Here is a 144,179-nt window from a genome sequence, read left to right as displayed (position 1 = left end):
AGTTAACGATGACACAGACATGATGACAATAGCTTCGTAAACTTTGCATTACAACGGAAGATCAATTGAGGTTCCTCATTAACGTATGGTCTTAAAATGGAAATTAAGATGTAAAAGCTACTTCAAAATAAATAATTTGATGCAATTATGCGATTTGATGCGATTATCAAAATTGCAAAGATATTTCACGCTGACATGTCCTTATAAATATGAAATATTGAGAAATCATTGAATGTTTGTAATGAATATAAGAGAGAACAAATAAAAAACAGTTACATAATAATAATTATAGTGTATATACATATCACACTCGTAAATGTAGAATTTTTATGACTAGTATATCACTGATTACCCAATTTGTCACATATTTCACATTAAGATAAAACAAACATAAATCGTTTTTATTTATTTTTTAATAGCAATTCTGAATTTTTTCAATTTACTCCCTTCTCTTTTTTTATTGTTATATTGGCTGTTAATACCTTGAAAATTAAAATATTTTAGAGGAGCTGGGACAGTAAGCAAGAGATTTTAATACGAAAAACGAAACATAGCTATCTTTCCTTGAGTTGAAAAAGTTGAAAAAATTGAAGTATTTGAGGGATATTTTTTGTTGGAGTGTAAAGAGAATAAGCCAGTTGTTTTAATTGCTGAATTTAAAATTCAACGGCCAAACTTGGTCTTTTCAGTGAAACGACATCACCCACCAAAGTTTCATTCAACGTCACGGTGGTGTTGGACAAACCCTTGTCTTCAAATCTACAGGTGCTTTGAGTACGTTCAGCAGTTTGTGTTGATTTCACCTAAATCTGTGATTGAAAGCAACGCTGCATATTCAGTTTGTCTATGTTTTCTATTTATGTGACAGGCATATTGCTATAGTGGTGATAAGTTGGTCTATTGACTGCGTTTGTGTTCGTTCCTGATTTGTCCGGGAGATCTGGTGTTGGTGCAACACGCCTTTGGAAAGACGGTAGATTATGCAATTAAGTGGCCATGCTTAAGGGTCAAGGATTCAACATCTTTCAACCTATGCAAAATGGTACGTACCTTATGTCAATCATTTCTTTAATGCCAATAATTTTACCCATACCCATACCACAAAACAAAACAAAATAAATCGGTATTTAATAATTATAACAACCGGACGTGGTGACAACTGAAAACACTGTTTTCTTGGACATCTGTTTTCCATCTTATCATTTCGTGATGAAATTAATTTCCTGTACATAACCCGAAAATCACACGCTAGTACTTCACAGGTGATCTGTAACAATCAACCTGTTGTACAGAATACAAGTGGTAAACTACACGTAAGAGAGCACAGATTGTTATTGATTATGGCAAAATATTCCATTAATTAGCTTCCTAAAGGTGATATTACCGCCCTTGGGGGATCTGTTTTAGTACATCTTTGAGCAACAGCAGAGTCGAGTGATGAACTTAGCCCTTCGATTGCATCTATAACAATAACGCATGTTTATTGACAATAGTATTACCACGGATAATAACTTTAAGAATCTGAACAAGGTACATGTATGGCACTGAAAAGGAATTGAAGACTAGCATGTAAAAGCTTCTTCAAAATATTTTGACGTGTTCATCAAAATTGAATGAAAGTATAAAAATGAAATGCATATATTGGGGAAATTGTCATAAAAATAAAAGTTAACATAAATAACACAACATTAAATTACCAATTAACATCAGTTCATTACAGATGGGAAATGTTTTAACTGCTGAATTTATTTTATCATATCCAATGAGCGTAATAGGGTGAAGTCCAAGTCGTCGTTTTCATAATACCAACCTCATTTATTAGTCTTCCAATGCTAGTTGTGATGTTAGGAAGAGATGTCATAATATTGAACTTAGCACATCATTGTGCATCTCAATTTACAGAACTACACAATACCTTGGGCTAGAAAATTAATGTACAGGTTTTGTGAAAAGGGAACATTAGATGTTTTCTGTTTTTAAGTTTAACATTTTCAAAAATGCTCGCCTAAAATTGAAATTCATCCAACCGTACATGAACGGATTAATTGCTGAATTCAACGGCAATGTTTCAAAGAACAGCAAAGGTCAAACTACCCTTCCTTAATGATTTTTTGCTCCAGAATATTATGGAAAATACAGAGCAAAGAAGCTACCTTGACCTCTGAGTTTCTTGTCAGTTATTTGATTGTCGCCCCTTTTAGACTTGCAGCTGCTGACAATTACCCCAAACCAGAGGGACCAGCCCTCCCCCCCCCAAAAAAAAAAAAATAATAATAATAAATAAAAAAAATCCCACTTTTTATAACATTTTATAACTTTTTCTAACATTTTATAACACCGTTTATCGGTTTATGTCACCTTTTAGTCTTTTGTAACATTTTATAACACTATTTATCGATTAATGTGACAGCCGGACTTTTGGATAATTGCAAGGCACTGTTTTCTTGGACACTTTTTTTTTCAATTTTTAACATTTCTGCAAATTACCCGAAAAGCTCTTGCTGGTACTTCACAGGTGATCTAATAGATCATATGGCTGTCAATCTGTCGTGCTGAAAACAAGTGCTTCATGTACAACTAGACGTCAAAGAACACAGATTTCTCCTGTTTACATTAAAATAGTCAGTTAATTATCTTGTCGACAGGGAATCTGTTTAAATAGTATGTCAAGCAGAGTCGAGCACTAAACAGACCCCTCAGCATCTAGTTGACGATCATTATCGACAACCGGACGTGGTGACAACTGCAAGACACTGTTTTCTTGGACACCTGATTTTCCATCTTATCATTTCTTGATGAAATTAATTCCCTGCAAATAACCTGCAAAGCAAGTGCTGGTACTTCACATGTGATCTATGACAATCAATCTGCTGTACAGAAAACAAGTGGTAAAACTACGCGTTAGAAAACACAGATTGTTATTGATTATGGCAAAATATTCAGTTAATTTTCTTCTTGTAGGTGATATTACCGCCCTTAGGGAACCTGTCTTAGTACATGTACATCTTTGAGCAACTGCAGAATCGAGCAATGAACTAAACCCGTTGATTGTATATATGACAATGACACATGCAAATTGACAAGAGCATTGCCACGGATAATAAATTTAAGATTCTGAATAAGTTATGGCATTGAAAAGGAATTCAAAAACCAAAATGTAAAAGTTTTTTCAAATTATTTTAACTTGTTAATCAAAATTGAATGAAAATATAAAAATGATATACATATATTGGGGAAATTGTACCAAATTTGTCATAATAGTAAACATAAAGAACACAGCATTAAGTTACCGATAATCATCAATTTATTACATACATGAAATGTTTTAACTGCTGAATTTATGTGCATGGACATTTTATCATATTCAGCATCATAGTGTTAACCCGACAGTGACCAAAAGTAGTCATTTTCATAAGAAGTCAACATCATGTTTTCATTAATGATATCAATATCAACCTCATTGTCCAGTCTTCTGATGCTAGTTGTAACATTGGGAAGAGATGTCAAGATATTTAACTTAGTATATCCATTTTACTTTACACATGTACACAATACCTTATTAGGCCAGAAAATTAATATACAAGTTTGGTGAAAAAGGAAGATTAGATGTTTTCTATTTTTAAGTTTAACATTTTGAAAAATGCTCGCCTAAAGTTGGAATTCATCCAACCGTATATTAACGGATTAATTGCTTAACTTAACGGTGCTAATCCAATGGCTATATTTCGAATGTTTTCATTTCATTTGCTGTGTTGCTTTGTCAACAATTAAATAAAGTGTCATTTCTTTGAGCTTAGTCAACAATTCTCCCTGTTTCTTGTTATTTCAAAAAGAACTGTTGTAAATTTTATGCATATTATATTTACAGAAAATTAATAAATTAAGAAAGAGGAATGAAACTTAGCAAAAAACACATCGACTTGTATATTTAAAAAGTAAAAGTTACAACCAAACCAAAATACATTTTTTAAAATCCCGTAACAATTTACATAAAATACTAGTAGTATAATCGAAGCATGTGCGTAGTAGCTGGTGAAAGAACTAATAAATAATAATAGTAACAAATAAAGTAACATGTTTTTTTAAATATTGATATCGTAAATAAGCTTATTATTACATGTAGCCTCACTTAATGCAAATCATATGTACTGAAAAAAATGACACTAGTCTTATCAGAAGGTTTCTTGATCTATAATAGCAAGTTTTTAGGTCTATTTGAGATCTTTTTTTAAATGTTAAAATTAAAATTAAAATACAATAAACATGTTAGGCCGGCGCAAGCAAGCAACAAATATATAGGGATAAAAAAAGAGACCTTCTCCAAATTACCATTAATAAGCACATTGTATGTATTATATACTTCATGCACAAGCTAAGTATTGTCATCTAATACGCAATAAAGGCTTCCACGGCTCTTGGCTATTTTATTTGAATTAAAATTAATTTCTTCACAGGCCAAAATTGATCTTCTAGCTCTTGCATAAACTCAATGCATATCATGCGTATTTCTACAGCATGTTTGTGTTAACTGTAGGATTATTTCCTAGTCATAATCGTTTATTGCAAATGCAGATACCTAAAAATAAGGAAACCCCAAGCAATGCTTTTCTTTTATATTTTTGCCTTGGAAATATTTCCTCAAATCTATCTATATTAAGATGGCTAGCTGCATTGCAATTACACGAAAACAATACTATTCATGCACAATAAATTTTAACATTGAATTTTGCCGCTGTTGGTTGTGTAAATCGGACCAAAATTGAACATAGAACCCAATTCCGTAATATAATGTATATAACAATAATAAATCGTCGTTAATATATTATTCTCTCTTGTTATTGCATATTATTTTCATTATGAAACAGATATTCATAATGAAATAAATAAATATAATTTAATAAAAAAATAAATAAAACATGAGAAGAAAAAATATTTCTCGAGATAATGATAGTCTATGTTTTTAAAGGATATCTGGCCACGTAAAAATCCATTTCTCAATCTAGATACGTTTTAATCTATCCCCACCTTTTAAAAAGTATAAAAACAATCTATTAGTAGAAAAAAGCGTTTTAGTTAACCTCACCTCAATATGCAAAAATGAAGTAACAGATCTGGGTCACTTGGCACAAAGACGATAAAGGTCTTTGAGACTCAGCTGAGCTGCAAGCTGAATACAGACAGAGAAGTTTAGGAAAGTTGTGTTGAACAGGGTTGGGCATTTTTCATTATGCCCCAGTGCTTTGAGGTGGGATTCACCAAAAAAGCAGTAAAGGATCTGGCATTCGTTGACAATCTTCTTTCTTTGTCTGTGACGGTCTTCCATGACTTTCTTACTTATAGTCGCCTCAAGTCGTTTAGATCATATCAAAAACTGACCGTTTTTCAAATTAACTGTCATCAATTGACAAGCTTACTAATTTGTGATGATGTTTAAAATGCATGGTAGTTGACCAAGAGTTCCTTAACAATAAACTTCCCAAGCCAGGTTATAACAGGTAACTTAACCTGTCAGATTCTTGGTGAAATATAATATTTTTTCAATATCGGTATTTAAACAAGTGGGTTCAAACACGGTCGCGAACATTAATGAAAGTGAATGCTCTCAGGGTATCTTGAAGTATGCGGGGGGGGGGGGGGGGGGGGGAGATAACCCTTTTGGAAAGACCAGGCGTCTACCTGTTCTTATGCTAGAGTTAGTTGTAAATAAACGTTATTATGAATTATTACTGTCATTATTTATGGATTTGGTAAGGGAGGTAGGAATAGCCACTATTTGAATATCGATCCACTTCAATGACTTTTAAAGAAACATGGACCAAAACCTTCATGTTTCATTTTGAATATTGCAAATCTTCATATTCGTGTAAACGAATTTAAATCATCTTCTGACAGACAAAATTTACAACAAAATAGCGTGCAATATTTCTACTTGACAACATCTTCATGCTCAGCCATTGTTTAGATGGATTTAATAAGTCTATTTTTCCGCTACATAACAACTGTAAGACAGTTTTACACTGCTTAATTGGACACCTGTTACCCATGTTATCATTTCATGATGAAATTAATCCCCTGAAAATAATCCAACAATCACATGCTGGTACTTCACATGTGATCTATGACAACCAATCTGTCGTGTTGAAAACAGGTGGTAAAACTACACGTTAGAGAGCACAGCTTGTACTTGTTTATGGCAAAATATGAAGTTAATTATCTTCTAAAAGGTAATATTACCCCACTAGGGGTACCTGTTTTTGTAGAATGTCGCGCAACAGCTGAGCCAAACGATGAACTCAGCTCTTCAACCGCATATATGACAATGACGCATGCATATTGACAATATGATGCTAAATTTAAGTATCTGAACAAGGTATGGCATTGAAAAGGAGATGAAAAGTAGCATTGTAAAGCTTCTTCAAATTATTTTGACGTGTTCATCAAATTTGAATTAGACTATAAAAATGAAATACAAATTTTGGGAAAATTATTTATTATGGTTTAAAGGCAACAATGTGATTTCCCTGGCACATACATATTATCTGTGTACATACTGCACTCTATCATATCACAAAAAGAACAGGAATGTTGAATTTATTAGCGTGAACTTCCTGTCATATCCAGCTTCTTAAGGCGAACCTTGCAGTGACGCCTAGTAGTGATTTTCATAAGAAATCAGCATCATGTTTCCATTGATAATATCTGCTTATCTATTCTTCTGATGATATTTTAATATCTTTAAAAAAAAGATGCCATAATATTGAACTGAGTATACCATTGTGTATTTCACTTTTCAGCTGTACACAATACCTTATACCTTAGGCAAGATAATTTATACACAAGTTTAGGAAGATAGAAACATTAGGTGTTTTCAATTTTTAAATTTAACATTTTGAAAAATGCTCGCCTAAAATTGGAATTCATCAAACCGTATATGAACGGATTAATTGCTGAACTTAAGGATGCCAATTCAATGGCAATGTTTCGAAGAACAGCAAAGGTCAAACTTCCCTTATCAAAGTATTTTTCGCTCCAGAATATTATCGGGTATGGACAATACAGAGCAAAGAAGCTGCCGAGAATAACTGCAGTCATTTTTGCAAGCTTTGCCTCTGTGTCGCTTGTCGGTAATTTGATTTTCATCCTTTTTGACTTGTTAGAGCGGATATGAGACGTGGAAGGATCGTCCTCAGACGCAGCTGCTGCCAATGACCCCGAACCACTGGGACCAGGCACCCCGCTTTCGCCTCCCACACTGGGTCCCTGGACGACACTTGAAACTGTATTTATTCCTCCGGGACGGCTAGTCGCGTTCAGAGAAGCTGGTGGGTCGGAAACTGACGGAAACATCGGCGACACTCTGTTCCTAGCTGATTGGTATTTTGGTTTAACAGTTAGAAGCCTTTGCGATAAAGCATGCTGAAAAGCATTGCCATACTGCCCAACTTTTTGGTTTTTCTCCTTGACTTTTCTAAATATTGCAATGTAAAATCCTAAAGCAACCAACAGACAAATAGGAATGTGTGGTATCACAATAAAGCGTAGAAAGCTTGACATAGAGGTGTCCGCCCTGCATTCCACGCCTGGAGTCCAGTTATTCCAGCCCATGACGGGTATAGAATTGAAAGAGACTATATACAAGCAGCACGTGAAAGTGATCAAATAAAATCTCTTTTTTGGTAAAACTCTGTGATAGTGAATATACTGGCATATCTTCATGTATCTTTCAAAAGAAATCAGAGTCTGTATGAGCATTGAAAGTCCAAGGCATGTACTCATTGCTGCTATTTTTCCAAGGCAGAAGTACTTGCTGAAGGCCAAATGTTGCAATGCTGGAAAGATGTCTGTGAGATACACTAGGACTATATTGTATGGCATGCTGATCAGACAGGTCAAAACGTCAACCAGTGCTAAGCTTACAATGGCTATGTTAGTGTTTGACCGAAGCCACTCAAAAATGTCAAAAATGCAAAAATGACAAAACAATTAGACGTTACCGATGTCAACGATATCAGGGCTTCCACGGTGATAAAGACGATGCAGCTCATGAGTTGACATGGGAGAACGGTCTCGTTTGATCCGTTCAGTGGAATGACATCGGCCACCAAAGTTTCATTTAACATCACTGTAGAGTTCCTCATTTCTGGTCTTCAAACTGCTCACTGAGTGTGTTCAACGCTTCTTCCTAAGTTCTCTTTACTCTCTGTTTGAAAGCAATGATGAATATTACATTTGCACTTATATGTAATTTTCCTGTGGTAATTACGTTTGCTGGATTTTTCCTTTGTGACAAAAATAACCACAAGATCATTAAGACGTGACTTCGTAAATGCAAAACCATCTACCTATGTTTCTTTTGACAGATAATAAGAACAATTTTCTATCACATGTACACAGAAGTAACATGTTGTATTTGCCTTCGTCTTTCTTTTTTTTTTTTTTTATCTTAGCTTTTTGTGAAACCTTAAATTCGTGATAACCTGAAGTGTTGGGGTGCCACGCGTTAATGGTGAGGCTTTATATACTCCATTTTATTTATTAGCGTTTATATAAATAATCTTTATTCTCTATCAATTCTATACCCGGGGAACTGGATATAGTTCATTTACTTATTTTCATTTAATATTCATGACGCCCGGGTCGTTACGTCGTCAATGGAAATTTCCAGCGAATAATTAAAATGTAAAGAGATTTTCCTGGTCTTACAATTAATGAAGTTAACAGCTTTTTATCCTAGCTTAAAGACAACAATTTGATTTCCTTCACAAATACATATTTCATCCGTGTACATACCGCGTTCTATCATTTCACAAAAAGAACGGAACTGTTTAAACTGTTGAATTTATTCGCATGGACCTCTCTTCATAGGGTGAACCTGCCAGTGACGTTAAATGTCCTTTTCATTAGAATCATCATCATTTTTTCGTTGATACTATCAAAATCAACCTCATATGCCAGTCTTCTCATGCTAGTTGAGATATCAGGAAGATATGTCATAATATTTAACTTAGTACAACATTAAGTATTTCACTTTACAGCTATAAATCTTAAGACAAAAGGCTAATTTCCAAGTTTAATGAAAAAGGAATATTAGGAATGTTTTCTTTTTTCAAGTTTAACATTAAAAAAATGCTCACCCAAAACTTAAATTCATCAAACCGTATATGAACGGATTAAATACTGAATTTAAAAGATCTGATTGTCTCCCCTTTTAGACTTGCCAGAGCGGATATGAGGCGTAGAAAGATCGCCCCTAGACGCACCTGCTGCCAATCTCCCCAAACCGGAGGGGCCAGCCCCCCCCCCCCTCAAAAAAAAAAAAAAAAGGAGCACAGATTTCTCCTCTTTACGTCAAACACTTCAGTTAATTATCTCGTCGACAGGGAATCTGTTTAAATGGGATGTCAAACAGAGTCAAGCACTGAACAAAATCCTCGACATCTAGCCTGTAGTTAACGATGACACAGACATGATGATAATAACTTTGCATTACAACGGAAGATAAATTGAGGTTCCTCATTAAGGTTTGGTCTTGAAATGGAAATTAAAAGCAGCATGTAAAAGCTACTTCAAAATAAATAATTTGATGCGATTATCAAAATTGCAGAGATATTTCACACTGACATGTCCTTATGTATATATGAAATCATTGAATGTTTGTAATGAATATAAAAGAGAACACATTTTAAAAACTGTTACATAATGATAATTATAGTGTATATACATATCACACTCGTAAATGCAGAATTTTATGACTAGTATATCACTGGTTACCCAATTTGTCACATATTTCACATTTAGATAAAACAAACATAAATCATTGTTTTTAATTATTTTTTAATAGCAGTTCCATTTTTTTTTTTTTCAATTTACTCCCCTCTCTTTTTATATTGTTATATTGGCTGTTAATACCTTGAAAATTAAAATATTTTAGAAGAGCTGGGACAGTTAGCAAGAGATTTTTAATACGAAAAACGAAACACAGCTAGCTTTCCTTGAGTTGAAAAAGTTGAAAAAATTGAAGTATTTGAGGCATATTTTTTGTTGGAGTGTAAAGAGAATAAGCCAGTTGTTTTAATTGCTGAATTTAAAATTCAACGGCCAAATTTGGTCTTTTCAGTGAAACGACATCACCCGCCAAAGTTTCATTCAACGTCACGGTGGTGTTGGACAAACCCTTGTCTTCAAATCTACAGGTGCTTTGAGTACGTTCATCGGTTTGTGTTGATTTCACCTAAATCTGTAATTGAAAGCAACGCTGCATATTCAGTTTGTAATGTCTATGTTTTCTATTTATGTGACAGGCATATTGCTATAGTGGTGATAAGTTGGTCTATTGACTGCGTTTGTGTTCGTTCCTGATTTGTCCGGGAGATCTGGTGTTGGTGCAACACGCCTTTGGAAAGACGGTAGATTATGCAATTAAGTGGCCATGCTTAAGGGTCAAGGATTCAACATCTTTCAACCTATGCAAAATGGTACGTACCTTATGTCAATCATTTCTTTAATGCCAATAATTTTACCCATACCCATACCACAAAACAAAACAAAATAAATCGGTATTTAATAATTATAACAACCGGACGTGGTGACAACTGAAAACACTGTTTTCTTGGACATCTGTTTTCCATCTTATCATTTCGTGATGAAATTAATTTCCTGTACATAACCCGAAAATCACACGCTGGTACTTCACAGGTGATCTGTAACAATCAACCTGTTGTACAGAAAACAAGTGGTAAACTACACGTACATGTAAGAGAGCACAGATTGTTATTGATTATAGCAAAATACAGTTAATTAGCTTCTTAAAGGTGATATTACCGTCCTTGGGGAATCTGTTTTAGTACATCTTTGAGCAACAGCAGAGTCGAGTGATGAACTTAGCCCTTCGATTGCATCTATAACAATAACGCATGTTTTATTGACAATAGTATTACCACGGATAATAACTTTAAGAATCTGAACAAGGTACATGTATGGCATTGAAAAGGAATTGAAAACTAGCATGTAAAAGCTTCTTCAAAATATTTTGACGTGTTCATCAAAATTGAATGAAAGTATAAAAATGAAATGCATATATTGGGGAAATTGTCATAAAAATAAAAGTTAACATAAAAAACACAACATTAAATTACCCATTAACATCAGTTTATTATAGATGGGAAATGTTTTAACTGCTGAATTTATTTTATCATATCCAATAAGCTTAATAGGGTTAACCCGACAGTGACGCCAAGTCGTCATTTTCATAACACCAACCTTAGTTATTAGTCTTCTAATGCTAGTTGTGATATTAGGAAGAGATGTCATAATATTGAACTTAGCATATCATTGTGCATCTCAGTTTACAGAACTACACAATACCTTGGGTTAGAAAATTAATGTACATGTTTTGTGAAAAGGGAACATTAGATGTTTTCTGTTTTTAAGTTTAACATTTTCAAAAATGCTCGCCTAAAATTGAAATTCATCCAACCGTACATGAACGGATTAATTGCTGAATTCAACGGCAATGTTTCGAAGAACAGCAAAGGTCAAACTACCCTTCCTTAAGTATTTTTCGCTCCAGAATATTATGGATAATACCGAGCAAAAAGCTACCTTGACCTCTGAGTTGCTTGTCAGTTATTTGATTGTCGCCCCTTTAAGACTTGCAGCTGCTGCCAATTACCCCAAACCAGAGGGACCAGGCACCCCCCCCCCAATAAAAAATAAATTAATAAATAAAAAATCACACTTTTTATAACATTTTATAGCTTTTTCTAACATTTTATAACACCATTTATCGGTTTATGTGACTTTTCAGTCTTTTATAACATTTTATAACACTATTTATCGATTAATGTGACAGCCGGACTTTTGGATAATTGCAAGGCACTGTTTTCTTGGACACCTGTTTTTCCATTTTATCATTACTTGATGAAATCAATTCCCTGCAATTTACCCGAAAAGCTCATGCTGGTACTTCACAGGTGATCTATGCCAGTCAATCTGCCGTGCTGAAAACAAGTGCGTCATGTACAACTAGAACACAGATTTCTCCTGTTTACATTAAAACAGTCAGTTAATTATCTTGTCGACAGGGAATCTGTTTAAATAGTATGTCAAGCAGAGTCGAGCACTAAACAGACCCCTCAGCATCTACTTGATGATGAAACAGACATGATGACAATAGCTTTGGAAACAACGGAAGGTAAATTGTGGTTCCTCATTAAAGTATGGCCTTGAAATGGAAATCAAGAGCAGCTTGTAAAAGCTACTTCAAAATAAATAATTTGCAGAGATATTTCACACTGGTATGTTAGTATAAATATGAAATATTGAGAAATCATTGAAAGTTTGTAATGAATATAATACAGTTCTAATAAAAAAAAGTTGCATAACAGTATAAATACATATCATACTTGTAAATGTAGAATTTTTATGAATAGCATGGCGCTGATTATCCAATTTCTCACATTTCTGACATAAGATAACATAAACATAAATCGTTTTAAATTTTACTAATAGTAATTCTGAACTTTTTCAAATGACTCCATTCTCTTTTGATGTTGTTATATTGGCTGTTCATAACTTAAAAATTAAAATATTTGTTGAGGAGCTGGGTCAGTGAGCAAGAGATTTTAAATACGGAAAACGGAACACAGCTAGCTTTCCTTAAGTTGAAAAAGTTGGAAAAATTAGACTATTTGAGGAATATTTATTTTGTTAGAGTGTAAAGATTTATAAGGAATAAGCCAGTTGGTTTAATTGCTTAATTTAAAATTCATCGGCCAAATTGGTCTGTCCACTGGAATGACATCACCCGCCAATGTTTCATTCGACGTCACGGTGGTGTTGGACAAATTCTTGTCTTCAAATTTACAGGCGCTTTCAGTACGTTCAGTTTATGTCCCAAAAAGGAACATACGTTACTGTCCAAATGCAAAACGTACAGCTGTGAAACGTTTTACTCACTTAAAAAAATTCGTTCATCAATGTTTATTCTTTGATTTATTTCCTACAAGTATAACGTTGTAAAACATCATAATAACCTTCGGTATAGGGCAGTTTAATTTTTTTTGAGCGACTTAAGTTTGCTTGTCACTGAATATTAAAAAAAAAAACGGGGAAAATTCACCCTACTGACAGTGATCCAACAATTATATCAGAAATGTCAAACCATCATGAAATCACAATATATTTTTCAGTCAGCAGCAGAAAAAACTTTTTTTGTACTAAGTAATTGAAAAAAAAAAATGAAATTTTTTGACAATTTTTCTGGGGAACATACGTTACCTAGTATTAGCCATGGCGGAAAGCCTCTTGAATTACAGTTTAAATGTTTATAAAATCACCCTTATGTCATGTTTAATTTACCATGACTGAATCACTACAAAATATGTCAGTATAAAAATTAAAATTAAATGACCCGGAACATTCCTCACCATACTTTTCCGGAACATACGTTACCATTTAGGGCGTAATTTAAAGACATGGTAAAAATTAAAACTTGAATTTAAGTTGATGTTTTTAAAATTGAATGCAACTTTGAATTCATTCAGTTTTATTTTTGGGCACTTCAGCATGTAAAATGCAACTCTTTATTGAGTTTGGGTGTTCAACGGCCTATAAACAATAATCACATATTACGCCGTGTATTCTCTCACTTTATCCCTTTTCTACTTTACTTTATTATGAAACCTCAAAATCGTGTCTACAAATATGTTGCTGCGTTTTTTATCTTTATTCTGATTACAGTATACATTTGAGGAAAGAGGTTATATTAAAGTGTAGATTTGAGCATAGTTTGACTGGCCTGAGCTTCAAACCCGATGCGTGGAATCTTATCTATATCATATATATTTTGAGATTTAAAATGAAGAAGCTGCCACGCATGACATCTTGTCGGGAGCTTTAAAAATTCATGATCATTTCCAGTAACTCCACTTATTGTCTTTGTTTGTAGGTCATTACGTTTCACAATATGCTATGTAGGCCCTAAAGTTCAAAAAGGTAAATCCGTTTTGTTTCTTAATATGATTAATAAGAACTTAATTCAAAGAATTGTTTGTCTCGGTTTGAGCGTAAAGAGTGTGATTCCCCGCAGATCATTAGAATGAATGCGAGCAAGAAAAAAGAGCAACCATTAAATGATTGAAACTGATTATTGTTGTCTGCATCGGGTTTCCTCACAGTAATTTTGGGTATAGATGTTCTAACACGAACCTTGGAAGAAGTATTTTTAAAACTTGTATATATCCATCCCAAAAGTTTACAACGGTGTTCGCATATTAAGTTTGTTTGTAATTTCAATTCGTTACCAAATTTGCACGGTCCCGGACAATCAGAAACCCAGGTTAAGATATTGCATATCATCAAAAAATAATAACATTTCTGCTAGCAGTTTATTTTGCCCTAGCTCATTCTAAACGTGGTTATTTTATTAAATTCGTTTCAAAGTATACAATGGTAACAAGTGGAACATTGTCAAATCATTTTCAGTGATTTTCAGATTCATTAACAGCTAAAAGTGACGCCCGAGCGGACTCTCTGTCAAGTAAACCACTCGAGACATACAAAGATTCCGAACTGCGTTTGCTGCAAAAATGAGGATAAAGACGCACGTCACAACTACGAATGACTATATTCACTTTTATCTGCATTATAATATTTTCATTCAATTGTGATGAAGACTAGCCAATCGGATAACACTGGTTTGTTTTTCCTATGACAAAGATGCAATTATTCAACATAATAAATGTCAGCGAAATTGATTAACACATGCATTAAGTGGCCATGGTTTAGGGTCAAGGATTCAAAATCGTTCAACCTAGGCAAAATGACACCTTATGTCAATCATTTCCTTAAAGCCCAAAAATTTTACCCATAGTTGTTTTAGCCATAAAACAAAACAAAACACAACAAAATAAATCGGTGCTTAATAAAACCATTTATCGATCATTATCGACAACCGGACGTGGTGACAACTGCAAGACACTGTTTTCTGGGACACCTGATTTTCTATCTTATCATTTCTTGATGAAATTAATTCCCTGCAAATAACCTGCAAAGCAAGTGCTGGTACTTCACATGTGATCTATGACAATCAATCTGCTGTACAGAAAACAAGTGGTAAAACTACGCGTTAGAAAACACAGATTGCTATTGATTATGGCAAAATATTCATTTTATTATCTTCTTGTAGGTGATATTACCGCCCTTGGGGAACCTGTTTTAGTACATGTACATCTTTGAGCAACTGCAGAATCGAGCAATGAACTAAACCCTTTGATTGTATATATGACAATGACACATGCAAATTGACAAGAGCATTGCCACGGATAATAAATGTGTTTTCTTAATAAATTTAAGATTCTGAATAAGTTATGGCACTGAAAAGGAATTCAAAAACCAAAATGTAAAAGCTTTTTCAAATTATTTTAACTTGTTAATCAAAATTGAATGAAAATATAAAAATGATATACATATATTGGGGAAATTGTACCAAATTTGTCATAATAGTAAACATAAAGAACACAGCATTAAGTTACCGATAATCATCAATTTATTACATACATGAAATGTTTTAACTGCTGAATTTATGTGCATGGACATTTCACATATTCAGCATCATAGTGTTAACCCGACAGTGACCAAAAGTAGTCATTTTCATAAGAAGTCAACATCATGTTTTCATTGATAATATCAATATCAACCTCATTGTCCAGTCTTCTGATGCTAGTTGTAACATTGGGAAGAGATGTCAAGATATTTAACTTAGTATATCCATTTTACTTTACACATGTACACAATACCTTATTAGGCCAGAAAATTAATATACAAGTTTGGTGAAAAAGGAAGATTAGATGTTTTCTATTTTTAAGTGTGTGTCCACGAGAAAACCAGCCCAAATGTAGAAAATGCGGCAAGGTGGGGGTGAACGGATTTACATCATATTCGGTGTGTTTGAACCTTTATATGAACAATATCTGAGGCTGCAATATTTCCTGAAAAAAATCCCTACTTACAGAGATATGGCCAGTGACAATTTGGGGGTATTATCAACCAAAAATTCTTCTGAAAAACAGGGTTATATTGATTGGCCTTAAAGTTTATACAGGTGTCACTGAATGATTTAGTTTGGTGATATATTATAACCTAAAGATAGGAGATTAAAACGATATACACTTTTTTCACTCTCTTTGTTTCCATGGTAACAAACCAAGCGTTTTTCTCCGGCCTACAAACCACATGCTTTTAACACCCCCCTTCTATTTTTGACAATATCTTCATCTTCACAGGTCTTTGGGGTAAAGCTTGTTCAGGACTAACAGATAACTCATTAATCTATTTATACATGAAATCAAAACTTACTGCTGTTCTACAACTTGTCCGTTGTAACAGATAGAACATGACCTAATTTCTTCATTTTTCGTCAATCTATCCGGACATGTATATCGGTGCACTCAACTTCAGCTATCTCTTTCAAGTCAACAAATGGTTTAAAACACTGTTAGTTGAACTTTTTTATTTTCATTTTACCTATTTATATTTTTTTCTGGTTAAAACAAGCATCTAACACATTTTAAAATCATGTGAAACTAATGTACTAACGTCAGAACAACACAACGTCATTATCCAACATGGCGGAAATAGCAGACTGTTTCTTTGCACATCTTCCTCAACGAAGTCGTATATCATGTGGTTTATACTCTGTGTACAGATATAAAAAAGCATGAAGTGTATTGAAAAATTGCAACAGAGATATCAACAGTCATCTTCGTCGCGTTTACGTGGAGCAAAACAGCGTGAGTTACGAAAACAAACTGATTCTTGTCAGGTGTGGATTATTTTGTCTCCGATGGTCGCAAATGGACATTTCCAATTATCTTTGGGAGAATGAATGGGTTACACCATGTGACCAGCACTGGGATATGGGCTTGGTTTGTGCTGGAAACCATCCACACAGGGAAAAACGAGCCTATAACGAAATATGTCATGGGATTAACTTGCAGATGTCAGTGTAGACAAAAAGCCATTTGAATCTACTGGTGCCACTTGGTTCAGGTAAGAAACCGGTGTGTTTGTATTTTAATACAGACTAAAAGCCAGAAAAAAAAGTTCACTCAGAAAAATGATCAAGGTGTAATTTTTTAATGGTAAACGGTCCGTTTTAAAAAAGAAAAATGCCCCCTTTCAAATAATGAAATTGCAGCCTAAGGACCTGTGATAATTTTCTTTTAAGCCATCTTTGTGTGGGTATTTATGTAGGTTTAATGTATTTGGGTAAAATAAATTTAAGGGTAACAATTGGAATTAGATTGAAGCTATGGCTGGTCTTGGCAAAATTGCTAGGCTCCTCATAATTAATATTCGAAACCATGCCTTACTTATAAAACATGGACAAATGGGATAATAATTTATTTTTCATCAATGTATCAATTAACTTTCAGATAAGTGTTTTTATGTGTCTATATTAAGCTATATTTATATTTCAGGCATATTTGAGAAGTGTCATTTGACACACAGTGATCTTATGGTCAGCAAGAGTCCAAAGCCTTGCAGAAACTGAAACTAGTGTGGAAATGACGGCTGTTGTAGAAAGGCATATGTGTAAATGAAATCCACAATATAACGAATGCCGAGGAGATGCATGAGGCCCTAGTTTCTGCAGTTGGATTTATTTTCTACATCCAGCTAGACAGACATCTTCCAAACCTACGTGGACTGGAGTGTCCAATTACAACAGTTTAACTTTCTTGATTCCTACAACATGAGAAAAGGTGTCTCCCTTCCTTGAGCAGTTTTAACATGAGTGATACTGATGTTAAAGTTAATTTGGATTTTTCTGAGGCAAATGTGCCAACTGGAACCATACCAAGCAAGATCACAAACAAGGAAATTTTTCTTGTCCAGAGAAGTCTTCTCTGAAATCTTTTGCTACCAAGACTGAAGAGTAATTGTAAGGTCCTTTTTTTAGACCACAGTTATGAAATGTGCCAAAAAAACAGCTTTTGATCAAATTAAAGTCTAGTGGGCCAACAATCTGACTAAAGAAAAACTTAAAGCACATCAGCTGTGAGAGAACTCCACCCTCTTGAATATCTCACTGAGTTACACAATGGATGAGCTTTAAAGTCATCTAATCCTTTGAAACTATATTCAAATAAAGTAAAGGAGTTTTACTGAATGAGTTTAGAAGGGCACAAGAAACAGGCCAGCAGAACCTAGCATTTGTGAGCATGAAGATGAGTTTGAAATGTCAGTAAGGAGGGTTACAGACTATTCAGGAAGAAAAATGTATTAAAAACTTTGATGTTATGAGCTGTAATGTTTGATATAAAACTGCAAAGATGTTTCATAACACCAGGATATATTTTGCAGTTGTGTTAGTTTTGCTTTTTGAATAGAAAATTATCTTGTGTTGCTACATTATGATATAGTTTGTAATGATCACAACTAATGTTGCACTGCTTTGCATGTATTGCTGTATTACAATTTTGTGATTTTTTTTATTATTTGTAATTATTCATCTGAGACAACAATAAACTAAATTGAATAATTTTTTAGTTACTGTATGCTCATAAATAGTCACCAAAAAGTGGTGTGGATGATTAAAAAAACCTTTTGATAATTAAAAAAGATTTGTTCTGGCTTTGCTCTCATAAATACTATGGCATATCCTGATCTCTATATGATAAATATTGCACCAAAAAGAAATCGCTACTAAACTAAGATTTTAATTTGTATTCACCAAATTGATGATATTAAAAATATATATATATTAAAATTATCATGTAAACTCTCAAGTTAATTGCCAGTGCCTATCCAAAGTAACAGAATCTAAGATTTATTTCCTCTAAACTTTTTGTCCATACAAATTAAAAAGTCCATATATGGCAATTTACAAATATGCAGCCCAGTGACCTTGACCTATGACCCACTGACCTGATATTCATTAGTACACATCCACTTTCCATGCTCACCAGCCCTATTGATTTAGTAACATTATTGTAGAGCAAAATGGTTTAATATATTAATCAAACCCATTGTCTACATAGACTTGGAATGAATCCACCATGATTTTTTGCCTTAAAAATGGCCAACTTTGGGGGTATTTTTCAGTACCTGTTTTAATACAGCAGTAACTTTTGAAACTTGATTTGGAGTGATCCATATCTGCCTAAAATATTCATGCAGTTTTATAGCTGTAAACCCTGTGAAGATGGAGATATATGCAATTAAAGATGGTAGTATCAAAATTGGACTTTGGGGGGAGGGGTGTTATAAATGGGTGTGGCTCGCCCAAGCAGGGTCTTATCTGAATTCTACATATATCTGTGGCAAGCCAAATGATTGTTTTTAATGTTTGTAAGGTCTAATATTTTTTAGTTTTCTCCATTTTTGTTTAATTTACACAAAATATATCATTATTTTTCCAAGGTAAAAATGGAGTCTCAAAGAGGCTACATAAGCCATGACTTATAATAGGCTATAATTCTCTGAAGAAAGGATATTTTTGGGATTCCTTCCTAACTCATGAATAACTTCCTAATATGCCTCCATACAACAAATTTGGTTGAAATCGGCTGACCCCCACCTTGCCACCCTGGGCTGGTTCTCTCGTGGACGAGCTCTTAAGTTTAACATTTTGAAAAATGCTCGCCTAAAGTTGGAATTCATCCAACCGTATATTAACGGATTAATTGCTTAACTTAACGGTGCTAATCCAATGGCTATATTTCGAATGTTTTCATTTCATTTGCTGTGTTGCTTTGTCAACAATTAAATAAAGTATCATTTCTTTGAGCTTAGTCAACAATTCTCCCTGTTTCTAGTTATTTCAAAAAGAACTGTTGTAAATTTTATGCATATTATATTTACAGAAAATTAATAAATTAAGAAAGAGGAATGAAACTTAGCAGAAAACCCATCGACTTGTATATTTAAAAAGTAAAAGTTACAACCAAACCAAAAATACATTTTAAAAAATCCCGTAACAATTTACATAAAATACTAGTAGTATAATCAAAACATGCGAGTAGTAGCTGGTGAAAGAACTAATAAATAATAATAGTAACAAATAAAGTAACATGGCCTTTTTAAAATATTGATATCGTAAATAAGCTTATTATTACATGTAGCCTCACTTAATGCAAATCATATGTACTGAAAAAAATGACACTAGTCTTATCAGAAGGTTTCTTGATCTATAATAGCAAGTTTTTAGGTCTATTTGAGATCTTTTTTTAAATGTTAAAATTAAAATTAAAATACAATAAACATGTTAGGCCGGCGCAAGCAAGCAACAAATATATAGGGATAAAAAAAGAGACCTTCTCCAAATTACCATTAATAAGCACATTGTATGTATTATATACTTCATGCACAAGCTAAGTATTGTCATCTAATACGCAATAAAGGCTTCCACGGCTCTTGGCTATTTTATTTGAATTAAAATTAATTTCTTCACAGGGCAAAATTGATCTTCTAGCTCTTGCATAAACTCAATGCATATCATGCGTATTTCTACAGCATGTTTGTGTTAACTGTAGGATTATTTCCCAGTCATAATCGTTTATTGCAAATGCAGATACCTAAAAATAAGGAAACCCCAAGCAATGCTTTTCTTTTATATTTTTGCCTTGGAAATATTTCCTCAAATCTATCTATATTAAGATGGCTAGCTGCATTGCAATTACACGAAAACAATACTATTCATGCACAATAAATTTTAACATTGAATTTTGCCACTGTTGGTTGTGTAAATCGGACCAAAATTGAACATAGAACCCAATTCCTTAATATAATGTATATAACAATAATAAATCGTCGTTAATATATTATTCTCTCTTGTTATTGCATATTATTTTCATTATGAAACAGATATTCATAATGAAATAAATAATTATAATTTAATAAAAAATAAATAAAACATGAGAAGAAAAAATATTTCTCGAGATAATGATAGTCTATGTTTTTAAAGGATATCTGGCCACGTAAAAATCAATTTCTCAATCTATTCACTAGAGATACGTTTTAATCTATCCCCACCTTTTAAAAAGTATAAAAACAATCTATTAGTAGAAAAAAGCGTTTTAGTTAACCTCACCTCAATATGCAAAAATGAAGCAACAGATCTGGGTCACTTGGCACAAAGACGATAAAGGTCTTTGAGACTCAGCTGAGCTGCAAGCTGAATACAGACAGAGAAGTTTAGGAAAGTTGTGTTGAACAGGGTTGGGCATTTTTCATTATGCCCCAGTGCTTTGAGGTGGGATTCACCAAAAAAGCAGTAAAGGATCTGGCATTCGTTGACAATCTTCTTTCTTTGTCTGTGACGGTCTTCCATGACTTTCTTACTTATAGTCGCCTCAAGTCGTTTAGATCATATCAAAAACTGACAGTTTTTCAAATTAACTGTCATCAATTGACAAGCTTACTAATTTGTGATGATGTTTAAAATGCATGGTAGTTGGCCAAGAGTTCCTTAACAATAAACTTCCCAAGCCAGGTTATAACAGGTAACTTAACCTGTCAGATTCTTGGAGAAATATAATATTTTTTCAATATCGGTATTTAAACAAGTGAGTTCAAACACGGTCGCGAACATTAATGAAAGTGAATGCTCTCAGGGTATCTTGAAGTATGCGGGGGTGGGGGGGGGGGGGGGAGATAACCCTTTTGGAAAGACCAGGCATCTACCTGTTCTTATACTACAGTTAGTTGTAAATGAACGTTATTATGAATTATTATTGTCATTATTTATGGATTTGGTAAGGGAGGTAGGAATAGCCACTGTTTGAATATCGATCCACTTCAATGACTTTTAAAGAAACATGGACCAAAACCTTCATGTTTCATTTTGAATATTGCAAATCTTCATATTAGTGTAAACGAATTTAAATCATCTTCTGACAGACAAAATTTACAACAAAATAGCGTGCAATATTTTTACTTGACAACATCTTCATGCTCAGCCATTGTTTAGATGGATTTAATAAGTCCATTTTTCCGCTAAATGTGAAGCGTGATGCATGACAACTGTAAGACAGTTTTACACTGCTTAATTGGACACCTGTTACCCATGTTATCATTTCATGATGAAATTAATTCCCTGAAAATAATCCAACAATCACATGCTGGTACACTATAGCTAATAAGTCCCCGGTCACTTTAATAGCACACGCTGTCTACATCAGACGCGCTAATGCGCACGTCCCCGACAGTGTTAATGATAGGGGGATTACGATGGACAGCGCAGGTTGCTCACAGCAGTAGGCACTGCCGCCGAAGTTAAACCGGTAATTAAGTCTTTAACTTGACTAAACATGTTTTGCTTTGTAACTTCCGTCCTTCAGTCTTGCTGTTGCGGTAGCGCCGGCGGGACATATCTCCACCTTGCCGATATTTATCCCGACTCTCGACTTTAAAAGTATTATTGGTTTTGATTTTATCAAAGTCTTATTATATCAGAAAACCTGCATATTTTCATACGTAAAGAGAATTATAGAAACTTTAGAAAAAGCTACTCGTACATCAGGGATAAAAAACAACACCTTGCAGCACTATTACCTATTATTCATCACCAGAAGTTACTGTTTCACTTTTTTCTCCCAAATTACAAAGTCTGATGACAACTGAAAGCCTTTAGCCATACCTCAGGGCAGTGGGAGTGGATTTGATTAAATGTAATAAAAGTATATTTTGAAGAATTTTCCTAGCCTTCGGCAATTTCCGCAAAGCTTCGGCATGCGCGGCAATACAGAGCTGTCGATATCTAAGTGCGTGAAGAATAGAATTGGTGGAACAACGGTTAACGTCGTTGAGTCATCTGCAACCTACCTGACGGGAGTTCGTGTCCCTGTCGGTACTCTTGAAGATTTTGAAATTGTCATTATTATAAATATCTATTAATATATAAAACAGTCGTGGCTAATTGTTTTTGCAACGGAAAGCACATAGGAAGGTTTGTTGTTATTGTTAAAGTTATTATTACTGGGGACATAAATTAGTATGCTAATCTCTTATCATGGTATAATGATTGATACGATGGGTATCATATAGTTTTCCTTTGATATAAACAACAAAAGAGCGGCCTTCCAAATATCTTTGCTGAATGTTTATAACGTAGGTACTACTATGCGCAAAAATATTGATACATGACGCAAACGACATTTACTAATTTTGGTAATATCAATTTTAATTAAAATTAAATTTAATTGAAATTAAAATTAAAATTTGTCTAAACGTGCATATTACCATTCACCTTGTTTAAAGGGTTCGCAACACTTTACATTCTAATACATTTTGCCAATTTTCATGTTTGCTAGTTTATTTTGATTTGAGAGAAAGCGAGAGAAGACCCTCTACTAGGGCCGCAAATAAATTATGAGTATTTTTCTTCAGTGCAAGAGACTGTGTAATGAAAAATCAATCTGTAACTCTGGTATAGGGTGGCCTTGTGTGTGTAATAATATACAAATAGGGGCAGGGGTACAGTTTTATAGTACAAATAGTCATTTTATACATCTTATTGATCTCATCGTCGGGTCATTGTTTACAATAGCGCTTTGTCGCTGTGCGTACCTTTTTGCATTTGAGTTAGACTCAGTCAGTAACAGCTGGTGATTTTGTCTTTTTTGCGTTTCATTGACAATATTTTGGCCACCTAAGTAGGGAAATGTGGCTCTTTGTTTTGAAATGACATTTCCATTGTTCCTTTGAACATGCAAAAGTCAACACACTTACGTCAACATACTTTGTAATACCAACCCAGGGGAAGAAACAAAAGCCTCATAAGGTGTCGTCATTCACACTGTAAAAGGTGTTAATATCATGCTTCTATTGTTTGCCCATGAATCATTATGACAAATTTGTAGGGTTGCCAGATCACTGGCGCTTCATTCAATTCTCTATATCTGCCCTGCAGCCTGGGATGAGTGATACTTGACTGACCGTTGTTTACGTCTGGAGATTTTCTTTATAATTCGATCAGTGTGCATAAATTATGATATTTTCCATCAGGAAAAATACGTGATAATGTTACGATTCTTATTTTACGGATACATAATTACAAAAATTAATTCCTGATTTAATACCCCCTATTTCAGCGCCTATTCCTGGCTGCGTTAATTATGGGGGGTTGGAAAGTAATCCGTTAGAACGCAGGAGTGATGATTGCTACTCTTACCAACGGTGCATCACCGATCAACTAATCTCAGCCACCTGAAGCAGAATCACCAACAAAAGACAAATTGGACTACATCTGCCTTCTTGTTGAGACATCTTATGTAAAAAAGGCGATAACGGTCAAAACATACGTGCTTCGTGGTTTATTAAATGTTCATCGTATTTTTTCGTTCGTTATTCTTATGAGTTAAGCAGCTTCACCTCCGTGACACCCTTTTTATTTATTTAAACCATTGTTAGATAAACCATGGGTTTCACTCCAGATTTCACGATCGAGCAGCTGATCATGAGGAGAGTGTAGCATGCTATAGTAAACTACCCCAAATATATATACAACACCTCCAGGGTTTCACGATCGAGCAAGTGATCATGAGGAGAGAGTGTAGCAGAGAACTTCATTAATGGTCGTCATAATTGGTGGTTGCCTTGGGAAAATGAGTTACATGATTACATAATACAGATACATAACAACATAAGATTAATACTTAAATTTTCCCTGATACAAAAACCCCTATTTGAGCGCTTATTCCTGACTGCGTTAATTACGGGTGATTAGAAAGTAATCTATGAGGACGCAGGAGCGATGATCGCTACTCTTACCAACGGTAAATCACCGATTTACTTGACTCCGCTACTTCGAGCAAAATCACACACCACCAAAAGACAAATTAGACCACGTTCGTCCTCTTATTAAAACAAAGAATGTAAAAATGTGATGTCGATCAAAGAAGAGGCCTAGACTACGTGCTTCATGGTTTATTAGATAGGCCTATTCATTGGATTTTTTTATTTCATTATTATAGCTTCACCTCGCGAGACCCCTTTTTTTATATATTTAAAGCACAGCACCCCACTGGTTTCGCGATCATGAAGAAAGGGAGTGTAGCAAAGAACCTCATTAATGGTCGTAATAATAGGTGGTTGCATTGTAGGCCTAACCTTGTTCATTTTAGTCGACAGACTAAGCTCGAAGAAAGAAAAGATCATTATCGCCTCTCTTTACTTAGGAACAATAAGGATGGCTAGTGGCAGCATTTATAAGTTCTTTTATTTAGAAACTTTCCGATCCTGTGTCTGGGACTGCGTCCGAGAAACGGCGATAACGACAGAGACGTCCTCGAACATTTTGGACTCAGTGCAAATAAAAAAAAATCCGTTAAGAAGTAGCCTTTAAATGTCCTGGCAAATAATTTTGCGATGGCTCAGAGAGTTCTAGAATGAATGACAAGCAACGACATTAGGGTTAATAATAGACTAAAAACTATCAGAGTGTAGGCCTGTCTTACTTCATTTCTAAGGCCATCTTGTGATACGAGTCATGCTACACTACAAAAGAGGGGGTAGCAGTGGATGATTTAATACAGGGATACCATCGATAGTATATCAATAGAAAATCGCAATCCTCAAATGTTTTTTAATTCATTAAATATAAACGGTCTTTTCTCGTACAATGGGTCTGGTATAGTTGTATTGGCCTATCAGTTGGAAACACGTGGTTCGTCTACAATTGCAAATGGCGGAGGTGCCGTGGTAGTTATTGTCGTAAAATTAGCTGGATACGGTGCACGTGAGAAAATTATTCATTAAATTTAGTTTTCGAGCGTCAGCTTAATCTGGTAAAATGCGAGACGAAAAAAATGATAGATAGAGCCTTATGACCCACTGTAGAATGATGCCGAATAATACATCAACGACGTAGTTTATCGGCAGATAAACGTGTTTCCATTCTCGGCTGACTGAGGAAAGGTTTGAGAGAGCATTTAAAGAAGAGGCGGTCGAACCAATAGTGAGTAGGAAGTGTGCTGCAATCAAGACGAACAATACCGATCATAAGTGGACAGCTAATAACCCCTAATTAACCCCGGGTTACGCGCTGCTGTGTTGACTCCTTGCTGGGAAGGGGTAGCGGCCTCCTACTGCTGTGCGTAATCAAACATTGTCTTCTAACATGCGGCTACACGACGGTTGCATTGTATTAATAAAGTAATACCTATTCATAAGGAAGGGGGCGGATGGTAATCTTACGAGAATTAAATCAGTTATCGATCATACGCGTACCAATAGTCGTGTTTTTTTTAGCTATACGGTACTTCACATGTGATCTATGAAAATCAATCTGTCGTGTTGAAAACAAGTGGTAAAACTACACATTAGAGAGCACAGCTTGTACTTGTTTATGGCAAAATATGAAGTTAATTATATTCTAAAAGGTGATATTACCCCACTAGGGATACCTGTTTTCGTAGAATGTCGGGCAACAGCTGAGCCAAACGATGAACTCAGCTATTCAACCGCATATATGACAATGACGCATGCATATTGACAATATGATGCTAAATTTAAGTATCTGAACAAGTTATGGCATTGAAAAGGAAATGAAAAGTAGCATTGTAAAGCTTCTTCAAATTATTTTGACGTGTTCATCAAATTTGAATTAGACTATAAAAATGAAATACATATTTTGGGAAAATTGTACAAAATTTGTCCAAAAATTATAGTTACATGTAACATAAAAACCACAACATTAAGTTACACATTGACATCAGTTTATTACAGATCATATAAATAACATGACATTGGTACCTGTAAATGGTTACCAATGTGCACGTCCACTGTACTGGGTAACAACAATGGGACCTGGCCATCAAAATTTCAACATGGCGCCGTTCTTGTGAGCACGCTTTCCGCGGAAAATGGGTCGTTTTTCGCTTTATATATAAATATTATCAGGGAAGAGTACACTGAATCGGATATAGCTCATTTAATTATTCCCATTTAACATTCATGTTACAGGGATATTACGTCGTCAATGGAAATTGCCACCAAATCTGTAGAAATGTAAAGACATTTTTCTGGTCTTAAAGCTGGTAACAGCTGTTTATTATGGTTTAAAGGCAACAATGTGATTTCCCTGGCACATACATATTATCTGTGTACATACTGCATTCTATCATATCACAAAAAGAACGGGAATGTTGAATTTATTAGCGTGAACTTCCTGTCATATCCAGCTTCTTAGGGACGCCTAGTAGTGATTTTCATAAGAAATCAGCATCATGTTTCCATTGATAATATCAATATCAATCTGCTTATCTATTCTTCTGATGATATTTTAATATCTTATTTTTTAAAAAGAAGAGATGTCATAATATTGAACTGAGTATACCATTGTGTATTTCACTTTACAACTGTACACAATACCTTATACCTTAGGCAAGATAATTTATACATATGTTTGGAGAGATAGAAACATTAGGTGTTTTCAATTTTTAAATTTAACATTTTGAAAAATGCTCGCCTAAAATTGGAATTCATCAAACCGTATATGAATGGATTAATTGCTGAACTTAAGGATGCTAATTCAATGGCAATGTTTCGAAGAACAGCAAATGTCAAACTTCCCTTCTCAAAGTACTTTTCGCTCCAGAATATTATCGGGTAAGGACAATACAGAGCAAAGAAGCTACCGAGAATAACTGCAGTCATTTTTGCAAGCTTTGCCTCTGTGTCGCTGGTCGGTAATTTGATTTTCATCCTTTTTGACTTGTTAGAGCGGATATGAGACGTGGAAGGATCGCCCTCAGACGCAGCTGCTGACAATGACCCCAAACCACTGGGACCAGGCACCCCGCTTTCGCCTCCCACACTGGGTTCCTGGACGACACTTGAAACCGTATTTATTCCTCCGGAACGGCTAGTCGCGTTCGGAGAAGCTGGTGGGTCAGAAACTGACGGAAACATCGGCGACACTCTGTTCCTAGCTGATTGGTATTTTGGTTTAACAGTTAGAAGCCTTTGCGATAAAGCATGCTGAAAGGCATTGCCATACTGCCCAACTTGTTGGTTTTTCTTCTTGACTTTTCTAAATATTGCGATGTAAAATCCTAAAGCAACCAACAGACAAATAGGAATGTGTGGTATCACAATGAAGCGTAGAAAGCCTGACATAGAGGTGTCCGCCCTGCATTCCACGCCTGGAGTCCAGTTATTCCAGCCCATGAAGGGTATAGAATTGAAAGAGAGGATATACAAGCAGCACATGCCAGTGATGAAATAAAATCTCTTTTTTGGTAAAACTCTGTGATAGTGAATATACTGGCATATCTTCATGTATCTTTCAAAAGAAACCAGAGTCTGTATGAGCATTGAAAGCCCAAGGCATGTACTCATTGTTGCTATTTTTCCAAGGCAGAAGTACTTGTTGAGGGCCAAATGTTGCAATGCTGGAAAGATGTCTGTGAGATACACTAGGACTATATTGTAAGGCATGCTGATCAGACCGGTCAAAACGTCAACCAGTGCTAAGCTTACAATGGCTATGTTAGTGTTTGACCGAAGCCACTCAAATTTCAAAAATGCAAAAATGACAAAACAATTAGACGTTACCGATGCCAGCGATATCAGGGCTTCTATGGTGATAAAGACGACACAGTTCATGCGTTGACAAGGGAGAACGGTCTCATTTGATCCGTTCAGTGGCATGACATCGGCCACCAAAGTTTCATTTAACATCACTGTAGAATTCCTCATTGTTGGTCTTCAAATCTGCTCACTGAGTGTGTTCAACGCTTCTTCCTAAGTTCTCCTTACTCTCTGTTTGAAAGCAATGATGAATATTACATTTGCACTTATATGTAATTTTCCTGTGGTAATAACGTTTGCTGGATTTTTCCTTTGTGACAGAAATAACCACAAGATCATTAAGACGTGACTTCGTAAATGCAAAACCATCTACCTATATTTCGTTTGACAGATAAAAAGAACAATTTTTTACCACATGTACACAGAAGTAACATGCTGTATTTGCCTTCGTCTTTCTTTTTTTTAATCTTAGCTTTTTGTGAAACCTTAAATTCGTGATAACCTGAAGTGTTGGGGTGCACGCGTTAATGGTGAGGCTTTTTTATATTCCATTTTATTTATTAGCGTTTATATAAGTAATATTTATTCTTTATCAATTCTATACCCGGGGAACTGGATATAGTTTGTTTACTTATTTCCATTTAATATTCATATGACCGGGTCGTTACGTCGTCAATGGAAGTTTCCAGCGAATAATTAAAATGTAAAGAGATTTTCCTGGTCTTACAGATAATGAACTTAATAGCTGTTTATCCTAGCTTAAAGACAACAATTTGATTTCCTTCGCACATACATATAACATCCGTGTACATACCGCGTTCTATCATTTCACAAAAAGAACGAAACTGTTTAAACTGTTGAATTTATTGGCATGGACCTCTCTTCATAGGGTGAACCTGCCAGTGACGTTAAATGTCCTTTTCATAAGAATCATCATCATTTTTTCGTTGATGCTATCAAAATCAACCTCATGTGCCAGTCATCTCATGCTAGTTGAGATATCAGGAAGTTATGTCATAATATTTAACTTAGTACATTAAGTATTTCACTTTACAGCTATAAATCTTTGGACAAAAGGCTAATTTCCAAGTTTAATGAAAAAGGAATATTAGGAATGTTTTCTTTTTTCAAGTTTAACATTAAAAAAATGCACACCCAAACCGTATATGAACGGATTAAATACTGAACTTAAAATATCTGATTGTCTCCCCTTTTAGACTTGCCAGAGCGGATATGAGGCGTAGAAAGATCACCCCTAGATGCAGCTGCTGCCAATGTCCCCAAACCATCATTTCCTGATGCAATTTATTCCCTGCAAATTACCCGAAAAGCACATGCTGGTACATCACAGGTATTCTATGACATTCAATCAGCCTTGCTGAGAACAAGTGCTTCATGTACAACTAGACGCCAGGGAGCACAGATTTCTCCTCTTTACGTCAAACCATTCAGTTAATTATCTCGTCGACAGGGAATCTGTTTAAATAGGATGTCAAGCAGAGTCGAGCACTGAACAAAACTCTCGACATCTAGTTAACGATGACACAGACATGATGACAATAGCTTCATAAACTCAGCATTACAACGGAAGATAAATTGAGGTTCCTCATTAAGGTTTGGTCTTGAAATGGAAATTAAGAGCAGCATGTAAAAGCTACTTCAAAATAAATAATTTGATGCGATTATCAAAATTGCAGAGATATTTCACACTGACATGTCCTTATGTATATATGAAATCATTGAATGTTTGTAATGAATATAAAAGAGAACAAATTTTAAAAAAACTGTTACATAATGATAATTATAGTGTATATATACATATCACACTCGTAAATGTAGAATTTTTATGACTAGTATATCACTGATTACCCAATGTGTCACATATTTCACATTAAGATAAAACAAACATAAATCGTTTTTATTTATTTATTAATAGCAATTCTGGACTTTTTCAATTGACTCCCTTCTCTTTTTATATTGTTATATTGGCTGTTAATACCTTGAAAATATTTTTAGAGGAGCTTGGACAGTAAGCAAGAGATTTTTAATACGAAAAACGAAACACAGCTAGCTTTCCTTGAGTTGAAAAAGTTGAAAAAATTGAAGAATTTGAGGCATATTAATTTTGTTGGAGTGTAAAGATTGATAAGGAATAAGCCAGTTGTTTTAATTGCTGGATTTAAAATTCAACGGCCAAATTTGGTCTTTTCAGTAAAACGACATCACCCGCCACAGTTTCATTTAACGTCACGTTGGTGTTGAGTAAATCCTTGTCTTCAAATCTACAGGTGTTTTGAGTACGTTCAGCGGTTTGTGTTGATTTCACCTAAATCTGTGATTGAAAGCAACGCTGCATATTCAGTTTGTAATGTCTGTGTGTTCTAGTTGGTCTATTGGCTTCGTTTGTGTTCGTTCATGTTTTGTCCGGAGCCTCTTGTACACGGGAGATTAGGTATTCATGCGGCACGCCTTTGGAAAGACGTTAGATTATTTTAGTGTCCCACATGAAGAAGTTTGTATCAAAGGTTCACTCTCCATGAATAATAAAAAATGGTCCATCATCTATCCCCAAAAAGGAACATACGTTACTGTCCAAATGCAAAACGTCCAGCTGTGAAACGTTTTACTCACTTTAAAAATTCGTTCATCACTGTTTTTTCTTTGATTTATGTCCTACAAGTATAACGTTGTAAAACATTATAATAGTCTTCTGTATAGAACAGTTAATTGTTTTTGAGCGACTTAAGTTTGCTTGTCACTGAATATTTTTAAACATTAAAAATATTAAAAAAAAAAAAACGGGGAAAATTCACCCTGACAGTGATTTAACTTTTATATCAGAAATGTCAAACCATCATGGAATCACAATATATTTTTCAGTCAGCAACAAAAAAAAAAATTCTTTTGCACTAAGTAATTGAAAAAAAAAATGAATTTTTTTTACAATTGTTCTGGGGAACATACGTTACCTAGTATTAGCAATGACGCAAAACAAAACAAAACACAACAAAATAAATCGGTGTTTAATAAAACCATTTATCGATCATTATGACAACTGCAAGGCACTGTTTTCTTGGACACCTGATTTTCCATCTTATCATTTCTTGATGAAATTAATTCCCTGCAAATAACCTGAAAAACACATGCTGGTACTTCACTGGTGATCTATAACAATCAATCTTCTGTACAGAATACAAGTGGTAAAACTACACGTTAGAGAACACAGATTATTATTGATTATGGCAAAATATTCAGTTAATTATCTTCTTGTAGGTGATATTACCACCCTTGGGGAACAGCAGAATCGAGGAATGAACTAAACCCTTTGATTGTATTTATGACAATGACACATGCATATTAACAATAGCATTATCACGGATAATAAATTTAAGAATCTGAATAAGTTATGGCTTTGAAACGGAATTGAAAACCAAAATGTAAAAGCTTTTTCAAATTAACTTGTTAATCGAAATTGAATGAAAATATAAGAATGATATATATATATTGGGGGAATTAAACCAAATTTGTCACAAAAATAATAGTTAACATAAAGAACACAGCATTAAGTTACCGATTAACATCAATTTATTACAGACATGAAATGTTTCAACTGCTGAATTTATGTGCATGGACATTTTATCATATCCAGCTTCATAGTGTGAACCCGACAGTGACGAAAAGGAGTCATTTTCATAAGAAGTCAACATCATGCTTTCATTGATAATATCAATATCAACCTCATTGTCCAGTCTTCTGATGTTAGTTGTGACATTAGGAAGGGATGTCAAGATATTAAACTTAGTATATCCATTTTACTTTAGACATGTACACAATACCTTATTAGGACAAGAAACTTATATACAAGTTTGGTGAAAAAGGAACATTAGACGTTTTCTTTTTTTAAGTTAAACATTTTGAAAAATGCTCGCCTAAAATTGGAATTCATCCAACCGTATATGAACGGATTAATTGCTGAACTTAAGGATGCTAATTCAATGGCAATGTTTCGAAGAACAGCAAATGTCAAACTGCCCTTCTCAAAGTATTTCTCACTCCAGACTATTATCGGGTATGGACAATGCAGAGCAAAGAAGCTTCCGAGAATAACTGCAGTCATTTTTGCAAGCTTGGCCTCTGTGTCGCTGGTCGGTAATTTGATTGGCACTCGTTTAGACTTGTCAGAGATATGAGAGGTGGAAGGATCGCCCCTAGAGGTAGAAGCTGTCAATGACCCCAAACCAGAGGGACCGGGCACCCCGCTTTCGCCTCCCTCACTGGGTCCCTTGATGACACTCGAAACTGTATTTAATCCTGCCTGTCCTCGAGGACGACTACTCGGGGAGGGGGAGGCTGGTGGGTCAGAAACTGATGGAAACTGTGGCACCACGCTACCACTGGCTGTTTGGCTTGTCTGTGTAACAGTTTGCTCCTTTTGCGATAAAGCATTGCTATACTGCCCCACTTGTTGTTTTTGCTTCTTGACTTTTCTAAATATTGCGATATAGAAACCTAAGGCAACCAACAGACAAATAGGGATGTGTGGTGTTCCAATGTAGCGCATGAAACCTGCCATTGTCGTATCCGCCCTGCATTCCACGCCTGGAGTCCAGTTATTCCAGCCCATGATAGGTATAGAATTCAAAAAGACCATATACACGTTGCACATTGCGATGATGAAATAAAATCTCTTTTTTGGAAAAAGTTTGGGATAGTGAATATACCAGCATATCTTCATGTATCTTTCAAAAGAAATCAGAGTCTGTAGGAGCATCGAAATTCCAAGGCATATACCCATTGCTGCTATTTTTCCAAGGCAGAAGTACTTGTTGAGGGCCAAATGGTGCAATGCTGGAAAGATGTCGACGAGATACCCTAGGACTATATTGTAAGGCATGCTGATCAGACCGGTCAAAATGTGAACTAGTGCTAAGCTTACAATGGCTATGTTAGTGTTCGAGCGAAGCCACTCAAATTTCCAAAACGCAAAAATGACCAAACAATTAGACGTTACCGATACCAGCGATATCAAGGCTTCTACGGTGATAAAGACGATGCAGCTCATGCGTTGACAGGGTAGAGCGGTCTCATTTGATCCGTTCAGTGGAATGGCGTCGGCCACCAAAGTTTCATTTAACATCACGGTAGTGCTGGACATATTCCCGTCTTTAAATCTGCAAGCGCTTTGTGTGCGTTCAGCGTTCTGTGTTGATGTCGTCTTACTTTGTCGGCGAAAACAATGCTGAATGTTCAATTGACACTGCTACTTTTAAATGAGATGAGCGACACATTAGGCCACTGATTATGTAGAAGTTTGTGGGGCCTAATACCTGATTGCTTCCAATACATGCGGTTACCACGTTGCTGGATATTTCATCTAAGGCTTTGATAAAGCAAAGCCGATTCAGAAGTGACGTCAGCAACAGCCTGATAATCCGTTTAATAGAATATGAAATAGCTACACGCTGTATTCGCCTTCGTTTTCCCTTATTTACTTTTAACTTTGAATTTATTATAGAATTTGAATTTATGTGGGTGCTTTTTTGTATTCTTTTTTATAGAAAATATTGTTCCTAGAGCGCTTGTAGACTCATGATGAAAACGATGCACTATTCCGAAGGAATACTGCACTTACGACTTCAATATGTTGAAACAAATATGTAACTTACTATGAAAACTATATACAACAAATATGGTCAATATTATTCAAGGTTCACATAACACCTGACAGTCTTGCCATATAGAGTACTCATAATGTTAGTTACATACAGGAATATATATTCAGCCAGTAGCAGAGCATTAAGAACATTGTTATCATTTTTTTATTTATGTTCTGAAGAAAAGGAAAATTAACTAAAAATCCAACTGGTACTTCACATGTGATCTACGACAATCAATCTGTCGTGCAGAAAACAAGTTGTTCAGTCAAGACTACACGCCAGAGGGCACATAGTGTTCCTGGATATACAGTTTTAAAAATATTTTGTCGAAGGTGATATTACCGCACAGGAAAACCTGCGTTAATGATATCTCGCAGTTTGGAGTACATTTGTAGTTATAAACGTTTGAATATTTTATATTTTTTTCCATCGTATATTTTATATATTTTCGCCCGTGTTTTAAGGTTATTTACTTTTTTTATGTTGGCGACACAAAAGAACTAATATAACTCCTAGGTTATAACGAAGTAAACGACGTGAAAAGGGCATCAAGTTGGTCAGAATGTAAGGAAAATACTTCAACGGCCTATAAACAATATTCACTTACACTGTGTATTACCTCCTTTCTTCGCTTTTGAACTTTATCCCTTTTTTACAAAACCTCAAAACCGTGTCTACGAATATTTTACTGTGTTTTTTTATCTTAATTCTGATTACAGTATACATTTGAGGACTGAGGTGGTTTTAAAGTGTGGATTTGAGTATGGTTTGACTGGCCTGAGCTTCAAACCCAATGCGTGGCATCTTATCTATATTATTTATATTTTGAGATTTAAAAGGAAGAAGCTGACACGCATGACATCTTGTCAGGAACTTTAAAATTCACGATCATTTCCAGTAACTTCACTTATTGTCTTTGTTTGTAGGTCATTATGCTTCACAAATTTGTTTTGTCGTAGCTCAGTCACATTGCGTAAATGTGGCGATTTTATTAAATTCATTTTAAGATAAAAAGCTGATTTTAACAATGGTAAACTAGTGAAACATTGCCATATCATTTTCTCTAGTTTTCACGATAAAAGTGACGCCCAAGCGTGCTCTCAGGCAAATAAACCAGCGAGGCGTGCAAAGCTACTGAAATGCGTTTGCTGCTAAAACGACGACAAATATGCACTTCACAACTAGGAATAAGTATTCACTTTTAGCGGCATAAGTTTATATTTTACTTTCATTTTATTTTGATAAAGGCTAAAATCGGATAACACGGGTTTGTTTTTCTTACAACAGAGATGTTTGGCAAATATTCAATATAATTATTGTCAGCAAATTAATAAACGCAATTTTAATTAACTTTAAAGTGGCCATGTTCAAAGGTCAAGGATTCAACATCTTTCAATCTATCCCAAATGAAACCTTATGTCAATCATTTCTTTAAAGCCCAATAATTTTATCCATACCATACCACCATAGGAAATACACCAGTATTTAAAAAAACATTTATCGATGAGACAACCAGACACTTGGACAGGTACAAAACACTGTTTTCTTGGACATCTGTTTCCCATCTTATCATTTCGAGATGAAATTAATTTCCTGTAAATAACTCGAAAAGCAAATGCTAATATTTCACATGTGACCCATAACAATCAGCCTGTTGTACAGAAAGCAAGTGGTAAAACTACACGTTAGAGAACACAGATTGTTATTGATTATGGCAAAATATTCAGTTAATTATCTTCTTAAAGGTGATATTACCGCCCTTGGGGGATCTGTTTTAGTACATCTTTGAGCAACAGCAGAGTCGAGTGATGAACTTAGCCCTTCGATTGCATCTATAACAATAACGCATGCTTATTGACAATAGTATTACCACGGATAATAACTTTAAGAATCTGAACAAGGTACATGTATGGCATTGAAAAGGAATTGAAAACTAGCATGTAAAAGCTTCTTCAAAATATTTTGACGTGTTCATCAAAATTGAATGAAAGTATAAAAATGAAATGCATATATTGGGGAAATTGTCATAAAAATAAAAGTTAACATAAAAAACACAACATTACCCATTAACATCTGTTTATTATAGATGGGAAATGTTTTAACTGCTGAATTTATTTTATCATATCCAATAAGCTTAATAGGGTGAACCCGACAGTGACGCCAAGTCGTCATTTTCATAACACCAACCTCAGTTATTAGTCTTCTAATGCTAGTTGTGATATTAGGAAGAGATGTCATAATATTGAACTTAGCATATCATTGTGCATCTCAGTTTACAGAACTACACAATTCCTTGGACTAGAAAATTAATGTACATGTTTTGTGAAAAGGGAACATTAGATGTTTTCTGTTTTTAAGTTTAACATTTTCAAAAATGCTCGCCTAAAATTGAAATTCATCCAACCGTACATGAACGGATTAATTGCTGAATTCAACGGCAATGTTTCGAAGAACAGCACCCTTCCTTAAGTATTTTTCGCTCCAGAATATTATGGACAATACAGAGCAAAGAAGCTACCTTGACCTCTGAGTTGCTTGTCAGTTATTTGATTGTCGCCTCTTTTAGACTTGCAGCTGCTGCCAATTACCCCAAACCAGAGGGAACAGGCACCCCCCCCCCCATAAAAAATAAATTAATAAATAAAAAATCACACTTTTTATAACATTTTATAACTTTTTCTAACATTTTATAACACCATTTATCGGTTTATGTGACTTTTCAGTCTTTTATAACATTTTATAACACTATTTATCGATTAATGTGACAGCCGGACTTTTGGATAATTGCAAGGCACTGTTTTCTTGGACACCTGTTTTTCCATTTTATCATTACTTGATGAAATCAATTCCCTGCAATTTACCCGAAAAGCTCATGCTGGTACTTCACAGGTGATCTATGCCAGTCAATCTGCCGTGCTGAAAACAAGTGCGTCATGTACAACTAGAACACAGATTTCTCCTGTTTACATTAAAACAGTCAGTTAATTATCTTGTCGACAGGGAATCTGTTTAAATAGTATGTCAAGCAGAGTCGAGCACTAAACAGACCCCTCAGCATCTAGTTGACGATGAAACAGACATGATGACAATAGCTTTGGAAACAACGGAAGGTAAATTGTGGTTCCTCATTAAGGTATGGCCTTGAAATGGAAATCAAGAGCAGCATTTCACACTGGTATGTTAGTATAAATATGAAATATTGAGAAATCATTGAAAGTTTGTAATGAATATAATACAGATCTAATAAAAACAGTTGCATAACAGTATAAATACATATCATACTTGTAAATGTAGAATTTTTATGAATAGCATGGCGCTGATTATCCAATTTCTCACATTTCTGACATAAGATAAAATAAACATAAATCGTTTTAAATTTTACTAATAGTAATTCTGAACTTTTTCAAATGACTCCATTCTCTTTTGATGTTGTTATATTGGCTGTTCATAACTTAAAAATTAAAATATTTGTTGAGGAGCTGGGTCAGTGAGCAAGAGATTTTAAATACGGAAAACGGAACACAGCTAGCTTTCCTTAAGTTGAAAAAGTTGGAAAAATTAGACTATTTGAGGAATATTTATTTTGTTAGAGTGTAAAGATTTATAAGGAATAAGCCAGTTGGTTTAATTGCTGAATTTAAAATTCATCGGCCAAATTGGTCTGTCCACTGGAATGACATCACCCGCCAATGTTTCATTCGACGTCACGGTGGTGTTGGACAAATTCTTGTCTTCAAATTTACAGGCGCTTTCAGTACGTTCAGCTTATGTCCCAAAAAGGAACATACGTTACTGTCCAAATGCAAAACGTACAGCTGTGAAACGTTTTACTCACTTAAAAAAATTCGTTCATCAATGTTTATTCTTTGATTTATTCCTACAAGTATAACGTTGTAAAACATCATAATAACCTTCGGTATAGGGCAGTTTATTGTTTTTGAGCGACTTAAGTTTGCTTGTCACTGAATATTGAAAAAAAAACGGGGAAAATTCACCCTACTGACAGTGATCCAACAATTATATCAGAAATGTCAAACCATCATGGAATCACAATATATTTTTCAGTCAGCAACAGAAAAAACTTTTTTTGTACTAAGTAATTGAAAAAAAAAAAGAAATTATTTGACAATTTTTCTGGGGAACATACGTTACCTAGTATTAGCCATGGCGGAAAGCCTCTGAATTACAGTTTAAATGTTTATAAAATCACCCTTATGTCATGTTTAATTTACCATGACTGAATCACTACAAAATATGTCAGTATAAAAATTAAAATTAAATGACCCGGAACATTCCTTACAATACTTTTCCGGAACATACGTTGCCATTTAGGTAACATTTTGTTCTATACATATATATGTTTTAAAAATTGAATGCAACTTTGAATTCATTCAGTTTTATTTTTGGGCACTTCAGCATGTGAAATGCAACTCTTTATTGAGTTTGGGTGTTCAACGGCCTATAAACAATAATCACATATTACGCCGTGTATTCTCTCACTTTATCCCTTTTTTACTTTACTTTATTATGAAACCTCAAAATCGTGTCTACAAATATGTTGCTGCGTTTTTTATCTTTATTCTGATTACAGCATACATTTGAGGAAAGAGGCTATATTAATGTGTAGATTTGAGCATAGTTTGACTGGCCTGAGCTTCAAACCCGATGCGTGGCATCTTCTCTATATCATATATATTTTGAGATTTAAAATGAAGAAGCTGACACGCATGACATCTTGTTGGGAGCTTTAAAAATTCATGATCATTTCCAGTAACTCCACTTATTGTCTTTGTTTGTAGGTCATTATGCTTCACAATATGCTATATAGGCCCTAAAGTTCAAAAAGGTAAATCCGTTTTGTTTCTTAATATGATTAATAAGAACTTAATTCAAAAAATTGTTTGTCTCGGTTTGAGCTTAAAGAGTGTGATTCCCCGCAGATTATTAGAATGAATACGAGCAAGCAAAAAGAACGAGCATTAAATGATTGAAATTGATTATTGTTGTCTGCATCAGGTTTCTTCACAGTAATTTTGGGTATAGATGTTCTAACATGAACCTTGGAAGAAGTATTTTTTAAAACTTGTATATATCCAACCCAAAAGTTTACAACGGCGTTCGCATATCAAGTTTGTTTGTAATTTCAATTCGTTACCAAATTTGCACGGTCCCGGACAATTAGAAACCCAGGTTAAGATATTGCATGTCATCAAAAAATAATCACATTTCTGCTAGCAGTTCATTTTGCCCTGGCTCAGTCTAAACTTGGTTATTTTATTAAATCCGTTTCAAAGTAATAAACCTATTTTTAAAATGGTAAACAAGTGGAATATTTTCAAATCATTTACAGTGATTTTCAGATTCATTAACAGCTAAAAGTGACGCCCAAGCGGACTCTCTGTCAAGTAAACCACTCGAGACATACAAAGATTCCGCACTGCGTTTGTTGCAAAAATGAGGATAAAGACGCACGTCACAACTACGAATGACTAAATTCACTTTTATCTGCATAATACTTTCCTTCAATTGTGATAAAGACTAGCCAATCGGATAACACTGGTTTGTTTTTCCTATGACAGAGATGCTTTGCAATTATTCAACATAATAAATGTCAGCAAAATTGATTAACACATGCAATTATGTGGCCATGGTTAAGGGTCAAGGATTCAAAATCGTTCAACCTAGGCAAAATGACACCTTATGTCAATCATTTCCTTAAAGCCCAAAAATTTTACCCATAGTTGTTTTAGCCATAAAACAAAACAAAACACAACAAAATAAATCGGTGTTTAATAAAACCATTTATCGATCATTATGACAACCGGACGTGGTGACAACTGCAAGACACTGTTTTCTTGGACACCTGATTTTCCATCTTATCATTTCTTGATGAAATTAATTCCCTGCAAATAACCTGCAAAGCACATGCTGGTACTTCACATGTGGTCTATGACAATCAATCTGCTGTACAGAAAACAAGTGGTAAAACTACGCGTTAGAAAACACAGATTGCTATTGATTATGGCAAAATATTCAGTTAATTATCTTCTTGTAGGTGATATTACCGCCCTTAGGGAACCTGTCTTAGTACATGTACATCTTTGAGCAACTGCAGAATCGAGCAATGAACTAAACCCGTTGATTGTATATATGACAATGACACATGCAAATTGACAATAGCATTGCCACGGATAATAAATTTAAGATTCTGAATAAGTTATGGCACTGAAAAGGAATTCAAAAACCAAAATGTAAAAGCTTTTTCAAATTATTTTAACTTGTTAATCAAAATTGAATGAAAATATAAAAATGATATACATATATTGGGGAAATTGTACCAAATTTGTCATAATAGTAAACACAGCATTAAGTTACCGATAATCATCAATTTATTACATACATGAAATGTTTTAACTGCTGAATTTATGTGCATGGACATTTTATCATATTCAGCATCATAGTGTTAACCCGACAGTGACCAAAAGTAGTCATTTTCATAAGAAGTCAACATCATGTTTTCATTGATAATATCAATATCAACCTCATTGTCCAGTCTTCTGATGCTAGTTGTAACATTGGGAAGAGATGTCAAGATATTTAACTTAGTATATCCATTTTACTTTACACATGTACACAATACCTTATTAGGCCAGAAAATTAATATACAAGTTTGGTGAAAAAGGAAGATTAGATGTTTTCTATTTTTAAGTTTAACATTTTGAAAAATGCTCGCCTAAAGTTGGAATTCATCCAACCGTATATTAACGGATTAATTGCTTAACTTAACGGTGCTAATCCAATGGCTATATTTCGAATGTTTTCATTTCATTTGCTGTGTTGCTTTGTCAACAATTAAATAAAGTATCATTTCTTTGAGCTTAGTCAACAATTCTCCCTGTTTCTTGTTATTTCAAAAAGAACTGTTGTAAATTTTATGCATATTATATTTACAGAAAATTAATAAATTAAGAAAGAGGAATGAAACTTAGCAGAAAACACATCGACTTGTATATTTAAAAAGTAAAAGTTACAACCAAACCAAAATACATTTTTTAAAATCCCGTAACAATTTACATAAAATACTAGTAGTATAATCGAAACATGTGCGTAGTAGCTGGTGAAAGAACTAATAAATAATAATAGTAACAAATAAAGTAACATGTTTTTTTAAATATTGATATCGTAAATAAGCTTATTATTACATGTAGCCTCACTTAATGCAAATCATATGTACTGAGAAAAAAGACACTAGTCTTATCAGAAGGTTTCTTGATCTATAATAGCAAGTTTTTAGGTCTATTTGAGATCTTTTTTAAAATGTTAAAATTAAAATTAAAAATAAAATTAAAATGTTAAGCCGGCGGCAAGCAACTTACATAGGGATAAAAAACAGAGACCTCCTCCAAATTACCATTAATAGCCACATTGTATGTATTATTTATTTTATGCACAAGCTAAGTATTGACATCTAATACGCAATAAAGGCTACCACGGCTCTTGGCTATTTTATTTGAATTAAAATTAATTTTTTCACAGGCCAAAATTGATCTTCTAGCTCTTGCATACCCAATGCATACCCAATGCATATCATGCGTATTTCTACAGCATGTTTTAGTTTACTGTAGGTTTATTTCCCATTATTAGTCATAGTTTTTTATTGCAAATGCAGATACCTAAAAATAAGGAAACCCCAAGCAATGCTTTTCTTTTATATTTTTGCCTTGGAAATATGTCCTCAAATCTATATTAAGATGGCTAGCTGCATTACAATTACACGAAAACGATACTATTCATGCACAATAAATTTTAACATTGAATTTTGCCGCTGTTGGTTGTGTAAATCGGACCAAAATTGAACATAGAACCCAATTCCGTAATATAATGTATATAACAATAAAGTATCGTCGTTAATATATTATTCTCTCTTGTTATCGCATATTATTTTCATTGTGAAACAGATATTCATAATGAAATAAATAAATATAATTTAATAAAAAATAAATAAAAGATGAGAAGAAAAAAATATTTCTCGAGATAATGATAGTCTATGTTTTTAAAGGATTCTGGTCGCGTAAAAATCCATTTCTCAATCTATTCACTAGAGATACCTTTTAATCTATCATTACCATTTAAAAAGTATAAAAACAATCTATTAGTAGAAAAAATTGTTTTAGTTAACCTCACCTCAATATGCAAAAATGAAGCAACAGATCTGGGTCACTTGGCAAAAAGAAGATAAAGGTCTTTGAGACTCAGCTGAGCTGCAAGCTAAATACAGACAGAGAAGTTTAGGAAAGTTTTGTTGAACATTTTTCATTATGCCCCAGTGCTTTGAGGTGGGATTCACAAAAAAAGCAGTAAAGGATCTGGCATTCGTTGACAATCTTCTTTCTTTGTCTGTGACGGTCTTCCATGACTTTCTTACTTATGGTCGCCTCAAGTGGTTTAGATCATATCAAAAACTGACAGTTTTTCAAATTAACTGTCATCAATTGACAAGCTTACTAATTTGTGATGATGTTTAAAATGCATGGTAGTTGACCAAGAGCTCCTTAACAATAAACTTCCCAAGCCAGGTTATAACAGGTAACTTAACCTGTCAGATTCTTGGTGCACTATAATATTTTTTCAATATATCCCTTTTATTTTATGGGGTAATGTAATTGACGTTTAATATCGGTATTTAAACAAGGGAGTTCAAACACGGTCGCGAACATTAATGAAAGTGAATGCTCTCAGGGTATCTTGAAGTATGCGGGGGGGGGGGGGGGGGGGGGGGAGATAACCCTTTTGGAAAGACCAGGCATCTACCTGTTCTTATACTACAGTTAGTTGTAAATAAACGTTATTATGAATTATTATTGTCATTATTTATGGATTTGGTAAGGGAGGTAGGAATAGCCATTATTTGAATATCGATCCACTTCAATGACTTTTAAAGAAACATGGACCAAAACCTTCATGTTTCATTTTGAATATTGCAAATCTTCATATTCGTGTAAACGAATTTAAATCATCTTCTGACAGACAATATTTACAACAAAATAGCGTGCAATATTTTTACTTGACAACATCTTCATGCTCAGCCATTGTTTAGATGGATTTAATAAGTCCATTTTTCCGCTAAATGTGAAGCGTGATGCATGACAACTGTAAGACAGTTTTACACTGCTTAATTGGACACCTGTTACCCATGTTATCATTTCATGATGAAATTAATTCCCTGAAAATAATCCAACAATCACATGCTGGTACTTCACATGTGATCTATGAAAATCAATCTGTCGTGTTGAAAACAAGTGGTAAAACTACACATTAGAGAGCACAGCTTGTACTTGTTTATGGCAAAATATGAAGTTAATTATATTCTAAAAGGTGATAGTACCCCACTAGGGGTACCTGTTTTCGTAGAATGTCGCGCAACAGCTGAGCCAAACGATGAACTCAGCTATTCAACCGCATATATGACAATGACGCATGCATATTGACAATATGATGCTAAATTTAAGTATCTGAACAAGTTATGGCATTGAAAAGGAAATGAAAAGTAGCATTGTAAAGCTTCTTCAAATTATTTTGACGTGTTCATCAAATTTGAATTAGACTATAAAAATGAAATACATATTTTGGGAAAATTGTACAAAATTTGTCCAAAAATTATAGTTAACATAAAAACCACAACATTAAGTTACACATTGACATCAGTTTATTACAGATCATATAAATAACATGACATTGGTACCTGTAAATGGTTACCAATGTGCACGTCCACTGTACTGGGTAACAACAATGGGACCTGGCCATCAAAATTTCAACATGGCGCCGATCTTGTGAGCACGCTTTCCGCGAGAAAATGGGTCGTTTTTCGCTTTATATATAAATATTATCAGGGAAGAGTACACTGAATCGGATATAGCTCATTTAATTATTCCCATTTAACATTCATGTTACAGGGATATTACGTCGTCAATGGAAATTGCCACCAAATCTGTAGAAATGTAAAGAAATTTTTCTGGTCTTAAAGCTGGTAACAGCTGTTTATTATGGTTTAAAGGCAATAATGTGATTTCCCTGGCACATACATATTATCTGTGTACATACTGCATTCTATCATATCACAAAAAGAACGGGAATGTTGAATTTATTAGCGTGAACTTCCTGTCATATCCAGCTTCTTAGGGACGCCTAGTAGTGATTTTCATAAGAAATCAGCATCATGTTTCCATTGATAATATCAATATCAATCTGCTTATCTATTCTTCTGATGATATTTTAATATCTTATTTTTTTAAAAAGAAGAGATGTCATAATATTGAACTGAGTATACCATTGTGAATTTCACTTTACAGCTGTACACAATACCTTATACCTTAGGCAAGATAATTTATACATATGTTTGGAGAGATAGAAACATTAGGTGTTTTCAATTTTTAAATTTAACATTTTGAAAAATGCTCGCCTAAAATTGGAATTCATCAAACCGTATATGAATGGATTAATTGCTGAACTTAAGGATGCTAATTCAATGGCAATGTTTCGAAGAACAGCAAAGGTCAAACTTCCCTTCTCAAAGTACTTTTCGCTCCAGAATATTATCGGGTAAGGACAATACAGAGCAAAGAAGCTACCGAGAATAACTGCAGTCATTTTTGCAAGCTTTGCCTCTGTGTCGCTGGTCGGTAATTTGATTTTCATCCTTTTTGACTTGTTAGAGCGGATATGAGACGTGGAAGGATCGCCCTCAGACGCAGCTGCTGTCAATGACCCCAAACCACTGGGACCAGGCACCCCGCTTTCGCCTCCCACACTGGGTCCCTGGACGACACTTGAAACTGTATTTATTCCTCCGGGACGGCTAGTCGCGTTCGGAGAAGCTGGTGGGTCAGAAACTGACGGAAACATTGGCGACACTCTGTTCCTAGCTGATTGGTATTTTGGTTTAACAGTTAGAAGCCTTTGCGATAAAGCATGCTGAAAAGCATTGCAATACTGCCCAACTTTTTGGTTTTTCTCCTTGACTTTTCTAAATATTGCGATGTAAAATCCTAAAGCAACCAACAGACAAATAGGAATGTGTGGTATCACAATGAAGCGTAGAAAGCCTGACATAGAGGTGTCCGCCCTGCATTCCACGCCTGGAGTCCAGTTATTCCAGCCCATGAAGGGTATAGAATTGAAAGAGACTATATACAAGTAGCACATGAAAGTGATCAAATAAAATCTCTTTTTTGGTAAAACTCTGTGATAGTGAATATACTGGCATATCTTCATGTATCTTTCAAAAGAAATCAGAGACTGTATGAGCATTGAAAGTCCAAGGCATGTACTCATTGCTGCTATTTTTCCAAGGCAGAAGTACTTGTTGAGGGCCAAATGATGCAATGCTGGAAAGATGTCGACGAGATACCCTAGGACTATATTGTAAGGCATGCTGATCAGACCGGTCAAAACGTCAACCAGTGCTAAGCTTACAATGGCTATGTTAGTGTTCGACCGAAGCCACTTGAACTTCCAAAAAGCAAAAATGACAAAACAATTAGACGTTACCGATACCAGCGATATCAAGGCTTCCACTGTGATAAAGACGATGCAGCTCATGCGTTGACAGGGGAGAGCGGTCTCGTTTGATCCGTTCACTGGAACAAAGTCAGCCTCCAAAGTTTCATTTAACATGACGATGGTGTTGGTCATACGTACTCTTCTCTTTAAATCTGCAAGTGCCCTGTCTGCGTTCACCGTTCTGTGTTGATGTTGCCTAACTTTGCGAGCGAAAACAATGCTGAATGTTCGCACGTGACCACGTGTATCTTCACGTGTGATCAATGTCATTTGAGCACACTTATTATGTAGATTTGAGTGGTATCTGACACCTGATTGCTTTCAATACCTGTGATTTGCACGTTGCTGGGTATTTCATTTGTGACTCTGATAACGACGATTCAGAAGTGATATAAAAACGATTAAGAAGTGATGAAAGTAATATAAAAACATGATATTTTTTAACAGAATACAAAGTAGGTCTTCCTGATGTAATTCGCCTTCGTTTTCCCTTATTTACTTTAAGCTTTGGATTTATTACAAAGCCTAAATGTCATGCTTAGGTGCACTGTGGTATTATATATATATATATATATATATATATATATATATATATATATATATATATATATATATATAACACATTGTGCCAAGATCGTTTGTACACTCTTTACGAAAATGATTGACTATTCCGAAGGAGTACTGCATTTACGATTTCAATTTGTTTAAACTAAGAGAAAAATATGTAACTTACAACCAGCTCATGAGTGTTTTATTACGTGTATAATCCCATGTTCTATCTTCAAGTTACAGTATATTTAGGGATTTTTATTCATTGGGCTACCCCCTAGTGATTAATGATAAATCTGTTGACTTAATATTGATTTATAGAGAAAAGCAAATGTCATTTTCAAGAAAACAGGGATTAAAGGAGAAAAGCGGAGTCACCAAATGTCAGTGCTGTACCAGTACTGTGGCTGCCGCAAACCGGGATGACGTCATCTATGGTTAAGGCTCAAGAGCTCAACAACTTTCAACCTACACAAAATGACACCTCATGGCAATCATTTCATTAAAGCACAATAATTTTACACATAGTTGTTTTACCCACAATAAACCGGTGTTTAATAAAACCATTTATCGATCATTATGACAACCGGACGTGGTGACAACTACAAGACACTGTTTTCTTGGACACCTGTTTTTTCATCTTATCACTTATTGATGTAATTATTTCCCTGCAAATTACCCGAGAAGCACATGCTGGTACTTCACAGGTGTTCTATGACAATCAATCTGCCGTGCAGATATCAAGTGATAAGACTACACGTTAGAGAACACAGATCGGTCCTGTTCTCAGCAAAATATTCTGTTATAAAATTATCTTGTCGAACGTAATATTACCGCACTGGAGTATATTTGTTGATGTATATATTTAAATTGCTTGTATTCCATAATATACATGTATTTTATACTTTTATTCCATTGTATATTTCATATTAAATTTTTTTTATTCGTGTTTAAGTTTATTTACTATTTTTATGTTGACGTCACAAAAGAACAAATCTAACTCCTAGTTTATTACGACGTAAACGGCATAAAAGCCAGGCATCACGTTTGACAGAATGCAAGAAAAATACTTTAAAGTCCTATAAAAAATAATCACTTACACCGTGTATTCTCTCACTTTATCCCTTTTTAACTACGCTTTATTACAAAACCTCAAAATCGTGTCTTCAAATATTTTGCTGCGTTTTTACCGATATCTTTATTCTGGTTTGAGGAATGTGGTGATAGGGAAGTGTAGATTTGAGAATGCCCTGTGGTTTGAAAGGCCTGAGCTTCAAACCCGATGCGTGGCATCTTCTCTGTATTATCACATCCATTTTGAGATTTAAAAATGAAGAAGCTGGCACGTATGGCATCTTGTCGGCGACATTGTAAGATTCATGAGGATTTTCAGTAACTTCACGTGTTATCTTTCTAGTTCGTAATACTTAACAATGCGTTAATTGTGTAAAGTCTAAAGAGGTCGTTTTGTTTGTTAATTTGATAAATAAGAAGTTAGGTCCTAAGGATCGTTTGTCTTGCTTTGAGATTAAAGAGTGGGATTCCCGACAGATCGTCAGAATGAACCTGAGCAAGCAAAGAGTGAGAATTAAATGATTGAAACTTGTTATTTTTCTCTGCTTTGGGTTTTCTAATAGCGATTTTAGGATAAAGATTTTTCAGCATGTACCAAGGAAGTACAGTAGTAGCCCCCCCCCCCCCCCCCCCCATTTTAAAACAACGTAGCTTGTTTGTAATTTTAATTCGTTACCAAATTTGCACGGTTCTGAATAATCCGAAACTCAGGTTAAGATATTACGTATCATTAAAGATAATCACATAGGCCTACATGCTAAAAGTTTTTTTTTCTAGCTAGTATTAACCCACCCTCGATTTCTGAAAAAAAAAAAACATATCAGTGGTCCCCTCTTGAAATTAGAATTTTGACTAGCTGAATAATAGTTCTAAACCGTACCAAATGGCACCGTTCGCTCTCTAAAATACCAAAACTTTTCGGGGCAACGAACCCCATGGGGGTTCGGCTTCGCATCCGCGCCTCCTTCAAATAATCCTGGATCCGTCCCTGCACATTGAGTAAAGGCGGCGATTTTAAAAAGTTCGTTTAATGGTATTGAGCCGATTTGTTACAATGGTGAAACGAGTGAAACATTCGAAAATCATTCCCTATGATTTCAGTTACATAAACAGATAAAATTGACATCTGAGCGGGCTCTCCGTCAAGTTAGCCACACAAAGCAGGTAGTGAAGATTCTCGCAACTCCTGTTGCGCTCAAAGGATTATATGGTCTATATGAATAAGGCGAATTGCGTTAGTTGAGAAAATACACCATGCACTTCACACCTAGCACAATGGAGTTTATCAGATAACGTATTGTTAGCATACAATGCAGACTTTAACTTGATGAATCTGGGATTGTCTGTGTTTAGATTTATGTTTGTAAGCCTAAAAGTCTATCTAAGTCGATTTTTGGTTAAAAATTTCAATAGGTCTGGAGAAAAGTCGTTGCACTAATTTTGCCATTCACAGCATATATGCTAATAGATGCTGATCGCTAAATATGTTCAGCATTCGTCGTGTTTAAGACGCACCGGCCGTTGCAAATAAAACAGTAAGCAATAAATGATTGAATAATAAATAGGGTGAGGTAAATAAATAAATAAATAAATAAATAAATAAATAATGGCTAAGTTTACCTGTCAAGTTTCACAGAGGAAAATGTCATGTCCTTAATGATCTTAATGAATATTGATAGGAACAAATGCATTCCCTGCTTTCTCCCCGAATTCAATGATTTATTTCAGTGTAAGACCTTTCGAATGTTAAAAGATTGGACACTGATATCGATCATGATCTTTTTCCTTGCTAAACCATTGACTATAAGCCTTTTTATTTATTTTTACTGATTTTTCAAAATCCCAGATGATCCATAATATTTCTGTATAGTGGTTTATCCGGTTGATAGAAAAAAAGTTTGTCAAAATCAATATCTCACAAATTAGACGCCTTTATATACAGTATAGCTACATGTAGGGCCTACTCACATTAGTACGCACTACGGTACATAAATTGTTCGGATTATTAGACACGTAAAAGTTGATAAATTGTGACCAATTCACCGTTTATAGATTGTCATACTATACAATTGTTGCCCTATGTATATTTCTATTTGTCCTCTTGCTAGGCTGCGAAGTACACCTAAGTATTGATCGCTATTGAAATATGTAACGCATGTGTACATTTATTGTAGCAACCCTTGGCAACGAGCACGCACTGTAAATTACAAGTGCACACATTTTGATGACGTATGCACAAGTCGCGCAGAAAACAACATTTTAGTGGTCAATTTCATGCGGCTGGTCCGCGTGAAGGTTTTTTTGTAAAGGACTATTTTATCATTTGAAGGGGTTTTAATAACCATGTCTGAAGCTGAATCGTAAGTAATGTTCATGGTGCATCTATTTAGGTTGAAATTTTGGACATTTTTGAAGCGTTTATGTGATATTTTTTGTTTGATCTTTGCAGGGTTCGGGTGGCAGTGAGGGTCCGTCCTTTTAATCAAAGGTATGAATTCAGATTGCCTTTCTTGCACCATATCATTACTAGTTCACAACAGTTAATTGAAATGCAGTAGTGCAGTAGCGAGATATATTAGTGGCCGCATAATCTGTAGGTTGTCATATTTTTTTGTTTTCGATCGACCTTCTTTGACATGATTAATTATACCAAGGAGTTATAACTCCTTGATTATACAAACCACGATAACATAGCCACGAAAAACATGCATTTATAAGGGAAGTTAAATGGTGGTAATACAGCGCACAGATAGAAACTGGTTATAGTTAACGAGAACTTGAAAATTTGTCTTTGGAACATTATGATTATTATTATTATAAAGATTTGATTAGAACCTCCCACGAGTTTTGCTTCAGTTGCAGACCTAGAAAGAAAATGTCTCAACTTTAAAACATAATTCAGCCCCCCCCTCCCCCCTCCCCTCCCCCCCCCCCCCCCCCCCCAGTAAAACATACTAGTACATAGGATTGTGTAATACTTGACCAACTGACAGTTGTTATTTCACACAGTAAAAGAATAACATTAAACCAAATGAATGTGTACACTCATGAATTTTTTTCCTTCATTTTCCACAATTTGCAAAAATGACATTTTTAAAATGAATAAATGTTCCATCCTTTCAATTAAATGACAGGACACGCCTTAGGTTCTGCAGGCAGAAAAACCTATAAATAAAATCCATTCCTGTTTCATATGAATTATAATTACAGCTGTAGATGGTGATATTGTTCAATTATTATGTAGGGAGAAGGACCATGGAGCCAAATTAATTATTGACATGCAAGGACAGCTTACAACAATTAAAAACCCAGAGACACCTAGTGGTATGAGTCTCTCTCTCTCTCTCTCTCTCTCTCTCTCTCTCTCTCTCTCTCTCTCTCTCTCTCTCTCTCTCTCTCTCTCTCTCTCTCTCTCTCTCTCTCTTCAAGACACTGTGTATTTTATCGTTTCACATTGAATTTTTGTTGTAGTATCATTATTTACCTTGTTCATTAAAAAAAATTACTTTGTTAATTAAAAATACAAATAACAGTATATTTTAAAGGTTTGTGTATGTTTGCTTTTGTGATTAATGCATTTTTGTGTAAGTAAACAAAGCTCTGCCTACAATCATAAAATAGATGCACTGCAGAATTTCTTGTCATTGCCTACTTTTCATTAATACTTCTCTATTTCATCTATTTTTCAGAGGAACCAAAAAAGGTAAGTGTGTGGTAAAGATAGATTCAGTGCCAGTAAATATTAAATTAATAATGCAACATCCTATTTTGTAATGTGCAAGAATAAAACAAACTAAGTGAAAAGTCCACCAAATTACCTTGATCAAATTTGCTGAGATAACTACAATATATCAAGTAGTAAAAGTCAATATTAAACAAACGAGCTAAACAAAAAAGAAGGAAATAAAGAAAAATTAAGTCAAGTCAAATGTTTGCGTTGTTAGAGGGATGAATGATTAAGGAAGCATGACCAGGGAGGTTTGATGTTTCAGTGGGAAGAACCAGCGTTTGCAATTAACAATGTCTAATGCATTGAAACTCCAGACAGACAGAGTGTATGGCTTCTCATCACTTCATGTAAATGTATGATGTATTTGTTCATAACCACTGCACACTATCCAACCTTTTTGCGCTACGGTATCTTCTGCCCTATTGTTGAATTAAATCAATGTTGAGGTTTAGACTGGGTTCCCATGTCTAGATCGGTCTAACTCCCTGGGAAGTCTCACTAAATTTCTATCAACTGAATGGGCTTAAATGTCTGTCATGCCTACCGAATCAGCACCGGGAATTACCCCCTAACAGCTTTACTAGGTGTAACAGACATTTAAGCCAGTTAGTTTGATAGCCATTAAGCGAACCTCCATAGGGGAGATAGATCGATCCAAATATCTGTGGGAACAGTCCCTTATTTTCAGTTAGCCCTGATATGATTGACTCTGTGTTATTTAAATAGGAAATAAAATAGCTGCGTAATGAAAGGCAGCCAGTCATAATTATATGTCTGTGACATTAGCTACAGTCTGTAGGTAATTGATTAGTAGAATGATGAATGAATGAATGAATGAATGAATGAATGAATAGGATCTGCACTGATGCAGGCGATGCTAGAAAGCTGAGCCAAATGACAGACAGCAAGGTTTGTTGGCAGACTTTCAATCCCTGGCCTTATAAACGCATTTTGATTTTAATCTGAAAAGCATTTATAAACACAACCCGCAGATCTTTTAACACTAACTCCCATATTAACCACCAGACCCATGATTTAAGCAGCTCACCATACAATTATTTTTAGCACCTATAAAGCGATTCATAGATGTGAGGGTTTAACATGCAGTCTTCAGAAGATGCATAACAGTTGTTGCCTGTTGGACAGGTGGCATGGGGAAAATAAAGCAAATCTGTCAGTTAAAAACTGATTTTGGAAAACAAAATTCAAGATTGGTGTTTTTCAGTTGGATTCATCCAGTTGCATCACTTTTTATATTAGATATCAAGTAGAGACATTTGTTTTAGTAAATTGTAACTAGACAAAAGAAATGTTATCTCAGTCATTGTAAAAAGTGGTGCTTAGTTTTCCAGTAATATTATATTTTCATACTTGATATGATTTTTTTTTCTTTTCCATGATTTGTTGCGTACTTCCAGTTTTCCTTTGACTTTTCTTACTGGTAAGTTTGATATGCAGAGAAAAGATAATAAATTATCTTTGTAATGAGGCCATTTCTCTTTTATATGAATTACATGTACTAGAACATAATTTACATCCTGACTATCTTAAATATATTGTCTTAAATATTTCACTTTGAAGCTTCAACTCACAAGAAGCAGCCTGATGCTATTTGGAATGAGTTATTTGAAATAAATCAAATGTATCTTTGTCGACTGGTGAAAAATTATCAAAAATGCATTGGCTGATATTGGAAATATCAGTAAATTAAGCACACTTGTTAAAAACACATAAGTCATGCAGATGTGACATAAATAAAAAAAATGATACATTACAAGTCTCACAGTTGATCAGTCAAGTATGGATCTACAGGGCTTTTGAATCAATGATTTAAATATTAATTATATTTGATATGTGACTCTTCTTTAGGTCTCATGATGGATTTACTGAGAGAGCTGACGGGGTGCTGGAGCCAACAGCTGGTTCTAAATACGCTAGCCAGCCCATTGTTTTCAAGGATTTGGGCCAGGGGGTACTGGACAATGCCTTTGAAGGTAAAGTTTTTTGTACAATTCGAGGTGGGGTGCTGGACAGTGTATTTGAAGGTAAAGAGCTATGCATAACTTGAGGGGAAAAGTGGTGGTTAAGCAGGCCTGTAGCAAGCAATTTCAAAATGGGGGTTCTTTTCCCGAAAAAAAGTAGACCCTTTACAGTGAAACCTTTGTATACCAAGATCAAATTTTAGTCAGAAAAGACCTTTCCTGACAAAAAGGGCAGTTCTTTCGAACCCCCAAACCCCCCTGGCTACGGACCTGGTATGCTAGGCTACTAGAAAGCATGTTTTTGGTAACCACATTCTGCACAGTGCATTTAAAGGTTACAGATTTGTGCGTGCTCTGGGGAGAGGGGGGGGGGAGGTAGGTACAGGATGTCATTCTGGCACAGTATGTGGTTTTAATACTAGTAAATATGTCCACTCTTAGTGAATTAAAAGCAACATGAAAACAAGATGGGTTTGTTATTGATGGTCTCTTGTGCAGTGATGGTTAATACTGTGATCATTATTTAATGAAATGGGTGACTTGTCACACATGGTTTAATCAGTCTTTTTCAAAATGGTTTATTTTTAGATAATAAACATTAAAACCATTAAAAGTGTAAAATATACAGGTATTTTTAAAAATATATGTAACATATTGCAGTTGTATTCACGATGCTGTCTGGTGTAAGATAAGTCTGTCCTGAAGTCAGCAAGGTATTCTGACCTTCATTGATATATGTCTGAGTTTTATGACAGCCGTGGGCTCTCACGTCATGAATTCTTGGAGTGGGATCAAAACACATACTAGTACACTGTATTTGTAATAAAAAAAATGACATGGCGCAGTAGTATGTCATAGTAAAACTGAGGTGACAGAGTTGCCAGCCATAAAACAGTAATAATGCTGGTCTAATGATCTTAATCATCTGTTGGTTCCCTTCATGGAAAGTTTAATTGATGAGTACTTGAAATTTTACTCTTTGCTTAAAAGTAAATCTTTCCTCTTTGCTTTTCCTGCATTGCTATGCAGTTCTTTTAATTGAAGTACTATTAAATCTAGTTATTTACCAGCTGGTAACTTTTCAGTGTATGTACTTTCACAGTGAGGATTTGAGGACTGCATTACTGCTTCTTACCGAACACAGACAGGTCATACAGGGAGATAACTGGGGTATTGGGGGTGGGGGGGGGGGGGGGGGGGGGGACATGCCTAACCAGCACCCACACCCCCTTTATGTCTACTGATTTTGAATGTTAGCTTCATGCCTTGTGTTAAATGTCCATAAAGATATTTTCTGTGCCTGTGCCTATGGAATATGTTTTCATAGTATTGCCAGAGCAAACGTGTCTAGACATCCTGAAAAGGAAGTCAAGAAAGGTGAAATCCTTAGCATGGGTTTACGTGAAAATGTGTTTGCATACAACTCCAGCAAATTATGGCTTAGGTGTGGTGGGTGACATTTATGTAGCAGACTTCTTAAGAACCCTTCAAAACTGCAGTTTTATTAGGGCCATTTATGTACTCAGGGGGAATAAATCTTGCTTAGCAACACTGTAAACATTGTCACAGCGCTCTGTTGGAGAGCTCAGAGACAGTGTACTCGTATTTTTGTTTAATTAAGGGGAGCTTATTGGCAGAGGTTAGCCCACAAGTGGTGACCTCTGTTGTCATTTAAAGATGAATGGTTTATTGTTACTCAATAAGTTATGTGTTCATCCCATTGAACATGATTTGTAAGACTTTTGTGAACGGTGGAGTGCACTCGTACTAAGATCCTGATACTATAACCTAAAGAAAGGTGCACTTGGCTAAAACATTCTTAAAGGGTGCAAAATTACTACAAATCTCCCTTAAAATTTAGGGTAGAACACCAATTTCATATTAAGAATGAATATTTCTCTTATTCACCTATCGCTTATGATAACAAAGCCATATTGTTTATTTGGCGCGTGTAGTAAGGTGTTCTAGAATGTCTGTTCGTGGACACGTAGCTGATTGTGACCTGTTTTGAGCAGTCTTTTTCACACAATGTATTATTTCAATGACTGGTGCTAGCATTTTTTCTTTTCAATGACACTGATGTCATTGGTTGTTCTTAGTTGTTCTTAGTTTGATTTTTGTTAGATCAAACAAAGGCAAAACATCACAGATGCTTATCAGCAACTTTCTTTTAGAACTACAAGTTAGGCCTTTCAATAATGTTTCCAAAGCCAGCATTATGGTTGTAAGAATGCTGAATTTTGTTCAAAAATAATATCAGTTTGCTTTCAGAAAATAAAAAGAAAAAAATATTTACAATTATGAAATCTACCTATTGAGTTTAACAAGTGTTTGTGTACATTCGTATCTTTACCTCTATCAAGGAGACGGTGTTTTTAATTAAGTTTTTCTTTGAGTGCTATTCTCCCCTTTTATGTAAGCAAAATAAAACATTTGTGAAAATGTCACACTGTCATCATTAGCCACTGTCCTTAAACAATATACACAGATAATATGATCTGTTTTAATCAGTTGTCTTCCAAAGTTACTGTAAACATACTATGTATTATTGACCCAATTAATTATTCATCATGTCATTCTTCTGAACACTGCTTTTATTATAATAATTGATTTCCACTTGCATGCATCTGAGATTGATTTAATCCAAATATAGATTCGAATTTTTTATCCATTATTTCTAGGTTACAACTGCTCTCTATTTGCCTATGGACAGACGGGCTCTGGGAAGTCCTACTCTATGGTGGGATATGGGAATAATAAGTAAGTCACGTACATATAAATTGTCAACAAATGTATGATTACATGTAATTTATGAAGGCAGAAGTCTAATGCATTGTTGTATATTGCACATGCATGCACATATGTGTATATGTGTATACACATGCACACACACACACACACACACACACACACACACACACACTTAAACGTTGTCAAGTAATTTTGACTATTTTTTTTTTCAAAAATACTTTTTATGATTGCTTTAGGTTATGCACAGGTAAAGAGGAAGTATTCAATTTGATTTTAATGAAAAAAATTATTTTTTCAGGGGTATTGTTCCAATGACATGTGACAAACTCTTCCAAGCAGTGAATAATAATAGTGATCCCAACAAGGTGAGAAAAGAATTGGTAGTACAATGAATCACTTTTTCAAAACCTTGAGTTTAGTAGAACTTTCCATTTTGGTGCGTCTTGTTTGATGTAATGTACTGCATAAAGTTAATATGATATCCATTGTTTTCCAAATTAAGATGTTATGATAAATCTTTCCTTGGTCTCATTTTCATGTAACATTGCTTCAAATGGAACAGTTACAGATATTCACTGATTTAGTTCAGTTGCCATTTTTAATTTTTTTTTTCTTTTTTTTTGCTGTGAATGAGAGGATTGAGAAAAAGGTTGAGGATGCTTTAAGTGCGACAAACTTGCCTCCTGCAGTGCTGCCATTTTGTTTGAGAAAGTCTGTGGTGGAAAAGCTATCACAGTCTGTGAAAGAACAGCTTTTACTCTCTATTGTGTATATTTTTAGAGGTTCGAGGTCTCCTTCTCTATGTTAGAGATTTACAATGAGCAGGTGAGAGATCTTTTGTCCAAAGACAAACCAAAAGGTGGCCTTCCAGTCAGGCAGAACCCCAAGATGGGCTTTTTCTACGTCCAGGGATTAAAGAGAGCTCCAGTAGGCAGTTATGAGGATATTGAAGCACAGATTGATAAAGGTGATAATGATTTTTATGGTGTTTAGTTATTAATGATGCATAACCCTTAAAATGAAAACTCCAAACAGGAATTATTCATGAAAATCAACCAGAGAAGGCATCCTGACTCACCTTGACTGGTGTAACAGCCTACTTTTTGGTATTCTGGAGTGCCATGCATTAAAAAAAAAACTATGGTCCATTTAAAATGCTTAAATATTTTACAAAGCAAATAGACAACAGAGGCTCATGGTAGGCAATTTTATTAGCATAACGTGAAGTTCTAAGAAACATTTCAATGATATACATTACAGAAGTAGAAGTGCTTCACTCCTGTCAAAAACTTGTTACAGTCACTAGTGTAAAAAAAATTATATTGCTAAGAATATGACTTTTTGCCAGCAGCAAAATTATCAGAGTATTGCTTTATGCTCCTGAAACATGCTCTATTAAACATAAAATCTCACTTCTCTGATCATTTTCTTCAGGCACTGCCAATAGAACTGTGGCCTCCATAAAACATAAAAACTCACTTCTCTGATCATTTCCTTCAGGCACTGCCAATAGAACCGTGGCCTCCATAAAACATAAAAACTCACTTCTCTGATCATTTTCTTCAGGCACTGCTAATAGAACTGTGGCCTCCATAAAACATAAAAACTCACTTCTCTGATCATTTCCATCAGGCACTGCCAATAGAACCATGGCCTCCATAAAACATAAAAATTCACTTCTCTGATCATTTCCATCAGGCACTGCCAATAAAACTGTGGCCTCCATAAAACATAAAAACTCACTTCTCTGATCATTTTCTTCAGGCACTGCTAATAGAACTGTGGCCTCCATAAAACATAAAAATTCACTTCTCTGATCATTTCCATCAGGCACTGCCAATAAAACTGTGGCCTCCATAAAACATAAAAACTCACTTCTCTGATCATTTCCATCAGGCACTGCCAATAGAACTGTGGCCTCCATAAAACATAAAATCTCACTTCTCTGATCATTTCCTTCAGGCACTGCCAATAGAACTGTGGCCTCCATAAAACATAAAAACTCACTTCTCTGATCATTTCCTTCAGGCACTGCCAATAGAACTGTGGCCTCCATAAAACATAAAATCTCACTTCTCTGATCATTTCCTTCAGGCACTGCCAATAGAACTGTGACCTCCATAAAACATAAAATCTCACTTCTCTGATCATTTTCTTCAGGCACTGCCAATAGAACTGTGGCCTCCATAAAACATAAAAACTCACTTCTCTGATCATTTCCTTCAGGCACTGCCAATAGAACTGTGGCCTCCATAAAACATAAAATCTCACTTCTCTGATCATTTCCTTCAGGCACTGCCAATAGAACTGTGGCCTCCATAAAACATAAAATCTCACTTCTCTGATCATTTCCTTCAGGCACTGCCAATAGAACTGTGGCCTCCATAAAACATAAAATCTCACTTCTCTGATCATTTCCATCAGGCACTGCCAATAGAACTGTGGCCTCCATAAAACATAAAATCTCACTTCTCTGATCATTTCCATCAGGCACTGCCAATAGAACTGTGGCCTCCATAAAACATAAAATCTCACTTCTCTGATCATTTCCTTCAGGCACTGCCAATAGAACCGTGGCCTCCATAAAACATAAAATCTCACTTCTCTGATCATTTCCTTCAGGCACTGCCAATAGAACTGTGGCCTCCATAAAACATAAAATCTCACTTCTCTGATCATTTCCTTCAGGCACTGCCAATAGAACTGTGGCCTCCATAAAACATAAAAACTCACTTCTCTGATCATTTCCTTCAGGCACTGCCAATAGAACTGTGGCCTCCATAAAACATAAAATCTCACTTCTCTGATCATCTCATCAGGCACTGCCAATAGAACTGTGGCCTCCATAAAACATAAAAACTCACTTCTCTGATCATTTCCATCAGGCACTGCTAATAGAACTGTGGCCTCCACCAACATGAATGCCACCAGTAGCCGCGCCCACACCGTGGTCACCATCACCTTTGACCAGATCATCAAGGACCCCACTGGACAGGAGAAGAAGAAAAGCAGTGAGATGAACTTGGTGGATTTGGCAGGTAAGATGTGGGTTTTTTCACTGATGAGACTTTTCCGACTTTTGTCGTAATTCAGACTTTTTCAGGGTCATTTGGGCATTCTGGTGAATCGTGTACCCTGGACACCCCGGCCAATTTTCCTTCTTTTTCAGTGAGAACCGGTCTCATCCCTGCTTTTTATGAATCATGATTATGATGCTAAAGCCTGTCCTGAACTGCTTAAGTTTGGTGGGGCTAATTGTATTTCCTTATCTTGTAGTTTTACATGTACACAAAAAGCCATTTTCTTTTGTATTTTATTGAGCATTTTGCTTATGTGTTACATAGTACTTAAATTTCTTAAGATTGTAAATAAAACTTAGGCTTAGATTCAATTTATTTGGTTAAGAATCACTTTCTTGTTTGCAGGTATTTACATATATCTGTCTGTAGTTAGTTTTAGTTCATTTATGTTTGCTGTTTTTTTAGTCAAGTTTTAAACATGTTTACCTTTCAACAAACTTTCACTTTACTCAGGTTCTGAGCGAGCTGAAAGCACGGGGGCGACGGGAGACAGACTGAAAGAGGGCGCCAACATCAACAAGTCATTGTCTGCCCTTGGGAACGTCATTTCTGTAAGTTGTTATGATGTTACTTACAGAATGTGCAGCATGCATGTATAAATATAAACCTAGTTCATGGAATTGCTGCATACTTAAATTATAATTTATATTTATGACTATTTCTCAAAAGGTGCATTTGTGCTGTGCGTATTTGAAATTTCATAATAATATTTTTCAGAAATTGCCAAAAATTAAAGTATAGGAGCATTTTTATTTCTCACCTCTGTAGCATCATTTTTTTAACCAGTGAACCATTTTTCAATCCCATCCCTACAAATTGACTGTCCAAGATAAATGCTGATAATTTTTTTTTTCTTGGGATATGAAAAGATGAAAGACTTAAATTTCATAAATTCTGAAGTGAAAGAGATACAACAGAAAGGAACTCAAGTAATTAAAAGTGTGATTACTCTTGTTTGATTTAAATTTTCCTAAGAACTTTATCTTGATGCTTGTTTGACCTTAAATACTTAAACCACTTTTGTTTGAAAATGTGCTGGATAATTTTTCCTGGACATTAATGACCAATTATCCCTTTCGCCAGGCTCTGGCTGATTTGTCCATGGGGAAGAAGAAGGTGATGGTGCCTTACAGAGACTCTGTCCTCACCAAACTACTGCAGAACGCACTTGGAGGAAACAGGTGAGACAAGTGAAGATATGACCATATTGTTTTCAAATGCACCACAAATCGACTTCTTAGGGCCACCTGGCTCTAGGACTACATTACATTACACCTTGTCAAACAAAAGGTCTGAATCTAAATTTACTGGCTCAGAGATGAAATCTTTAGATGTAGGAAAATAACTTTACACAGCTGGGAAAATTACACTTGGTCTAGTTTAGTTGAATTGGACTAAGTCTTGTTATTTTGGCAAATTCCAAATATTTACAATAATTTTATCTTTACGTTAAAATAATTAACACAACTGCTAAAATTGCACTTTGCCTCATTTAGTCTGATTGGACTAAGTGTTATTAACTTCAGAAATTCCAGATATTTACAATAATTTTATCTTTTCAGTAAAACCATCATGATAGCTGCGCTGTCCCCTGCTGATATAAACTATGATGAGACGTTGAGTACACTGAGGTATGCTGACAGAGCGAAAAAGATCAAAAACAAGGCTGTCATCAATGAAAACCCCATGGACAAGTTGATCAGAGAGTTAAAGGTAACTAGAAACTATAAAAAATACTGAGGTTGTTTTTCTCTCATGATTGAGCTAATAAATAATGGATGGTGATAATTTTCTTTGATGAATTTATCATGTTAATTTTAAAGAACAGGAGTTGACAGTTATTTTGATCACTTCTTGAAGCTTATTATATGCAATTTTAAAAGCATATGGAGATGTATGATCACACTTTTTTAAATAAAGGTAACTCATTTCCAGAAAATCTTAATAGTATTTGTTTGCAAAATTTTAGGAAGAGAATGAGCGTCTGAAGAAACAGATGGAAGGTGGCGGTGGTCCCATAGCAGGTGGTGTTGGCATGACTGCGGAAGGTAAAATATTTCAGCTGCATTTGATTGGCTTAAATTAAAAACAACCAATCAAGTCATGGAATCAACAAGTTGAAATTTTGATAATGATTATATTGCTAAGCAATACACCAGCAAGTGAGTTGGTGAATATGATGAAATGTTGTTGATAAAAAATTGAATGCACAATTGATAAACTATTCTGCTTTAAAAACCAATTATTGATAATAACCTGAAAAAATGATTGACATTGTGAAATGATTTTGGAATAAAGGTTGTCCCAGACTGAAGCAAATAATAATAATTTTTTTTTTTTTTTGAAGTTTTATTGGTATTTTTTCTTTCATTACAGAAATTGAGAAATACAAAGAAGAAATCAGACTGGAGATGGAAGAAAATATGAAAAAGATGGGAGGCATGAGTTGGGATGAACAGGTAACTTAAATTCATCTCTGAGGAAGATTTTCCCTAGCTGCAGAGAGCCGTCATTTGGATAGCCATTAGCCTCAGAAGACGGCCTTTATATCCAAAGATGACTGGACTACTTACAAAATTTTGGGGGTTGGCTGGTTGGGCTCCCTGTAACTCTCTGACCAAATTACAGATTCACATTTTGGACTTCCTGTGCCCTAAATGCTGGGGAAACCCCTGCTTCTGAGTCCAATTTTTTTGTAAAAAAAAGTTTCTTCTTTAACTGATGCTAGTAACATTGTTTGATATACAACAATCATTGGCAGTAATAGTACACTTTGATTTAAAACCTGGTTCACTGGCTGTTTTGAAACACGCTTACAGTAAAAATATGAAAATTTCATCACTTATTTTTTTTTTTAATTTATTTCAAAATAAAAAAATTACAAAACACTCTCACACCCATATATACATACAAGCTCTAATTTCATCACTTAATAATTAATTGTTATCATTTTAATTTGCATGAATCCATATTACTAGGTGACAAAGTTTCCAAGCTTATCAAGAGGCACCTTTTCAAGTTTGATGAAGTTCTCAAAGTGAAAGAAAATTATGCTGGTAGAATAAACTTTCAAGATAGAGTAAATTTTTAATTGTTTTCCGTATTAAGATAGTACTTTAACTTAAAGTTAAACGAAGTACTGTAATTTCAACCTCCAGGTGAAACAGAGCAGACAGGAGGCCGAGACAGATTCGGGAGGAAAGGCAACCTCCAACAAAAAGAGTACAGTTTCCCACTTTGTCAATCTGAATGAAGACCCCATGCTCTCTAGCAAAGTCTACTACTTTCTTGAGAAACCAGAGGTCACAATTGGACGCAAAGATGCCGAGCCCATGCCAGATATCTGTCTCAGTGGATTGAGGTGAGGGAAGTCATAAATGTTTTGTCTGTGAAAAAATATTTGTATTAGTTACAGACAGTTTTTCCGTCCACAGGGATTAAAGTAATTGTAGAGAAGGTAAAAAAAAATCACTGTAAACACTTTCAAAACCATTTCCATACTACGCTTGCATGAATACGGTAAAGTCTTGAAAATTTCGTCGCTTAAAAATTAATTAATATTTTTAATTGTGTAAATCCGACTAATTTTTCAAAATTACCTCTCCCCGACTCCTGGGTATGACGAAATTTTCAAAAATCCGGCCTTTGGGCTTTTATTCTTAGCGACTGTTATCTTTGACCCTCCTATATGGTGAGATATTTATTAATACTTCCTAAGTCATTTTCTGGTGGTAAATAATAATCTATTTATTAGTGCATCTCGATTAAGTTATATTTAACTTACTGTACCCGAAAACATGTTGAGAATTATTTTCTCGGTAAGAAACATACCTCCTGATAGAGGAGAAGGATCAAGATAAGCCTAATTGCAACCTTGCATCATAACCTGGGCGCAACATGTTAAAAAAAATAACGCACTTGGGAACGTTTGTTGCATGCAGGGCTTTTCCCAGGATTGAGTGTCAGGCCTTCTAAAATTACCATCTGTAACTTCCTAAAAATTTACAGGGAGTTGAAATAATGATCTCCCGTTGACGATCTTCCGCAATTTAAGTTCCTTGAACTAATATGAAAACTGCATTTTATTATTGCTTACATCGCGAACAATCTCCCGATGAAGACGTGAAAATTGCCTTTTCGTCTAGCAAAGATCGCGAACGATCTCCCGCTGACGATCTTCCGCGAACGAAGTTCCCTAAATCCCTTGAACTAATATGAAAATTGCATTTCATTTTTGCTTACATCGCGGACGATCTCCCAATGATGATATAAAAATTGCTTTTTCGTCTCCCTCGGATCGCGAACGATCTCCCTCTGACGATTTTACGCGAACAAAGTCCTGACGATAGTACGCAAACGATTCTCCGCCGAAGATATGCCGTGAGCGGGGAAGGGGGGTTAAAGATAAAACTAAATATATATATTCTTTATAATATTCAAAGGGGGAGGCGGGGTTAAAATAATGATCTCCCGCTGACGATCGTTCGCAAACTAAGTTCCTTGAACTAATATGAAAACTGCATTTTATTATTGCTTACATCGCGAACAATCTCCCGATGAAGATATGAAAATTGCCTTTACGTCAAGCTCTGATATGATCTTACGCGAACAAAGTCCTGAGGATATTACGCGAACGATTCTCCGCCGAAGATATACCGTGAGCGGGGGAAGGGGGCGGATTGAAGATCAAATGAAAATGAATATTTTTTAAAAATCCAAAGTGTGTGTGTAAGTGGGGGGGGTTTAAATAATCTCCCGCTGACGATCTTCCGCGATCAAAGTTTCCTAAATCCCCTGAACTAATATGCAAATTGCATTTCATTCTTGCTTACATCGCGAACGATCTCCCAATGATGATATGAAAATTGCCTTTTCGTCTCGCTCGGATCGCGAACGATCTCCCTCTGACGATCTTACGTGAACAAAGTCCTGACGATATTACGCGAACGATTCTCCGCTGAAGATATGCCGTGAGCGGGGGAAGGGGAGGTTAAAGATAAAATGAAAAATATATATTATTTATAAAATTCAAAGGGGGAGAGGGGTTAAAATAATGATCTCCTGCTGACGATCTTCCACGAACGAAGTTCCCTTGAACAAATATGAAAAGTGCATTTTATTCTCGCTTACATCGCGAACGATCTCCCGCTGAAGATATGAAGATTGCCTTTTCGTCTCTCTCGAATCGCAAACGATCTCCCGTTGATGATCTTATGCGAACGGAGTCCGCTACAAATATGAACATTATCTTCTCGTCTCGTTTGGATCGCGAACGATCTGTTGACGATATAACGCGAACGATTCTCCGCTGAAGATATGAAAATTGCCATCTCCTCCCATTCGCATTGTGAACGATCTCCATGTACGAACCAGGTAATCGTTAAATGGTCCTAAATTGAACATGGACATGAATAGAAGTGACGGGTACATTTCATTTCGAGATAATATCTTGATTTTTTCATTGTGTCTTCCTCATTTAGGACAGCCGCCGATAACAATAACGGCGTTACAAATCATTGAAATGACAAAGCCGCGGCCTGTGACTTCTATTTGCCGGCTTGATAACGCACCTTAAGCCAGGTAATAGTAATGCAACTAAAGACAAAAGGCCGACGTTCCCGCAATTGAGAACGGGAATTCACATCTAAACCATCTATATTGTGAGTAACCGCTCGCAGGGGCGCACTATTGTTCCTATCTCCCATTGAGAATGTTATCGGCAATGATATCCTGATCGTATCATTGTCTTGAATCAACTGATGCATTACCTTCATGTTTGAGCTGGACAACACGGCCATATTTGGTGACGAACTTTTCAAAAATTATCCAGTACCTCATTTTCAAGGTCGACGAAGTTTTCAAAGGGAAAAAATTACGTCGGCGGAAAATCGTCTATCGACGAAATTTTCAAGAACGACGAAATTTTCAAGACTTTACCGTAAACATTTGTGTTTGTAAATGGCTTAAAATACATGAAATTTTAATGACAAAATGTTGTTTTATCAGCATAATGAAACAGCATGCTGTCGTCACTAACTCTGGAGGTGATTATGAAATCAAGCCTGGCGCCAAGGGGGCCAAGATCAAAGTGAATGGAATGCCTCTGACGGGACCGCGCCCCCTGGCACACAAAGACAGGGTGTTGTTCGGTGGGTATAGGGCAGGAACTGGGCTCGAAAAAGACTTTTTGAATGAAAGCTGGTCTTAATTGTCAGACAAAATAATTTTAAAGTGGACTACTTTTACCTAAGATCAGTTATAGAAAGTTCACTTACATTGTCGTGCCTGTTTTTATAGAGTAATGAACAATGATTGTGTGTGTGTACTATAAAACTGTCAAGGAACCACAGAAAATGCATTCATTTTCTCTTCCACCTTGTCGTAATAAATCTTATCCAATAAATGTTCACTATAATCAGGGATGAATTGAGGCTGTCTTCTGGGTCTTCCAAAAGATGGTCACATTTTAAAGTTTACACTGACAGGTATCTAATTTTTTCTGTCTGAAGATGGTAAAAAATGGAGGACAGGTCAACAAAGATAATTTGGAAGACTGTCAGAAAATATCTCTGGCTCCGCCCCTGATAAATGATCATTGCTTTCTGTTCCAGGCTCCAATCACATGTACGTGTTCTACAATGCCCAGAAACCCAACGCCCCTGAGGGGACGCCCCCAGATTCCAAACTAGACTGGGAGTTTGCTCAGAAGGAGATTGCTCAGGCTAAAGGTTTTGCTACTGGATCTGGCGCAGGGTTATCCAAAGGTTAGTGAACACATTTTTTTTTTCTTTAGCATGATTTTAGTTGTGAATGAATGTCAACATCTGCTCACATCAGTCTGATGAAGGCCTACGTCCAGGTTGGCCCTAAGCTAACGGTATGAAAGTTTTTCGGCTTGTGTTTGATAATTTTTACATCTATGTTGATTTTAGTTGTTTAGGGCGATCCTAGCATAGTTCTAGTATAATACCTTATTTTTTTGCTAGCCCATTTGACATTATTGTGACTATTCCATAATTTATAACATTAACCAATTTTAAAGATGTTAGTCCTCACACATATATTTATAAGCATTATACAAATATTGAGGAGTTTACAAAGACAAAATAGATGGTAAGCGCTGTTTGTTTGGGGTTTCCCAATGATTTCCGCTTTTTATAATTGGCTAAAGAAACTCTTATCTTAAGTTGTTGAAGAACCCAACCTAGTTCAATAACTGTCCCTGCACATGTATTTTAAAATCGTAAATCTTTTCCTCCTACAGAACAACAGATCGCCCAGGAGCAAGTTCTGGAGATTTTGCCAATGGTGACAGAAGTCAATGCCATCTCTGAGGAGCTGGATAAGCACAGGTCCTTCGAGGTTGTTCTCATCTCCTCCGCAGCACAAGAGGGAGGTGTGGCTGGCAACAAGGGAACTTCGTGAGTATTTATGTTATTTTTGGTTTAGGGTTTCCCAATTCACAGTTCAAGTTATATCTCTTTAAAACTTTTTTATTACTGAGAAAGATTTAGTGTGAGATATTGAATGGTTTTAGTAAAAGTAAATTGTAAGAAATTGAAATCAGGAGAAAAACTTACGTTTTTTGTTATAAGTATAGATTTATAAATTTAAAGAGATTTTTTATTTGTATGGAGGTTTTTAAAGGAAAATATATTAAAAAATTTCAATACACTGTCCATAATTTATGATCTGTCTCTGGACAGTTATAGTGTAATTATTGATCACAGTTTTTACAGTTTTAACTGATTTTTCATGAATGTTCAGCATTGCCCATTATGGTCATATGCAAATTACATACAAAACACATTTGACTGTAGAATTTCAATATATTTATGTACCACTCTGTTTGTGATCTTAAGCATCGTAAAGAGTAGATTTTAACATTTTTAGAAAGCATGCTATATGTAAACAATTATCATCTGTGTTGTGTAGATTATTTCCATGATTTGTGTTGTGAAAAAGTATCCGTCACTCATATTTGGTATTGTTTTTGTTTTTTTCTTTATTATAGTGGTGTTAAGTAAGTTGGGATATAGTTGTTTTTCTCTTCAAATTAACAAATTCAAATAGATAGTGCAATTGCTAGGTGTTCATTATATTTTATCCTGATTTTTGGTGTCATTTTATTATTTTTTATTATTATTATTTTTTTTTTTTTGCAATATTCTCGGGTATATTGTGTGTGTGGCAGGGTAGTTGGCAATATGATTCCAAATTTTGGAGAAAAAATTTTCAAGCTGGAGAAAAGAACTTTTTAGGAGCATGTGTGTATTTTATATAGAAATTTCAGTAGGGGTGTGGGATAAAGATAGGTTTTCCATTTTTGTTCATTGTTTTGGTAGAATTTAACATTTTGATAGAAAAGCTCACAGCTTATAACAAAAATTTTACTTTTATGGCAATTACAGCTTCCTTAATCTTAGACCTTTTTATTTTGTAGATTGTAGCTCTTTGGTTAATTAATAAAATTTTAATTATTTTCTTCTTTGAGCAGTGGTGAAGCTGGGATCAGGTATACAGCCAAGCCTTTTTATTGCACTGCTTTTGTGATATCAACATTGGATTGCAGTGGTTTTACTTTTTCATTTTCTTTTTTTTTATTTCTATATTTTTTTCTGCTCATTTGTAGTGCACATCACTGTCAGTTGAGCTTTCTAATGAACACTCTCCCAAACCCTGCACAAACATGCCTCCCACAATACTTGTAGATTGATGAAAGTCCCCTCAAAATTTGGATATTTGGGTTTTGTATTCAGGGGTGGATCTAGAGAAAATTCAGACAGTCTTCCAAATTATCTTTGTTGATCCATCCTCTTTTTTTGACTGTCTTTCAATGGGAAAATTAGATACCCATCAATGTAAGCTTGAAAATCTGTCCAGGCGACCCAGAAGACCCAGAAGATGGCCTCATTGCAATCCACCCTGGTATTTTTACCCCTTGTCTCCACTTTTAAAGCTGCACCGCGTCCCTGCAGCTTGCCATTTTTAGGATTTTATAAAGGCCCTCTTTCATCTTTTTATGTACATGAGCGATAATGAGTCAGCTGGGAGAGTTTCCATTAGACTTTGAAACTCATGAGTGATTTGTGACCATTCTGATTAAAATGGCCTGGTCTTGTTTGATAAAGATTCTGAGGTCTGATTTTAATTAGAATAAGCGTAAACGTAACACTGAAGATGTTCTTCATAATGCCTGACAGAATCGCTGGGATTCCATTAGTACAAATTTCATGGTGTCCTCAAGCCACTTTCATGTAAAGTGAGCCCCAAATTTTTCCTCATGGTGAACTAGAAATTATCTTCATTTTCAAGGTGGGGTTCATATTGATCTAGGAGATTCAAATCTTATTGATGCCAATTTTTTGTGCTATAATGGAAGCCAGTGTAAAATGGTCTGTGCTAATTAAAAAGCCTTGAAGTTTATGCCAAGAATTGCTTGCTATACCCAGTATAGTTGATAGAGCTCAAACCCAAGCCTGCAACTTTTAATGCATGTAGTTGTTTCCCCCCCCCCCCAAAAAAAAAATAAATAAATAAAAGAAAGAAAAAGAAAGAAAAAAAAAGAAAAGATAAGGATATAATGGGAAAATTTCTTGTTTCATTTTACATAGGACATTTTAAAATTCCCCCTAACACTTACAGGTATACAAACTAAAATGTTAATTTTATACAGTCATGTTATGAGAATATTTTCTGGAAATCATCCAGATGTCTTCTGGTAGCAATTTTAAGTGCAACTTTGAAGAACAGAATCGTGAAATTTTGATATTGGATACTGTTTGCAGTGATATCGTGGAGCACGTGTGCATTTTTTTTTTTTTTAGGTTGTGTATTGTTTGAACAATTTGGTTCTTTAATTGAAGCACTTTGCTGTGATATTTGAACACATTGTCCATTTCTTGTCATAGCTACACATGTCAAATCTTGATGGTTGTATGTATTGAACTTCCCTGCAGAAATATTTCTTCCTATATATTATCTTACAACAAACCACTGGAATTTACATGAAGCCATCAACATTTTGTAATTTGGGTTTCATAGAAATAAAAGAAAGTAATGTCTTATGCACAAATTCTGTCTATAGTTAAATTTTGGAAAGCAGATAATGCTTAGTATTGTTTAATGAAAACCATTAAATCAGTTGTGTGAATTTATAAAAAAAATTGCTTCTCAAACATGCTATCGTGCTTATGTTGAAAAAAAAATGCTGAAAGAGCAACAGTTCTGATATTGTTTTAAATACATTATTATAGCCTTCCTGCTGCTAATTCTTGCTTGCTTGAAGTAGTCAGTGTGCAAGTGAATTATTTCGGAAGAATTTTGACAGTTAATGATCTGTTTATAATTTTTCTTCAGAGTGATGGTGAAAATGAAAAACCTGTTGAATGGGAATACTTGGTTGTGGGAGAGAGGAAAGTTCATGAACAGACGATATCTGGCTCAGGTGGGGATTAGAAGATAGGTGGCGCTGACTGCAAGATGAACTTGTATCCCAGTTTCAATAAAATTGTTAAATTAGCAGGGAAAAATTGTGTGTCATAACACAGGCATGCACGCACATTCATGCACGCACACACAGTTAATTAGCAGGTATTTTGCATAAGACGCAATGGATTGTTTACCAGAAAAGCATTGAATGTTTCTATCTTGTAATCCATGTCACTAATAAATAAAATAATGTTATCCTGTATATTCTTTATAGGAGCTCTACCAGAGGTTCCTGGATGGAGAAGACGCTGCCGTCAAAAACCTGCCAAAGGAGGAAGATCCATTCTGGGAGCCAACGGAGGACGTTCTCATCGGAACAGCCAATGTATTTCTACAGTCTCTGGGTTACGCCCTGGACTTCGAGGACACACTGACCGTGACAGACTATAAGGGCCAGGAGGAAGGCACCATCATGGTAGTTGTGGCTCCATGTAATGCTAAAGGAAATGACTTGGATGACGATTCCTTTGTGGATTCTCCCGAGGATTTACTGGGGAAACCTTACCATTATAAGGTGGGTGGGGCTGTGTTTTTGTATTTTTATTTAATATAATAAATTTACTTTGATCTTTTGAGTGAGGAAAATAAATTTTCCCAAGATAATGTTTTTCCAGATTTGAAGTGGAAAAAAAAAAGAATGAGAATGTGTTTTGTCTTTCACTGGCAATTCGTTATCACATGTACCACATTTAAAAGAAAATATTATTTATTAAATTCACATTTTACCACCCCTGGTCTTTCAGGTAACTAAATAATTTAAAACCAAAAAGTAGAGATTGTATTTATGATCCTTTCTCAATACTGATACGAGTTATATCCCTTGATCCTTCAGGTAACTGTACAAAAAGCGGAAGTTCACAAAGCAAGGTTCTCCAAGGGAGTACGAATCAAGTACAAAGTCCCAACCGTTCAAGGCGAGACTGAAGAATACACTGAGACCCCAATGGTCCGAGGGTCCCTCAGTCCTGTGTTCAACCACAGTAAAGTTTTCTCAATACCAGTTATAACACAGGAACATTTAGATAACTTTGAAACCAAGTGTATCACCCTTATGATGTATGGGCTGCAAGAGGATTCCACGCCTGATCCCAAACTTATGAAAATGACCACAAAGGTACGTTTTGAATTTAAAATTAATCTTTGAACTTAAAATATATTTTGGTAAAAGGAACCAAGGCTTGCAGTTACTTTGGTTATCAAATTGTTTGAGGTTTAGTGTCTTACTAAAAATGGTTTTGAAATTTGTGTACCTTTTTAAAAAAAAAGAATGAAGAATACAATAATTTAAGGGCTTAATTGACCAGTTTCTTCACTTACAAGGATTATAAATTTATTGATTTATTTATTGATATAATTATTTGTCGATTTATGTCTCACCATACATTAAAAACATCTTATATTTAATTTTTTTCAACTTCAACTAATGTATCAAAATGTATTTAATCCCCCTCCCCTCAACAGGAATTACGTCAGATGGAAAACATGACCAGTCCTCAGTCAGAGATGCACAGGCGAAACACCACGTTTGGTCTGGACCCAGAACGAGACCAGAGCGCTCTTCTGAAATCTGAGTACCAGTTGGTTCTGAGGAAATATGAAAGGCTGGAACAGAAGGAACGGAGATTACAGGTAACTTTTGGACTAAGATAGGGTTCATTGCCTGGTATGGTAATTTTTCATATGTAATTGAACAAGATATATTGATTATATATAAATTTCTAGAAACAAAATTTGTCTCAAAAATTTTAAAAGCTTGAAACATGTTATTCAAAACTTATACATTGCTTTTATAATACAATGTATCAGTGATGTTATTAATTATAATAACATAATTAATCTGTAAGAAGATAAATAATTATACGTACCCCTGGTACATTATAAAAATTTGTCTCAAAAAATAAAAGAGCTTTAAAATTTTGATTTACTCAAGACTTGCATATTGCATATATTCCACAGTTTAACAGTGACGCGTGTTTTATCCATAATAAAGGCACATAATTATACATAATACAATTAGTCTAGTTAAATATACACACTTGAACATTACTGCAAGACAAGCAAGTACTGAAACTGTTTCAAAGTTGAATTGTAAAAATTAAAGATTGGATTCAAAACAAAAGTTTAGTTTTTAAATTAATTGAATTAAAATTTATTCCAGCAAATGTGCGAGGAATGGGGCAACAAAAAACCAGAAGAACAGGACTTTTTGGCATTCCACCGGGCTGTTCATGCCCTCGCCCACAGCACTGGGACCAAACTCAAGACCAGGGTCCAGATGTTGAATAAGGTATGTAGTGGATGTGGTAGTGGACATGGTCATTCCAGACAGTTGACCACTCTGTTACTGGTTATAAATAGACTGAGTGTATCATTGAGATGTTGCTTTAATCTGTTTATTGAGTTATAGTCCATCAGTAAATTGTTAATGTGGATGTGTTCGCAATGAAGCTGTTGTACTAGCTACTGCACAGTTGCTCCACTGGGACTCTAGCTGAATGCAGTTAGATGAACACTTGATCATATGAGTACATTGGACACAAGAGGGGGTGTTATATTGTGAATCTGATTTTAATCAGCGAGAGTTAGCTAGCACAATAGATTCATTGCCAATGCACCCTATGTATGTGATGATGGTGATGTAGAACTGAGTTAAGACTTTTAAGTTAAAATTGCTTTGGGTCCAAATAACCCAAGTAAAGTGGCCAATGTTTGTATAGTTGCCAGGTGTCTCAGATTTCACATGAGGATCCTGCACTTTAAAATAGGCATTTGAGATATAAAGCCTGAAATAGTCATTTTTATCAATGATTTGGACGGCTTTTAAGATTTTCTCCAAATTTGATTGAATATGAACTAGAATGTCTATTTACTTTGAGACATTCACATAGAATAACTCTGGCATTTTGTTACTGAATTTTTTATCCTTAGCAATTTTAGCTGACATGGAGTCTTACCAAAAAAGAGGATAATTCAAATTAAAGAATTTTTATGGTTAAAAGTTGGAATGAAAAAAGTGCATAATTACGTAATTTTATTTATGTATTTATTTTCCACAGCTCCCCTCAAAAGTATTTAATTGAAATGATTTGATCTGTCAATTGTTTGTTATGTGAGTTTGGTTAAATAAAGGCTAGATTAAGGCGATGTTGACAATAATTTGAATATTATAAAAGAAATGAATAATGTTTGGATATTATAAAAGTACACCAATTACAAGCAGTATTTTTAGGCATATTGGATGTGACGGAGTCACCCTACAATGCTTTTAGTATTCTTTTTCATCTACTATGCAACTGCGTTAAATATAAATTATAATCTTAGTCATATGAATCAATTTCAAAGATCGCAAAGCTTTTACCTGCTATAAACTATTATAACATAGTTGTAATTTTCCACAAGCAATATTGTAGTTTTGTATTATGATTTCATAGCAATTCATGCTTGGTGTCATAGGCAATGTCTCTCTTATTACAGCTAGCTTTTAAATGAAAGTCAATGTGCATCTTTTGAAAACAAATCTTTGAATAAGCTGTTTTCTTTTTTAAAAAATCTTGCTTTCTCTGCAGATGAATTGACCTTAGTTACATGGCAAAGAATTGATTTACTTTTCAGTTTTATTTATTTATTTATTTATTTATTTATTTATTTATTTATTTATTTATTTTGCATGGCTTTATCAATTATCTTTATTTTGCTTTTTACATTCCATTATATTGTTTCTTACTTCCTTTTCCTAGATGTTGAAGGGGTATAAGATGGCCCAGGTAGTTACAGAACTGCTCTTGCAATTTCTCTATCTCTTGTATGGCTTATAGTATATTACTGAGCAAGATTTAGAAAAAAAATAGGAAAGTTGCTCTGTGCGTGCCTTCCTCATCAGGAAAAAAAACTATTCAGGACCGAATTTGAACAGTTTGAAATGAAATGAAATATGTATATTTCATTATTCTGAACTATTTCACTCCTGTTCACAAAAGTGCAATAGGTTCACAAAAGTGCAATAGAATTATAGAATGTTAATAAAATTTTGAAATTATAAAATTTAAGTCGATATTTTCTTGAAATAATATAATTTGTCAGTTCAATCCTACATTGTGAGGAAAGTTGAAGAAGCCTTGCACTGAGCTTTGCCTGTCTTATAAAGCTTACATACCAAAGTATTATAGTCTATTACAACGCTTGTACTAGTAGAAAGAAAAATACACCTTCAGTCTGTAGGCTGTCAGAAGCTTCTATGAGCATTTTCTCACTTTTTCTCAAGCTGTGTGACATTTCACATTATTTCATGTTGATTTCACTAACAGTACTGTTATGTTTTTGTTTTTTTTTTTATTTCACATTTTGTTCTAACACACTAGGTTATACAAGCACACAAGACCTACGAAGCTAACTCCTCTGAGAATGTAAGACTAATAACTTGTAGTTACTGTATCTATTATGCTCCTTATAAGCAGGACAAATATAGGATGATAACTGGCTTTACCTATAAAGAGTGCTTAGTTGGATGCTAGACCCCATGGGAGGATTTTGTATACATGTGCTACATTAAAACAAGGAGGTGTATCGTGTATATGGTCTCCTTGATTAGAGATAATGGTCACATGTTTTGATTTTTTTCACATATTATAGTTGTAATGAACATTTGATGATAAAAATTTAATATATCATAGATCAAATTCCAGGTTAACTTGTAGCAGCACACAACATGCAAACTTATTAACTAGAACTTTTCATGCCTATTAATAGACCACTTCCAAATTTCATATTGTTCCACCCCCCCACCCCCCACCCCCCTTTCTTATTGGTCATGTAAGTAGCCATTTCTATTTATATCCACATTGAAAGGAAAATTAGCCCATGCATTTCAGAGGTATTTGGTTACTTGTTGGCTAAGCATACATGAATATGTTGGAAAGGACTTTTAAAGCTTAAAGCATTGGGTAGACATGAACATCACTATTTAACACCAGTTCGATTAGAAAGTTAACTTAAAGATAAAAAATAGAAGTCGCATTATACATCAACTTTTACATAAAATTATGCCAGGGTTGCATTGTCAAAAAGTGGCATTTGAAGTGCTATATCATTAGAGTAGGTCTATATTCAAACCAGGTTCTAGTTCATACTTGTTTGTGTGACTGCATCAAGTTTTTAATTGGCCAATCAGAATTATGGTTAATTCTGAGTGGTCAATTTTTGGGCCAATCAGCAGCTGATCTCCTGAAAGATTTTGACCCGGTCTGTACGAAATGCACATGGTTTTCCTCATAGGGTGCACATTTTATTGAACTGTGGTTGATGTCTTTTTGATTTCAGTCAAAAAGTAATATAAAACAAGCAGATGATACGATCAGTCTGTTTGTGTTTGGAGAGGAAGAGAAAGATTTTGTGGCAGAAGCTCGTGAAAATGATGGGTTTGTGGACTATGAAAATTTAACCAAACATCATGGTGAAAATGGATTAGCTCAGATATCAGAAAATAAAGCCAAAATTAACGAAGTAAGTGACTGTTAGTCATTGGCGTCCCATTGATGGCGTTAATACCCAACAAGTGCAAAACTGGTGGCTTTATTATTTCTCTTTTGGGCTGGAGTTCTCTTTGTATTTTTTCCTCGATGTTTTCTTCTCTGTCATTATTGAACTTTAACGTTGTGAGTGTCAGAATTAGTCGAATTAGTCTCGTGACCTTTTTTTTTTTTTTTTTTTCATCTGTCTCTTTCATAGTCGCATGTGACTCTTGGGTGTCATTGGTCACTGTCATTGTCATCTTGAAGTATTTCCAGGCACAGTTTAAAACGAGGTTAAGGTTCAGATGACATTGCCATACAAACTGTAGTACTTCAATCTGCTGGATTTTCAGTTGGTTATAAAGTGACCTGTTGTTGGAACCTTTTTATTTATTTATTTATTTATTTATTTATTTATTTATTTATTTATTTTTTTTTTTTAATTTATTTTTTTTTTAATGGGGAGGGGGGTAGAGAGCTTAGCTCGGATTGTTTTGCAAAGCTTATTTGTCTGAGAGAATTTCTCAGAAAGATGAGTCATACTAAATGAAGTAGATATATCTGTGCAGGCTAGTTAATAACCACAAAGATTATATTTGTAAATTCATTCACAATTTGCTGTAGGGTAAGAGTTAAAGTGCATAAAAAAAGGAGAAAACTGAAGCATACTAATAGGAAAGCAAACTTATAGATCATTTTTGAAGTGCATTTTAGTTCATTTTCTTGAGTAAGAAAACATTCGACTTATGTAGTCATTTTATAAAATGATTTCCTGGTAAATAGCGATCAGTTTGGTTGCTTGGTGATGCTAGCTGAACCTTTCCATGGTGTTGGTGATGTTTATCGAATTTTACCTTTTGTGACCTATTTGTACCTAAGAAAATGAAAGTGAAAGTAAGTTGAATATGACCTTGACAGTGGCATGTGACCTTAATTCATCTAATAGTTTAAATACTAAATATATATATGTAATTTTCTTCTATAACACAGTGGGTTCTTTGAGTTTTGTATTGTGATGAAGTGAAAAAAGTTACCATGTAATGTGTATTTCTGAAAAACGACATACTTGTAGTAGACTATTTTCTTACAGTTTGATACACATGTATGTGGAAACTGTTGTCCTTTATTTACCTCTGAAGAACTTCAGTCTAAGCAAGCTCACCCTAGCATAAAATCTTATTAAAAAAGAAGGGAAAATGTGATTAACAAAATATAAAGAGAAAAGAAAGATTTTGATTATTTTATTGATTCCAGGAATTAATATTTATTGTTATTAATTTATTAATTAATTTATTTATTTTACTGATAGGAGTGAGCTAGCTTGAAATTGGTCAGTCTTCCTATTGATCTAATTTTTTTTCAATAGATGAAGTGCACTAAAATATATAAGTGGTTATCGTAATAGTTACTATACATGCACTGTGGTAGTGATAACCCTAGATTCCTTCAGTGTTTTATATTTCCCTTTTACAATGACTGAGATAACTGGATCTTTTTGGGGTTATCCATTGGTTCTTATATTTTGATATTATTCAAAAACTAACATTTTAACAAAATATACTAACAGGCACATTTGTCATCTAACTACTAATTGGTTTAATTATTAGCAGCTTTTATGTATTATTCAAATAGTTTTTATTATTGAACAACTTTATAGCTGTATATAATATCTTAAGCCAATTTTATTTTATTTTTTGTTTTTTTATTTTTTTCTACTATTTTTTTCTATGTGCATATTCCATTCTATGCCACAAACATTTCTGTTTATGATGTTACTTAAACTTTGTTTATTCAGCCAAAATAAGAACAGGCTATCGAATTAAACAACTGCTTCTGTAACAAGTTATTTGTGGCAAAGGATGGTTTTTATATCTTATGAAAATTTCATCATAACTTTATATACACTTTTTGCTGTAAACTTTGCCTTCGTCATATGATTTTTATGCAGTTTCAGTTTCTTATTATTTCATAAAGCACTGAATTTGTACTTTGATTTGTAATTGCTTCATCACCACAGTAAGATAAATCGGACAATAATCACACACACCTGTGATACTACAGTTTACTATATGAATCACCAAAGTGACATCGGGCAATTTATTTTTAACAGAAAATTAAAGAATTGATAAGCCAAAGGCTTTTTAGTAATGTACATAATTGTTGTCCAGTAGTAACTTTGTGTCAGAATCAAGTATTTGCATTATAGAATGTTTTATCACACACACACACACATATCCACGCACACACACACACACACACACACACACACACATATGAATACTTATCACATTCAAAAGCTTTGCAAAGCACTTGTTTTTCACTGTGGCACTTACTGCCAGAATGCGTATTAAGGTGAGCAAGTGTATCTTCAATGCACCATTTTCTGCTATCAACAGTGTGATCTATCACTATAGGTTTTACATGGGATTAAGGCGTTAGAAGAACAGTCACAGCAATCGCAGGCAAACCACAGTGACGTACGTGCACTGCTTTTTATCATGACGCTTGAAGTATTATTTGCTTCATTATAACACAGCAAATAATATATTTTTGATGGCAGTGCTGGATGAATTTGTTTGTAAAATGCTTTTAGATCAGTACACTTGTATAAGAAAGCTGTGTTTGTTTGAAGAAGGATATTGCAAGGCTTCAATCTGTGCTACAAGTGGCTTTACTAACTAAAAATCGATTGAAATTGCTTATGGATTATGAGCAAGCATTTTGCAGAGAATCTAATGTCTATCATTTTATTTCTCATGCTGAAGGTCACTCTTTCCCTATGTAATTAACAGTTAAAACTAATCCCCTGACTAATTTCCACTAACAAAGTTGTTGTTTTAGTCAAGTTATGGGGATAATTTATAAGGTTTCAGGTCAGTGATAGTGTCATAGTTTGGTGTCTGTTTCATTTGAAGAGGTGATGGAATCCACTGAATGTTTCATCTTATTGTCTACCAGTAATTACATCATGAAGTTTCATTTTTTTTTTTACCTTCTAAAATTGTCAAAAGGTTATAATTTAAGATGCTATTTGACCTTGTGCAGAATTTTTAGTTTTTGTTTTGCCCCGAAGTCTTCCTCGGAATACTAGTTCATTTACTGACTACTAAATGGACACAGTCAATTATGGTGCTGTAGAGCTATTTTAGATGGTAAAAATGAAAACTTCATCATGAAAACAAAAGGTGACTGCCTGTTTCCACTCTCTTTTGTCATCTTCTGTTTGTATTTCTGTTGTGGTATGTAAAGACTGTTTCTGAGTTTTAACTTTTTTTCTGTATCTTTCTGCCAAATTAGTTATTACTCTGAAACAGTCTGAACAAACCTTTTTAGTTTCTAAATTTTCAGTTTTGCACTTGTGAGGTGACAGATGTGTAAATCTACAAACAAGGAAGTATATTTATTCATTTCAAAGCATGAATTAACAAAAACCCTCATTTTCTATGTGAACATGCCCCTGTGTTAAGTTTGCACCAGCATGCGAAAAAAAAAAAAAGGAAACTGATTTTATTGTCGCATTGTTGTAATGTGATACCCCCATGTGCACCCCCACCCCCCACCCCCCCCACCCCCCTTGGATTCTGCATGCAGCTGTTTCCCATATTATACACATATCAAAATTATACCTATCTGGAGGATCGTTCAGAGGAACCAAATTTGTACTTGGGTCATTACCTGTAACTTTTGACCTATATCTCAGTAAGTTCACCTAAAATAATAAAGTTGACCCAGTTTTTACTTGACACTAAATAAGTAATATTGAAAAGCAAACTATTATATTTTTATAACAATTTTAACTTTCTATTTTTGATGAAAAAAAAACTGTAATATTCTGAGTTGGGTCAAAAGTTTGGTATGATCTGAATTGGTCCTCTGGGTGGATAATTAAAGGGTATCGGAAGCACATGCACGACCGATCATTAGTCGCATTTACATTATTGAAAGGTTGAAATATTCTTAATACAACATGTCCCTTCAAGCTGTCTGATTTTGCCGAGTTAACCAGAGCTGTCAAATTAATCTCTCAGTTTACTAGCGCGATTGCCTGCTATTGAGAACAGAATTATGGTTGCTTTTGCATAATAAAGATTAGTCAGCTACTAAAGGTATTCTAATAATTGCTAATGCAAATGGAAATAATTTTAAGCCATATTTGACTATTGTTCTTTTTTTGTGGTTTGGATTTGGCTAAAATTAGCCAGCTTCATGGCTTGAAAAGAAAGTTTGTCTAAGAGTGTCTTCAAAGAGAGATTTTCCAAATTTGCTGCATATGGTTAGCTTGGCTTAGTCAGATGAGCTGCAGAGAAAAAAGGTCTAATCTTTAATGAAATGCGACTATGTTGAACTGATTTAGTTGGAACCAAACTAAACAGGACCGCACCTCACACAAGGGAGATGGTATAAATATATATATAATCTGGTCTTCAGAACCTTTAAGCACACAAGGGAAATATTCATGTGTATCTTAAGTTTGTTTTCATGTATAATGTTTTGACCATGCCCTACTTATTATACCTGTACAAAAGTGGCATTGCAAGATCTCCACAAAAGTGACGACAAATTTCCCTCGATTTTGATTTTGATTCCAGCTGTTTGATTTGAGCTTTGAAAGCTGGTCGTCAGAATAACTTTAGAGTTGTCTGCTTTATTGCTTAACTGTGATTTGCAAGCACTTTGTTTGTAAAATAGAATAATAATATATTGTTTGAAACAATTTTATTGTGAAAGGATTTAATGTGTCTGTAAAAAATGATTTATTTAAATTGGAAATTGATACAATTACAGTGGTTTGAAAGTCAGATTACTTATAATGAAGATGTGCTCTAGTGATTACAGCGGTCAGCTATTTTAAAGCACTCATTTTAATGCTTTATTAACATTGTGTCTTATGGAATTTCTCTCTCCCCGACTTTCAGTTACTCCAAGCTCAGAAGGCAGTACAGAACGGAAACAAGGGTGCGGTAAAAAGTGGGAAAACTGGAGAAGAAGTGGGAAAAAGCAGAGCATGTGTTATACAGTAAAAAAATTGGAGAGATATATTTGATTGAAGAATGAACTGCACCTGTGAGCGATTTGAGAATAACCTTCATTTTTTAATGACCTTGAGAAACTTCTTTGTGTGTTTTATCAGAAATGGTTGAAGAAATCTGTGATTTCACTTTTGTATGTGGAGGTTCTTTCTGTGGAGGTATTTTTTTTTTCATAAAGTTACATACATATAAATACGATGCCATTATATGCACAAACTTTTGAACAGATGCCAGAGCTATGAGATGTGAATAAATATGTATACTTGTTCACTGTATGTAGGTCTGCTTTACCTCATGTAATATATAAAATCTCATATATGCCCATACTTAGATTAATTAACCTGATGAATTTTTGAAGTGATGTGATCTTTAACAACTTCTTGTCTTATTCTTAACTCATATCTCTTATAAACAATGAACCAAAGAAATGCAATTGCTATCGAGAACAGAATTATTCTCTTATTCTAGGTATCTTATTTGTTCAGTAGAACTATAACCATTCCAATGTATATTTTTACATGTCTTAGAATTTTCCTATACACTTAAATTTATGGAAAATCACTACAATGCACTGTGTATATATTTATGCATTTATCTCTTTTCACATCATCATGTATAGCCTTTTGGTGTAGATTATATTTTGATATATTGCAATTTGATCATGTGGATTGTGATGAGGAGGAGGATGAAGAATTTAGCACTTATTTGTTTAAAAAACGGAGACTGGTATTGCTCAGTTGTGTTGTGATACGTTTTTAATGTACGTGTACCTGTATTGTTGTAGTGTTTAACAATATTATAATATATTCAGCGATATGCAGGGTCTCAGATATATTCAGATTATCTCTTTTATTATTTTTAAATAATTTTATGCACATAATTTGTGATCATTTCAGTGCAAAGTGTATCAGGAAAAGCATGGTGTTCAGTGTTTTCAACACTATCAGTGTGTACCTTAGTCGTAATACATTGTAAGCATCTTTAGCTGCTGAAGCTGCATCTTCCTCTTTTATTGCATCTTCCTCTTATAATGTGTGGATGGTTTTGTCCATATTGAAGTAAGATGACCTGTGTATACTTGGTATTTCATTTCAGGTCCGTCCAGTTTTTTAAACAAGGTAACTTTACCATAAGGCTCTGTGTTCTAGATCTTATTTCTCTATTGATCTGATACTTAATGAGCATCATTTGCAATTTTTTGGTGACACTTTTTGTATTCAGAGTCCAATGTACATAATTCCTTTTACTGATTTTTTTTCCTCAGTGGTTCTGTAATATAATATTCTCTCTCTTATGCCAGATAAATTATTTTCTATTGTTAAAGCTGCTGCTAAAAAATCAAAGGCTTTGTAGACTTACATGTGAAAAATGCACTTCTTGCTACAAATTGGAAAAAGTGCAATTAGACTTATAGACAAGGTAAAATTATTTCAAACTGCACTTTTTGTGTAATTTGTTTTAATTTTTCAGTCTGTTTTCACCATATGATATTACCAGCTGTTAAATGGATTATTATTAACCAACGGTTCGCAATGTGCATTGGGAATTTAAAAGTTACTGTTACAGAAATTAAAATTTTCGTATTAAAATGATGCAGCATATCAGAAATCCCGTCCAATTTTCTGCAAAGATGTACATATTATCTAAAAATGCAGCATTAATTTTACATTTTTTTTTATAAATCAAATTTTATTTCTGTGATTTTCACATGAAATATTGTGCCCAGATCAGTTTACTTTTGTAAATTATGCAGAATGGATGATTATAATACTAAATAAAGCTTGATTGTACATCCCGTGTTCAGCATTTTTGAAGGATTTGAAATCTAACTTAATAAGTTCAAGCCACAATTTTTTTCATCATCACTTTATTTAAAATATCTCAATATGAAGTGCTGTTTACAAGTATAAATGCATGTCCTGCACTCTACTTTGCTTATGTTCTAATCAAAGAAAAACTTCTGGCCACACAACTTCTCAAAGTTAAATCGATTTTATTTACACTGCTGTGTGGATACAAAATATTTACAACCTTAATAAACAACATATCTATTCCACTGTTTCCAACAAAATTTCTATAGAAATGTTGAACCTACGCAATGAGAACAGTTGAAAATTAAAGAAAACTATTCATCAAATAGTCAACTTTTTACCAAATCCTCTTCAGTGCCACCATAACTGTTTCAAGTAGTTTGAAAGGTTACTATTAGTCATTTCATTGTTATCTATTCGGATGCATTCCTGAGTAAGACTTACACATATTTTCTTAAATATGGCAAAAAAAAAAGCAGTTGCAATTTAATTGATCCAAAATTCTCTTAGCTAGGGCTAAACTACCCCCCCCCCCCCCCCCGCCATCATTTTAATAAACAAAAAAAAATTTAAACAGTGCAGCAAATAACCAATGACAAAGAAGTGATATATATAAACAACAAAATACAATTTGTATTAATGTTGGGCACCCAATTTGCCAAAAACCATTATTTTGTAACAGACGCTTTTTGAGAGACACCCAAAAATTAAAGTTGTAGATTTCCAAATTTACAAATTTTCTTACATGTCTCTTGGTGTCAAATTGATTTCAAAAATGAAACTGCCAACTCCTTATACCAGATATGAAGAATACAATCTCGAAAACAAAAAAAAAAAAAATTCATCCTTGGATAGATGTATCCTTCAACAAGCAACAATTCAAATTTTCATTATTAAAGTGCAGCATCACTTGCTGACAATGCGCCAAGTAACACAATTATTTATTGACAGTTGCATACAACACTGTAAAGTTTACAGTTGCAGCAAAACACATTGTCATAAATTTAGAATCAAGTAAAACAGTGCACTGTTCTCTGCCTGTCAAACAGTCCCATTTACCTTTCTTCAAGCAAAGTGGGCTCAGATCAGGAGTATGTGATAGACACAAGTATGGAGTACAAGTCAACGTCCCTTGCCGATGAGTGGTTGATTAGACTCATACGTGGATGTCAAGATCAAGAGACAGGCATGGTGGTTTTTGAATTCATGTGTGACGTGCACACGTGAAACAAACCAGATCTGGGCACTATATCCAGTGTTGATGAAACTTGGCCCTTTTCCATCAAAGGTACTGCAAAGGTGACTTTGTTGCTGAGAAAATGTGATGGTTTCTTCAAATATGTTCAAGATTCCTCGTCTTCAAGCTTCCGCAACTTTTGAATTCGCTCTAAAATTGTGACTGCAGTGGTGTTTGCAACATATTGGATAGAGTAGCAATTTCTGTACATGCTGTATTTCTCATCAGTTCTTTGCTTTTTTTAATAAGTCTAGATTTTTTTCTCAGTTGTCATCAGCAAAATGTAAAATTCAGAGTGACAACAATCCACTTCAAAGTCATACAAGCAGTGTGTTTTCAGCAAAACTGAGTATCGCCTCTTTAATCTAATATTTCAAATCATTCTCATCCTTTTCATAAAGTGAATCAAACATATGGAAACTATGTACAATCTTCTCTCCTCTTTGTTTCGTCCACCAAAAATGAACACATATTTGTTTGAGAGATCAGTTCTGATTTAGACTAGAGGGACGTCAAATAAATCCATGACGCCCTCGCTGTCGTCCAGATTGAAATAATAGTCCCTGTCACTAGGGGGCGGGCTCAGGCGAAGTAGTGGAGCAAACACTGAAACGAAACATTTTGGTACGCGCAACTTTAAAAGCTAATAAATAATATAGTAACTTATGGTAAAAACTTGCAAAATAAGTCTGTCTTGGAAAGTTTTGCCGGAAGGCAATTCTCTGTCTATGAATTTTTTATTTACTTTAAAAACATATTCACTTTCAAAAAGACTAGTTCAATGAATACACAGTCAAGTTAAACTTTATAAGATGACCCCAATCTATTTATGAGACTGGGTTAAGTTTCTTTATCGTTTATAAGTTTTATCCAGATTTGTAATTTTCAACTTGTTGTTTATAATCTATACATCTATAACACCAGTTAATACACCAACTGATAACGATTTTTAAACAGCTTAGAGACGTTTAAAAAGTACTCACTTTCAGAAGAGATGAGTTCATCGATGTCTATGTCTTTTGATGGATCAAATATCATGTCTGCTGGCATGTGTGATGAAGAGTCCGCCTGTTCTGTTACGTTTTCAGCTGAGAAAAAATTTTGATGTTACACTTTAGTAGTTCAAATTAATATTTATCACTGTGAATAAAATACATGCATGACAGTGGGGTAAACTTGCTTTAAAAAAAATCCATCGAAATTCTACACAAAAATGTTTTAAGAACACTTGATAAGTTACCATGATTGGAATCAAGCGAGATTTCATGGATACTTTTCCCTTTTTTTTTTCTCTCTTAAGTTCTGTTGAATCTATTCCATATCAGTACAAATTCAACATAATTTGTAAGTCCTTTTCCATATTGCTTTCTAATATGCATTCTGGTACACCTACTTTTACAGCTATCACCAAAAAGAAAACCCTTCCTAACTTCTCAGGCTATCTCAAATGCTTTCCATTAAAAACTCACAAATACTCCAGCAATTTTAAACAACAGAAGTAGTAGAGTACAAACTTCCACAAAATTTCAGCTCACCTTGCCCTTGTGACCCTACTACGTTTTGTTGCGATGCTGCTGCTTTACGCGGAGACGATCGTGTCGCCATGCGCGTGGTCACGGGTAGAGTGGCAGGCGATGTGGTATCCATGGGCACTGCCAGCGGCTGTGACTGCCGCAACGGAGACTTGCCCGGAGATTTTGTTAGTGGACTCTGGTTCTGAAAAAGGGTACAATCTATGGTAATAATTTGATCCTTCTTGTTCATGCTGTGATGACATGAAACAGAATTCAAGTTCATTATTTCATCGTGTGCTTTAATTTAGAGATGCTATTATTTGAATGCAAAGATATTTCATTAAGTTTCGGAAAACTAAATTAACAGTAAGTCTTTTCCGTATCTATTGATGTAGATTAAAATTGTCAGTAAAGTCAGGCTTTTTGGTAAAACACCAACCAACAGGTACTAACAACTAAAATAATGTTCTTTCTTTCTTTCTTTCTTTCTTTTTTTTTTTTTTTTTTTTTTTTTTGTTTTTCATTTTTTTTTTTGTTTTTTGCCGTACAATGTCATACTAATATCTGTACACATTTAGGTCTTTGCACAACCTCAAAAACATGCAGACAAAAACTCCCTGTTATATTTCTAAAGGTATACCCACCACTTCTTAAGATATACTTTACCCACCTTTGTCTGTGCCCCTTTCTTGATCTGCATAGGTGACCCCGGGGCAGGGTTCTCGTTTTGGCTGGGCTGCTGAGGAGCGCCCTCTTTAGGCGGAGGTACCTGGACTACGACTGGACTCGTGGACTCCGAGTCTTTGTTGACTAACAGCACCGATATTGGACCCGAATGGCTTTTGAGATGAATCTGGTATTTCTTCTTTTGGTTCTGTAAAAGAAGTGTGTATGATACAGTGTATGATACTACCTCAAATATTTAGATATATAGGATTGCAAAGAAAGTACAATTTGTTTTAATGCAAGGCTTTTCTTAGCGAATCATCCAGCCATCATTTGGATGGCCGCCAGTATCACTGGATGGCCTACATTTTCAAAGACAGCTAAACAGCTCATGAATTTTTTTGAAAAATGATGGCTTGACTTCCTGAAATTTTGTAGGAAATTATTAGTTAAAATTTTGTTGGTCTGTCCCACAATCCTGATAAAAGCCCTGTTTTAATATTATATATGACAAATAATACACGTAATATAGACATGAATATACTTGTAAAGTCAAGTTACCTATAGATTATGTATAAGACAAAGAATGAAATCCCCCTGTGAATTAAAAAAAAAATAAAATCCAATAATTTCCTTTTGAAAAAACATCAAGCTACCATATTCACCATCAACTTTACAACATACACTGTAGGAATAACAGCTAAACGATTTGTGCCCATTTCATCCAGAATAGTTTTTTTTTTTTTTTGCTCCCCAAGCAAAATTATCATCAACAGACAATTTTTATGGGATGTCTAACAAACCGGAGATCAAAACACTCAAATGAAAGAGACCTATCACAAATGCATCAGACTAACTTTGTACAGAAATAGCTCCCAAAAACACTGTTTACACGGGTATTGTCAACCGTGTGAGCCCAACACAATAAACAATTCACACAGTTAACAGTTAAGAAAACAAAGTCTATATCCAGAACAGAGGCACAATCACACCCGTACCAAGAGTGATTCTGATTCTATTAATACAGATTTCTTTACTCTGTCCTCAATTTTTACTGTTATCTAATTATGCTTACCTCAGTGGTGTTACAAGCAAACCATTTTCACAAGAGAAACAAATTGTGGAGATATTCATAAACTTAAACCATGCAGATACACAAATGAAATAATACAGAAATGAACCAAATCAGTTTCGCAAACTAAAGCACATGTAAACGAGCTTTTCGAATTCCTCCAGTGACGGCAGACTATTGTGCTGTATGTACCCGTGATGACCTGATATTGTTTGAACATCCGCTCTGTTGTTGTGAAATAAGACCACAGGTATGTTATTATAATGTACAATTGTGTACTACACAACTGGTTAATCCCATACAATAGACTGGTATTATATCAAAATGACCTAGATCTTAACAAGAATGCATTACCTAAATACTCAGTGTATAAATGTACCATGCTTTCCAGTTTCTATAAATTCTTATTCCTATAAATTCTTATTTATTGATGAGAATTGGGCTTCATAAGATAAATAGGACAGGACAAAGAAAGTTGAAACCAGGAAAAACCATTTCCCTGAAGTGAAATTACTCCATTTATGGAACCTTTCAAACATTTTCTAGCAACTTTTAACGCTGTCTCTTTCAAAAATAATAAGGACTAATCTTTAAAATGGAGTGAAAATCCTATCCAAAAAAAGAGAGAGATCTGGAAAATTTTAAAGCAGGTACCCAGACCAATAAAAGCATGGGACCTCCAAATCTACCCATGGAGACAAGCAACCTTAGGGAACCTGGGCACCAAATGTTTTCCCATTAAACTGTCCAGCCGTCATTCAGATGGCCGCCAGCATCACCGAACAGCCTAAATTTTCAAAGAAGGCTGGACATCATATGGATTTTTTTTTTTTTTTGAAATATGATGGCTTAAGGCATACTTGGACTCCCTGAAATTTTGTAGGAATTTACAGGTGGTAATTTTGCACGGCATGTACCCCCAATCCTGGGAAAAGCTCTGCTGAGCACAAACATTCAGTTTTGAGAAGAGGCCTGTCATGCACGAGAGTGAAATGCTAACTGCCGAGAGATTCACTGTAACAAGTATTCCCACAATTCCTTTTTAAGCCATTTACACTGCACAGAATCAGACATCAAATATAGACAGGCACAACTATTTGTTAGTCTTAAATTCCACTCTGAGGAATATAATTTTATAGCTCCTGTAGTTTGTTAAATGACAGGATGATAATTGTGTGCATGTGTGTGAGTGAGTATGTGTATGTGCGTGTTGGCAGGGGGGGGGGGGTAATACTTACTAATAGTGAAGTTAAATCTGGTCTGACAGGCTCTGTGAAACCTCCTATGTGAACCTGGAAAGAAATGCAATAAAATATTTTAAGATGATGATTTTATTGAAAAGCTCATAAGATTTCATCATAACTTCTATTTTCACATTTTTATTGATTTTTCTATTTTAGTCCATTTACTTACATGTAAACTTCACATGGAGTGAATGCTTTACATCTGAAGAAATGCTATCATATCCTTACTTATATTCTCAAATGTTCAGCTCATGTTATATTAAAATTGAGAAGTATGGAAAATGTTGCCCACAGCATTTTGCCATACCTTGTTGCCTGTAACATTTTAGTCTTGGTTAAAGTACGACAATATTCTCAATCATCATCTGAAATCAAGTACAACAACCAAGCTGATCTGAATGGCAATTCCCCCTTCTCTACTCACCCCCTCTGGTATTGGTACTTCTAGCTGTGTTCCTGAGGGGGCCTGGATGGCTAGTAAAGTATCACCTTTGAAACATTTGCAGATATCTTCGTGGGTGACGTAGGCCAATGTAACTTAAGGTTAAGGCAAGATAAGTTAGAGTTCAAATTCTCCTTTCCATTTTTAAAAAAGAATGCATCACATCTATAACTGAAAATAATTTTGATTCAAAAGTTGGGGGGGGAGGAGATTTATTTATTCTGTCTTTTTCTGGACAATTCACAAACTGCTGAGTAGTAGATACCACAGACAACAATGATTACATGATATCTAAGCTAGTAATTTCATGCTAAAAATTCAAATAAATCACCACATTTCTAAACTACAAGCACCCTTTTAAAGCAATTATTAGACTGTTTTTCATGAACGTAAAAGGAATTTCATCAGAAATACAAACAAGGAAAAAAAATCGTAAATTATTTTGAGAATCTTTTGAGATAAGGATAAGAAATATCAATCTTGAAAAATTAAATAAACAAACACCCGTCTCTAGGATACTTCAAGCATTGATAAGAGACACTTTCAGATTTTACGAACACTTAAAAATCAACAGTCTCTAAGACTGCAAGCACCTGCCGATGAAAGGATATTTGTGATTGGTCTGGTCATCAGTGACGTTCCTGATGCTTTGTTGGACCCACATCTTGTGTTGGTCGAGTTCTTTTTCCCTCCGGTCCAAGTCCTCCATCTCGTGTTTGAGCACCACTAGACGGTTGGAGATTTCTTGGGTGTTGCAGCCCGGCCCTGCTCCTCTGAAACAAGTAGAGTAAGAGTTGTGAATGCAAACACACTGCTAGCGTGATGCCAACTGGTTGTCTAAGACTAGCAGGATCGATCTAACTCTGAAAGGATTCGTGCAAAATTTCAATCAGTTTCAGCAGCTTAAATGTCTGTCATGCCCACTGAAGCTGCTAGGGGGTTATTAACTTTGGTGCACGCAGAAACTGAATGCAATTTAGCGAGAATCCCCTCGGAGATAGGTCAATCTTGCAAGTATGATAGGGTTAAGGGAATGGTCCCTAATTTTACCAAATCTTAATTAATCAATAACAAAATGCAGACAGAGAATTAAAACTTCTTTACAATGACAAATTAGACCTACAAAGATGAAGCACCAACTGAAAGTAGACATTCTCTTTTTTCTGTCTTAGAATCTTTACACTTTAAAAATACAAATCGGGGGTTTGGGCCAAACTAGTCCTCATTAACACAAATGCTCATCGTATGTAAACAAATATTTTCCTTTCTTGGTCTGGGGGATTATCCCCGTGACATAAACAAGTCAATCAGTCAGATAGGTACAGGGTATATTGGTAGAGTAATCATAGCTAATCTCGGTGTAAACAGCCTACGTAAACAGTGGGTGAACTTTTAAGATAAGGCTGCCAAGCTAGCAGACAGAGGCTCGTCCCCTCTGCCTGACAACCATCAGTTTTAGTTTTTCTGTGTCTTTGCAGAGCGTGGAACTTGGTCATGATCCACATCTAGTCTTGGTGAGATAAAGAATTTTATGTTCTTTGTGTTTTCACAAAGCAGGTTTCACGTCTAACCTTGGTGAGATTAAGAGTTATCTTCAGAAATTCCATTTTCTGATTTCCTACCTGCGGACTCTTTCAGCTAATGACACTTCTAGAAATACCATTAGCTTACTATGCATAGCTTTGTGGGTAAGGAAATTTGTATATTCAGGTTGTTGTTGCATAAGTCTGTTTTTGAAACAGTAAGTTTAGAACACTTGTCCATGTAAAGCTGCCCATACAGTAAGCTTATCAAAATTACCATTTTGTCTAATGTAGAAAATCACCAGCCAAGCAACTAAATAAACCACCAGATGCCATAATTTTTCCCAAAGAGTCAGATATACTCACTTCCATTGTATACTGTTTTTTGATTTCTTCTCTATCAGTCCAATTCCTTCCAAAACATTCGTGATATCGTAGATTCTTCTTTTTTGTCTTACAGCTAACGTATCTGCTGCCTGCAATAACATAACATAAATACATTCAGTTCAGGTTAGAAAACTGAACACTTGATAATCATATATATATATATATATATATATATATATATATATATATATATATATATATATTTTTTTTTTTTTTTTTTTTTTTTTTTTTTTTTTTTAATGGACTTTGATCTCATGAGAAGTAGCTGCAATAATTGAAGTTCTAGCATAATGTAAAAGTTGCAGTTAACTTTAATGCAAACTTTTTTTTTTTCAATTTGAGAGGCAAAGGCATGCAAATCTCAACAGTACCCATTATTTCAACTTATCTCAAGTTTCAATTCTGTAACATTCTTATAGTCAACAACTGAAGTAGTCTGGAAACTTCAATTACACACACCAAGACTCGAAATGAATTACAACCAAAGTTTCATACACTGAATGCATTGGCCACACAATGAAACAAAAATTTAACAAATCTTATCACGCAGCAACACAGGTTACTTTTCTGGTTTGTTTGTTGTGGTCTATAACTAAAATACAGCATCAATTGGCTCAGATGATTTAGCCTTTTAAATATTTCAAAACCTTGTTACATGGCATAACAACCTGATATGCTTTACAGGCTCAAATGTAATTGAAAATTGTTACTGTTAGTAGTACTACTATACAACATTAACACCTGTTTTGTGCTTGGCGTTAAATATCAGTCAAGTGCACCAAATACAAGCTAAACTGTTTGATGCTGTAAATAAATGGGACTTAAGGGCATTAGACTTCTATGAACTGCCCCAGCATGGTGACAATCACACACCATTAAAGAGGTTTTTAACAAGCCAAACATGGCAATCAATTAAGGTAAAGCTAACTGTGAAACTGACAGGGGGCGGTGGGCACAGAATCAGTTCTGCAATCAACACCAGCAAAGGAGTGTCTCAAATTCTCATGACTGAAAAAAAACTTTAAAATATTCATAACTTTTGATCAACTGAATCTATAGGGAATTAACATGCTGAGACATGCATTTTTAAAACACAGTAAATCAAGGTGACTAGAAAGGTTAAACTTTACTAAATCAAATATGACTTCACAATAAAACCAAAAGCATTTTAAGCATGTACCACAACATGACAAGAAACAAAATCCAGAGGGCAAAAAATAGTGTTTTAAGGTATGGGACTGCCCTTTGAACTAACTGCACTTCTAAAAAACCAAAACTGCACAAAATCTCAGCATGGAAAACTTCAAAAAGTACAAAAGTTCTAAATACTGCAAATAATTGCAAAGGTTCCTTAAGTCCAAAGTCACCTTTCCCATTATTTTCCAGGATGTTTTAAACTTTGGTCCCCATTAATAAAAGTAACTACCAATTCCAGGTCAATAACATTTGATTTAAACACACATGGTTACTGTGGTGAAAAATGCAAAGTTTCCATGGTAACAACATAACCTACAAAACTTGGTATTACAACACTTCGAGGCTTATACTGTACTAGTGCCATATCAGACATGGGAGGCCTTTACCAGTTATTTCAACTGAAAAATTTCTAATATATTTTTCAGTCCTGATGAAGAACTGCGATCTAGAACTTACAACTGAGAATCACTATTTGCCAATCATCAGATTTTACTGTAAACCTGTGAATGAAGAAATAACTGTTGTTGCATGCCACACACTACATATAATCCGAAAATAAATCAGCCACAGTTTCATAACTTTTAAAAATTCAAAAATTCTTGAATGTTGTTCATCTGCTGATTTGCATAAAATCAAAGATTCTACCAAAGCTTCTCTTCACTTGAAAATATTTGTGTTATCAGTTTTATACAGAAGTTAGCAGGCCCTGGAATTCTGATATTTTGATAGACTGAAAGGGTCAGTTTCATGTTGCTATCAGTGCTCTATGAGGAGTGATAATCATGTGTATTTATACCCAAGACTGGGTTCCCATACAGTACTTAGATCGATCCATCTGGATCGACCTAACTCCTTGGGGGTTCACGCTAAATTGCTATCAGCTCAAGAGGCTTAAATGTCTGTCACGCCTACTGAATCAGCTAGGGGGTAAGGTAATTACCCCCTAACAGCTCTAGGTGTAACAGACATTTAGCCGGTTAGGTTGATAGCGATTACTAGTTAGTGAGACTTCCAAGGAGACAGATCGATCCAAATATCTGTGGGAATGGTCCCTAAGTGGTGTTTAGGATAATTTGTATGAGTGTCCAGTTTGGTGTCGGGAATGAAAGATCATGTGTGGCATGCAGGTAAGGCTAGTGTTGCTGGGAGAAATAAAGGGCAAATTAGGAGATTATGAGAAAGACTGAGGGAGGCATCATTTACTACTAATGGGATTAACTGTGTATGTTTTGAAAGGAAAGCAAGTTATGAGAAAAGAGCTGGGGGAAGCAGTACATGTGGTGTGTGTGTGTGTGTTTGGGGGTGGGGTTGGTAGTGGTGGCTGTCTTGAAGAGAGGACAGGAGAGAGAGAGAGAGAGAGAGAGGTGGGGATAGCAGTGGATATGACTGAGCTGGTATGTGGGAAGAGGAGGAGTTAGCCTGAAGGGTGTCTTGCATAATAGCAGGTGGTGAGAGTGTAGATGGTGATAGAAGAGGCTCTTGAGGGTACTATGGGGGAGGAGGTGGAATGGGGGTGTGTAGGGTGGTAATGGTGTAGAACAATGAGTGTTGGTGTGTTCTCTCTCAAATGTGCCTTAATCAGCTACCACAGAGACTACTAAATGTGTACAACTGTGTCATCTTTATGGCCTGCTGCTATATAATACTATATGCTTATCACAGTGGATGGGGACACTGTCTGGTGCTATATTTGGTGTGGTATATTGACACAAAAAAATCCCCCAAAAGTGAAACCCCACATCACAATCAACCAATACAATGTGCTTATGCACAACTCTGTCAAAGCATATTTTCACGGCATATAATATCCACTACAGTTCAGCCTTTATAGAACATACTGATAGGAATAGTGGTGTAATATAGTCGAATTAAACTATATATGACATTATACTGGTATAATTACTAGTATATCAAAGTTGCAAATATTTTGCTGAATGAACGTCATTCATACAAGGATTCCACATTTGCCCAATATGCAGGTATCATAGCACAGCACATATGTGGACTACATATGTGGAATATCGATTTAAACGCCTTGTCACACGTATTGAATGGACGCTAAATCGGCGTGGGGTCAACAGGAGTCAGAGTGGAATGCAGATTTCCGTGCGTGGGGTACCTGTTGTTTTGAATAGGAAATGCAACCTACATAGAGAATGCTACTTGAAAGATAATCGGCGTACGGATATGTCAAGAATTCCCAGCTGAAATCCCACGCACACGTGATTAAAATGACAGATATTTTAAATTGTTCAATCAGTGCGTAGGATGCAGCATATAAAAGGTGACCCAGAATACAAACAATGAAAAAGGTAAACACAGCGACCTCTCGAAACGGGACCGTAAATTTCACACATTTCTCTAATACCGATTTGTGTAAAACTGCCCAAACTCACCACTTTCAGATCGAGCACGCCATCTTTTGCCTCCTGAAGAAGTGAGACGAATCTGGTGGTTAATAAACCGAGACTTTTCTCATGCCGACTCGGCGTGGTATCCGCAGCCATACTCACTGCAAGCCGTTGGGTAAACCACGCTTCGACGAGAGAATGCGTGGGTTGGCGTGAGGGGAGCTTCATCCTGGCATTTTAAAGATGGCTGCCTCCTGTAAGTCTTAATTTTTCGTCGCTGTTTTAAACAAAACCAGCTTTCTTTCCTAAACAGATATTTTAACTGAAATTCTACTAGGCATAGTGATGTGATAGTTTCGTTGGACACTTTCCCGTGTGTTTTCTGCCCCTGGCACTACATACCCCAAATCGCTACAGTATTTTGCAATAACCAGAAATGTACAGCGTAGACCATAAAATGCCCCTACATTCTAACTATCTTTCACTCTGCTGAGATAGAAATTTATTACCAAGGGGATAATTCATACTGAAGCAAAAGGTTGCTTGATTATGTGACGTGTAGTATGTCCGATATCTTACTGAGTGTACAAAACTGAATACCTTAATCCCCTGGGGATGTTTGGCAAGTAAAAATAATTCGAATAGAAATAATTAATACGTCTTAATAGGCAAAGTATGCTGTAAGAAGGTTGAAATGTTTTTCATTTGTAAAGTTTTTCACACAAGTACCATATTTTCCCTTTTATTCATTTAAACCTTTAATTATGGAATAGCACAATCATATAGTACATGCATACCCTATGTCTGAAAAAAAAAAAGACAAGCAATATGTTAGCATGAAATATTCATATTATGCATATTCTTACAATGTTCTTCTAGGTATGGTATGTAATACAGGCCCCCATGCCTGGCAAAATACACAGAACAGTCGCTATGCAACTAGCTATCAAAACAAAAGACAAGACTACCAGGATGAGCAACTTTATGGATATAACCGCAGTTGTAAGAAAATATGCCTTTCACCCATCTCCTGGTCTAGCGAAGGAGGGGCAAAGTTCAACAACTCCTCTTCAGTAGTCCACAAACTTGGAATTTTACTGGAATCGGAGGATCTTTCAGATTTAACTCTGAAAGTTGGCCACAAAACTTTCCAAGCCCACAGACTAATACTCAGCTGCGCCAGCGATGTGTTCAGAGTTATGTTAATGAACCCAAGATGGCCAGAAGCTCATAAAGCCAGCATTGTCCTCAAAGAGGAACCCGAATGTATCGCAGTGTTCCAGCATTTTCTGAGGTACCTGTACACCGGTGTTATTTCATTACACAGCAGGACTGTATTGCCTTTACTCATGCTGGCAGACAAATACAACATTGATGACCTTGGGCAGTTGTGCATAGACTTTATGTGTGAACACATGGTTGCTGCACCTGCTGAAATGTATGTCGTCTCATGGTTACAGTACGCACAAATCTGTGGGCATGGTAAGCTTGAAGTTGCCTGCAGTAACTTCGTGTCGTGGAATTTTGAAACTGTGATACAGACATCAGATTTCGTCCTCATGGATAGGAACTTACTTATACACTTTCTTAGTAGTTCTGAGTTAGTGATTAGTGATGAGTTTACACTCTATCTTGGTGTCCGTCACTGGTTGGCCCATCTATGCACAAGAACACAAAAAAAGTCTACCATGTTTCACGATGTTGTCCTACAAGTATTGGCCCATATTAGATTCCCCATGATGTCGCCAGTGCAGTTAGAGCAACTAAATCATCATCCCTTGTCTGCTGACTTTCAAGCATTTCTTCAGCAAAAGATCAAATTAGCCACTGAGTACCACTCTTCATCACTGGAGGCCAGAAAAAGCATGGCTGGTGTCAGTGGAGTTTGCGACGAGTTCAGACCAAGAAATTACACATGTGATACCTGGAGTACCGTTCTTTCCATCGAAAATTTCCCAACATTACCAGAGCACAGTGTTAGACCCATCATTTTCGCTACACCTGTCAGTGGGTCGAAGGCAGATGAAAATAGCCAATGGGAATGGAGCGCCGACTTGTACCCAAAAGGTATCCACTTCCAAGGCTGTGTCATGATAGGCTTGCAAAGGAACTACGACATTGAGGAAACTATCTACGAAAATGTCCGTCTAGCTCTGCAGGCAAAAGAAGACCCCAATGTGAAGTCATCCGCTTCTTCCTGCAGGCATGTTGACATTGCAGTGTTAGCCTTCGCAGAGGAGGGCAATATTGAATACGTCAGGAATGTGAAACATAAGAGGTTCATGTTTGATGGAGAATGGACGGTGTGTAATCTCAATGATGTGGTGCCTTTTAACGACCTCAATAGCAAAGTCACATCGTATCTGACAGGTCCAGAGAAATCCACCTTCAAAATTGTGATCATCATAAAACCAGTTTGAAAAGAAAGGGAGAAATGAAACAAACTTTTATGGCAAAGAAAGGGGATATTAGTCTCACCAGAATTATAAGACCCTGTTCACATGACAAGTCTATTTTCTAAAAATCTATTTTCTATTCGCGGTATCTTGTGATCACAGTCTGTGCCCTGAATACCCCGCGGCGTAATTACTGGCAGCGCGAGCCAGTTACTTCCAAAGCTGTAATTAATTCTCAGCTGCACTCAGAGTGATCACAAGATACTGCGAATAGAAAATAGATTTTTAGAAAATAGATTTTTAAGAGGGATATTTAATTTGGCAGACAAAGAGATTATATTTGTTTATTTGTTAATTTTTTTATTTTTTGATATGGTAATTATGAACAGATATTGATTATGGGAATTTTGCAACTGGTGGATTGAGCTCTTGAGTGGAAAGTTTAACTATCCAGTGAGTATTCATGCCACAATTTTTCATGCTGCTTTTGTGTCATTTGATGCAAGTCTTGGTCTGGTAAGAAATGTCAAATGTCAAAGTTGGTATTCTTGAAGCAGTGATGTTTATTTTTTTTTCTGTTGTCAGTCTTTTTTCTCGGTGAAAATGTGATTTTTAGGAACAACATTTTTCTGTAAGTTAATTGCATTAATTGGCTAGTTACAGATGTATGATAGTTGTGAATTGAGATGGACCAATTAGTAATAAATTGGCATAGATACCTTTTATACTTCTTAGACCCCATTTCCAGAGATTAGATCGATCTACTTTAGATCGACCTAACTCCCTGGGGGTTCACGCTAAATAGCTGTCAGCCGAGTGGATACGAAAGTTAATTACCTCCTTACAGCTTGTAGTAGGCGGGACGGACATTTAAGCCGGATTATCTGACAGTAATCTAGTGAGACTCCCCGCGGGGATAGATCGATCTAAAAGCTCTGGGAATACAGCCTAAGTCGTGTGTGTGTGTGAGAGAGAGAGAGAGAGAGATAGAGAGAGATTGTGAAATATATATGTTTGATAATGTGTTAAGTATATACCATTGTTCTCCAAAACACATGGATGCTGACTTTCATTTGCAGCAGTGTTGAGTTATGCAGATTTTTTTGTGATTATGGCAAACTTATCTAAACTATGTTGTTGTTTTTTTTATCTGAACCACTTTTATAAAAATGTTAGTGTTTGGTATTAGCTGTAAGTATATAACATTAGTCGGTATAGTGCAGTTCTCCTGGGAAGGAAACTTGTACAGATCAGTTTCGTCTGATTTTTTAAAAAAATCTTTGTTGTAAGATATTAATATGTTTTCATGATGACATTGTTGATATGGGAAAGTTTGTAAGGAATACAAAAAGCATTGTAATATATTGTCGCCATGTAAAAATGTCCATGTCAGACTCAGTGCAGTGTTCTCTGTGTGCTTTAATGCTGTTTTTGGTAAAAAAGTCTCTCTGGAAAAGCAAAGCTTTTGGGATGTATTGTATTTAAAGATGTCGATATTTATTGTATATTAGATTTAGACGTTTTGGTGAGGGACTAAGGGACCATTTCCAGACCCTATCAAATTAACTGTGGAGCGATCTATCTCTGAGGGGATTCTCGCAAAATTGCAATCAACTTAAGTGGCTTAGATGTCTGTCATGCCTACTGAAGCTGTTAGTGGGTAATTAATTATCATTAAGCAGCTTCATTAGGTGTGCCAGATATCTAAGCTGCTTTAGCAGCTTTAGCTAGAAACCCCTCAGAGATGGATCGATCCTGTTAAGTCGATCTAGGTATGGGAACCCAATCTTACAGTGAAGTGAGAGCAGAATGCCAGTGTATTAGGTGCCATACTAACTTGTCACCTGTGTCCTCCTAGGTGTCCAGACTGAGGTGTCCACGTGACACCTGTCAATATTTACTGCCTAAATTTTCTCTTTCATGTTAAATTGTTAATTGCTTTGGAAGTTGTTGTTTTTTAAGTTTGCACTGCTTTTGATATGTTGAGGATTTCTGATTTTTAGATAGTGCATTTGTGAAGAATTGTTTTCCTAAGATATACCTACCTGATGTTTGCAGTTTTCTGAAGCAGGGTTTTATGCATTTTAATTGTTATCAATTCTTCTGATTTTAAACCTGTTCTTGGTGATATCTTAGCACAGGAGGAATGTAGTTCTCTTGATGTTACACATCGTGGCTTAACTCAGTTTTTTTCCTGATAAGATGCTACTGATTTCCTGATAGGGTAAAATCTATCAATTATACAATATAGGTGCCCTTCTTTGCGAAAATTGCCTTGGAAGAGAGCTTCACGTTGGTGGCTAATGATTTGTAGTTTTATATTTGTTGCTTGGTATTTATATGGGCTTTCAGTGTCTCAAAGTGAAATATCGGGGGGAAATGTCACGTTTCTACTTTGCAGACATATTAGCCAACTGCATATGTTGTACCATCTTCCTGTTTCAATAAATTTTCTAGCTTAAAAGTTTGTCTATCTTTTCATTGCCATATGTATAAACACCTGGCTATAAGATGAAGCTTGTGCAGTAATCTGTTACATAATTTACGTAAAATAATGAACGCATTGTAAGTCGTGTAACGCTTAGTTTATAAATTATCATATTACAAAATGAAAAGAAGCAAATACGATCATTTCTACAAGTGTTCGTGACGTCTTCATTAGGATTATATTCATTAGTCCTTTGCTACAAGCAAAGGCATCTTTTTCTGCAGCTATATGTTAATTTAAAATCAACTTATTTTATTTAAAAATTTATATAAAATCAACTGTGTAAGAAGAAGCGAGAAAGCATGCTCAACTGTCTATCAGAAATAGACAAAATCATACTGACAGACAGTGACCAGAAACTATTCTACTAAACAAATAGGATTATAAACCCCAGTAAAGCACAAATTATCATTCCCATTAAAATAGGCCTAACCATGGCGTCAGAGGAATTTTGAGAGACAAATAAAACAAAGCGATATTTAAGAAATGTTTTATTGTTCACCGACAATTATACATTACTGCTTATTTTTGCGCTAAACGGGAAAAATAATAAGTATAGATAAAATTTTTATTTGTGTTGTATTCTGAAACATTTAAAGGTATTTTCCTATTGTTTTTCCTTTTATTTCAGTTTTTTGCAAAGAAAATTGTCTTTCAGTTCAATATCAGCGAGATTAACGTTTTTTAATTGGATTCTTGGATCAAACACAACATAACAGAAAAAGGGAAATGGTCACTGAACAATTAGTTCCTCGCTTGTCTGTGGAGAGATATGCAGTTTTGGAAGGCTGCCATCACTTGGTGGGAGCAGCATTCGGCTCATCTTCTTCAGTTCCTTGTAGTTGTTAGGGTCCTGCGCGCCACGTGCCATGCGATTGGCCGACTTACGATTCCTGTGGCTGCGTTTCCTTTGCACGGAACCAATCGATAAACGACTTGCGTTTTTCAGGCTCATTTTACTCGCCGCAGGGTTTGTCGTCTGCTTTCTATCTGCGATGCCCGAATGTATGGTGGTGCTGCTCTGGCTGCGCGTGCTTTTCATGGCGTTCATCTCCTCACGTGTCATAGGGACCACGTGGCGGAGGCCTTCTTGAAGGGAGAAAAGGAATCGCTGTTCCACGTCACTAAACACGTCAACACCTAGGGGAAGATAGTTTTGGAAAATAAATCAAACATGTTGCCATCGTAAAAAAATCCTTAGAAAATATTGAGAAGTGTCCTTCAGAATAAAATTGTCTACAGAAATTAACGCACACGGATAAATGTAGAGAAAACAAATACTTTTTCTACGGCCGCCCTCGGGTTTATATTAACTTCTCGCACAGACGCTTCTAATAAAAAAAAACAGCTGATTGGGAGTTTATTACAAAACTTACCAGTTGCTCTTTTGATAATCTTTTTGGCTTTTTCAACAGAGAGAGCAAAGAAATCGGGTATGGGGGAGTTAGCGTGCGGCGTGACGCGGCCCTTGGGACGGGTCTTCAATGGCACTACAGGCTCTACCTTGACCGTAACGTCACTTGGGGGCGCAAATCTGTGCTTGTTGAACCTGACAATATAATTGGTATGAAAAACACGAGGCAAAAATATCAAGTTTTAAGCGTGATTGAATTTTCAGAAAGAAAAAAATTCGACATTATGATGTAGGCCTACAGAATTAAAAGCAAACATAATATTTTAGGATTATGATTTTTGGCGTTTTACTTTGCTGCGTAAATACTGTTCATGTATGTCTCGAAAGAATAAACTGAACAGTGAATTTAAAATATAATACAGACTTGACATTTAATATGGAATATTTTTTTTCCAAATCATTTTTCATCAGTTTTTTTCCTATTTTGTTGACTGATAAATGAAAACAAGGATTAAAATCGTGTTTTAATAACTTTGAATTATGAATTATGTCATTTTGACATCAGTTCATTAATGGAATTCGCCAGAGAAGTAAACAAAAACACATTGCCTATTCTATGTCATACGACAACCATTAAAAGAGATATTTTGGATCTCCATATTTTCCAAATTATTGTCTGTAAAAGAGTTACACGCTCCACAAAGGACCCTCATGTCAGTGTCTAGTCACAGTAACGGTTGCTGTTACACCTGACTTCTTCTGGCTGCTACCAGCGCTCTCAAGTGGCAAGGCATTAATTGGGTTAGGTTTTTAGAGTTCAATCATGAATAACATTCCAGGCATCGGTCAAAATCTGTCCAATTTGGTCAAGATTTGTTGTAGGACATATAGACCATTGATTTGGCGAATAATGGCCTACCCACATATTGTCTATGTGGTTCAAAAATGGCGATTTTGATGACCAAGGTAGCTGCTTATTCCCTTGGTTCTCTACGTAATCTGCTATTAAAAGTGCTCTGTGTGAACCGGAAATCTCACCACACAACCTAAAATTGTTCCTGAGGTGCCCCCTATCAAATGATAGTCAAGTGGTTCCCAGATTATTCCTTTATTTGATCTGGTTCAGGTTTTCGTCGATGACTACCATTGGTGTTTTGGCACCAATGTGGTATCCACTCCAAATACTGACGCTGTTAATGATCTTGGTCACTTTAGACGCCGCACACGCTTCGTCGTTGGCCTCTTCTGGATGTCTGTAACCTGTTTCGACTAATTGAGCGGTACAGGTGAAATCTGACCTCAGTAAATAAAGCCACGAGGTTTCAGTGTTCAACCCAGAAACGGTCAAGGTCCCCAGTTCATGAGAGAAACATACAACGATGTTTTGCTGTTTACAGTGGGTTCCTCGGAGGTCGTCTGGAATTTAAACCTGCTAAAACCAGTTTGGTGTTCGATAAGGGCCTTGAAAAATGCGTTTTGGTGGCAATTTACCCCTCATTCTGAACGGACTGGGTGGTTTTTGTTTAGTTTCAACAGCATATCCCGAAAGACAGTGGGTCTTGTGCCCTGGTGGTAAGATATCGATACATTGGGTGTGGTTTCTGTGTAGGTATATCAGTCTGGGCATTACTCTATAAAACTGTGCGGACCATTTCTTTTGGCGCGATTATCTGTCTGGCAATGTCGGACTTTTTCGCGCCATTCTGCCACAGATTAAGAAATTTGTATAGCATTGCATAGCTCATTTTACACACTGCAAACCCGACCACTTGCATGCAAAATTTCAAATTCTGCTATGCAGTAGTTGCCGACATATGGATACTTTTTTGACAGAACCATGCTTTGCCAAAGCCAAGCTTTGACCAGCCCAAAGGAGCACTACCCACAAGAATCACTGCATATTACATAATGCAGCAGCGCAACTAACCTGGTATTCAGTTAATTGGAAACGACACACCTGACTACACACTTCCCTATTCACATATCTTATATGAGATCGGACTTTTTTGAAAAAAGAATGCATTTTTACCTAGGCATACCTTCTAAACTGAAATATTCCATATTAAATGTCAAGTCTGTATTTCCTTATGGTAAAGAAAGACAGAAAATAACCTTTTTTCAGGTTAAAAACTAAAATTGAACGGACGAGTCAGACAGGCCAACTTAGAACCGATGACACAATTAAGTTCTTCCACCAATAAAATAAAATAATTATTCTAAAAAATGAAGAAAGAAAGGAAGAAAAAACTTACTTCTTCCACATATGGATGAGGGTTGGGAAGATGCTGAGGAGGGCCTGATGGAAGAGACTGCGGTCCAGGATCCCGGATTGGAAGTCACTGATGATACGATCTGCTAATTCTTGGGATATGTTTATCTAAAAATTGGATTTGAGGATATTATAAATAGTTCATTGTACTACACGGTTGTTTTTTTTTTTTTTTTTTTTTTTTCGATCAATTTTCGTTACTCAAAGAAAAAATATCTAGTTCGTACAAGGTATTACAAGTTTGCTCTATTTCGATTATTTTTCCCTGTGGAAAAATGTGAAACGTGCATCTACTTCGTTCATCTTATGTGTACGTGTCCTCTTTGACCGCATTCTCAACGAATTGAGCCAGGCTTTACAAATCCTGAGACTAAAATGGAGGACGTACATGAAAGAAAAACCGCCTAATCTTTTAATGGTCTCTCCGCCTCTCACACGCCTCCCCACACGTCGTCCCTGCGGGGTACAGTAATTAAATCTCGGCTCCGTTCGCCATGCGGAAGCTACCTGAGAAATATTAAGTGCGCATGCTCATCAGTTAAACTCGTGGTGAAGGAAGCGTGGCGGCTGAAGGCGATTGAAGGAAAAAAGCTCTTCTGTTCTATTATCTTTCAAAACAGAGACGAAAAAGGAATGAATTGGCCCGTAGAGCAGCAATGAATAGACTATCTACGGAGATAATATCACCAGAGATATTCACGGAGATATTCATGTTCGGAGCCGAGATTTAATTACTGTACCCCACAGGGACGACGTGTGGGGAGGCGTGTGAGAGGCGGAGAGACTATTAAAAGATTAGGCGGTTTTTCTTTCATGTACGTCCGCCATTTTTAGCCTCAGGATTTGTAAAGCCTGGCTCAATTCGTTGAGAATGCGGTCTTTGAGCGCATTCTGAACAGAGGACTAACAGATCCGCGGATCAAATATGGCCGACCCACTTGAATGCTTGTTGCATAATCCCCACGGGGAATCTATTCAGTGTCTAATCAGGAATAAAGCGGCAAGCATTTCAGTCGGTGGCCGTATTTGACCCGCGGATCTGTTAGTCCGCTGTTCCGAATGCGCTCATTGTTCAATGTGCACAAAACAGCTTTGAGATGTTTCCCACTCTTTACCTGAAGCTTTGGTGGTATTTCAGACTCCAAGAAGCACTCTATGATGGTTTTTGTCTTTACCTCCAGCAGGTATTGGTGGTCTTTCGAGAAATTGCCGGCTTCTGCGTCTTCGTTTGTCATTGCACAAAGCTCCCTGAATCTGCATTAACAAAAAGGCGTAATGTAACTGATTAAAATGCAAATGGCAGGCATTGGGGAAAGATACAGAGGATTAATAATTAAATAAAATTATTTTAAACTTCTCAGATGTCACCGACAATGTTACATTACAAAAGAGATGACATATTCTATCAAAAAACTCACTTGTCCACTTCAATCCAAAACTCTAAATCTTTCGGCAACTTTTCCATGATGATCAACTTCCTTTTCATCACTTTCTTAATCGGTCCTATGGACGGGATGAATTCCTCACCTGGACGGGCCTGTTGTCTTCTACCTGTTTTATCATGATCAAAATTTGACATTTATTTATTTCACACAGATGGTTTTACTTCCGTGATAAAAAAGGGATTAATATTCCATCAGGTTGAAACAAACGACAGCATTCCAGAAATAGCTCGAATAAGTTGATCTTGCAAGTTGGTTGTTTCACAATTTAATTTTTAACTAATAAAATTTTCATTTTATTGATGTTATTTTTGCTGTTTTTTTTTTTCACAATTTTTTCATTGTTTACTAAATTGTAAAATTCTTAAACACTTAAACCAAATGTATCACATAAAAAAGTGATGGGCTTACGTTCGTTGATCTTGTCCAGCTCTTTGGCAATTTCGTATTTGATGTACATCATGAATGAAGGTACAGCAGTGGGGTCGAGGATCGTTTTTCTAAATTGTATCACGGTGCGAAGAAAACCTATCCAGAGGTTTCTCTGAAAAAAAATGAAAGAAAAGGGAATAATAAATGGTGAACAAGCATTTGTGAATAACGCTGTAGGCTATAACTGATTTAATTACTTGTCACAATCAACCGAGCTGTTACGGTTGCACTGCAGTACTGTGTGTGTGTGTGTGTGTGTGTGTGTGTGTGTGTGGGAGGGGGGGGGGGGGGTTATTACCCAGAGTTCCCAGCGAACTCGTCGTCTAATAAGTCTCACTAGCTGATACCCGTCACATCAATCATTGAACCATGATAAGAGATTAGTATATAATAATTATTTTAAAAAAGACTGGACTGAGGGGGAATCGAACCCACTCCGCCGTGTTTGGCAGCCAAAACGTTACCACTGGGCCAGCAAATCCTGCTTTCTGATAATAATGTTATTGACAATATAATATATGATACCTGTCACGTACCCTCTACAAGGGCCACAGATTGATTTTTTTCACTTAATATTAACAGTCAGATATGTCTCTAGTTAAATAGATGGCTAATCTCTGCACTGTGAAATGTCCACGTTATAACTGCGGTCCTGGTAGAGGGCACCACATGCCGCACATGTCACACATGCCGAAGCTTTACGGGAATTTCCCAAGGCTAGAAAATACCTTCAAAATATACATTTTTAAAACAGCTATAATCAAATCCACTATCTTCCCACTGCGATAAGATACTACTAACGTCTGTCAGTTGTCAACAGATCATTGTAATTTGGGACAAAAACGAAAAAGAAGACTTTCGCTGATCTCCTATTAGTATATAGATTACGTATACAGTGTTTATTACTGGATGATACACCGTGGTTAACTCACCGTCTTCTCCTTGGTCCAGGTGCGTATCACAGCAGCTGCTATCTCCGTAGAATGGACGGACCTAGTTTCCTGTCTGGGTTCTATCTCTGGGAATGTGTCAAGGTAAGCGTAATTCCTTTAAAAAATCAGAAAACAAAGGGAAAATATACAATTTTGTGATAATTTCACCTTACGAGAGGAAAACCAAGGTTCCCCTGATACACTGATAAAATAAAGGAAATGGTTTCAAACAGAATATTTTTCTCAATAAAAGAGTCAGTTTGTCTACTGGCCGATGTGACAGGAATGGTAGTCCTAGGAATGGGCTCCAATATGATTAGTAGAGGTTAGGGTAGTCGGAGTGTTTGGGTTAGTAAACGGGACGAATGTCACTTGCACAAAGTAAAGGGTAACGGACTATAGTTCGATTTAAACTCTTCAGTCCATTTGTGTCCCCAGTTTTCCAGAAGATGAAATATCAAACCACAATTTCGGAAAAAAACGTCATTTTCCCGTGATGTCCCTCTTGAAATTCTTACCATTTTTCCTCCAGCGTTTTGGCGACACAGGACTGCGCTGATATTAGCATTGGCGGGGTGACACGGAAGACCTTGGGGATGGTTTCTATGATGTCGGCGTTGCAGTCCATCTTCTCCCTCACTGTAAGTGGGAATAAATGTGAAAGTATCGAATTATTTATGAACAATTATAAAAAAACAAAATATCTTTGAATTCTTAACACTTTTTATTAATGGTTCATAATCAGATCGGTAGGCTATTTTTCGTCCTATTTTATGTATTGCTTCCCAATCAGCTATTAAGTCGCATCAACTCAGTTTTGAGCATAGAAAGGACACATTACGCAAGTTAGATAATATTATGACAAAGATAAATATCAAAATAATCAAGCAGAACTCCAGAACAATATTCTAAACCTTGCTCTTATTATTCTTTGAAATAGCTGTTGGTTTCGTTATTTAAAGAATCACTTAACGCCTAAATCTAATATAAAGTTCAAGCAAAAATTATACGTTTTTGTTTGGTGAAGTATTATTAAAAGCGGGTTACAATTACTTTTCTTGGTGAAGTATTTCTTTACAATAAGGTTGACTTTGTTGATTTTCGTTTTAGGATGAGACTTGTTCTTCATTTCCTGGACCTCCTGCCAAAACTTGACCGGTACGTCCGAGACACCGCTGTGTATGAGGAATTTACGGAAAAACTCCCTGTGTATGTCGTTTGTTAATATCTCCATAAATGTCCTTCAAAAAAAAAAAAAAAGATTGCACTACGTTGGCACATAGAATGAAAATTGAATACAAATATATGCATCAATGTATGAAAGAACGAATAAATTAATGAACGCAGTACGGAAGGAACAACGTACTAACTAAAAGACCTTATAAAACATATCATGAACATGTACTATAGTAGGCCAACAGCTTAGTATATTAATAAATAGATAAAATAATATTATCATAATAAGTATGGCGTTTGCTGCAAAGATCATTAAAATAACCAATGCTTTCTACACCGTTTTCGTGTCGTTATTTACCGGTACATCACGACATTTTGGACTCGGACACAGATCGTAAATTGTAATTCTGAAAATGATGTCTCATAACAAGTTTTTCACGAGCGAACTTTTCATTAAAAAATTCCGCCTGGACGTACGCTCAATTGAAGTGCTAATATTACCTTGGTCGAGGCGGTCTACTATAGATCTTATCATCCCTCCATTTGAAGGGTCTGAGATAGGCGGGCAACTTGACATCAAAGTGGATCATGCCGGACGCCCCTTCTGCCTGTTTGGTGGACACGGGGGGTGCCGGTTTGCGACGGGGTGCGGGTATCTTGCTCACGTCAATTTTCGGCTGGTTGACAAAATTCCTGATGTGCCCTAAATGTTGAAAGACTCTTGGTTAAATAGATGACTAAATTATATTAACGAAAGAAAATGAGATATAATTTTTTAATAAATGAAAGGAGATCATTTTTCGTTGACCAGCAGGCATGGTTAAACCATCTTTACACTGGACGGCGTCCTTTCTGCGTTCTTTGTACGACCATGAAACTGGCATCGCTGTGGTCGTAGAAAGGAGGCACAAGCATCACTTCGGTTGCAAAATGAATCATCCGCCATTTGTCGGCACGTAAAGTATTATATTTTTTACTCTCAAACGGGGCCGTACTACGGGACGCAGAGGGGACGCCGACCAGTGTAAAGGGGGCGTTACCAAAATAGTTTGCCAGACCAAGGACTCACATGACGTGTCACGTGACACAGGAGAGAGAACTCGGAGACTTCCGGAATCTTGCGTTGGATCTGCTGCCTGTAAATCTCTTGACGGGACTAGAGCAGGAATCCCAGGCGTCGCTGCAAGGAGGAACCATTGATGAACATTGAATGTTTTATTAAAATAATTAAAAATAGCAAACCATTGACTAATAACAGACCGAGTAAAATATAAAGAACTTGAAAAGATCAAATACAATACAATAGACCAAGTAAAATATAAAGAAGATCTGATATTTTAGAAACAATCAGCGTAAACGAAATATATGCGTTTTAAATGTTTACTTAAAAAACAAAATACAATATTTTCATGTTAAAGCTTCACTTCATGTCTATTATTGAACATTATTCCAATATTATGCCCATAAAAAATCTTGGACGTCAGCCGTTAACTCTTTTGAGTTTAAGCCATTTCGGGGGGAGGGGGGAGGGGCTGTTATTTACCAGTCCTTGCTATGTCCTGTGCGAGCTTGAAGGCCAAGATGGCGTACCCGCCGTCTGGGGGAGGGAGGGGTTTTCCTATATGGCAACACTAGAATGAAAATATGTACGTGCTTTGATGATTCCTTTCAAATACATTAACAAAATCGAACTTGTTTCGTCGCCCATTTTTAAAAATTTCATTATTATTATTATCATTATAATTATTATTATAATTACTATTATTATTTGTGACAATACAAGGGAGGAGGAAAAACAGACGTTATTTGGGTTTTGCCTAGTACTTTGATTATACAACATGATACTGTAGAAATGGTTACATACCAATCCCATCTCCTCCCTAAATAGTCTTCTTTCGTGTTTTAAATACTTTGCCAAGGCAGGTTTTATTGTCTGAAAGCAAAACATATATCATACTTGTTTACTGATATTAACCAAATAAAAATAATGCAATTTTAGTAAAAATCAAATAGTTGCTTTATTTTGCCTGTATAATATGTAAAACCCTGTGTTTGGTTGTCAACTAAACAATGAAGCTCCAAATTCATGAATATTATCAACGTTTTAAAAAAAACAATGAAAAAATTAACTCAGCTGCCAATTTGAAAGTGATCAAACTTACTATACATTTTGAACGTATTATCAACGATGATTATTTAAAAACATGAAGATATATATATATATATATATGATATGTCTTCTATATATGCTGTTTATCATTTTATTCCATCACATTTTTCCTTATTTACTTTATTCGTCTTTTTCATTCATCTTTTAAAGGTGGTTATATAAGTAAATAAAAATAAAATAATGTTTCATTGAAAAAGAAAACGTTGATTAAGTCAGTTTACGTACCTGACACACGGCGTCTTGCACACACCGAAGAACATCCTGAGCGTCGAAGCCGTTAACAAGCTTCCTCAACATCAGCCTCTGGAGAGGAGCGGGAAAGCGTATGTGCCTCCGTCCACTAGGCAAAAGATACGTTTTGATCATCCTAGCCGCCTGTCGACTCGTGAGCGTCTCTGCTCGGGCGTCAGTCTTGGATTCCACGGGGAGAGACAAGAGGACCTGAGCGTCTTTCCAGAAGGACAGCAAGCTCGGATGGACGCCGTCCGCGTGCTGACTCTTCAGGTAAGCTTGGAACGGTCCGCCCGCCAATGAGTCATCGGCAATGCAAGTGACCAAAAGCCACTCTTGAGCGCGGAAACGGTAACTACGGGTCTTGCAAAACATGGGCTCTCCGCAAACGCTGTCGGGCGTGGAGATGAACTTCCAAAATGCGTCCATCTGGTGCTTGTCCCCGAAATAATCTTGCATGTGATGTTGGAGCATTATTTCGTTGTCACGTGCCACCAAGGACTTCGATTTTAATGATAGTATGGGGGTCTTCACTTGCCGAGTTCTCTGATCTTCATGGCTGCTTTGGCTAGATATAAAGCTGGGCTTCCTTACGGTGTGTGGCAGATCGTCCAAACTTTCGAGTCGTTGAAGATTTTCGCTGGTTAAAAACGCGACTCTTTCTTTGTGTTGTCTAGAACGGTGGACCGGAGGGAGCTTTGGAACTCCGTCTGGCTTCCTATGGCGCACAGAGTGTTCGATCGAAAACTGGGCCTCCTGTTTGTGTCCCTCCTGGTGCGGGCCCGCTCCCGGGTCCATCTGCAGTTTTCCTTCCTCCAAACTGTTGCAGACGGTAAACCTCCCAAACTTTTTGACCAACTGATAATACTCCATATTGGTTATAGCATTAAGCTTGACTCTGTCTGCGTCTCGCTCGGATTTTGTCATCGGCCTGTCGTCAGTCGCGCCAATGTGGATCATGTATTTTGGAACCCAATATTCCTTTAGGATATTGACGGCCATCTGTTGAAGATCGCGTAAACATTGGAACTGGGCGTGACTCAAGAAGAGCCCATCCCCAGTCGCCTCCGGGAACAACCTACCAATGTTGCAGGATTGCCGTCCACATAAATCCTCGAAAAAAGTTGTCTGAAAATACTGGATTTGGACTTCGCGCCAATTTTCCCATACATCGTCTGCTCTTTCTACCGGAGTTTTCAGCACCTTGTCTACGTCCAGCCAGAAGTTGACTAGACTCTCCCCAGACGATGCGGACAGGAAGTGACGAAATTTACGCATCCCTGCCACGTGACCTATTGCCGTCTGAAACCTTTTCAACTCTGCCGCATATTTGTCTGAAAAAATAAATAAATTGAAATAATCTTCGACGAACGTTGCATTAATATAACTTATCCCTTTGAAAGTGTGTTTTTGATATTGAATTAGCATTTGATTTTTAAGTGTCTCCCTTTAGTCGGGTACATGTATTGTTAGACAGTTATTGGAATAGTTTGTCTCCAATAGTCCCGTTAGCAATCCAAATACTGGGGGGGCAAACTATTTCAATATTAAACAGTTGATTGAAGACAAATTACTTAATTCGTATAACATAACACAGTTGATGAAATTCTTCTACGACTAGGGATATTATAAGATTTCAAATGCAGGTCGTTTATCATTTAATTGTACGTGTACGTGTACTTTTTGTAATGATCGCAGAAATCTCATTTTTGGAGAAAAAATAAGAAAATCACCAAAATCTTATGTTTGAAACTGATTAATTTGTGTGAAGGGACATTTTCAGAAAGGATCCCACTCACGAAGGCCGCAAATAATTTACCTTTCTGCACGCGGAGTTCATTGGGTCTGACCAGCCACTGACATAACTTGTATTCTGAGTACAGCTTTGTCGTGACAAAGAGGGGAATTCTTGTCTTCATGAGCCATGATAACGTCCACTTGGTCGGAGGCTGATGGTATATGTATGGATAAAATTATAAATGATATAACATATTACCTCGGATGATAGATAGAATGTAAAATTCAACTACGATGCAAAGAAGTTATTTATCCATCACTCGGGTTGCAAATTTGAAATAATAATAATAAATTTTATAAAGTATGGTATAGGCACAACACAATGTAATACTAGTAATGCATTTATCGTTGTCTAGATTGCCAATAAAAAATACATTAGACTATGTTAAACCCTGTTCTTTTACTCTTCGATCGTGGATCAGCGAATAAATTTCCTAGTAACCGTATACAAATGGGAATCGCGTTTCTTGCCCCCTCCCCCGTTAGATTCATATTTTTGCATTCAAAACCCCTCAGTAAATATGGAAGTGATATTATTGATATAATTATTTTTATAAAGCCACTTACACAAGGATCACACGGAGGGTCGAATGTAAACTCTCTGTTCTGATACAGATAAGAACACTTCACTTGGAATATCTAAAATTCAGAGTGGTGACAGTTGTTTCAATTTTAAATAAAGAATTGATATACAGATATTAAGCATAAGAAATGAGATAGAGTATATTTCTACACAACATTGCTCTTTGAAAACTGTGTAAGTATTTCAACTTTGATAAAAATCAAATATAAAATTCAAATATTTTTCATAGAAAACAAAACAAAACAAAAATACGCACATTTCAGGTATTGATCAGATACCCAAAAATTAACGATTAAATGAGGGAACAAGCATATAATTTAATATAGGTCTATATATTTTTTCAGATGTTGAAAAGGAATAGGGAAATACAACTCACCGGCTGAGCGAGAAATACATTTAAATAATCAGTAAATGTCTTGTCCTGAAGCAGATGTGGGACCTCCCACGCATCGAGTTTCGGCGGGCCTGGAAACAAAGACTTACATATTTCTACTACGTGAACTGGAATACATAAACATACAATTTCTGTATCTTTATTTCACCAGTTTCACAAAACAAGGTTAGTTTTTAAAATGCAAAATATACTACAGACTATAATAATCTATATTGGCATAGCTGGGAGAACGTAACAAGAAGCGCATTATTGCAGAATTAATTCTTACTTAATTGACACAATTTGATTTTTTTAAACAAAAGCATTGGGTATCTTTTATTTACGTTCACACAACATATTTGAAAAATTAACGTGCATCTTAAATATGATATCGTACCTGTTTCGGCCACACTAGCCATGGTGAGAATGATGGTTACTTTACTGAGATGCCGGCCACTTGATGCTTTATCACTAAGCGACAGGACTTTTATGACGTAATAAGAGGAGAGGGACATTGTGACGTGTTGTGTGACGCACATGAAGTCATGACGTCCTCTTATATGTTTTTCTTTTTTTTTTCTGTTTTGCAATGAGTCTATAAGCATAGATAAGATTAATCTGTTTTATGTTTACATGCATCAATTCACAACATAATAGGCATGTGATGGGCAATTTGGACGTAAGAATTTATTAACTGGACATAAATAATCTTTTCTAGGCATAAGGCTGCCATGTTCCGTGTATGGAGAGTTAATAAATCAGAAGTCAACTGCTCAGGAGAAACGCGTTTGAAATATATTTTATACAATATTATGAGGCGGAACGCGTATCGGAATTTCAGTGGATGTCTGATGTTTAAAAATTGTTTTGGATAATGAGAAGCCATATATCTTCCCTTCAAACAAAAAAGTCCATGAAAGTTTAATTGATAACGTGATACTCATTTTTACGAGAGAAAAATAACCGCAAAATATGGTAAAAATATGGTAAATGTGATAAATAATACTGCGTAATAAATGTTTTTTTTACAAATGTTTCTTTAGACATAGCCACTTGAAGTAAGACGTGGTTCATGTCATGAATATTTCAAAGACATTGAATTTTTTGTATTCATTTATTTAATAAACAACCAGTTTTGCAATTAACTCTTGCAAATTAATAAGTACACAAGTTGCAAATACATGGCGCCTTGAATTGACATGTGATAACATGATTTTGAATGCCAAAAAACTCTGTTGCATAAATACTTGCATATTTATTAGTAATAATTGCACTATCAAAAGAATTACATTTAGATAGGTGGGAATTCTGAATAGAGAAACCTGTGTAATTTTTCTCAGAATTGAAGCGAATTTATATTTGCTGTACAATCATTATACAAGACAGAAACGTGGCGTGAAGCTACCTAAAGCTAAACAATATAAAGCAACATTCTTAACTGTTATAACTTGTAATGTCTGATTCAATCCGAGATATACAAACAAAGCTCTTATGTGCTTAAAAAGTTCATTAGTCTGGTAGATATACATAGATTGTTTAATTAATAATTCCAAAGACAGTTTTTTTCTAAATGCTTTCGTACCGTCTAATTTTCGGTTCTACTGAAGAGCCTTCCTCAAGCGTTTTGCGGAGATGCGTAAGTGTTATTCATATCATTCAGGCAAACCAAGAAATTATAATAACTTCTTGGGCAAACGGATTGGATGTGTCACTGCCTCCAGCGTCGCAAATGCAGTCGTCTTTAGCAAACTGTCCCTCACAACACTCGCACCTGTACGGCGTGTTTCTGGTGTAGTGGTTGTTGCTGCAGGTCTTGTGGCCGTCTTTGCCATATCCACAAACTTCTATCCACTCACAATCACCTGTAGTGTATCCCCAGACCGTCACCTTGTCCAGGCCATTTTTACAGTAAAGCACAGGTTTCCCGGTGATTGGGTCATGGCCAACTGATAGGAGAGCATGCGGTAAAATAAGTGCGCGTTTGCGTTTAGTGCCAGTTGGTGTTAGAACAATGCCTGAAAAAGATAATTATCTGCCAATCTCATACATGTATTGCCTTGATCTAGATTTCAAAGGGAATGGTTTAATCCATCAAATGTGTTTTGATAATGCCGGAAATACTGGAGCTACTTGGTGACAATAAGTTCGGAATGTTTCCCAGGTTACGGCCCTACAGGTGTGATAGCTGGTACCTCTCCACCGTGCTTGTGCTACCACACCTGTCGGACGGGACCCGTGGGGGGAGGGGGGGGGGGCATTTTGCGCCAAGTGACACCACTGACATTTTAACAACAGTTCACCTGTAGAAGGCCTTGCGATTAGGTCGAAACATTGTGACCTCTGTTTCAAAATGCATGATCCAGTATAAAAAATATTTTCATAACCAACATTATCTCGGTTATTTTGATCTAGCTTTACAAAGCGGTGGTCAATAGTGACTCAAATCTTCACACCAGGGGCTAGGCATGCAAAATATTTACTAAGAACCTAAAATGAATTACAGGCTGCCCCTTGTGGGATAAATAGTATAAACATTTAAAATATATATAGAAAAAAAATATTATATTTGAATACCTTGCAAAACGGTCGCACCAGGCGGCATGGTAAAAAGTTTAGATCTGTAGAGCGGTCGACCGTTTAAGAAAGCCTGGGCCTCGGAGCTGAGGAAGGAAATATCTGACAATGGTGTCTTTTCCTGAGTGAAGAATTTTCTCACCAAAGCGCTGTTCTTCTCAGACAAAACATTATCTTCAGCCTGAAATATTTTTTAAAATGAAAGATTGAAAAATTCGCAAGGCGTCGCTTTGAGTTTAATCTGGCTAGGAAAAATCTTTTTTTTTTTTTTTAATACGTACAAGAAGAGACCATACAGAAGAAACAGAATAACAAGCTTTTGCTGTTTTTTTCGAGTTGGAGAACAAAATAAAATACGGTCTTACTTTCGGATTATAAGTCAATTTGTAGTCACTTTCTATTTCAAAGGGGGAAAGAGGCAGAATAGATTACCTGTAAGGTCTCAAGTCCCCATTTCACGGAGCTTAAGGTGTAATCCAAGCCTTCTTGTCCATTGCGCAGAACGCAGTAGCCGTCTCTGATGTAACAAGTTATGGAGTGACCCTAAAAGTCGAGCAATTTATTGCAGTTTATTAAAATCGAATACAAGAATGTTTTTAAGAAAAGAATGAACACATCAGGCAGAAAATGATGTACTAAAGCATTCCAATGTGCCATTTAGGATGGAATGAGATTAAGATGCTTACATTCTTAAAGTCATGAAGTGAGGCTGTTTCTTGCAAGGCATTGTGGGCAGGCACGTGCACTCTGACTTGCTGTTTAATCATGTCGATCTCCACATCTTCGCTGAATTCGGTGCCTGTTTCATTGATGGCCACTCTGAAATTCTGAATTAAGAAGATGACTTTTAATTATTTGTGGTTTCAAGTTATTACAATTCTTTTGGTTTTCACACTGAGCAATTTAAATTAAATTGTAATGAAATGCACATAATATAAAATATCTCTAGAGGAATCAGCACCAAGACATAACATAGTCACATGTTAAACAAAAACAGGTAATAACAATAATAATAATAAATATCAGAGAGGCATTGCTTTACCTCTTTCCACATTGGAAGTGCGTAAACACTGGAAACAACGACGGTAGCGACTAGTACCAACACAAGTGACTTTTCGGACGACATGTTCAAAACAATGAGACAAACCTGAAAGAAAGCAAAAGTGTTTTAACAAATTATTTTTATAATAAATTATTTTACTGTAATATGTCTTTGGTAAAATTCGTTAGCACTCCAACTGAGATGCTGTTTGAACCAATATCATGTACAAGATAGGTTGAAATTGTAACCATTAAAGTAATTCAAGAGTCTCTTAAATGTAAAATTCACTCACCGAAAAATGTTCTCGTGTGAAGTTATTCAGCAGTATTCAGCTGTTGTCTCTTCTTTTTTCAAGAGCTCTGAAATGCGGTATTTATACCTTTTCCAAAGACTTAACCTTAAATAAAACATGTTTATAATACTTGTGTCAAAAGAAAATTTTAAACAAACGTTATTTTACGACGCAAAACTAGCTTGATGGTGCATCATCTGCAAGCACTATGCTGTAAATATTTACCCACTCAGACCAAATATTTTGTCTAAAGAACGACAGATAATATCCCACTGGAGGTTATCTGTCATCGTTATCAGTCAGGGAATCCGTGGTACGGAAACATTTGCACTAAAATGTCGAACTTGCCACCCCTTTGATTAAAACGAAACTATAGGTACATGTAAGTGAAGCGTTTGATTTTTCCAAACTACTTTGTGGGCAATTTTTGTCGCAAAAACATATCAACAACTGTCACTACATATTCTGCAGTCGTGATCATCACATTTCTATTCGTGGACGGCTGATACATTTCTAAAATATTGACACCTTTTCAGCGAAGCGCGTGTCTCATTAGAATACCGGTATTTACGACATTCAAACATTTGATTAACAGAACCAAAGCACTGACAAATACAGTGTCAGGCCTACCCAACTACCAGACTCGGCACCTACGGATCCAGAATAAACTGGTATATCAGACCACACTACCCGTTTTCAAGGTGTGTGTCCGATCGCATTACAGAGTATCATACCCCATCACAAATTTTGTAAGCCTACCTGTCATCCGGGTATCGCGCCTCGTTTTCGTCAAGTAGGAGTCGTATGAGTACAACAACATGGAAATCGGCAATCCTCGGCTCATTCCGCAAGCTCCATACTATTATCGAGTGCGGAGACATCGGAGTAGTTCCGAGTGACAAGATGGCGACAGACGACTCACTGAATCTCGTCCAGAAAATATTTAACCCCCGACAGAATATGCTTCCGCTATCAAAATTAGGTCTACTTTTCTAAATAAATATATAAGTTTGCAAGTTCTTATTTACAAAACATCATTGGCTATGTTCGAACCTAAATTTTATTTAACAAGTGCGGTATTGTCAGATTTTTAGCATAAACAGGGAAAATTGCAGCAGCGCATGATTCTAGATGAGATGCACTACTTTCCAACCCCGCTTTAGACCACTGTGGAAGTGAAGAACAAAAGATTCAGACGTGGTGTTACTCGCTTAACCGCACGTCTCGCATGAATGCGTTATAACCCGCTAATGGACCCGTGGTCTAAATAAGATAGATCCCTCGTCAGCGAGGGTTATGTGACATCCACTCGTGTATGCCACATAACACCAGGCAAAATCGGTGTGGTGGCTGATACTCTGTAATGCGATCTGACACACACCTTGAAAACGGGTAGTGTGGTCTGATATACCGGTTTATTCTGGATCCGTAGGTGCCGAGTCTGGTAGTTGGTTAGGCCTGAGTGTATAATAACTTTTTGGCGGAGTGTTTGTTGCTCCTTTTTCATTGTGATTGACACAGAAGGAGTAGGTGCATGTTATTATTATTATTATTATTATTATTATTATTATTATTATTATTATTATTGTCATTATTATTATTATTATTATTATTATTTTTGCCATTTCTTTCATGATTTTAAAATGAATGGACGATCTATTTACATATACACATGGTTTCACTGTGCGCTACATTTATAAAGTTCTCAATTTTTATCTCCGCGTTGTTTTTGTTTGTGTAACTTTAAAAAAGAGTCGCAATACCGTTGATATCGGAGGAGGACCATGACACAGTTATGTGGTGGTCAGAAAAAAAAAATTAACTGTTGTCAATCGTAAATAACACCCAGAAAGGTAACAGTTAGGTTATTCATAACGCTAATTGCGCATCGTTTTTTAAATATCAGAGACACTGGCGATAGAGTTTTGTTGGACATTGCCCAAAAAATGATTATTGACTTGAACATATAAATTATAAAAGAAAGAAAGACGATTTTATGTCAATGGTGATTACAATTTCAAATTTTAAAAAAGCCTTTGGTCTTTGAATAACATCCACTCCTGTTTCTTATTTCATTTCACTTAAAAGGCAAGTTACTTCGAATGAAGGAAACAAAATTACATCGAGCTTTGGAGGGTTCTAATTTTTGCAAACCATATTAAAATTTGCTTAACTAATCATCATAGTATGTAATTCAGTTTATTGACAACCGTTTAAGATAAAATAAATATATCACAAGTATATCACAATGTCCATATAGTGAACCTATGTACAGAATATCACATTTTGCTTTGACATGTAATTTAAATCATAAAATGGAACAGCATAGAACAACTTTTGTTTACACTTTGTTATCAACTTTTTCCCTTATGTGATTCGTACAGATGGGCCCTAAACATAACGAAATGTGTGCTAAAATAAGTGATCTTTACTTCATAATATCAATGTGTAATAAATATACAAATAGAAGAAAAATTAAATGCAGTATACAATATCTTTAAATTAAGTATTTATTTTAAACAAATTCAAATATTTAACATATGAAGACTGTAAAATATATAAGATTTCTTAAAAATCCATATATTTACATATATTAGACATTCTCCTATACATTAATATATGAATAAATATACAACAATACCAACACGAGTGCATTACAGTTGTAAACGCATCACCCCCCCCCCTCCATTTTCTTTTCATTTTTCCGTGCTTCATATATGGAGATCTTACTTGATGTCGATATTGAAAAATGGACAAGAGACGGGATTTGGCAACCATGATTGACGTCGTGGTCGTCGAGATGAATTGGGGCGAAAAAAAAAAAAAGAGGGTCAATCAATGTCAGAAAAAAATTCAGAAAATAAAAAAGGACCCACACTCCAACTTTTATTTTAAATAATCGGTAAGGAAGTGATGGAAGTGAAGAAAAGGGAATAGTGGTAAAGAATATGGCGCATACCACTCTTTAAGCCTCTTTTACACTGGACGGCGTCCGGCTTCAGAGTAAAAAATACTACTTTACGTGGCCGATCATTGAGCATTCATTTTGCAACCAAAGCGATGCTTGTGCCTCCTTTCTACGACCACAGCGACGCCAGGTTCATGTCGCACAAAGGACGCAGAAAGGACGCCGTCCAGTGTAAAGGAGGTTTTACACCTATTTTCCTGCTGTTTTACACCTCGTTCCGGTAGGTCCTACGGCTTCTCCTACTGACACTTGTACGCAGCTTTACAAACTTCAAGCTGATGCTTATGAAGATAACGTTTCTGTGCGAAAGCTCGGTTACACTTTCCACAAATATAGTTCTTACTAGTCACAGAGTGAGTTAGCGCATGCGATCGTAAATTCGAGCGATCGGCAAAAGCTTTATCACAGCCAGGGTAATCACATTTGTAAGGTCTTTCCCCAGTGTGAGTGCGCATGTGCCCTTTCAGGAGCCAGGAGCGGGAGAATGTTTTCCCACAGAGGGTGCACTTATTCCCATGCGCGCACCTGTCGTGGCTTTGCACGTGGTCGTTGTACGCAGTCTCAGAAACGTAGACTTTCCCACAAATGTCGCACCTAAAGACGCTGTCCATGCTAGAGCAGTTTTTCCAGTCGACGACCAGCGTCTGCGTGCGCACCAGAGGGCGCACCAAACAGTTCCTGTGCACGGCGGGCTCCCCCAGGGTCTGACTCTTAAATACCGACTTGATCCCTGAGGAATCAACCTCCGTGCGAAGGTTATAAGGACCGGGCTTGTGATTTGAATTCTGACGTGAGCTAGAAGAGGTCAGAGACTTTGTCTGCCGTGGCTCCAATGATATCTTTTGGATGCTGTTGTTGTTTTCATCGCTCATGGACTTGACGTTGTTTTCCAATCCTTTGCTGCTCTCATCTTTCTTGAGTTGGTGCAGCCATTGATGAAAGTTAGAAAAATTGTTGCAGACGACAGTGCTGCTGACTGAAGTGACATCTACAGTGATGTCCTCCTTCTCATCATCCTTATCTGCATCCATCACTGACTTCACGTTGCCTTGGCAACCAGTCACAAGGCATTGGGGCTCAGCATTGCTTATACTGCAACTGTACCCAGCCTTATCAAAACTACCACTGCCATTGCTCCTAATTTGGTCACTACATCTTCCTTTGATTCTGTTGTTATTGCAAATATTGTTACTGTCTATGCTACTGTTAATGCTGCAGTTCGATAACTCGGAATCAGTTGTGGTATTTCCCAAGTCTGTCTTACAGTGTCCAGTCTTAATGTCAAATGTTTTGACAGCGTTGCTGTCACAGCTGTCTCTGGCGTCACTGCCATCTTTGTCATCCTTGATGACGTAGTTGCCATAGACAAAGGGACTCTCTTCGGTCCATTCCTCAGTTTCTAAGGGGTTCTCTCCGCAAACATCCAATTCTGTGCCTCGAAGGATCAGCTCGTACCTGTAGAAAAGATAAGATGAAGAATCACTGATTATGAGTGGGAAAACTTGAAAGTGATGTGTTATTGGACCAGGGTTCAGAATTAGGCACAGTAAATGAGATTGTATTAGCTTTGATTAGAGAGACAATTGCCATTGTGGTAACAGCTAGATGTGAACAGAAAACATTGTGCTAGATGTGATCAGTAATGAAATAACAAGGGTAAATTTTGGGTTAAAAATCAGTTAAACATTGTGATAGTTAATTAATTTGCATAATTTCAGCAAAATAGATTTTCAGCACTTTAATTGCTGAGTAATAAATTTGAAAATTAACTGTATGATAACCATATAATTTCGAAAAATGAAATGAAATTGAAACCAAAATAATATAATGATAATAGATGAAAAAAAATATAGAAAAAGTTTGATTAACTGTATAAAACTAAATCTGTATATATGTGATTTAAACAAGTGTGATTTTATATTTATTTATTCAGTTATTTATTTATTTATTATTTTTTTTGATGGCTGAAGTTTAGATAGACAAAATTGTGTATATGTACATGTAGTAAGCAGTATGCCTATTCTATTAAGGAGTGATTTTCATTTTCAGTTTTAGACTTGAAATTGTGATTTTTAGTTTGATAAAAAATCTCTCTATCTAAATAAAATAAATCTATCAAGGTATTCATCATTTAAATGTGGCAATCAATCGTAATTTTAAGGTCAAAATGAAAATTTCCTCATATTTTTCTTCCCAGTGATTAATAGGCCTTACATAAAACATTTATATAAAAAAACTCATACAAAAATGGTTTTATTTCAATTACTGCACTGCACATTGAACTGCAGTTGTTGTGCACACTGTTTTTGTGTTAGATAAACAATGATTTGTGCTGGTAGGCCTACTTCTTTTATCACAAGCTCCCTCCCTCTCCCTTTCCTTCCTCCATTCTCTCTCTCTCTCTCTCTCTCTCTCTCTCTCTCTCAAACACACACACACACACACACACACACACGAGCACGCACTTGCCAAGATAATTTTTAACAAAGTCAAGAGAAATCTTATGTACATTACATAGTGTTTGGATTTAATGATTTCTTCGTTTATGCTTGTTTTTCCCCATTTCAGTTGTAAAGAAGTCATTGTCACCCTACCTTGTAATTACAGAGAGATAGCTCATAGAGCGGTATTTGATAAATTTCTTCGGAGCTGATGGAATCGGAGAGACATGGCGTGCCTGCAAATTTTCATCGCTACCTCCACATATATATCTCCTAAGCGGCAGTGCTACTCGGCCTGATCGTGTTGTGAAAATCCTATTTTTGATCTCTTCTCGCTCTGGAAACGAGGAAGGAACTGCAAGGAATATTTGATGATAGTTTTACACGAATATTTCATTTACATGAGTAACTGTGAGCAGAAGTTCAACATTGCAATTTTGTATCATTCGAAACAGGTGCTTCTTGTATCTGGACGAAAGAGAGAGCAGACGCTTCACTATTTTGCTAAAAAGAGACAGGGATATAAAGTGTAACTCACCTATTGGGTGCGTCTTTGAACGATAATTCCGGACAGAAAACGAAAAGCATCGAGGCATTATCTTATACCCCGTAGAGATCTAAGCACAGAAATCAAAGAGAAACATTAGAATAGTTTGAAATTGACAAGTGCGTGCGCGTTTTCGTGCTACGTCATCGATTTTGACGTAGTGACCTGTAAACAAACCGCACGTGCAGAGACGTGCCGAAAGGAGAGTCACAGGCTTTTGGTTTATTTAGCTTATTTGGCATGAACAGTAGGCTTTTTTAGAGACGGAAGGGGCGAAGTAGTGGCGCTTATTAAATTCTGATTTTCCACGGTCCTCTTATCTGCCACAAAACTCATTTTGCTTTTATTAACAAAAAGAAAAAAAATACAGTACGTCTCTCCCCCCCCTCAAAAAAAAAAAAAAAAAAAAAAAAAAAAAAAAGTAGTCTACAATTTTGATTCATGATTTCAAGTAGTCACCAAGAATAAGTCTTTTCACGGGAAATTAACCTTTTATTTGCACAGACAATTTTCAAAAAGTTAATCAAAGTCGGTATTTATCTTTTCTGTGGCTTTTAATTAACAAAGATTTATAAGTAGCCTAAGCACAAAAAAAAAAAAAAAAAAAAAAAAAAAAAAAAAAAAAAAAAAAAAAAAAGGTAAATTTGCCATTTCCTGGCACTACTACGGCACAGTTTATTTCTTAAACCAAGGAATATCACCAAGGGTGGTTCTCTTGCCTCATGGTCAGACTTACTTAATATTCTTCTAAGTATCAAAACAATTCACTCTAAAATGTTACAAAGAAATGTGCAAAAGTCGCCCATGTCCTTGAAAATAAAATTATAGTGTCTACAGGTTTTTCATCCAAAGGTGTCCATACTCTTGTCTTCTTTACACATACAGTGTAAAGCACCTGAGGCAAGAAATGCTAAATAATCACAGTCAAACATATACTCGTCAAAAATGTCAAAAGTTAATTTCTTATTTAATAAGACTTGTCATTTTTGACGTTGAGCACAGGATTTCATTGGGATTTTGATCCCCAAAAGTGGTCAATATTTTTAACAAAAAAGTCATTGTCATGGACTAGAGTTCACTTCATTTGCTGTCTTCCACAAATTCAACTTCTGCAAAGTGTTCAAAGTATTAGTATTCAGACTGTCATAGTACCTTGTGATGAGCGAGTCCACTCTCCAAGACCTAAGCACATCTTTACACGTTTTCCCATTTAAATCAAATTTGCACTTATCCCGGAAGTGGTGAACATACCCAGACCTCTCGTCGATAACTTGTTCCTCCGAATAACTCATTCTCGGCCAACGTGGCATGTGCCAATTGGCGGAAAATATATGGTCAGGAATAAATATACTCTTAGACTGAAACCACACGGGATCTGTCCGCCTTAGATGCCGCATCATGTATAAATAGTTTGGAATTTTACCCTCCGCGTCGCTTGGACCGTACTCCCTGAAATGGTGGCTCGCTGGGAGAGCGTAGGCCCCTTTGTCGGGGAACCAGCCCCGTAAACGCTCGATAAGACTGGTGATATTTTCATCTGGAGTAGGGACGAGGATTTCGTCAATGTCAATTAATAAAATGTAATTGTATATATTTTTGAATCTATACATACAGTCGTTGATGCTACCTAATTCTGCTTGTAGAAGTTGCGTGTATTGTTTATATTCCCGGTTGATTTTGAAAGCGTTTGGTATCATACCTTCAGCGTTCTGCGTAACAAACGGGAAAAAGGTATCATTTACGAGGGTGAGAATATTTTGCTCCACATAATGATCTAAAACTTTCCGTGCTGGACCTTTAACTCCTCCATCGTAAATAATGAAGTTCCGTATACCTATAAGTTTACTCATTTCAAACCACTCAACTAAGCGGACAGGATCAAGCTCTCCTCTGGCAGTTTTCACGCAAGCGGCAAGTTGAATTGGCGATTTCGGAGACAGCGCATCGGGGTATACATGCACAGGAATGGATGACCATTCATGCGATCCCTCTTTGCGAATGTAAATATGACTTGGCGGCTTCTTTAAGTTCACTGGCAGCAGGCATTCGAAATGATAATAATTCAAAACATCGTAATGTGTCTCAAACGTGTCACTGCGAGAGACAAGCTCTCTTTTAGCCAATTTTCCAGGTTCGAACTTTGTTTCCTGAAAGCTGTACTCGAGGGGAAGCGCGTCATGTGGTTGTGCAGCGAAGATTCGCACCATTTTTGTATACCTGGTGTCATACACAGCAAAATTCACCACTGTATCCGGGTGGAGAAGATAATGCTGCAATATTGCAGTAGGTGTGACCTGCTCCGATCCTTGCATGGAAAGTACTGTGTTCTGGTGAACTTTGTTGCTTTTGCTTTCTGGTGGGAATAATATAATTTCCTTACGTACGTATGGCTTTACTGTTGTGGCTCTTGTTGATGACGACACGAGTTTCCTTGTTGTACTTATTTCAGGAATTTGGTTGGGTTTTTCTTCGTTTCCTTCATTTGGTATTGCTGTTGTCTCTATTGTATGATGCGCTGATAGGTTTGCCGCCGAAGCACTGTTTTCTTTATTTTGCGGCACACTCGAAGTTAGTTCTACATGAACAAATGATCGATTAATGGCACTTTCCTTTTTGTCAAAATTTTGCAACTTTCCCTTCTCTTCCGTTTCCAAATTCCATCCTTTTTCTTTCTCTGCCACCTTGTCGTGGTGTTCATCATTTGCTCTCAGGTCGGAACTTTTCACGATCCTATTCCAACCCAACGCCGCGTGTTCAACACTGGATTTATCTTCAGATATCCCTGACCGGGAGTTGCCTTTCACTTTGACCACAGTCCAGGGATTGCCAGTTTCTAATCTCCCCACTAAATACACCGCCACGACGAGCATAACCGAGACTGTAATAAGGAAGATCGTCTTGGAAGATGACACCAGTCGATTGAGCATCGTCCATCTACACCCTGAAATAAACAGAAAAGATTCATGTCAATTTTTTTTAAAAATCACATGTTCAATATAAGATGTCAAATTGTTACAAGTGGTCCAGTTGCTATCTGGTAAGACATTAAATCTGTTCCAGCAAATACGGCGTGGTGGGACGCGAATATTTCACCATTATTTATTTATTTATTTATTTATTTATTTATTTATTTATTTATTTATTTATTTATTTATTTATTTATTTAATCAACTTTAAAAGATGAATAAAACATTTTATAAACAGACGAATTATATTGCCGTTCTCGATCCGTTTTCTAAACGTAAGTGTAAAGAAACGAAAACTGCTTTAAGGAAAGAGTATTTTATTTCTAAATATATATATCCGACTTCGGTTGTTTTTTAAGCTTTGATATAAGCTTAAAGTGAATCCGTACACTTTGCTGGTCTGTCTCCACAAGACAGCTACTCGTTTACCCAACCATCTTGGATGTTGATCCACGACGAGATAATTCATTCATCGCGTGATTCTAAACTAAGATCTTATAACAAGATGTCCATTGTGGCTCTTAATTTTTATCACTGATACAAGCTCCCATTGTTCCTCAATCCTCCGTACTCAAAACGAGACGATGACAGCTGTAATAATTCATAACAGAGTTTTCCCATAGCGTTAGGACACTCGTTGGGTCTGTCTTAGCTTTGAATAAACTAGGAAGATGTATGTTTAATAAGCCGTATAATCTTGGAATAACTCAAGTGTGATCTTTAAGTGACAGAATCCCATTAAGTTACAGCAGAACAGAGTGCCTTGTATTATAAAATATAATATTGTACATTAGATAGATTGTATATGGTGATATAAGAGATATGGAGCTGAAGACTGGTAATTACATTGTGTAACTTTTATCTCAGGCTGAAGCCTGTCGTTTTAAGAAGAATTAGTCTCGTATAATACAGTGTTAGATCATTATTTATATCATCCCTGTCACAGAGCTCCCCAACTGGTGCCGTGGCTTAACATTAGCCTTGATTCTGGACTGAGGAAAGAAAGAAATATCTACTATGAATACTTCCTGCATTCCCGTTTAAATTCATTAACTCAACATTCTAGCCTTACATATGGCATTTGAAGGGGGTTAGTTTCTCTAAATAACGTATTTATAAAATCGTTTTGAGATACACTGTACGCCCAATCAATTTTACCTTTGTACATATTTCTCTTGACGTGCTATCCCCTAGTCAAACAAAATTGCTGCGGTTCTCTGTTGTTCGTGGTTATAATCCCGCATAAAAAATACACATATATCATCGCTTCACTTTGTCGCTCATCCAGAAAAACAATAATGCAAAAACCGAGTGACTGCTGCGCAAATCAATGTATCCTAATGATCATTTAGCGTGCATTTCCATAATCATTATCAGTTTACGTGAATGGCCCCAGCTCTGCGGGGATTTTCGCTGAGTACAATCAGCTTAACAGATGAACACGCCTTCTTCTGGAATACACAAAAGCTGGTTATTATACGGAAAATGTTGGAAACAAAAGGGGGCGTGACCTTCAATTAAGCTGATTGCACTCAGCGAGAGTCCCTGCAGAGTTGGGTCGAACCGCGTGGACCGATGCTGTCTGTATGAGAATGAAGTCTTTCGAAATATGCTAGAGAATATAAACCGGATGATTAATCTACAGCTGTCTGTCGAAGGGACGTGACGGGGCTCCATTTTACTATCCCACCAAAAATGTAATAATTCTTTGGCTACCTATGACTAATATATATATATTTTTTTATTATTGAGAACATCTTTTATACCATGCTATTTTGTAATTTTTTCTTTTGTTATTTTCCTTGGTTTAACCAAGACTTATACATGCATCTTTGCCATATAATATAATCTCTAAACCAAAGTCAAGTATATGGGTAATGGGCAGTCACAGGGCGAGTATATTGTTGGTACACTCTGCACGCCTGCTCTCCATCTCGTCACTCAAGTCTCCAGCGTCCCCTTGGTTGTTTGATAATCCTTGTTTGATAGATTCTAGCATTCACAAACCATCACTAAATACAAGCTATTGTCGCTTATCGGCTAAATAAATGTTGATAGAGGAAGGTGAATTGCCTTAAAAACGATACGAAAGCAGTTAAATATCATGTACTCCTCTAATCTCTCCAGGGGCGGATTAACAGCAAGGGGGTTTTATTCAAGGTGGGGACAGTTTGCCTTTAGGCCATCGGGGTAATTCTGTAGTTTCTTTGCATTCAGTTTGAGCGGCTTAAATGTCTGTCACGCCCATTAAAGCTACTAGGGAGGTAATATACATGTATTTCGTGCGCGCTTAAGCTAAATGCAATTTAGTGAGAAACCCCTCGGAGATAGATCGATCCTGCTAGTACGATAGGGTATGACTAAGGGTGCTTTCCCAGAGATTTAGATCGATCTAAAGATTAAGTTTAAGATCGACCTAACTCCCTGGGGGTTCACGCTAAATTGCAGTCAGCCGAGCGGGCACCATAGTTAATTACCCCCTTACAGCTTTTAGTAGGCGGGACAGACGCTTAAGCCGGCCAAGCTGACAGTAATCTAGTGAGACTCCCCACAGGGATAGATCGATCTAAAAATCTATGGAAATGGGGTGTATGGTAATGGTCCACTAGGTGTAAATCAATTGCAATCAACACGCTAGCATTATCGATCCTTAAATGGAGAGAACTTGTATGAATATAGATATGATAGATGTTTGCTCCCTAGATGGTTGGCATTTTAATTGACGTAGACCGTTCAGTGAATTATCAATTTATCCTGCACAGTTAAGACCTTATTTCAGCTGCCCGAGCAGCATCAGTAAAAAAAAAAAAAAAGAAAAGCATATGACAAAACTCTTAACAAAGCTTAAGCCCTTTTTAAGGAAAAAGATTCAGAAATCTTTCTTTGGGGCTTCCACAAAATCCCTTCTTTTCAAAGAAGTAAATTTCTCTTTGTGAAATATACAACGACAAGAAAAATTTTCAAAGTATAAAAGGTTTAGAAATTTCTAAAGCGTACTTACTATTATATCGTTTCATTGTGTCTATTTGTCGTTGGATCGTCCATTTCTTATATAATAATTTCAAGAGAAGGAAATGTCAACACCAACAGCACCAAGTACTATTGTTTGAGGGGTTTTATTGTCTTTATTGTCTTTATTGTCTTTATGGTCTGAAATGTGAGAAGATAGGGCCTATATAGAAAGAGGAGGAAGATATATAGATTTACAGGACATGTAGACACAGAAAATACATATGACTTTGGTACATTTTCACGCGCGGATACATTACCTTAATAAACTATTTGACTTAATCTACTCTCTGCGCAGAGTGAGTGCCATATATAAATTCGTAAACAGTGTAATTAAAAGGCGTTTATTCCTGCGCAGGTGAGTATAATTTGCTACTTATATTATTATTATTATTATTATTATTATTATTATTATTATTGTTATGTTTTGTAGTAGTTATGGAGCCTGTAAATGTAAACCATTTCTTTGTGATCAATAAAGGTTTATTATTATTATTATTGTTATTATTATTATTATAAAGAGTAGTAGCCTAGGAAGAAGATCTTACATGCAGATCAACATTCAGTAGAAGATAACCAAGGAGACCATAATTAATGGGACTATATAGGAGCAAGCAAAGCAACTCCTTTCTCCTTTATATTCATTATCACCCCATTAAAAAGCTAATGTCCCTGATGCACACGTGACACGAAGCTTCTAGACGGAATTTGATATTGTGTGCTATATATTTCATACCGGTTATTTATATAGGAATCTGGCCTATATTTTGTAAAATTAGTCGACCACTGCAATTCAATAGTTGTAGTTGTAATTTTAAACCTTGGTGGTCAGCGGGATAATATGTTGGCCGTCTCGTCACCTATTGTGTGTCAATTTATGATTAGAATGACATGTATTAGTTCCTCCGCACTCCAGTTGTTGAGGCTTTTGTGACTCAATATTGAGACAATGACGCTACTCCATATATCGGTGCAAATTGTGACTACGGAAAAAAAGATTTGGGAAGAACTTGCGAACTGCATCTCCAATTAACATTTTGTTGCAAAAATTAACAAGAAAATGCCATTTGTAAAGAGGATATAGTATGAGTAACGAAAAGGGTGCCTTGTTTTCGAAAAAACTAAGAAGTAGATTGAAGCTCATCACCTAACAGTGTAGTAAATTTATTACTCGAAAAAAATAACTTATTTGTAGGATTTTTTTTGTACATTTCTTTTCCCCAAGAGTAAAGTACTCCTTTCTTAATCAATAAAGGGCACAGACCACCGAATAGTTTGATATGCGGGCTTATAAGGGTCCCATTTATATTGTCAGTCTGCATCCATTACTGTGTGCATATATGCATTACAAAAAATATTTTACCTCAAATATCACATGAAAAATAACACCCTTAGGGTGCTTTCCCAGAGATTTAGATCGATCCAGAAATTTAGATTTAGATCGACCTAACTCCCTGGGGGTTCACGCTAAATTGCAGTCAGCCGAGCGGGCACCAAAGTTAATTACCCCCTTACAGTTTTTAGTAGGCGGGACAGACGCTTAAGCCGGTCAAGCTGACAGTAATCTAGTGAGACTCCCCACAGGGATAGATCGGTCTAAAAATCTATGGAAATGGGGTGTAACAGTAACAGTAAAGGATGAGTGAGCGCCATGAAAGGATTAGGGTAATTTACTTTGTACGAGTTGGCATGTAACGACGAAATACTTAACTAGGGATTGTTGAGTTGCGTTCTCCTACGGCACGACACTGTAACCCGCTGCGAAAATTTATCTCATTTAAAGCCCACTTGCGGCTCTCAATCTGTCCAAGAAAATGTTTTTCTCTTTTAATGAAAAATGTTCTTAATCTGTTCTGGGACATTTTTCGAATTGTTACATTCATTAGAGAACAACATTAGAACTGTAAAAAACACACCAAATGTTCAAGAATAGATTGAACGTTAGATGAGACACATTTTCGCAGGCTGGGCGTCTCTGTCACGATTTCGTGTCCAACATGTAGGTCTAATCACCCTGCCTAAGCTCATTGCAAAAATTGTATAATTTCAGTTATTCATTTCTACATACCTTGCTGTATTAGAGAAGAAAAATCACTCGTCCTCTTTCCGTCTATCAGGTAAGCGCATTATACAATTAGGTAAGGTGACGGGTCGCAGGTTTATATAAGAGCGTTCTTTGTTGATAGGTTTCTATGTCACGAGAGGTGAACCCTTACTGCATTATGAAGCAAGTCAAGTTGACGGAGTCACATACCAGTGCATGAGCCGAAGAAACCAGTCTTTTTCTAGTAGATCTTTTTTTCGAGAACTTCTTCGTCCCTGTATAGCAATTTGTTGACACTGTTATGTGTAACTGTGACTATTTTAAAAATGTGACGAATGGTATTTTGACAACTGTGGACACCCCCCCTCCCGTACCGTATGTATAAGAATTCAAATTTCGGATTTTTAAAACATTCAATATGAAATATACATTTTAATTCACCAGCCGTACTTTTGCATAAACTCGCCTCACCAGTGGCTTATATTATTGCCTTTTGTCAAGACAATAGCCTTCAATATTGTTTTTTTTTCTCAGATGGGGTAGTGTTCAGTACTGACATATGTTATTAATAAGAGCATATAAGCACAAAGCATAATTATCACAGACGTAGATTGTATGGTGCCCTCATAATCATGGGACATTGGTCCTTGGTGACTTATATTTAGAATGGCATGGGCATGAGAGAATGCGCTAGTCACTAAAACAAACGAACTACTGTAAGTGCTACTAGCATAACAACATGTAATGTGCTATTGTACACGTACTGTGTTTATAGAGCCTATTTATAAATCAAATGCAAGTTGTTTTGATGGATCGACCGCTGAAGAGCATTTTGGGGAGATCTCCGGGGGGGGGGGGGGGGGAGTATGTCTTTCGAGAACGTTTAGGGTCAACCACTCCCGCTAACACACCAACACAACAACTACTGGTACAGAGCTACTGGGGTTACGCCAACTTTTCCCCGCCAGCCACACGTACAATTAATACACGCAGTGATTGTATAGCACTTATTTCAATGAGCTGCGTTGAATTTATATAAACATCGCAGATCTGGTTTGGCTGGTTATTGTAAAGGTCAACTAGCAACTAGTATTATTGGAAATGAGAAACAAATAACCAGCACATGGCTGCACGTAAAAATGTACATTACGTCCCCATACATGTACATTTGCCAGTAGACTGTGCCTATTTGCATCCGTCCAACCTCCTTACCTTGGGGTGTCCCCGTCAATGCCTCCTGTTCTTCTTTAGCTGAAATTATCGACTGTGTCTCACAGCGTCAATAAAACCCGTTCATGTCACCCTGTTCTGGGTCACTTCTCGTGAACTGCATGGACAATTCATTACCGGTGCATACCTGCCCACGTGATGCATAGCTTAAGGATTTTCTCCTCTCGCAGTCGTCACTGGCGGGTGCACAGCAGTTTCTTTCAACACAACCATTGTGAAGCTTGCATAATGAGCGCTTTATTAAACATATACAGGTCATAATCCAGGGATTGGCACAGAAGCCGTCTAGCGAAAAGTTTCGAATTAAAAGCACTGGCATAACCTCTTTTAAGTGTCTCTCTGTTCTATAAAGCTTTAACAAATACGGCAACCTATGGATAAAAGCTGTTCAGTTATTCGGGGATCTTAATTGATCGCAAAGCAAACAAGTTTTTATTCAAGTCCGTTTTGAGCATAACTTACCGATCAGTGTATATACAGTTAAAGCCAGGTGATATTAGGTAATATCAGCACAGAGAAAATGATACCCTGGACCCAATATCAATATTTCGGTTTATATACATTGTATCCCAATTAACGGGGTCAAAAGTCACGGATTTCCCTTTTTTCCTTCATTAAATTATTATGGTATACGTCATTAATGTAGAGATATTGTCTCAAATGACACTGTTACCAAGTTGATCAGTCAGGTGACGGGTAAGTAAACGGCCTTCCCTCGAGGAGAGCAAAGTAATGAACTTGTTGCCGAGAAAAAATATCGAGCATTATACTGTTGTGCAACCGTGTCTTTTGCTGTGTAAATGTTGCGATATAGGCGCTTTTAGAATGGTTTTATGTATACAAGTGAGTAACTAGTCTTTCAATAAGCGTCAAAACAAGCCTTTATTGCTTTTGGCACTCCCACAAAGATCATTCAATTATGATCGGAGATATTTTGCCGGTGCTTTATTTTGCTACATTTATCACACTATACATCCAGGCAGTATGTCTGACTTATTGATTAAGTGATTCTATATTGTATTAAGTGATTCCGAATACGTGTATATTTCAGGCACTCGCGTGTGAAAATGTCACGGTTATCAATGAAGCCGAGAAAACAAAGAAACAGGCACAAAACTCTAGCTAAGAACTTCAGTCTGAGTCTAAAGATTAGCCTAAACTTAAAGACCACAATTTTAGACCACTGCGACCTGAGATAAATCGCAATTCAATAAAAGTGACATAATGCAGAACGCTATGTCTTGAAAACAAGCTGGACTACCCCAACCCCCAACCCCAACCAATCCTTTTTCTCATATTTTTCACCTAGATATGTTTTTAGATTTAGAATTACATTTTTTATCAATATCGCTAAAGCAGAAAGGGTATTTCAAAAATTGACAGCACGCTCTTTAAATGAAATATTATATCTCTATACTAGTACATGTACGTCAGACGTGTTTTTTACACTGTGTGATTCTTATCAATGCTCACTTTATTTAAGTGGATCGATTACTTCAACCAAGTCTCACTCTAAAATTCTTCTGTATTCATAGAATGAGTGATTCCTAACTGGCGACACTAAACAACGATGTTTACATAAACCTAAAAGGTTACATTCTAGTTTGATAAGTCAGACAACAAATGCTTAACAATACATGTATATGTAACATTGTGGTTCAATATTCAAGCATCTAAAGCCCCCTTTACACTAGACGGCGTCCTTTCTGCGTCCCTTAGTACGGCCCGGTTTGAGAGTAAAAAATAATATCTTTTAAATACAACTGGCCAAACATTAAGCATTCATTCTGCAACCAAAGCGATGCTAGTCCCTCCTTTCTACGACCACAGCGATGCCAGTTTCATGGTCGCACAAAGGACGCAGAGAGGATGCCGTCCGGTGTAAATGGGGTTTAAAAGAAATGAAAACCAGCGAACCATACCCTCTTTACTTACTTGTCAAAGAATAACACCTGAAATCAGCATAATGTTAAAAATGAGTTAAATAAACGACATTTATATCGTACTTACTTCTCCTTTTCATCTCACAAAGCCGCATTACCACGACGCTGAGAGCTGGCGTTAGCGGGGATTATCCTGGAAAACTATGAATGTGATCTGATAAAGTGGAAAGGTACATCTCTTTTTTATCTCTCCTTAATCAGCCTCGTGGATTGTTCTCGAAGAAGTGACCGCGTGTTGTGTCACCGGCGTAGATCTTTATAACCCTGCGTTAATCCACGCTCATGAAATTTTTGAACATTATGATAATGAGATAGACTATCAAGGTTTTGAAAGATGGGGATATTGCCGAGAGCAGCTTATTTTAATATGTGGAAGAGTTCCGTGTCTACAGCGGTGTTTACACAAGTACCTGCCTCATCTGTTTGGGAACCCCCCTCCCTCCCCCAAACTCACCCACCCACCCCAAATACCGGCTACTGTTACATGGTGGTGAATCACAGTATAATAAAGAAAGGGGGCAGATGGTTATTAAATCTCATAAAGTCAAATCTCTCAAGGGCGTTTTTTTTTTCTCTAAAGTTACCAAGAATTTAAAGTATAATTACTGGTTTTACGCGGTTGACCCGAAGGGCTGCTCAAATGCAAGAGAAAATTTGCGCTGTAATATCGATACTATTTATTTTTGCAACTATAAGTTGGATTGTACGTGCACTATAAGAGAGTGATAAAAATAACTAAAAAACATTGTCCACTAAAAACATAACTTCTTCCTTTTAGCTGAGCTAGGAGAGCTACAAATAGCCTAGGTAGCTTAGACAGTGACGCCGTTATGGGTGTATATTCTTACACCTCAAGTGTCAGCCGTATTTGGTATTCAGAACGTTGTTTATCTGGGGTGTAATTTCTTAGTACGCTTACAGTGTACTAAGAAATTACAGCGTGGGATATCAGGCGCTTTAGAAGCCTTTGGTGGTTATATTGCAAATTGCAATGAGAGCGGTTTATAATGTCTGCCTTATAAAATTTTCTCCTGGGATATAGTGCGCTTTAATGCTGTGGATTGTCGTCACCTAAGTCGATTAAGGCCGCATTCAGAACAGTGGACTAACTAGTCCGAGGGTCAAATATGGCCAATCCGCTTGAATACTTCCCCACTGGGGATCTACTCAATGTCTATTAGCGGATTAGACGGAAGCTTTTTAGTGGGTCACCATATTTGACCCTCGGACTAGTTAGTCCACTTTTCTGAATGCGGCCTAAGATATGCTCCATCTGAGAGTGCTGTAAATTCGGACAACGTACACCCTAAAGTTAAATACCCAGGCTAGGATCCGTGTAATTTTCTCACGTTGATATAGTAATGTTTATGTTTAGCGCAGGTTGATACCGGTGGCTTCATATTTTCTTCACAACATTAAGGCTGAAAAACATTGGCTTAATGCAGTATTCGTCTGACATTTTCGAATTAATTCAGATTCATTTGCCTTTATACCAGTCATTTATTTTCTCTTTAAGGGCATTAACGTGAATGTGTTACGATATATAAAAATGCATTCGACTGATGATGGCCGTGTTTGGAACGGTTGATATTAAATGCATTTTTCTCTTGCAAATTTACTTGACTTATTGCCTTTCGTGGTGACTTTCATAATCTAAAAACGATTTCTTCCCACATCTCAGTTAAGTTGTTGTATCATACCACGTAATTCGTCGACGTTTTAAACTAATTTTGGGAATATACATGTATAAATATCACCGTCTTCTCGCATCCTCAACCTGGCACTTTGTATCACTTGTGTCTGTTAACTTAAATCCTGAATTAATTGTAAGTGGGCATGAGCATCCAGCTCCTTTTAACTGTTTATTGCTCGTTTTCATTCTGAAAAAAAAAATGCATTTACAGGTACATCTCATTAAAAAACTATTTTTCGTACTGTCGCAGACACATTTTCCGTTTGCCTCATTCGTTTGTGTACGGATGTAGTATGACAAAAACAAAATTAATATACAAGTGTAACAAACATCTCATCACTGCTAGTAAATTAAAATAAGAACATGGTGCAATGGTATAATAGAAACTTAAGCCAACAATAGGACATCATACACACAATTACATCACTAAGCAATATTTTATTATCAGGGTTAATAGCTTTAACTCTTTTGCAACGCACTCTTGTTTTCATTTTCAAAAGCGTCTGATGGATAGGACGATTCGTCAGTCAAATTGACTCAAACCTTTGTCGAAAATCAATATTTACGTTTGTCTACGGTGTCACATTCGTCAACCTGGGCACTATTACAACTGCACTTTTATAAAATGACAGACGCCACAACCGTCATTAACGAACCTTGTAATAGAATCGTTTGCAGGTTATCCCAGGAGAAAATTTTATAAGACAGTCATTCTAAACCGCTCTCATTGCAATTTGCAATATGCAGGATAAGTCTCTTCAACCGCAAGCATCTCGTTTTCATACAGTATATTATCGAATATAGATAGCTCAAGGAATTTAGCGTCAGAGTACTTAGATTATAATAAGTAGAATGGACGCCTGTTTTCACTTATCATTTCGATCACATCAAGCTCAAACGTTGAAGTGAAAGGGTTAAATGCGACAGTTGAGTCAAATGATTTATTTTAATGCCCTCAATAAAATCACTACTGGTCTGGAAATAAAATGGACACGGAATTTGCTCAACGTATAGAATTACGAGGTAGAATATTATACAGACTTGACATTTAATATGGAATATTTTTTCCAAATCATTTTTCATTAGTTTTTTTCCTTTTTAGCTGACTGATAAATTAAAATAAGGATTAAAATCGTGTTTTAACAACTTTAAATTACCTCTTTGATGTCATAGTGACATTAGTTCATTAATGGTATTCGCCAAAGAAGCAAACAAAAACACATTGCCTATTCTATGTCATACGACTACCATAAAAAGAGAAATTTTGGACCTCCATATTTTCCAAATTATTGTCTGTAAAGGAGTTACACGCTCCACAAAGGACCCTCATGTCAGTGTCTAGTCACAGTAACGGCCACTGTTACGCATGACCTCTTCTGGCTGCTACCAGCGCTCTCAAGTGGCAACGGATTCCTTGGGTTTTTTAAGTTCAATCTGGAATAACATTCCAGGCATCGGTCAAAATCTGTCCAATTTGGTCCAGTTTTGTTGTAGGTCATGTAGGCCATTGATTCGGCGAGTAATGGCCTACCCACATATTGTCTATGTGGTTCAAATAAGGCGATTTTGGTGACCAAGGTAGCTGCTAATTCCCTTGGTTCTGTAAGTAATCTGCTATTAAAAGTGCTCTGTAAGAACCGGCAATCTCACCGTGCAACCTAAAATTGTTCCTAAGTTGCCCCCTATCAAATGATAGCCAAATGGTTCCCACATTATTTCTTTATTTGATCTGGTTCAGGTTTTCGTCGATGACTACCATTGGTGTTTTGGCACCAATGTGATTTCCACTCCAAATACTGACGCTGTTAATGACCTAAGTCACTTTAAATGCGGCACAAGCTTCGTCGTTGGCCTCTTCTGGATGTCTGTAAACTCTGTTTTGACTTTTGAGCGGTACAGGTGAAATCTGACCTCAATACAGAAAGCCTCGAGATTTCAGTGTTTAACCCAGAAACCGTCAAGGTCCCCAATTCTCAGAGAAACATACAACGATGTTTTGCTGTTTACAGTGGGTTCTTCGGAGGTCGTCTGGTATTCTAACCTGCTAAAACCAGTTTGGAGTTCGCTAAGGGCCTTGAAAAGTGCATTTTGATGGCAATTTACCCCTCATTCTGAACGGACTGGGTGGCTTTTGTTTAGTTGCAACAGCATATCCCGAAAGACAGTGGGTCTTGTGCCCTGGTGGTAAGATTTCAATACATTGGGTGTGGCCTCTGTGTAGGTACATTAGTCTGGGCATTACTCTATAAAACTGTGCGGACCGTTTCGTTTGGCACAATTATCTGTCTGGCAATGCCTGTCTTTTTCGTGCCATTCTGCCACAGATTAACAAATTTGTAAAGTACTGCATAGCTCATTTTACACACAGCAAACCAGACCACTTGCATGCAAAATTTTAAATTATTCTATGCAGTAGTTGCCGACATATGGATACTTTTTTGAAAGAACCATGCTTTGCCAAACCCAAGCTTTGACCAGCCTAAAGGAGCACTACCCAATTAAATCACTGCATATTACATAAAGCAGCAGCGCAACAAACCTGGTATTCAGTTAATTGGTAGCGACACACCAGACTACACACTTCTCCATTCACATATCTTATATGAGATCGGATTTTGTGAAAAAAAAGAATGCATTTTCACCTAGGCATACCTTCGAAACTGAAATATTCCATATTAAATGTCAAGTCTGTACATTGTTGAATTAAAAGAATCAGCTTTTTTTGCGAAATTTTATAGAAAATCCAAATTAAAAAAATTAGTTACGTAATATACAATTGTATTCGTGTTTTCGCCCGCGTCCCACGTGTGAGTGTTTGGGTGGGATTGGAGGGGGGGGGGGAGAGGAAGATAGAGTAAGATAAGAGGCAATATCAGAACATGTTTAACATGCATGGATAAATGTCAGGCCAACTGATAGGTGAATTCATCTATACTAATATCATTGTTTGCCTTTTATTTGCTATTAAAACATTCTAATAAGATATATTGCCCAATTAACTGTATTTTACAGTAATGTTTTAACTGATTTTTTATTAATCCCCTAATTGTTTTAAACACACACAAGCACAGACAAAAAAGTACACATACATATACAGCATGTAGACAAAAACCTCTTAAAATTTATCACAATGCGACTTGAATATTGCATGTCAATCCTGAATGATATTAATGTTTCTGCAGATGTTGTGGGTCCATGACACATTTCGTCTGAGTATTGCTTCTCTATCTATCTGTATTTAGATGTAAAGTGCACGGCCGCTGATAAATCTCACAATATTACGCGTTGGGCGGCATACAGTGAATCAGCACTTCTAAGTTACATAGATCAGTTTTGCCAGCGGTGCTGTTTGTGTCATCCAGCCCAGTGCGGTTTTAATATAGTCAAAACACGTTTTTTTAAAAATAACTAGACACCCTTATCCATAAACTGCTTCTTAACATATCATTATTTGTTTCCATAAATGAAGGAGCCCCAGAAAACGTAAATTCGCAATAAAATGTCTCCGCGTACAAAATGGCTATGTTTGTAAAATATCTAAAACATTGATACAAGACTTAACAGCTAACATATCGAGTAGAGCGTTATACAGAGTGACCCAAAAAGTGTTTACATTTCTGAAAAATAATTTATCCACCAAAAGACAAAATGAGCAATTTTTTCATAGACCCGTCTTACAGACATTTATCGCAAAAAAAAAAAGTTTATAATAGATTGTTTTCTGTAAGGAAACCTAAAAGACAGTGCCTATATCAACAATTCTCAATTTATTGATGCTCTCAAGAATAACATTTCAACGAAGATCAGAAGAAATTCCCACGACATGTTGCACACTATCAGTACAAACTTCATTGTGCGAGTATATCCACAGTGATTTGGCGCCAAGATGCTTGGAACGAGCACATTATAAACTATTGAGATGTGCTGGCAAAATGATGGTATACAAGTAAAAAAAAAAAAAAAACAAAACTTTCACCACATAAAACTTACATGTCTGTAAGACGGGTCTATGGAAAACATTGTGAAGATTGTCTTTTAGTAGAAAAAGGCTACGTCATCAAAAATGTCAACATCTTTTTTAACCACCCTATAACATGGTGTGAGCTCATTCTTTTGATATCCCTTCTCTCTAGTAAGCAAGTGGTAAGTTTGGGAAATTATTCCTTTTGGTTAAGGCACGTTCTTGAGCTACTTGCTTTTATCATATAGCTGATTTCGAGATATTCCTGGGACACTTTTTCGTTCACCGTCTTTTGACTTGTCTAGAGTTCGATTTCGATTCACTGACTTTGGCCAGGCCTCTTTCGGGACATTTTGTCCCATGTTTAAGACCGTTGCATATGTTCCGTTGCCCGGTTTAACCATGGGAGGTCGTTTTGTACGGCGCTGATTTACAGAATTTATGTTTAGTTTTGCTTTTCCAGGATTGGTATCTAAAACTGGGCTTCTTGTAGTATAACGCATGCCCAGAGGCCCATTCTGTGGTTCGAATTGCCCGTTATCTTGGCGTTCTCCTGCAGCAGGACGCCTGCTAGGAGGCTTGGTTTCTGGATGTGATTGTCTGTTGTCTTGGTATTCTCTTACTGCTGGTCGTTTTGTAGTGGGACGCCTGTCAAGAAGATTTGGTTGTGTTTGTTTGTTGTCTTGGTATTCTCTTGCTACTGGTCGTCTTGTAGTGGGACGCCTGCCAAAAGGATTTGGTTGTGTTTGTTTGTTGTCTTGGTATTCTCTTACTGCTGGTCGTTTTGTAGTGGGACGCCTGCCAAGAGGATTTGTTTCTGGTTGTGCTTGTATGTTGTCTTGGTATTCTCTTGCTACTGGTCGTCTTGTAGTGGGACGCCTGCCAAAAGGATTTGGTTGTGTTTGTTTGTTGTCTTGGTATTCTCTTGCTGCTGGTCGTTTTGTAGTGGGACGCCTGTCAAGAAGATTTGGTTGTGTTTGTTTGTTGTCTTGGTATTCTCTTGCTACTGGTCGTCTTGTAGTGGGACGCCTGCCAAAAGGATTTGGTTGTGTTTGTTTGTTGTCTTGGTATTCTCTTGCTGCTGGTCGTTTTGTAGTGGAACGCCTGCCAAAAGAATTTGGTTGTGTTTGTTTGTTGTCTTGGTATTCTCTTGCTGTTGGTCGTTTTGTAGTGGGACGCCTGCCAAGAGGATTTGTTTCTGGTTGTGCTTGTATGTTGTCTTGGTATTCTCTTGCTACTGGTCGTCTTGTAGTGGGACGCCTGCCAAAAGGATTTGGTTGTGTTTGTTTGTTGTCTTGGTATTCTCTTACTGCTGGTCGTTTTGTAGTGGAACGCCTGCCAAAAGAATTTGGTTGTGTTTGTTTGTTGTCTTGGTATTCTCTTGCTGTTGGTCTTCTTGTAGTGGGACGCCTGCCAAGAGACTTTGCCTCTGCTGGCAAATGCTCGTTGTCTCGACTGCCACTTAAAGTTTGGGGTCTGATGGTATTTGCGCCAAGGGAAGTCACCCTTGACTTTGGCTGTGTATTTACATCGTCGGCACTTAGGAAAGGGCGTTTTGTTGAGGGGATGTTGGCAGAATTAATGCTAAATTTTGGCTTTACGTTTTCTTTATCACTTCCTAAGCCTAGTCTCTTGGGCTGACTTCCTTCAAATGAATCCATTTTGTAAGAAGGAAATTTGCCGTTACCAACGCTATCCAGTAGGTTTAGCTTCTTAAGAATCTTTAACACGTTGGCATCCAAACGATCTTTATATCGAGGCACAATAGAATCAACCGTCCAAGATTTGAGCACTTTGCTACAAGGTCTATCAGAGAACCAATAATTGCAGTGGTCACGATAATGGTGGATGAAACCAGCTCTTTCCTCGACCTTCTGAATTGTGTCCTTCTGCGGTCTTAGTGGTCGTGGTTTGTGCCAATTGGCGGTGTACACCCTATCAGGTACAAGGATGCTCTTGGCCTGAAACCAGTCCACCTCGGTACGCCTTAAGTGACGCAGCATATGGAGATAGGTGGGGATCTTGTGAGTGGTATCGCTGGAACCGAAGTCTGTGAAGTGGTGAACAGATTGGAACGCGTACGCCGAGGCCTTAGGTTGCCACTGGACTAAACGCTCAAGAAGTTTCGTGATGGGTTCTTCGTTGGAAGGAATGAGGACATCATCAAGATCGATCACTAAAATGTGGTTATATTTATCTTTAAAGCGGTATATGCAGTTGTTGATACTCGCTAGTTCTGCCTGTAAGAGTTGTGCTTTTTGCTTCTCCTCTCGCCTTGACACGAAGGCGTACGGTATGATGGACTCGGCCTTGTTAATCACGAACGAGGAAAACATGTCCGTTATGAGAGTTAAGGCTCCTGTGCTGGAATAATAATCGAAGACCCTCTTAGCCTTGCCTGTGACACCCCCGTCATACATGATAAAATTCCCAATACCTAAAAGTTTATTCATTTCGAACCATTCCACTAAACGCACAGGGTCGAATTTGCCACGTGTTGATTTGATACAAGCGGCCAGCTGAATTGGAGCACTTGGATGCAGTGGATTTGGAAACCTGGAAACTGGAATGGGTATCCGATCAGAAGTCCCTTGACTCTGAACCCCAATACTGTGTGGCGGAACGATCATGTCTTTTGGAAGTGGACATTCAAAACTGTAAAAGTTCAAGACATTGGATAGGTCATTAGTGTCAGCACTCGGACTGACCAGCTCTCTGGTGGCTCGCACTATAGGACGAGTTTTACTCTGCTCGAAGAGGCATTCTAGTGGTTTAGAAGCAGGTGGTTGTGCAGCGAAAATGATTATCCGTCTAATGGTCCTGGGGTCGTACACGGCAAAACTTAGTATGGTATCTTTGCCCAACTTGTAATGCCTGAGCATCGCAAAGTCTTTGAAAGACGTTCGTGACTTGCGAGGATCGCCCGTCATATTTTGGGCATTAAGAGAACGGTCCTTCTTCATGAGTCCTAGCAATGAAACTGTGATACCCCCAACGACCACGAACCCCGCCAGGAAACATACGAGCTTTCTTCTCGTGTCTCTGCGACAGTACATTGTGTTTGGTGAGCCTGCAAATAATGTGAAAGGAAAAGGGTCAAGGTAATATAGTACGTGCATGTTTTTACAAACACTACGACAGATAAAGTGAACATCCCGCAAGAAAACGCAGTAGATACTCCAGCGCAGTAGACTACTGCAATCATACTGTAAACATGCTTCAAATCTGCTTCAATGTAGGAGCTATAATTAGCATATTTGAAACATGCTTCTATCATGCTGCTAATCTACTGCATTAATGCTCCTCTCTGTACAAACCTATGTACTTTTTGGAGTAGAATTACAGTAGGCTATGCTGCATTTCTACTGCAAATATGCTCCACACCACTACTGCGTTAATGCTTTTTTGCTTTACTTTTTTGCTATTTTTTTCGATACTACTGCATTTTTTTGCGGGTTGCAAAGCTTAAAAAACGATTCTGTACTCTATTTGTGACCCTTCTCTAAGCCTGTAGACTATGATAGATGTGTGAGTGCAGCAAAGTGTGTGTGTGTGTGTGTGTGTGTGTGTGTGTGTTTTGTACAGTATGCATGTGTGTGTGTATGTGTGTGTGTTTCTGTGTGTGTGTTGCATGTACATGTATGTGTGTGTATGTGTGTGAGTGGTGTGTGTGTGGTGTGTGTGTGCTTGTGTATGTTTTGTGTGTATGTGTGTTTGTTTGTTTGTGTCTGTGTGTGTGTGTGTGTGTGTGTATGTGTGTGTGCGCGCACGAGAAAAAAGGACACCAGTCTTAACAGTTCCTGATGCAGTCAGATCTCACATACCTTCATACTTGAATTCATATTTAACAGATACTGATTTATAAGCTTACTACCGTACTATCGGGCCGTGGGCAGAGAAAAATGCTTTGAGGGGGGGGGGGGGGGGGGCGTTTCCTGCTCAAGGCATTCAAGGATATTATTTATAGACCTACCACCGATGGTGCTTAACTACACGCTGAGAGAAGGAAAAGAAGAGACCCCGAATAATATATCATTATGTCACCTACTATGCATGCTTTGACACCTTTGACAAAAGCGACATTAGTGGTTGCGAAATTAGGTCAAGCTCACACTTGTTTATTGACATATGTGATATGCCAGGGTAAATAAACATATAAAATAAATTCGGATATAGGCCCCCCTGTACCTTGTAGTTATGCATATTGGCGAATCTCACTGACCCCCCGTAAATATTGAATGAGTTAAGCATGTCAGCAAAATGCAGCGCAAATTTGCCAGGAGGGTGTGTATATAAATGGAGCAGTAAGGGTGGTACCCAAGGCCCGAGAGATCACATGGCGCCTCTGTGCAGGCCCGTAGGCAGCAATTTTTAAAGGGGGGGGGGGGTTCTTGAAAAGAAGACCTTTTACCATGACACCCTCGTGCACCTAGGTAAAATTTTACCAAGAGGGGACCTTTTCACGACAAAAGGGGGGAGGGGGGTCGAACCCCCCGAACCCCCTGGCTAAGGGCCTACTATGAGCACATGAACATGTAGGCCTATATAAAGCAGTCTAAGTTATGACTGCAATGGTGGAGAGTAAACTGGCATGACCTTAGAGTCGGTGGGTAGGGCGGGGGGGGGGGGGAAGGGGGGAGGGGGTATTCAAATAAAACGTACCACCTAATCATGATAATAATAGCAGATTGCAAAATTGGTTAATGGTGCTACACACACACACACACACACACACACACACATACAGAGAGAGAGAGAAAGCGCGCGCGTGTGTGTGTGTGTGTGTGAGAGAGAGAGAGAGAGAGAGAGGGTGTGTGTGTGTGTGAGAGAGAGAGAGAGAGAGATTGTGTGTGTGTGTGTGTGTGTGTGTGTGTGAGAGAGAGAGAGAGAGAGAGAGAGAGAGAACGTGTGTGTGTGTGTGTGTGTGTGTGTGTGTGTGTGTGTGTGAGAGAGAGAGAGAGAGAGAGAGAGAAAGAGAGAGAGAGATTGGGTTAATACGTTATCATCTTCTGTGGCAGAGTTATACCTTTACCTGCTGCCATTCAACCGGATTTAAGACTAGCTCAAGCTCCGATTAACACGAAAATCATACCAGGGCGTGTTTCAGCCATACCTTTACGTCTCTACCTTACCTGTCACGAACGCCCGGTGACACTGATCTTCTGCAGACGACGTTTTGTTGAGAGAGAAGCGACCACTGGCTGACCGCTACCCAACAGACGCTGTCTCCTTCAGCTCAGCCCCTGTAGCTGTACGCTGTGCGGCCGTACGGGACAATGGGACTATACATGCACAATAAAAGAAGTAGTCCCTTGCGGATTTTTTTATTCTTTACACAAACGCTGTGAATGTTGAAAGGATTTGCTGGTGCGTTATGGCGCAGGCATTCAATGTCTCCTGAATACAATACCGAAATCAGGTCACCTTATCGATTTCGCCTTGCAGCTCGATAAATCATACACACCTTAGGCATGGGGAATTTTTTTGTCGAGAATTCCTACCTGTAAGTGAAATAAGTATACTACATATTGTACAAGAATGCTTGGGTTGATTCTAGATTTCTCGCTCATTTATAACAATTATTGCTTTATTTTATTTTCTTTTACTTTGTTTTATTTTATTTTATTTTATTTTGTTCCTTATCAATATTTTTATTCATATAAATGCAGCATTACTATTAGCAATTCAACGTTATTTTACAATTCAACCACTTGTAGGCGAAATAAGCTTATATCAGCCTGCGCTTAATAAATACATAAACAAATAAAAGCTTATGTTTTTGATTTTACCATACCCTGGACGTGATCAATTTAAATATGAAAGAAATTTAACTGTTCAGTTAGTCAAATTTGTATAAGAGCAGGGAATTATATCCGATATCCTAGTTTGAGAAAAATTTATTTGTGCGGTAGACGTCCATGGCGCACATGACAGAAAAAGATATTCTTATACCCCCTTTACACTGGACGGCGTCCTTTCTGCGTCCTTTCTGCGACCATGAAATTTGGCATCGCTGTGGTCTTAATAAGTAGGCACAAGCATTGATTTTGTATCAGAATGAATGCTCAATGATCGGCCAGTTGTCGGCACGTAAAGTATTATAATTTTTTAACTCTCAAATGGGGCCGTACCGCTGGACGCAGAGAGGACGCCATCCAGTGTAAAGGGGCCGTTAAAGAGTGCCAGGGACAAGGGCAAAACTGGTCCAGGCCTACCCAACTACCAGACTCGGCACCTACGGATCCAGAATAAACCGGTATATCAGACCACACTACCCGTTTTCAAGGTGTATGTCAGATCGCATTACAGAGTATCATACCCCATCACAAATTCTGTAGGCCTACCTGTCATCCGTGTATCGCGCCTCGTTTTCGTCAAGTAGGAGTCGTATGAATACAACAACATGGCGACAGACGGAAGTCGGTGAAAAAATCGC

The 144,179-nt window shown here is 36.3% G+C and overlaps 8 protein-coding genes and 1 long non-coding RNA gene across 22 annotated transcripts; 2 read left to right on the top strand and 7 right to left on the bottom strand.

Annotated features, from left to right (window-relative positions):
- Window positions 1-49,578: 49,578 nt before the first annotated feature.
- Window positions 49,579-81,736, top strand: LOC106166926 (kinesin-like protein KIF28). 9 transcript variants are annotated; one of them, XM_024074524.2, is made up of 28 exons: window positions 49,579-49,735; window positions 49,825-49,863; window positions 50,620-50,699; window positions 51,065-51,078; window positions 52,524-52,546; window positions 52,975-53,099; window positions 55,769-55,847; window positions 56,137-56,203; window positions 56,619-56,805; window positions 58,724-58,876; window positions 59,372-59,469; window positions 60,002-60,099; window positions 60,481-60,631; window positions 60,888-60,966; window positions 61,295-61,377; window positions 62,077-62,279; window positions 64,925-65,067; window positions 65,530-65,682; window positions 66,183-66,339; window positions 67,416-67,433; window positions 69,278-69,365; window positions 69,624-69,923; window positions 70,242-70,523; window positions 70,871-71,038; window positions 71,568-71,696; window positions 74,726-74,908; window positions 77,331-77,393; window positions 79,833-81,736. In XM_024074524.2, exons 1-28 carry the CDS (start codon window positions 49,719-49,721, stop codon window positions 79,935-79,937), a joined length of 3,285 nt encoding a protein of 1,094 aa, XP_023930292.2. In that variant the 5' UTR covers window positions 49,579-49,718; the 3' UTR covers window positions 79,938-81,736. The 9 variants fall into 9 exon arrangements, with proteins under 9 accessions (XP_023930292.2, XP_023930293.2, XP_086867089.1 ...); XM_024074525.2 differs by lacking the exon at window positions 74,726-74,908 and adding an exon at window positions 73,147-73,173; XM_087010963.1 differs by lacking the exons at window positions 74,726-74,908; window positions 77,331-77,393 and adding exons at window positions 73,147-73,173; window positions 73,768-73,812.
- Window positions 81,737-82,683: 947 nt separating this feature from the next.
- Window positions 82,684-93,579, bottom strand: LOC106166921 (transcription factor E2F5). 2 transcript variants are annotated; one of them, XM_087011182.1, is made up of 9 exons: window positions 93,436-93,579; window positions 89,822-89,931; window positions 88,544-88,705; window positions 87,915-88,023; window positions 87,485-87,538; window positions 85,179-85,382; window positions 84,509-84,710; window positions 83,978-84,082; window positions 82,684-83,600 (listed from the first exon to the last, which is right to left on the bottom strand). In XM_087011182.1, the coding sequence occupies exons 1-9, from the start codon at window positions 93,544-93,546 to the stop codon at window positions 83,491-83,493; spliced, it is 1,167 nt and encodes a 388-aa protein (XP_086867308.1). In that variant the 5' UTR covers window positions 93,547-93,579; the 3' UTR covers window positions 82,684-83,490. The 2 variants fall into 2 exon arrangements, with proteins under 2 accessions (XP_086867308.1, XP_013401038.2); XM_013545584.3 differs by having other exon boundaries at window positions 84,530-84,710.
- On the top strand, window positions 93,488-98,431 carry LOC106180884 (BTB/POZ domain-containing protein 17). Its single transcript, XM_013565059.3, has 2 exons — window positions 93,488-93,646; window positions 94,270-98,431. Exons 1-2 carry the CDS (start codon window positions 93,634-93,636, stop codon window positions 95,808-95,810), a joined length of 1,554 nt encoding a protein of 517 aa, XP_013420513.3. The 5' UTR covers window positions 93,488-93,633; the 3' UTR covers window positions 95,811-98,431.
- Window positions 98,432-98,804: 373 nt separating this feature from the next.
- Window positions 98,805-107,071, bottom strand: LOC147762063 (regulator of G protein signaling protein-like). Its single transcript, XM_087011181.1, has 11 exons — window positions 106,949-107,071; window positions 106,381-106,582; window positions 105,757-105,944; window positions 105,222-105,342; window positions 104,704-104,818; window positions 103,751-103,883; window positions 103,316-103,448; window positions 103,013-103,151; window positions 101,881-102,005; window positions 99,651-99,823; window positions 98,805-99,414 (listed from the first exon to the last, which is right to left on the bottom strand). Exons 2-11 carry the CDS (start codon window positions 106,467-106,469, stop codon window positions 99,008-99,010), a joined length of 1,623 nt encoding a protein of 540 aa, XP_086867307.1. The 5' UTR covers window positions 106,470-106,582; window positions 106,949-107,071; the 3' UTR covers window positions 98,805-99,007.
- Window positions 107,072-110,099: 3,028 nt separating this feature from the next.
- On the bottom strand, window positions 110,100-111,250 carry LOC147762062 (uncharacterized). Its single transcript, XR_015333720.1, has 3 exons — window positions 111,037-111,250; window positions 110,645-110,716; window positions 110,100-110,229 (listed from the first exon to the last, which is right to left on the bottom strand). It is a non-coding gene; the product is annotated as an uncharacterized LOC147762062 (long non-coding RNA).
- A 1,018-nt stretch (window positions 111,251-112,268) lies between these two features.
- LOC106166929 (uncharacterized) lies at window positions 112,269-114,754 on the bottom strand. The gene is made up of 5 exons (XM_087012247.1): window positions 114,650-114,754; window positions 114,294-114,434; window positions 114,040-114,150; window positions 113,608-113,788; window positions 112,269-113,048 (listed from the first exon to the last, which is right to left on the bottom strand). Exons 1-5 carry the CDS (start codon window positions 114,731-114,733, stop codon window positions 112,690-112,692), a joined length of 876 nt encoding a protein of 291 aa, XP_086868373.1. The 5' UTR covers window positions 114,734-114,754; the 3' UTR covers window positions 112,269-112,689.
- A 2,987-nt stretch (window positions 114,755-117,741) lies between these two features.
- On the bottom strand, window positions 117,742-121,492 carry LOC147762061 (uncharacterized). Its single transcript, XM_087010313.1, has 3 exons — window positions 120,889-121,492; window positions 120,504-120,705; window positions 117,742-119,364 (listed from the first exon to the last, which is right to left on the bottom strand). The coding sequence occupies exons 1-3, from the start codon at window positions 120,944-120,946 to the stop codon at window positions 118,149-118,151; spliced, it is 1,476 nt and encodes a 491-aa protein (XP_086866439.1). The 5' UTR covers window positions 120,947-121,492; the 3' UTR covers window positions 117,742-118,148.
- Window positions 121,493-121,843: 351 nt separating this feature from the next.
- On the bottom strand, window positions 121,844-132,343 carry LOC106180893 (uncharacterized). Of its 5 annotated transcripts, none has more exons than XM_013565067.3 (2): window positions 132,157-132,343; window positions 121,844-123,838 (listed from the first exon to the last, which is right to left on the bottom strand). In XM_013565067.3, exons 1-2 carry the CDS (start codon window positions 132,182-132,184, stop codon window positions 121,959-121,961), a joined length of 1,908 nt encoding a protein of 635 aa, XP_013420521.3. In that variant the 5' UTR covers window positions 132,185-132,343; the 3' UTR covers window positions 121,844-121,958. The 5 variants fall into 5 exon arrangements, with proteins under 5 accessions (XP_013420521.3, XP_086866431.1, XP_086866432.1 ...); XM_087010305.1 differs by lacking the exon at window positions 132,157-132,343 and adding an exon at window positions 130,129-130,340; XM_087010306.1 differs by lacking the exon at window positions 132,157-132,343 and adding an exon at window positions 128,941-129,141.
- Window positions 132,344-136,714: 4,371 nt separating this feature from the next.
- LOC106166951 (uncharacterized) lies at window positions 136,715-144,137 on the bottom strand. The gene is made up of 3 exons (XM_013545616.3): window positions 144,088-144,137; window positions 142,876-143,244; window positions 136,715-140,813 (listed from the first exon to the last, which is right to left on the bottom strand). The coding sequence occupies exon 3, from the start codon at window positions 140,797-140,799 to the stop codon at window positions 137,971-137,973; it is 2,829 nt and encodes a 942-aa protein (XP_013401070.2). The 5' UTR covers window positions 140,800-140,813; window positions 142,876-143,244; window positions 144,088-144,137; the 3' UTR covers window positions 136,715-137,970.
- Window positions 144,138-144,179: the final 42 nt, after the last annotated feature.

Source organism: Lingula anatina, chromosome 4 (genome assembly GCF_051362555.1).
Source record: "Lingula anatina isolate TDL-2025a chromosome 4, LinAna3.0, whole genome shotgun sequence".
NCBI lineage: Eukaryota > Metazoa > Brachiopoda > Lingulata > Lingulida > Lingulidae > Lingula > Lingula anatina.
The sequence above is the reverse complement of the archived record's forward strand: the minus strand, read 5'-3'. Positions and strand labels throughout refer to the sequence as shown.

Coding starts and splice junctions, on each gene's coding strand:
- LOC106166926 (XM_024074524.2), top strand. Junction 60,632..60,887: donor AGTTGATCAGAGAGTTAAAG/GTAACTAGAAAC, acceptor GCAAAATTTTAG/GAAGAGAATGAGCGTCTGAA. Junction 71,697..74,725: donor GGGTCCAGATGTTGAATAAG/GTATGTAGTGGA, acceptor TTTTGATTTCAG/TCAAAAAGTAATATAAAACA.
- LOC106166921 (XM_087011182.1), bottom strand. CDS start 93,546: ATGGCTGCGGATACCACGCCGAGTCGGCATGAGAAAAGTCTCGGTTTA. Junction 88,706..89,821: donor AAAAACAGTATACAATGGAA/GTGAGTATATCT, acceptor TACTTGTTTCAG/AGGAGCAGGGCCGGGCTGCA. Junction 87,539..87,914: donor AAGTACCAATACCAGAGGGG/GTGAGTAGAGAA, acceptor ATTTCTTTCCAG/GTTCACATAGGAGGTTTCAC.
- LOC147762063 (XM_087011181.1), bottom strand. CDS start 106,469: ATGATCCACTTTGATGTCAAGTTGCCCGCCTATCTCAGACCCTTCAAA. Junction 104,819..105,221: donor AAAACGCTGGAGGAAAAATG/GTAAGAATTTCA, acceptor GATTTTTTAAAG/GAATTACGCTTACCTTGACA. Junction 103,152..103,315: donor TTTTGGATTGAAGTGGACAA/GTGAGTTTTTTG, acceptor TTGTTAATGCAG/ATTCAGGGAGCTTTGTGCAA.
- LOC106166929 (XM_087012247.1), bottom strand. CDS start 114,733: ATGTCGTCCGAAAAGTCACTTGTGTTGGTACTAGTCGCTACCGTCGTT. Junction 114,435..114,649: donor CACTTCCAATGTGGAAAGAG/GTAAAGCAATGC, acceptor TTCTTAATTCAG/AATTTCAGAGTGGCCATCAA. Junction 114,151..114,293: donor CACTTCATGACTTTAAGAAT/GTAAGCATCTTA, acceptor CTCGACTTTTAG/GGTCACTCCATAACTTGTTA.
- LOC147762061 (XM_087010313.1), bottom strand. CDS start 120,946: ATGCCTCGATGCTTTTCGTTTTCTGTCCGGAATTATCGTTCAAAGACG. Junction 120,706..120,888: donor TTCAAAGACGCACCCAATAG/GTGAGTTACACT, acceptor TATTCCTTGCAG/TTCCTTCCTCGTTTCCAGAG. Junction 119,365..120,503: donor TATCTCTCTGTAATTACAAG/GTAGGGTGACAA, acceptor TCTTTTCTACAG/GTACGAGCTGATCCTTCGAG.
- LOC106180893 (XM_013565067.3), bottom strand. CDS start 132,184: ATGCGGCTTTGTGAGATGAAAAGGAGAA. Junction 123,839..132,156: donor TTGTGAGATGAAAAGGAGAA/GTAAGTACGATA, acceptor TGTTTATTTCAG/GGTGTAGATGGACGATGCTC.
- LOC106166951 (XM_013545616.3), bottom strand. CDS start 140,799: ATGTACTGTCGCAGAGACACGAGAAGAAAGCTCGTATGTTTCCTGGCG.